Here is a 141,676-nt window from a genome sequence, read left to right on the forward strand (position 1 = left end):
CTATCGTTGCCGCTGCCGCCGCCCACCTCCCCGCGCCCGGCCGCACCCCCGCCGCTTCTCCCCCGTCGAGGTCAGGCTCCGGTGATCTCGAAAACCCTAACCCTGTGACTCTGTACCCTAACCGTCGCCGGAGCACGCGTCCGGAGGCTCCCAGAACCCTACGCGGAGGGAGCTCACCAAGGGAGAGAGATGAGGGAGGTGGTGACGGTGCAGGTCGGCGGCTTCGCGAACTTCGTCGGCGCTCACTTCTGGAACTTCCAGGTGATTCATCGATCGCGGCAAGATCCTAGCTTTCTACTCTTCGTCCGCACAATCTCGCACTCGCAGCGCTTGAGCTCGACGTCTCCTCTTCGCTTTACCTTCTTCTGCTGCTCCGCAGGATGAGCTGCTCGGCCTCGCCGACGACGCCGGCGCCGACCCGGTGTTCAGGGCAGCCGCGCTCGACACGGACGTGCTGTACCGCGCCGGCGAGACGCACCAGGTAGAGGCGCTCACTCGCTTGTGTTCAAGGATGTCATCTTTTTCTTTCTTCAGTAGTGATTGGTGCTTATCTCGTGTTCGTTTGGTGATACTGCTCAATTTCCTCAGGGCGTTGCCACCTACTGCCCCCGCTTGGTATCTGTTGGCGCTCGAGGTAAATCGTTCTTGTTCTTCGTTTCGTTTCGCGTCTTTGATACTAACGTTTATTTGTGATAAAGGGTAGCAGGCATGTTGTTTTGTTGCCGATGGTATAAATTACATTGTCATGAGATTTGCAGGGTCTCTTGGCTCGTTAAGTTCCTCCGGTACTCTGGGTCCGAGTAGTGCTGCTGCAGATCAGCTCAACGTGGTCTCATGGCAAGTGATGTTCTAATCTCTAACTTCTGTAGAATTTGTTTCTATATTTGATTTTCTCATTACCAAGTCCATCACACATCATCGATTTATTGTGTTAGTTATTTATTAGCTAAAGATAAGTAGGCGGTTGTTCGGCGTTGTTTGAATTGCTTGTGCAATCAAGCTACTAATGCGCTAGCTGCAGATTAAAAACTGAATGTGTATGTCTAGCTGGTTGTAGTTATGATAAATAGGCAAAACAGCTGGTTGTACAATTGTATGAAATTGTTGCGACCAGAAGGAACAATGAACCAGTCTTAGCCTCATACTGTTAGTATCCTGCAGATTGTAATGATGCATACACTAATCCTGCTGCTCGGAAAATTGCTGTGTGTCATCTGCTTACTATTTTTCTGGAGTAACGTCCAGTTTTTGGCTTATCATTCTTGTTATTGATAGCGTTCCTTTTACACTTCATGCTATGAGATACATGTTAATATTACCTATGAGTTAACTGTGTGATGTGAGAGCACAAGTCTATGACATAATGTGTCAGGATCATTGAGAACTTGTGATAATCCCAATTATTGTAGGTCTGGAAATGTGACAAGATCAGTCGAAAAACGTCATGAGCGGAACTTGTTTCTGCAAAGCTTATCTGAAGAAGGGCAGAACCCAAGCACTAGCAATGGTCAGAACAAGTCCCAGGAAAGTGTTGAAGATAAGGACCTGGTCGAAAGCCTAGAGAATGGAGTCAAGTTTTGGACTGATTATTCAAAAGTTCAGTATCATCCTCAGAGCTTGTATGAGTTGCATGGGTCATGGACAGACTTTGACAAGTTTGATAACTATGGGACTGCAAGGGAGGTGGTTTCAGAATGGTCTCAAATGGAAGAGATGAATGAGAGGCTCAGATTCTTTGTTGAAGAATGTGACCATATTCAGGTCCTATCTTTTCCCCAGCAAACTATCGATAAACACTCTATTTACTGTTAATAAGTTGCACCATGGGCTTCACTTATGCATTCAGCAAATTTTGTTGAACTACCTCCCATCATGCCTTTTTGTTGATTTCTTAATTCTTTATATTGATTATTTCATAATTTACTACAGGGCATCCAGTTTGTTGTGGATGATTCAGGAGGTTTTTCCAGTGTAGCTGCACAGTATTTGGAGAGCATCGCTGATGATTACACAAATACACCTGTATTGCTGTATTGTGTGAGGGATCCAGTCTCCCATGTATCTCGCAGGAATCAACACGAATCCATTATAAGATCTTTGCATGATGCTGTATCATTTTCAAAACTTTCATCCTTTTGCAATCTGATGGTACCAATAGGGCTGCCTTCTCTAAGTATGGTTCAATTATGTGCTTCTCTTACTCTTTTCCACTCTAGCATGTTTAATATGCAAATTCTTTAATTTTACTAAATATATAGGAAATTCATTTGCTTGATTTATGATCCTCTTTTATAATATTAGACTTCTTTCAGTAGAGATTAGACCTTAGTTTCACAACTGTCCCTTTTCCCTGATCATTGATCATAAGACAAATAAATTGCAGGCAGTATCCTTTAAATATCTACTTAATTAACTCACACCTACTGTTGGTGATGCAGTGTTCATTCTGTTGTAAAGAAGTTTTATTAGCAGGCCTATTAGGTTATTAACATCACTTCTTTTTATGGAATCCTAAATTATTTTCACATGCATAGTGAAAACTTGTTCAGTTCTGTTCTGCTAACTTTTTTTTACCTTGCTTCTTCAGGTTACTTTTCGCCTTTGCTTTCTATACAAGATGAGAAGTGCTTCCACTCTAGTGCCGTTTGTGCTGCAGCAATACATTCAGTAACTGTTCCATTTAGACTACAACATGTAGGCCCAGCTTCAGACTTGGTACATTCATCTGGCAACCTTGATATTGGTGAGCTTGTGCACATGATATCTGATCAGGGTAGGCAGAACATGGTTACCGCTCTGGATTTAGCGATGCCTGCACCTTCTTTGACAGGTACACTATAGATGCCTTGTCTGATCAAATTCGGACAAAAAAAATGATATTCCTTGATTACTGCATACTCCTGTTTTCCAGATAGAAATGATCTGCAGAACATACAAAGGAGCTTGCACTCTTTGACCCCTGAAATCGGTGATGAAGATGAAGATCCTTATGCTGTTGAATCATTGGTGGTCCATGGAACTCTGGATGCAGGTTTGCCTATCTTATTCCTTAGGATCAATTTTATTTGTATCTTATGTCATTCTAATATAGTTGTTTATCTCAAACTAACTTTGTTACCTAAACTTTCACAAGATTCAAGGCACAGCTAAATTTGCTTGCACATATGCATCTGGAACTAAAAAAAAAAACTAAATCTACATACATTGATACAGGTGGGCATAGGGTTTCCATATCACAAGTGGACTCTGTCTGTTCATCTTTTGAAGGCAGGATGACAAAACCAAAGTTCTCTCATCTCTCAGTATCACAATGCCCCCTCCCAATCCCACTCCCATTCCCATCCATCTTCGGGGGCAGTATAGGCCGGCATGGTGAGATCCTCAGCAACCACTCAGAAGGAACCCGGCCAAAGGGTTCACTCGACGTCGTCTCAGTACCGATGGCGGCACGCCTAAGATCGAGCAACGTCATATTGCCTTTCATAGAGAGGCGATCGGCGAGCCTTCAAAGGCTTGGTGCGGCCAGAGGCGCGCTGGGGGCTCAGATCCTCCGGGACTGGGGCTTTGAGAAGGAGGAGGTCGAAGACATGAGAGAGCATCTGGTGAAGATGCTGCGCCCGTTTTATCCTGAAATGGATCTAACGTCAGATTCCGATTAGATGGACCATTTTTGTGAGCATATCACGGAGATCGGCTCAGTTTGGGTCTGTGGAAACTGTGATGTAGCTGCCATGCGATGTTGTGTTGTGACGAATTCCTGTGATCTGTGTACAATGGATGAGCAATTCATGTAGTTCTGAAATATGTTCATGTATATGTTGAGAAAACTGGAGGCGAGATCGGGTTGTCACACTGGCACTGTGTCGGCACTCTGATGCACGTGCATCTGGGCACGGCGGATGTGCGCCACGTGCAGCTGTTGTAACATTCTGATGTTTCAGTTCAGACGCAAAACTCCATATCTGTGCCGTACCTTCAAATCGCAGTAATGGAAACTGAAGAACATAGTCACTCAGACGTCTGAGGTCTGAACTGTTCTTTTCGCACGTTTTAACTTCTCAAGCATCAGTCTGAACTGAAGTCTGAACTCCTTTTCTGCTGGTTTTACGTCTGAGCTTTTCCTATCGTGCCTTGAGCTGCCTAGTTTGTACTGACATTTTTCTGAGAATGCGCAAGAGATTTGTGTATCATCTGTATTCAGACAAAACCGAGTAGTATCTACAAATACTACCTAAGTTCTTTCAAGCGCTCAAGTTAGATTGATCTGAGCAAGAGGACAAACAGTTCTTGCATGTTCAGGATCGACAAGGTAGGGATACGGAATTTTCTATGGTAGCGTGGTGATTTTTTATGGAAAAGAGAGCTTTACTAATTTTTTTGGTTACTTCAAGCTAATATAAACCTATAAGAGTTTACCTCTAATCTCTATCACTAAGATGCACACAATCATAATCTAAGAAAAAGAACGTTGCATGAGACAAAATACCGAAAGGACTAAAAAGATGAAACACATAAACTATGCTGAGGTTATTATGTTTAGGCTTGGATGCGGAGTCTAGGCTGCCATCTAAACTCCAGCAGTGTATTTGTCATGTACAGACAACAAACAGAGCTAGTATGTACAAGTAAAAATAACATAAAAAAAGAAACATATTTCCTCTTGTTAAAAATAATATCATTCCTGCATAACTATATAGTCCAACATAAGATGGCCTCTGTCACCATTATATAGCCTTTCATATTTTTACTAAGCCACCGAAGCCGATTCTCGAGCATGTTTTGAGCACTTCGTGGTTTGGTACAGATTTGATGCCACCTAGACTATTAGCCATGCAGAGCGTGCAAATTGGCAATCAAAGAAAATGTGTTTAATTGTCTCAGATTTGTGACAAAAAACATTTATGATCTCCTAGCCATTATCTTTTTCTTAGGTTATTCTTTGCTAATAGAGTCCTTTGTGTAAATACCAAATAAATATTTTAATTTTTAAAGGTAATTTTATTTTCCATATTTTACTTTTATGGACATCCCCCTGCATTAGGGTCCAGAGCTAACTGTGAGCCTGTTAATTTGTTTTAAGCTCCATTTGAACTCATCTAGGTTCATAGACAAAGTGATGTTGGAGAAACGAGCTATCAACTCATCCCATATGACTAATTTTGGGCCAACCAGATCTCGCCTGAAACAGATATTTATGGGGAATAACTCCATCGCCTTAGCTACCAAATCTTGCTTGTTTTGTACTATGTTATATAATAAAGAAAATTGGAGTCTCAGCGTTGAGTTGTCTAACCAAATACCCTTCCAAAATCTAATTTTGGATCTATCCTTTATGTTAAAAGTATTATATTGGAAGATGATACTTTTCACTTTCATTAGTCCGTCCTAGAAATGCGAGTCACATGATTTTCCTTCAACTTACAAAAGAGGTATTGTCCCCCATGTATTTATTTTCAAGTAATTCTTGCCACGTTCCATCCTCGGTTAGTAACTTGTATAGCTATTTACATAGGAGGGAAGTATTTTGAGTATCAAGGTCTCTTATCCCTAATCCACCTAGGTTTTTGGATTTACCTGGACTTTTCATTTCACTAGGTGATATTTCTTTTTGTGACTATCGCTCTGCCAATAAAATGTTGATCGAAAATAATCAATCCTTTGTAGAACCTCACGTGGGAGTTGGAAGAAAGACATCATATATATGAGTAGACTACTAAGAACTAAGTTTAAAAGTACCAGTCTATCCCCCGTAGTTAAATATTTGACCTTCCAACTGCTTAATCTTTTTTCGATTCGTTCCTCTACTTCTTTACAGTCCGAATTTTTGAGTTTTCGATAGTGAATCATGATTCTTAGGTACCGTAGGGGTAACTCGCCCATTGCACATCCGAATATATCAGCATATTGATCAGCCTTAGCGTGAGCCACCCTAAAGCAAAACAATTTATTTCTTATAAAAGTTTATTTTTAACCTTGAAAATTGCTTAAAAGCACAAAACAAAAGCTTAATGTTTTTGACTTTTTCCTGGTCATCCTTCTTGAATAAGATCATGTCATCGGCATATCGAAGGATTGATAGTCTATTTTCTACCAAATGAGATACAACTCCTTCATCGTGTCCTATATTTTTAGCTCCTCAATCAGTACTGCTAAAATATATGTGACAATATTAAACAAAATCAGAGAGAGCATATCACCTTGACATGGACCTTTCTTATTTTGGAAGTAATGGTCAGTTTCTTCATTGAATTTTACTGCTAGGCTACCCCTTCAAATGAGGCTTTCTATCTATGTACACCATTTCGGCGAGAAGCCTTTCATCCCAAGGGACCCTAGCAAGAATGGCCATTTAATCTTGTCATAAGTTTTCTCAAAGTTAATTTTAAAGATTATACTGCTCATCTTTTTTCGATAGAGTTCGTGTAACGTCTTATGTAAAATGATCATCCCTTTAAGGATATTTCTTTCATGCATGAACACCGTTTGTGTAAGACGGACCATTCAGTCTGCAATATTGTTTATAGGGTTCGTAAGCATCTTAATAAAATTTTTAAAGTTGACGAGCTTCTTTAATTCTTAGTAGGAACGTAATCACTTCTAAGTTCAAGCTATATATCGGTTGATTCCGAGAGTGCATGAATTGCTGAGTGCATTGCATACCACACGCATTTGTTGTGCCGTGACATTCTGGCATTCTTCAGGCTAGCAAGATCCAGATCCGATAGCCGGCGGCCTCTTTTCTTCCGTTGTCCTGAAAAGCTATACCTCTGCATTTCATCCATCATCTCAATGCACGAACCTATCGTTATCATTCTCCCTTTCTGTGCTTTCCCTGCAACGTTTCTTTCACCTTTCTGATAGCCAGACCTTGGTCGTGAGCATGGCGTGTAAAGCTTGCCACCCACTACGTCAAGGAATCAAGTTAGCTAGAGTTAAATCTAGGAATAGATGAAGTTCTATGCACCAAAAAATTCACCCAAGAAATCTAGAATAGATGACCATTTAAATTGAGTTTTGTGTGTCAACAAATTTGCCCAAAGGAATCTCTTCATCCTTTTCTTTTTGGCGAACTCGCGCGAATGAATCTCGACTTTGAAGTTAGCCTCTATTAAACTAGACTTTTCCTTCAAAACCATACTGAGCTTTTACGAAAGCATGTTTCTTACATGTTTTTGATGTTTCGTTGACCTAAGCTCCACATGTCAGTCTCACAATAAGTACTTTAAAGTTGGATGTACACATTCATCTGTACGCTTACAGTTGTGAAGAAAAAGTGGACTATGCATCTGCAACCCAAAGTTTTGAAAAGCCACTAGGAACTTTGAAAAGGATTTGATTGTCTAGAGGGGATGAATAGGTAGAATCTGAAAATTCTATAAATTAAATGTAGTGGATTAGTAAAATATGGATTCTTCGTAGATTTTTCCGAAACCTCCGCAAATATATGGAGGTTCCGCAGAAATCCAAGAATTACCAAGCACTAAAGGATGTGTTCCAACCTATTACTCCAAGTACCTACAACTCAAACCTCACAAAGAGATAAATCGGGTCAAAACCCTAAAAATCAACAGGAACAAAAATATACAATAAATCACAAGAGATTGACAAATGAGACAGAGATTTGTTCACCGAAATTTGGCCACTCCAAAAAGAAGTGGCTAAGTCTCCATTGATGTGCTCACAAAGAGTCAGATTTCTTTCAACTCTTTCCTCACCCAAGCGACCACAAAGATCGAGTTATTGTTGCTTACTTAAATTTGCAAGGGTGATACAAACGTCCCAAAGCTTATCACAAGATTAGGAGCTCAACGGGCAACACCAAACCATCTAGGTGGGCAAACCACCAAAAGTAACAAACGCGAAATCACTGGCTTGACGAAGAAAACGAGTGCTCAAAGGATGAATTTGAAGCTTACTAGCACTACTCTTTTCTCTCACTCAATCCTACGCAACATTTCATCTAGAATCACAAAGGGGAGTGGAGAGAGGAGCTTTGAATGCTCTTGAGCTACTTGTCTCAAGTTAGTTTGAAATGAATGAGCTGAGTGTAGTTAGAGAGAGAGAGAGTGTAGGGTATAAATACTCCACACTCAAAAACTAGCCATTACACCTGTGAAAATGCAGACTCTCCATAAAAATATGGACACTCTGCAAAAGTGTGGACCTTCCGCACACCCTTAGTTAACCCAAACTCCGCTAAAGTGCGGACTATCAGCGAAAATGCAAAAACTCCGTATTTGTACATTTTTAAAAGATTATGGCTAACCTAGGTGCAAGTGTTGTGTTCAATATGTCTCTCATATGTTTATTAGATCTTTTGAGTACTGTTTCTATATAAACAAATAAATTTTGTACCCATTTAATAGTACGACATCATAAATTCAATTTCAAAAGATAAATGGATTTAAAACTATAAGATCCATGTGCCGCTTTCCTTTTTCATTTTTGGGGGAATCACCATGCATCAAATTCTCACTTGATCAAATTACACCTGTCCATATTTCATAAAACTCACTAGTTCTTTAATTGTTTTATCATTATCACCAAAACCCACTTAGGGATCTATATGCACTTTCAATCTTTCTCTTTTTGGTGATTGATAATAACTTAATTAAAGCTTACAAAAGATATATATAATTAAAGCTTTTTGAATCCTTATGATATAGAGAGCTCCCCTAAAAATGTGCATTTGAATGAACTTAAAAAATTTTGATCTTAAATGACAATTGCACAATTTTATGATAGTGTAGAGACTCTCCCTATATCATAGCATCTGTAAGGTGCAAAAACAGCAGGTGTGTAAGATCATAAATAAACGTGATGCGCATGACATGATAAGCACAACAATAACCTAAATTTATGTCCAAGTACGGACCCTTTGCAAAAATATGCGAACCCTTCTAGAAATGTGCAGACACTCCGCAAAAATGCAGATTCTTCGAACATTTTTGTAGATTCTCCGCACTTGATAGATTCTAAACTAAAAAACGTATTATAGCACAAGAACAAATGATCTCACACTAGCATAATAAAACTTAGTACCTACAAGAATTAGTAGTTTAAGTACATCACAATCATACAAGTTCATGTCCACCACCACACACAAAAGATAGAAAGAATTATTACAAAACGAGTACATGAAAGATACGCTTTCACCCCCCCCCCCTTGGCATCAAGCGCCAAAAAGGAAGAAAAGGAAAGACTATGAAGATCAGCATCTACTTGTCATCATCCTCATCCTCGTTCGCGTCTTCATCATCATCATCATCATCGTCATCTTCTTGATACTCGCCCTCTTGTTCGCTTTCTTCTTCTTCTATCTCGCCATAAGCAGAGCAAGTACAACGAGAGCGGCGAGCCGGAGGAGGAACCTCTTCTTCTTCTTCTTCTTCTCGATTCGCTGCCTCGCACTCGGCAAACAGATCTCCAAAATCAGGCACTTTTTGATGAGGGGAAGTGGGAAGCTCTAAATGCCCTTTGATTTTTTTTTACTTCTCTTCTTAGCTCATTTACTTCCACGACGAAGCATATTTTTGATGTACTTGCCACGACCACGAGAGACATCATCACGAGATTGCGAAGAGGAGGGTGCACGAGATAGAGGTGGGGCTGCACGGGATGAGCTTGCACCACGAGATAGCCTAGAGGATACCTTATTTTTCACATGGTAGGACTCATGAATGCAATCCTTTGGAAAAGAGATCTTTGTAATCTTCTCAATGACATACATGATATACGGAGTATATGGAAAGCTCTTTCTAGCATCATCCATGGTGTCACAAAGTTCGACCCAAATGAAATCACCGACACTGAAGGGTCTTCCACCGGGTGCCATTCTAAGAAGAATGTTTCTCGACATGCCATGGAGCTTAGTACCATCCCCCTTCTTTGGATTTATGGTCTGGCAAAATAGAAGATTTAGACAGTGATAATACAGCTTCAAACCCCATGGCAACATAGAAGATTTATGGAATTGAGCACTGATTTCCTTATTCCGATTATACTTGAACCCCATGACATCTTTTATTCCTTTCTTTGTGCAAGCATTGATGACTTCATCAAAGATAAGATCATTGGCGTCTTCCATGTATTTCCAATCAATATATTGCATAGGGACAATGAGCTTGATTTTGCTTTGGTAGATGACTGATAGATAGAAGTCAAAATGAAATTGGCACCAAAACAGTCCATCCAAAGACTCGTCTCTTGGCCACAAGTATGGATCATTTTTCCTTTCCTTCTTGACCACTAGTCTTTGATTTTTGTAGCTTTTTGGTAGTAGAGATTCATAAGGTTGATTGACTTGTGGAGAGTGCATGTTAGGAAATTCATTGTAAGCCACTTGATCTCTTCCAAAGTTGAGATCAATATGTGGAGGAGTATAAGGACACAACCTTGGATCAATTCGCTTTCCCAACTATTCTTCATATCTTTTTGCTTGGGTCTTGTGACCCCTAGCTCTTCTAGCAGCAGTCCCATCACGAGGTTCTTCAATGTGAATACCTTGACTTCCGCTTCTTCCACCTCGCTTGACCGCTTGCTTTCTTGCGGCTATTTTAACATGACCCCTTGTTGTGCGAGAGCTACTGCCTTCATCTAATTGTTCTCCTGCCCCAAACGTAACAACATCTTCATATGACTCATCGAAGGGAGGAGGTCCATAATGTTAGGCATCAGGATCATGGCGGCGCTTGGTGTGAGCTTGTGTTGATGGATTCCTCAGATTTAGATGCTCCATCACCACTGAAAGATAAAGAGGTCATATAAGCTATGGAAGAGGTTAAAACAAGATTCAAGAATTATATCATGGTTTAGACCTTTTTCTGCAGATTGCGGAGTCTCCGCAAAAATTTACGGACCCTCCGTAAATGTGTAGAGTCTCCGTAAATATATGGACTCTCCGTAGATAGCAGACCAAACCCTAAATCATGATTTCAAAAGATTTTGCCAAGAGATGCAAATGCCACTAGAAATATGGAATCAAAGACACATAAGGAGGATATCTGCCAAAGGAATACCGCTCTAGGAAATTCAACGAAGAGATCGAGCAAACACTTGATTTGTACCTTGAGAGAGAGAAGAAAGTTGAACTTGAGGTCGATTCGCTGAACTTTACGAAGAATCTGCACTAGGAGATCTGGTCTTGATGCAGATGTGGAGTCTTTGAAGATTAGGCCTTCAAATCAGTGGAGATTGAGATTTGAGTGAAAGAACATGGGAAGAGAGTGAGAGCACGAGAGGGAGGCGTCGATGGAGAAGACTATTGGAGAGAAAGAGAAGTTTTAATCTGACGGGTAGGTTAAAAGGAGTGAAAAATTATGAAACCATGGAGTCTCCGTAGAATTATGTGGAGTCTCCGTAAATATGCGGACTCTCCACAGAATTTTGTGAACTCTCTGCACTTCGTCCAACAGTAGGGAAAAGATAGATTTGAGATAGATTACGAGGAGGAAATGAGAGAAATGTGTTTCGATGTACATGAGAGATCATATCACTTGTGATTAGCCAGCAATCAACCAATCAAAATTATAACCACAAGTGACATGACGTGATCAAAGATCAAAGATCCAAATTTTTATTAAAAACACACAACTCTAAGCCTATATTTTAGAAAACTCCTATCTAAAAAGCTAGAAATCTACAACAATCAATTGTATGTAATAAGTCAAGCCACGTTGCTAGAATCTAGAATATTTAGTTCATTTCTCAACTCACAAAACCTTTGCTCATCTAGTGGTTTTGTGAGGATATCAGCCAGATGTTTTTCAATTCTCACATGGTGAATATCGATATCCCCTTTGGTTGAGTGGTCTCTCAAGAAATGGTGTCGGATGCCTATATATTTGGTTCTTGAGTGTTGCACGGGATTGTTGCCTATTTTTATGACACTCTCATTGTGACACAAAAGTGGAACTTTGGTCATGTTATAGCCATAGTCTCTCAAGGTTTGCTTTATCCAAAGCAGTTGAGCATAACAAGTACCCGCTGCAACATATTCAGCCTCGGCGATGGATAGGGCTAAAGAATTTTGTTTCTTTGAGGACCAAGAGACCAATGACCTACCTAAGAATTGGCAAGTCCCTGAGGTACTCTTCCTATCCACTTTGTAACCGATATAATCGAAATCCGAATAGCCGATAAGGTCAAAGGTTAAATCTTTAGGATACCATAAGGTAAGGGATATGAACCAAATATCTAAGAATTCTGTTAACGGCTATTAAATGACACTCTTTTGGAGAGGCTTGAAATCTTGCACATATGCACACACTAAACATTATATCAGGTCTAGATACACAAATGTAAAGTAAAGATCCGATCATGAAGCGATATACCTTTTGATCCACTGCCTTGCCTTCTTTATTGAGATCGAAATATACGAAAGTAAACACAACAGATTAGCAAAATGCGGACTTTCCGTAGATTTTTCCGGAACCTCCGCAAATATACGAAGGTTTCGCAGAAATCTGCGGTTACTCTGGATATTTATGGTAGAACTCAAATTGATGCCTATGCAACAACAACAAGGATTAAATCCACAAATTACCAAGCACCAGAGGATGTGTTCTAACATATTTCTCCAAGTACCTACAGCTCAACCCTCACAAAAAGATAGATCGAGTCAAAACCCTAAAAATCAACAGGAGCAAGAATATACAATAAATCACAACAGATTGATATATGAGACATAAGGATTTATTCACCGAAGTTCAGTCACTCCACAAAGAAGTGTCTATGTCTCCGTTGAGGTAATCACAAAGAGCTGGATTTCTTTCAACTATTTCCTTTCCCAAGTGACCACAAAGATCGAGTGAGGGTTACTTACTCAAATTTGCAGGAGCGATACAAATATCCCGGGGCTCACCACGAGATTGGGAGCTAACGGGCGATGTCTAGCCATCTAGATAGCAAACCACCGAGAGCAACAAATATGAAATTACCGTCTTGACAAAGAAAATGAGTGCTCAAAGGATGGATTTGAATCTTACTAGTACTACTCCTTGCTCTCACTCAATCCTATATAATATTTCACCTAGAATCACGAAGGGAAGTGGAGAGAGGAGCTTTAAATGCTCTTGAGCTGCTTGTCTCAAGTTAGGTCGAATTGAATGAATTGGGTGCAGTTGGAATGAGAGGGTGTGGGGTATAAATATTCCACACTCAAAACTAGCCATTACACTTGTAAAAATGCAGACTCTACGTAAAAATACGGACACTCCGTACAAATGCAGACCTTCCGCACACCCTTAGTTAACCCAAACTCCGCTAAAGTACGAACTATTCGCAAAAATGCAGACACTCCGTATTTACACATTTTTAAAAGATTAGGGCTAATCTAGGTGTAATTGTTGTGTTCAATGTGTCTCATAAATTTGTTAGATCTTTTGAGCATCGTTTCTACACAAACAAGTAAATTTCGTATCATCTTAATAGTACGACATCCTAAACTCAATTTCAAAAGATAAATGAATTTAGAGCTATAAGATTCATGTGCCGTTTTTCTTTTTCCTTTTTGAGGATCACCATACGTTAAATTATCACTTGATCGAATTACATCTATTTATACTTTATAAAACTCATTAGTTCTTTAATTATTTTGTCATTATCGTCAAAACTCATTGAGGGCTAGATACACTTTCAAACTTCAGTTAATAGTAGTAGTATAAAATATGGTTTTGAAAGAAAGTAGTACTCCCTCCGGTTATAAATACTTGTCATTTTTTATTTTTTATGATCTTCGATGTGAAACTTTGATCATTATTTTCTATTAAAATATAGCTATAATGTCTAATAAAAATATAATATTATAAAAGTTTTTTCAAAATAAATATATATGTGATTTTTATATTTCTAAACTAAATATTTTAAAAGCTATTAACTGTTAATATTTTAAAAGTTTGATTCGATCTTAATCAAAACGATAAATATTTATGATTAGAAGAAATATAAATTATGGTTGATCGATCTGCCTATAAAAGCACGGCACTTGGCGTCAATGATTGGTGGCGAGGTTCACATGGCCGGCATGTGCCAAAACGCGTGCGGTCGAGACGTGACGGGTGCAGAATTTTAGTAAGTACTAGTGAAGATTAGTTGGTTAAAAGAAACAGCTGACACGAATGCGCGAGACATGGATTAGTATTTTATAAGTAGTTCGTCAGGACGGATACACTTCATCAAAATCGAGGTATTTTACTATATTTGTGATTGTAATTTGGTAGTAGATGTTTTAGTAAAGTATGGCTTTAGTTTAGATAAGGATGATTATTGTATATAACTAGATTATTTTCTGAATTTTGTAACCAATCATATGACCAACAATTTAGTTAAGTCTGAGATTTAATGTAATCCGTTTGCCACTCAAGAAAAAGGACGAGGGAGAGAGTGGGACGGAGAAGACACGCAAAAAACGACCCGGATCTTACGATGGCCCGGGGCTTTTGTTATTTTTTGATCAAATCTGAATCTTGTATGCATGCGTGTTGCGTGTTCCACGGATTTTGTCACGTCCATATTTCTTTGACCGTGGATTATGACATTATGTATTGTAGTGTTCTTGCAAAGTATAAAGAATTGCTCACTACTTTTGCCTTTTGGCCTATTTTCAGATAGGTGAATGGTGTTGCGCAAAGTTGCCTTTTCCTTTGTTCATTCTCTTAGGAAAACATCTTATTATATTTGGTGTCAGCTGTGGCATTGTGTCAGGTATCCTCGTTCTTGAATCGTCGTTTAATGGTTCGTTTGGGAAAACTCTTTCTGATTTAAATTCTCTGAAGGAAGTGATTCTCTGAAGGAAGTGATTCTGTAGTTAAAAATAATTCTCTAAAATAAAATATATGGAGAAAGTGATTCTCTGTGGGAAGTGAATCAGTGGAAGCTGTTTTTTTTCAGTTCCTAACTTTTAGTTTATTTCAGAGAATCACTTCTACGGATTCTACTCAGGTAGCTAAAAACTGAAAGCTACTGTTTAACAGAGCTCCCTTGATTCCAGTCGAAAAGCTGCTCTGAGAGCTCTGCTAAACAGATCCTAACTATCACAAAAATTCGTAAAGCAACAATTCGTTTTTGTGATTCTGCTGCAGACAGAGAATTTCTTCCTGTGTTGGTGTGTTCCAATTTCCAAAAGGGGGTTCAGTCAGAAAGGACCGAGCACAAACGAACCGAAGGGAGAATGTCTCCCTTCCTCGGCCACGTTTTAGAGCGCACGAAATCTCGAAAGTTTTCAGACGATTGTGTCCTGAACTTTAGAAGTTTAGAGGAGAGGGTTACCGCCTGTGAGGGTTACGGGGACTTCCTCTGTTGTCGGGCTTAGGAGAGTTCTTGTGGGAGAGAGATTTGTCTGATGGAGGAGGTGAGTGAGGCGGTAGGGGAGCGGTCGGTCGTGGGAGGTGGATTTTTGGTGAGTTAATGTTGGGTGGGGAGGGTGAAAATGAGTTGTTAGTGAGGGAGAGGTGACGAGTAAAGATCCAGTGGCAGGACCGTCAGACAACAGGAAGTGGGGAGTGAGCTGGTGTCGGTTGAAGAAAGACTACGAGTAGAATGTGATCTGTCAGAGGTTGTTAGCGAGAGGTTAAAAAACAATCGGTTGTTTTTGTTTTGTTTTTGACCTCACAAAACGATCGTGATATAGAAAAAAACACGCTTTTGCTATTGGTTCCGTTTTATTCCATTCCGTCACTTGACATATCCCTCCCTATTTCCCCATGCCTTCCTTGCAACCCTCATGCTTTGCATCCGCCTCCGTCCTCACCTAGTCAATGACAAGTCAGTCAGCCCCCATGCGAGAGGACATTGCTGAATAAGCGCGTGAACCACTTCGACAGCCTCCTTCCCTTTTTCGAAAACTTTTTCCCTCCTTTATCTTTTCTTTTTGGAAAGTTTTTTCAAAAACTTTTTTATTAAAACATTTTACGCTCATACTTTTGAGAATTTTTTTTAAAAAGTATAGCACATAACTTTTTTAAAAAATTGTGAGGATTTTTTTAAAAAAATAATAAAAAAAGTTTATATCAAATCATTAATAGATTCTGTAGGCCGCTCGTGCAACCGCGGAACAGGATTTCGCCATGCGGGGGCTCCTGATTGATGCATCGGGTTGGGGTTCCAGCTGACATGTCCTGAGCTCAGCTGAGGGCCGGAGCAGTTGCGGCTGCGGTTGCGGAGGGAACGGATGGAGAGCTACCTGGAGGAGAACTTCGGGGGCGTCAAGGCCAAGAACTCCTCGGAGGAGGCGCTCCGGCGGTGGCGCCGGCTCTGCAGCGTCGTCAAGAACCCCAAGCGACGGTTCCGCTTTACCGCCAACCTCGACAAGCGCGGCGAGGCCCAGGCCATCAAGCACGCAAACCATGTCCGTACTCCCTCTTCTTCCTCCTACTCCCTCCTCATCCACTGCCGGGATCCGTGCCGAGCGCGGCGCTGCACCTGCGGGATCTGGTACCGGCCTGGCCTGGCTAGCAGTTTGCGCGCGCGCGCGCTGGTGGTTACTTGCGCCTAGGGTCTAGTACGGCTCGGATCGTCACATCTCCTTGGCGGATTCAGCTGCCTGAGCAAGTGAGCGCAAGAGGATCTGGGGTCGCTGTGAGCCTTTCACTCTGTAGCACGCACGGGATGCTCGAAGTCTCAACTGCAGTTTGGGTGATTTTGTGTGTTTTCTTAGACTTTGGAGCGTTTTGGGGGTAGGGTTTATGAGATCAGCGGTGGGTCTTCGCGTAAATTGCGTGTGTGCAGCGCCGAATGTTGTTGAGCTAGGCGGAGCACTGCTACTTGCCTATTTTGGCATTGCTACAACATGCCTTCTTTGGATTTGCGCTGTGTTTTCAGTGCTGACAATTTCGGTAGTCGCGGCTTTGGTTTAGCATGCCCAGTTTTAGGATGATGTTGGGAGTGGCCACTCTCAGATACTCTTTCAGAAGCATAACAACACCCATAAACCCATGGTGGAGTTGCAAGTTTGCTAAACCCAAAACAGTGCAGCAAGTTTGCTCTGCACTCCCAGGTGGGGCTTTAAGCGGTTAAGCTTTCAGTTCCTGAGGCCTGAGCTAGTCTTGCTGCCTGCCTTTATTCTGTTCGAACTATCTTCTGTTCTGTGCTTGCTCTAAGAGGTTACTGAAGCTCATTCCGTGGGTGTGACAGGAGAAGCTGCGTGTCGCTGTGCTGGTTTCAAAGGCAGCGCTGCAGTTTATACAAGGTAACTATGTAACGATCGATTGCTTCATATCGTGGTTTCTCAATATGTCATGCTTTCAGAATTCACTGTAGTTTTGAGGTGTTGTTAGTATCTCAAAGTATGTATGTGAAACCCATGATTTTCAGGTCTCTCGCTTCGAAGCGAGTATGTTGTCCCTGAGGAAGTCCAAGCTGCAGGATTTCAGATCTGCGCTGATGAGCTGGGTTCCATTGTTGAGGGTCATGATAGTAAAAAATTAATCACCCATGGTGGAGTTGATGGAATTGCAGAAAAACTGGCAGCTTCGAAAACAGATGGGCTGAGTACAGCTGGGGACAATATTAAGCGCAGGCAAGACATATATGGAATCAACAAGTTCACCGAAAGTGAGGTACGCAGTTTCTGGGTGTTTGTATGGGAAGCACTTCAAGATACAACTCTTATAATTCTTGCTGTCTGCGCGTTTGTATCGCTGGTTGTTGGAATTGCAATGGAAGGATGGCCAAAAGGTGCTCATGACGGTCTTGGAATTGTTGCAAGTATACTCTTGGTCGTGTTTGTGACTGCAACAAGTGACTACCGGCAGTCGCTGCAGTTCAAGGATCTGGACAAGGAGAAAAAGAAAATTCAAGTACAAGTTACAAGGAATGGTTTTAGGCAAAGACTATCTATATATGATCTTCTTCCTGGAGATGTTGTCCATTTAGCAATTGGAGATCAAGTCCCTGCAGATGGGCTCTTCATTTCTGGGTTTTCTCTGTTGATTAATGAATCCAGCCTTACTGGTGAGAGTGAACCTGTTGCTGTAAATGAAGATAACCCTTTTCTTTTGTCGGGGACCAAAGTACAAGATGGGTCCTGCAAGATGCTGATTACAACAGTTGGCATGCGCACCCAATGGGGAAAACTGATGGCCACTCTCAGCGAGGGTGGAGATGATGAAACTCCACTGCAGGTCAAACTTAACGGAGTTGCAACTATTATTGGGAAGGTTGGACTATTTTTTGCAGTTATAACTTTCATTGTCCTGTCCCAAGGGTTATTCAGCAAGAAATACCATGATGGGCTGCTTTTAAGCTGGTCAGGAGATGATGCACTAGAGTTGCTGGAGCATTTTGCTATTGCGGTTACCATTGTTGTTGTTGCTGTTCCTGAGGGATTGCCATTAGCAGTCACATTAAGCCTTGCATTTGCCATGAAGAAAATGATGAATGACAAGGCACTTGTTCGCCACTTAGCTGCATGTGAAACTATGGGCTCAGCTACTACCATCTGCAGCGACAAGACAGGAACGCTGACAACCAATCATATGACTGTTGTTAAGGCCTGCATCTGTGGAAACATCAAGGAAGTTAATGGTCCTCAGAACGCATCCAAGTTATGTTCTGAACTTCCAGAGATTGTTGTCAAAACTCTTCTGGAGTCTATCTTTAACAATACAGGTGGTGAGGTTGTGATTAACCAAGATGGTAAGTATCAGATCCTGGGTACCCCAACGGAAACAGCTTTATTGCAGTTTGCATTGTCACTAGGCGGAAATTTTAAGGCAAAACGTGATGAAACTAAGATTATGAAAGTGGAACCTTTTAATTCAACAAAAAAGAGGATGAGTGTCATTCTTGAGCTTCCTGGAGGAGGATGCCGCGCACACTGTAAAGGTGCTTCAGAAATAGTCTTGGCTGCCTGTGATAAGTTCATAGATGAGACAGGCAGTGTTGTTCCTCTGGATAAAACAACTGCTGACAAGCTCAATGGTATTATCGAAAGTTTTGCTGGTGAAGCTCTTAGGACATTGTGCCTTGCTTATAAGGAAATGGAAGAAGGTTTTCTTGACGCAGAGCAAATACCTCTACAAGGGTACACATGCATTGGGATCATAGGTATTAAAGATCCTGTTCGTCCAGGTGTGAGGGAGTCTGTTGCATCTTGCCAATCTGCTGGAATTATGGTGAGAATGGTCACAGGAGACAACATAAATACTGCAAAGGCGATTGCCCGTGAATGTGGTATACTAACTGAAGATGGTCTAGCTATTGAAGGACCTGAATTCAGAGAGAAAAGCCTTGACGAACTCCTCAAGCTGGTTCCAAAAATCCAGGTTTGCTGTCTATATGACATCTTATTGACTTCCAAATGTTTTTACCACTGATTGGCAAGTCTCACCTGTTGCTGATTCTGTGTATTGAAGGTAATGGCCCGATCGTCACCACTTGACAAGCACACACTTGTAAAGCATTTGCGCACAACATTCAATGAGGTTGTTGCTGTTACTGGTGACGGCACAAATGACGCTCCTGCATTGCATGAAGCAGATATTGGACTTGCAATGGGCATTGCGGGGACTGAGGTGCGAATGCTTAATCATTAAGGAGACCATATCAGTAATCATTCATTAGCTAGCATATATGCCATATTGGCATGGTTGGTCGCTGTGTATAGTACATGCAATTACGATTTATTCATCCTTACTGAACCTGAATGTTGCTAATTTGATATCATACTGTGCTAGTCTTATTCATGTCATCCAGTGAACCTAATATAAGCTTTTTCAGGTGGCAAAAGAGAGTGCTGATGTTATAATTCTGGATGACAACTTCTCTACAATTGTAACTGTTGCCAAGTGGGGGCGCTCTGTTTACATCAATATTCAAAAGTTTGTGCAGTTTCAGCTGACTGTCAATGTCGTGGCGCTACTAGTTAACTTCTCCTCAGCATGCTTTACAGGTATACATCGTAGCCTTGCTATTCGGTTAACTTCAGATGTCTCTCTGTCTAATAATCTGGACTTGTAATGCCAGGAAATGCACCCCTGACAGCTGTGCAACTTCTTTGGGTCAACATGATCATGGACACCCTTGGTGCACTTGCATTGGCCACTGAACCACCTAATGATGACTTGATGAAGAGAGAGCCAGTAGGAAGAACAGGGAAATTCATTACAAATGTAATGTGGAGGAACATTTTGGGACAGTCTTTCTACCAGTTTTTTGTCATGTGGTATCTCCAGACGCAAGGGAAAAACTTCTTTGGGCTTGCAGGTTCTGATAGTAATATTGTTCTGAACACAATAATTTTCAACTCTTTCGTCTTCTGCCAGGTATGACTACCGCAGCAAATGCTTTCTTTTCCAATAGTGATCTGTCTTCTATGTAGCAATGCCACCATTGGCATCAGCATCTTGACTTAGGCTAGAAGCGATTCGATATTTCTCATTCTGTAGTATTAGTAAATACATTGCGACCTTTTCTATGCATCACGCCAAGGGAATTCATTCTTTTGTCCTGCAATTTTGTCATTATTAAAAAATTTGTCCTGCAATTTTGTCATTATTAAAAAATCAGCTGTCAGAACTTTGAGTGGAATGCATTGACCTAACACAATTAGCTGAAAAAACAGAGGGGATTAAAAAGGGTACCGTGAATTTTGGGTGAAAATAAGATTTACATTCTTAAGGCACAATCTTAGACCGAACTGATTTTTGTATGCCTCTTCAGGTGTTCAATGAGATAAGCTCAAGGGAGATGGAGAGGATCAACGTGATCAAGGGCATCCTAAAGAACTACGTCTTCATGACCGTCCTCACCAGCACGGTCATCTTCCAGTTCATCATGGTCCAGTTCCTTGGCAAGTTCGCCAACACGACACCACTCACGAGGCTACAATGGCTCGCCAGCGTGCTCCTCGGCCTGGCTGGAATGCCCATCGCCGCAGTCGTCAAGCTGATCCCCGCCGGTTCCTCGTGATCATTGAAAATCCCGCATATGCGACACACAGATACTTTCAGACTGACCAGATCTGCACAATTCTGTGGAGCTGAACTCTCTATGCAAGAACTTTTGGAATGCATGAGAACAGGCTTGGGAACAGCTGCACTTAACAAGAAGCATTGTTTGGCACGGGGGCGCAGGCTCAGCGCGGTAGTGTAGCAGAAATTCAGACTGCTGGATATTGCTGTGAATTAATGAACAGGAACCTGGTCTTTTCTCACTTGCTTCATTTGACTGATCTGAACTGAGTACGAATGTGAAATACAAGGTCATCAATTTCTTCTTTTTTCCCGCAATGTCATGATTTTGTTTGCAAGGACCTAGAGCCCTAGTTCTTAGTAGCATGTCTATATATATTATGTCTTTTTTCCAAATACTACGTGGAGTACTTAAAAATAGACTATTTCTATTTTAGATTCTACTGGTAAAGCGATAGTCATAAAAAGAAGTATTGGTTGGCAAAATAAAAATCCTTTATAAACCCAAATATCTGGGGGACTAGGGATGCATGACCTCGACATCCAAGATATCTCGTTGCTATGTAAATGGTTATACATGTTACTTACTAAAGATGGAACCTGGTAAGATCTGATACATAGTAACAAATATATGCGATCAAAACTACTTTCACAAATTAAAGGTAAACCATGTGGCTCTCACTTTTGGACTGGACTAATAAAAGTGAAAACATCCTATTTCGTTATGGAATTTTTAACATAAAAGACGGTGCATAAATTAGATTATGGACGACAATTGGTTAGGCAATTTGTCTCTAAGAGTTCAATACCCGTCCTTATATAACATTACGCATCACGAACACGGTTCTGTAGCTAAGGTGTTGGAGTCATCCCCAATAAACATATCCTTCAAACGGAATCTAATTGGTTCGGAATTAGTGTCGTGGAATGAATTGATGGCACATCTCAATGATATTACATTTCTCGAGGGAAGAGATAAATTTAGATGGACCTTACATCAATCTGGAAAATTCTCGATTAAATCTCTATAGGGCGCTAATGTAAGAAGATGAGCCATCTTAGAAAAATCAATTGTGGAAATTAAAGATACCACTAACAATCAAAATATTCTTTTGGTATCTACACAAATATGTTTTATTAACAAAAGATAATCTAATCAAACGACAATAGATATGTGATCATAAGTGTTGTTTTTTGTCATAAACCGAAGACAATAAAGTATTTCTTCTTTGATTGTCGTTTAGCCCATTCTACATGGTTCATAGTCTTGGTAGCATTAAATCTCTACCAACAGTGAAGTGTATTTAGCATGTTTGGAAATTAGCTTCAGGGTATTAGTAAAAATTTGAAATCCAACATACTGGCGGCGACATTCATCTTTTGCTGATCAATATAGCTATGTAGAAATGACATTATCTTTAACAAGAAAAAATCTTTCTCTCTATTGCAAGTTATTTTTACTTATTCACACTGGCTCCGATCTTGATCCGTTTGTGAGTTAATTACTTTGGCTCGCACACACCTCAAGAAAGTAGCTTAGGAGCTCTCTACCTAGTTTAGATGGCATTCTAGACTCCGCATCCAAAATCAATCATAATATTTATCGCTGTTGAGAGCTGTTCATATTTCATCCGACTCTTCTCCTTTCGGTATTGGTTTTTTTTAGCCGTGTGCATCTTTATTATGCAGAAACAAATAGTGAACCTTTATCTATTTATATCATTTGTATGTAACGATAAGAATTAATAAAATATTATTTTTTCTAAAAAATTTATGAACTGGAATGATCTTACAGTGAGAATTCTATCAAATTCGTAATTATTATAGGACAGTATTGTGTTTGGTTTGGGTATGCTCGATCAATAGCCCTAGCCCACCTAATAGTTGCGGCTCATTGATCACAGCGTGGTCCTATTGGCTGTGGGCTACTGTTAGGAAAGATGCTCGTAGACAAAAGGAAGGCCGATTGTCGGAAAAAATAAGGATTCGTTTGGAGCACTGGAATTCCGTGTAGCTGTAGTGATTTACAACATTAAACTTCATGTGTCCAAACAGGAATTCCACATAGCTGCAGTGATTTACAACAACATTTCCTAGAATTTGGGGAAACCCTTGTAAATTCGTTGCATTCCGTATATTCTCACGCTTAGAACCCGAGTATTTTCGCGTGAATTGAGCAGGGATTTTCTTTTTCTATTACAAAAAGTTGTTGGAACAGTGGTGATGGTTATCTGGCGCGACGCAAGAACCGAGGCAAGGGAGGGCATGGCTCGCTCTGATCAAGTAGGACTGGCTGTCCCCGATCTCGAGATTGACCAAACCAGACCAGGCGTGACCAGCCGGCAAGCGCACGGGCTCTCCTCATCATACCCAAGCTCAAACAACCACCAAACGGCAAACACGTATGTGTTGTTCATTAGTCTATCTTCAAAAGATAATTTAAAATTTTGTATTTTATAATATTATTATAATATTCTCTTACACTATTATAATATTCTTTATTTTTTTCATCTTATCAGTTACGCTATTTACTACTTTACATTACTTTTTATCTCTCCTTAGACCAACTATCATACACTGTAAACAATGTTATCGCATGTTCCGAGAGCTGGCATTTGCCGTTCCTCTGCCATATATTTGCCGCGCCTCTGTCATACTCTTGTTTAACTCAGCCTCTGCTCTTGTGCGGCTTTGCTCTGTATTTTAATTCCCTTGTCTAGCTTTTTTTAAAATAAGTAATAAATGTTATCTAGCATTTGAAAATACATACGACCATTCATTATTACATATTATGATTTAAAACCTGGTAAGCCAGGTAAATAGAGTAAAATTCTTAAACACATAATTTTGTCTAACATAACTCAAACACAAATTCTATTACTGAGCGGCTACCCATGATTTATGAAGATCTCTATTATTATAGTCTTCAAACAATGACATGTCACCGCTTATATAGTTGTGATCTTTCTTCTTAGACCATCTCCAGCAGTTACCTTAAATTTTTATCTTAAAAAATATTATTACAGCATCCTCTATTACTATTATAACATCTCTTATTTTTTCATCTCCAGCAGTTACCTTATTTCCTACTTTCTACTGCTCTTTTTCTCCCTCCGGTCCCGCTGTCAGCCTCTGTGAACAATACTGCTACAGTGTTGCTACAGTAACAGTAATGATACAGTGTCGCGTACTGATACAGTAATGATACACTGTATCTACTCTGGACCCACTATAAACAGTAATGATACAGTGTCGCGTACTGATACAGTACCCGTCGAAATATGTCTACACTCCCTCGCAACACTGTAGCAGTACTGTGCAGCGCTGTAGCACCAAATGAGTATCTACCGGAGACCGATTTCCAGTGCTACAGTACTTTCCAGTGCTACTGTAGCACGGGATAACTCCTCTACTAGAGTGGCCTTATGTAGCAATAACTCTCCTGTCTAGCTGAGGCTGGCTTCAGGATGTATACTTCACCTTTTGCAGTCTGGCGATTGTTCTATGATGCTGGAATGCTCAGGCTAATCCTCTATGGTTAGTTCAACTGCCATCAATCGTGTTGCTTACCGTGTGAGCAAGGTGAGATTCATAACTTGTTCATTTGGTAAGGTGTGCTATGGCGGAGGCAGGGACTGATCTTCAGGGCCTCTATCCTCTGGTGCTCCATGGAAAAGAAGAAGAGATAAACACCATGGAAAAGAAGAAGAGATAGGAATAAGAAGAGAGAAGCTACGAGAGGAAGTACTGATGAGCCCCTTAACAGTTCATTCTGCATCCGTCACCAGGCGAAAGGAGGACTTCTACTTCCCTTTGGAGGACACATGGAGCTTAGGGCGATAATACATGTCAAGTATTGAGACGATCGATACACGCCACAATATCCTCGTGTCATCATGCATGCTACAATTCTACAAGAAACCATACGAAGGAGACAGTTCATCACATTCACAAGCAGTACCATCACACACACAAAAACCAAAACAAGCAATACAAAACAAAACAATGTTTCCTTGGCCAGATCAGGATTTGTGTGAGCTACTGCTCCCATGCTCTGTTCTGTGTGATTCATGGGAAGATATCCTTGTGTTGGCTTCTTTGTCTTTGTGCAGGCTTGTTTCTGGTCTTTAGACCACACCCCAAATGCCTGCTCTGCTCCTTGTGCAGTGCAGCCAGGGCCACACCCTGCCATTGATGCAAGCAGGCCATCTTTGCTCCAGGCTTTCAGTTGAGACTCACAGCTGTACACACTCCAACTGCCATGCTCTCACCCTATCCCTTTGCTACTTCTTTTTCTCTTCTACTTGTTTGATATTTAAACTAAACGTAGCGTATTTCTAGCTAGTAGTGCATATGCACACATTCAAGTTGCAAGTGTTTGAGAAACTTCAAGGCCCCATTTGAATGCGGAAATTCCACAGGATCACTGAAGAAATCATCTAATCTATTTAAATTCTTGTACCCCAAGCATGGTCGAAATCTCTATTTCCATTACATGGAACAACAAAGGTACTGGACCAAGTTTGTTCATACAAAATTCCTATATGCTCGAGTTTTTAGTAATGTTTATAATACTCAAATGTTGAGAAAAAATGGAGCTTTGCTAGGACCAGGGGCAGCCGGCCAGCCAGTGAGGTGGCCACTCACTTCTAGGCGGCAGTGGTACTCCTTTGAACCAAAAAATTTAACCAAGCTTTGTCTCCAAGCCTGTTTTTGACTGCATTGGTGACTGAGAAGCAGGTTTGTTAACCCTTTCTGGACCCTGATTTTCATTCACCCAACAACCATGCATATGCACCTCTAGGTTTGGGCAATCTAGATTCAGAAGGCAATATTGTGTGTATATATGTTATCTATTAAGGAAAACTAGTCTTAATTTCCGAGAATATATACTTGTGCCTCAATTCATAGTCGGTTATGCTATAACTGAAGTATATACTACTTTCTGACATATATATACTTCTTTATAAATGAAATTATATATATATGTGTGTGGCCATACTATTTAATGTGTTGCGTCTTAAAAAAGTATTTAACGCGCCAACCAATTCAACATTGTCAAATCAGCTCACAATCAGATAATCCCTTTTACAAAACCAGAAATCACACCTTATAAAATCGAAAAACTAAAAACAGTATAATCATTAATACAAAACAAAAAACTACACATTATAAAATAGAAAAACTGACAACTGCAAGATCTCTATTATAAAACAAGAAAACACTCATTCTAAAGTCGAAAAAACGAAGAACGAAAAATCCCTATTTAATGCTTTGGGTGTTAAATAGGAGCTATCAGATGTGCTGTCATTGGTTGACATATGTATTATAGATTATCTTTAGCAGGTTATCTTAACATGTACAGTTGTATTAATTCAAGAACATCCCCTAAACATGTTTGGTTTGATCTGCTTGGATTGACTTGTAAAGCATCTCCTAATGTTTCAACATAACTGATTTTTTAGACATTAATTAGATGTCTATGTAAGTAAAAGACTGATATGACAAGCTATTTAAAGAAAACAGAGATGAAACTTGTTTCTTATGGAAGAAACTAGATAGATAAGCAATCCAAAACGTAAGACACCACGTTAGGACGTTGTAGTTTCTTCCTTATGCTCTCTCCCCCACATTTGATCATCTGCACCCTACATGACACAAACACTACTCACCCCGTAAAGTGAGTTTGCCACATGACCAAAATAATAGTTTTGATCATACTGCATACAACCATTAATTATCTTAACAGATCTAAAGAAATAACATATAGACACCATATATTAGAAATTTATTTTTTAACACTAATTTCTTACTCTATCGCGTCTAAAATATCACTAAAAACAAACCATTGGAGTGGCCTAAATATATACACTCCATTCTTCTTGACCAGCTGGATCACCGAGGTCTCATAAATACTAAGTAGATCGGAGTGGATGAAAAATCAATTTATGCTATGGAAAGCGTTAACTCTAATTTTGGTGCCTTTCGTGTTCTTAATACAACGACACTTAGTTTCTCTTAAATATTCTCTCTTTTGTTCCTTCCGGCTAGGGGAGAAAACGGATAGGATTTTTTCTGTCCATTCAATCATCCGAACTGTCTTAGATGTTAATTGAATCTTAGAAATCGGATATCCGGATATCATATTAGATCTTGGATAGTTGTATTGGATATCAAATTCGGATGTACGGAGCTAGATATCAAATATCAGATATTCGAGAATAAAATCGGATATATCCGAAGACTATCCCAATAACTATCCGAGACTATCTTCCGGACCTTGTAACTTTTTCATATAGAAGTCGGATGAAGATGATATAAAAATTATAGCTCTCGACGAGATTTACAAGTTTATAGTTGATACTTTTTTTCATTTTGAAGCATCTCGGGTCATCTTCGGTGCTTAAAATATTTATTATACCAGTCCCTGGATCAATCGCTGGTAAATACGAGTCTTACAATAGGTGGAACTATAGCCATACAACGAAGGGAGTGGTGAAATAACTCCATCAAGCTAATAAAACATACACCACTACACAATAGTGCACGAACAACAAAAGTTCACGACATCAGAGTGCACAATAGGGACATCATGATGAACACACCACTCCACAGGCAACTTGAGTGTGAATGCAAACCAAGCCCACTCGTCAGCCTCACCGTCTGCGTTGGTGAAGTCGAAGTCATCCTCTGAAAGCATAAGGGTGAGTACAAACGTACTTAGCAAATTCCAATCCTTACCTTACGGTAAGGGGTACCAATACATGCAAATGATATCGACGAGTGTAAAGGCTATGAGTTTAACTTTACGGAAAAGCTAAGTTTACACATGCAAGATTCATTTTTCATAAGGCAAGTTTTGTGAAAACATTATATCAATATCATTAAATGAAGAGGAGTTTCGGCTGTGGTGGAAGGTCACCAGGGCCCAAATTTTAATGTTATTGGACACCCGATCCACGGCAACCCACAGCATACTGTCGGACCTATCTTCTGAAAATGGCACACCTTGCCCACTCCCACACCAAGGAACACACATAACCCATACTAGTTGTTGTGACCGAATCATAGTTCGTTCATGACCGTGGACATGGCTATTCGAACAGTTTTCTTCGACAGAGTGGTACACTTTAGCCACAAGCTGAGTTTGACAACATATCACCGTCGTGGTAGTGCGACTCAATAAAACAAATATCCACCAAACATCATCTCACTAGCCACCTACGAGAGCCAACCAGGAGTTCATGGCCTTTAACTAGGCCTCCAACCAGGTCAATAAGTTTGCACCTAGTTGCACCTCCTCTGTAGCCTCCCGTTGCATACTTGCCTCCGGACAATTAGTAGACTAGCCGGTGGGGTTTATACTAAGTCATATCACATACAAGGTCGAGTGGTTGTACTGCGAAGACTAGATAGCATGTCACATCAACTCAGTCCTTAATCGAGCCGAGACAAATATCTCCATACTAAGCCTGCCACACAGGTAGCACTTAAACTCCTAAGGCATTTCCTGTGAAAATCTTGATTTGTCCCAGCTCTTAACAAGTTCTCAGTTATTATCATTATCTGATAAGTTTTCCCATTCCAACAACTCACACAACACCAAAGCAACGATTTTCACACATTTCACAAAGCTAATTATGATTAAGCATGAAATAATAGTAAAAATTACAGTTTTAAGCATACTAGTAACAAGGTGATCGTCCTAGCATGATTAAAGTAGCCGAGACGAATGTTCTAGGGTTTCAAAGATTATATTCAATTAAAAACAATCAGGCTGGCTAATAGGAAATAACTAGATCAATAATTTAAATTATACCAATAAATAATACTTCATGCAATTATCTAGTGGAAAAAACGCTGCTACGGGTTGTGGTGATAAAATCTAGGTTAAATATGATCAACGAGGAAAATAGATTGAGATTTGCCTCAGTTGAAGTCCTCGAGGGGGTCCTGCTCAAGGTCCTGTGTTCCTAGCTCCTCCTCCTCCTCTTCTTCCACGAACCCTCCGGTCTCTAAAACGCGGCATACAAGCAAAACAAACATACAATTAAATACAAATAAATATAAAATAAATATGAAATTAGTATGAATAGATAGAGTTTGAATTTAGATGAATATTAGATGAAGTTTATCGAAATCAGAGTTGAAACGGAGGAGATACGGACTTCCAAAGTTGGTCGGCAATTTTATTTTGGAAAAAAGAATTAGAGGAGTAGAAAATCGGATTTTTCAAAAAAGAGAAATGCTACTGTGCTTGTGGGCTAGCTCTGTGGAAGTAGGCTTCAACCAGGCTCAACAGCTACTGGGCTGGCTTGTGGGCTGAAACAACCCAATTCGGTCTGAGGGAGGGTGACGGTGTCATGGCTAGGCCCGCTGGTCAGATTGACACACACACACACAGAGAGAGGGAGATGGCAGGGAACAGAGACGACGGCCGAACGCGGACGGGTGGCTAGTTCGCTGTGGGGACATCAATGCTAAGATGCCTGTGGCGGAGGCTTGCCGGATAACTCACCAACAATGGCTCTGGGCTTCGGGTTGGACTAGAAATGGCTCACGATGATTATCTTGATACAGTGAAGCTGCTAGAGGATATATCATCGATGGGTGTTGGCTGAAACAAAGTCTATATTACTCGCTGGAGTTGGGGAAGGCGGCTGCCGAAGTCGAAAACCACGAAGAGATGGCTTTGGGTCCCGCTTTTGGGCACTAGAAGCTTGTACACTGTGCAGGGAACACATGTCACCACTTGGTTTGGCCGGTGGGGCACTTATGGTGGCCAGCGACGGGAAGGGAGCTCCGGCAGCCATGGCGGCTCGGTGTGAGCTCGGGCTAGGAAGGGATAGGTCAGACCGAGGGGCTAGGGAGGTGGAGTGAGGCTCGGTGAAGCTCGCCGTGAGGTCCAATTGACCTGTGGTGGCCTCAGAGAGTAGATCAACGATGGTGGTCACCGAAGGGGAAAAACTCAGAGAGAGAGAGAGAGAGAGAGAGAGAGAGAGAGAGAGAGAGAGAGAAAGAGAGGAAGGGTGGGGCTTGCCTTGGTGGGCTCAGCGAGCGGCAGTGAAGAGAGGATGAGTGAGCGGTGTGGCTTTTATAGCTGGCGGAGGGGTGATGGTGGGGTCCAGCGATGATGCTTGCGTGCGATATGGTGCGTGCGTTTGTCAACAATGACACGGTGCCGGTGATGTAGCAGTTTGGACACGCGCGGCGTGCGGCGGGAAGGGTCAAGCTTAGCAACCAAGGTGGTGACGCATTTACTTTGCATGTGCTCGGCTGGCGGTGCTCTCTGGCGTGGTTGTCGTACGCAGTGTCAGTGGCAGAGGAGTGGTGGTGTGAACCAGTGACTCCAATGGAGGTACAAGGTGGCGATGGTGATTGGGAGGCGGTGGTTGGCAGTTAGGCAGTGGGGTCCACGGTTGCAGCGTTCTGGCATGAGAGCGTGTGTGATCGGGAGGGTGTGGGAGGAAGACGAAGGCTGGCTTGGGCTCGGTTGCACGAGCGGCTGTGGTAGAAGAAAAGGAAGTGGGCCGGGGTGAGGGAGTTGAGCCGAAGGGAAGAGGAACGGGGCCGACTGGGGAAAAAGGAAAAAGAAAAAGAAAGGGGGAGTGGGCTGGGCTGAGAGAAAGAGGTGAATTGGGCCCAATGAGAGAAGAAAATATTTTGACTCTTGGAATTTAGATTTGAAATAGGTTTTGAACTGATTTCTTTTGAACAAAAGTTTGAAATTCAAGTTTTCGAAAACTGAGATTTTACAAACCTACCCCACTTAAAAAGAATCTTGCCCTCGAGATTCGGGGTCTTCCTCGGACAAAAAAGGAAACTCTTCACTCAGGGCGTCTTCTCGTTACCATGTGGCTTCTGCTTCGGTGTGCCTAATCCATTGTACTCGACACAGACGTATTATCGATCCTCTCGTCTGTTGAGTGACTATATTCAAGATTTTTACTGGGACTTCCTAGTACCGGAGATCATCCTGTAGATCTAGTATTTCCATGGTGACATGCTCTTCTGGTATCCTCAGACACTTCTTCAGCTAGGAGACATGGAAGACATTGTATACATCGGCCAATTCCTGTGGTAGCTATATTCGGTAGGCCATCGTACCAACTTTTTTTAGAACTTGGTAAGGTCCAATATACCGGGGATCCAACTTTCCACGGACTCTAAACCTCCGTGTTCCTCATATTGGTGTGACCTTAAGGTACACAAACTCTCCAACCTTGAAGTCTAGATTTCTTCTTATTTCGTTTGCGTAGCTCTTCTGACAGGATTGTGCGGCCTTTAGCTTTTCTCTTATTTCTGCAACATAGTCTTTTACTTGTTTGATGAGGGCATGTCCAAGCAAGGTATGTTCTCCAACTTCGAACCACATCAAAAGAGGATATCTTCAAGCTGGCTTGGTAGCTGTTATTGTACGAGAACTCCGCATATTCCAAGATTTTCTCTCAATCCTTTCCATAAATTAGGGAACAAGCTCTCAACATATCTTCTAGGACCTGATTAACTCTTTTTGTTTGGCTGTCAGTCTGCGGGTGATATGCAGTGCTGAAGTCTAGCTTGGTTCTCATGGCTGTATGCAGACTCTTCCAAAACCTTGAGGTAAATTGAGTACCTCTATCAGAGACAATCCTTCTAGGGATTCCATGTAGCTTCACTATATTATCGATGTACAACTGAGCAACCTTATCTCCACCATAGTTGGTTCTTACGGGTATGAAGTGAGCAACCTTGATGAGGTGGTCCACTATTACCCATACTGAGGTATTTTCCTTCTTTGTCTTGGGGAGTCCGACTATGAAGTCTATGCCTATTTCATCCCATTTCCATATAGGAATTGGTAGGTGTTGAAGTAGCCCGATAGGTTTCTGATGCTCTGCCTTGACTCTTTGGTAGGTGTCGGCATGTCGCACTGGGTAGCAAACTTGGCTATATCTGCCTTTATCCCATTCTACCAGTTTTCCCCCTTTAGGTCCATGTACATCTATGTGGCACCTAGGTGGATGGAATATGCTGAGTTGTGAGCTTCATCCAGGATTACTTCCTCTACTCTGAAGTTCGGAGCCTTATCTTCTCCGATGTGCTTACAGATCTTCATAAATTCTTGATCCTTGTGTTGAGCTTGCTTTACTTGCTCATCCAGAGTATGTTGTACACTCAAGTTATGAAGGTAAGCTTGAGGTACTATCTGCAGGTTCAACTTTTGCATTTCTGTCTGCAGTGGGGCACTCTGGGCCTTTAGATGATGGCAGTAAGCTTTTCAGCTTAAGGATTCTGCTACAACATTGGTTTTGCCTGGATGATAGTGTATTTCCAGGTTATAATCCTTGATTAACTCCAACCATCTTCTTTGCCTCAAGTTTAAATTTGGTTGAGTGAAGATATATTTCAGACTCTTATGGTCCATATAAATTTCACACTTGTTCCCAATCAGGTAATGCCTCCAAATCTTGATGGTATGCACTACTGCTCTAGCTCTAGGTCATGGGTTTGGTAGTTCTGCTCATGAGGATTGAGCTGCCGAGAGGCATATGCTACTACCCTACCATCCTACATTAGAACACATTCCAGACCTCGCCTTGATGCATCACAGTACACCACAAAGTCTTGGTGGATGTTAGGTAAGACAAGAACTAGGGCGGTTGTCAATTTATCCTTTAACTCCTAAAAACTCTTTTCACATGACTATGTCCATTCAAACTTCTTTTCCTTCTTGAGAAGCTCGGTCATTGGTCTGATAATCTTGAAGAACCCTTCAATGAATCGACGATAATATCCCGCTAATCTAAGGAAGCTCCTAATCTCAAATACATTGGTCAGTTGCGGCCAGTGGGAAACAACTTCTACCTTCTCAGGGTCTATATCAACTCTTTCTGCTATTAGGATATGGCCAAGAAAAGCAACCTTCTCTAGCCATAATTTACATTTACTGAACTTGGCGTATAACTTATGTGCTCTAAGTTTCTCCAGAATTACTCTCAGATGTTGTTCGTGCTCTTAGGCACTCTTAGAATGGATTAGTATACCATCAATAAAGACTACGAAAAACCGATCCAATCCCTCCATGAACACCTTATTCATGAGATTCATAAAGTATGTAGGTGCATTGGTTAAGTTGAAGGACATTACAGTAAACTCATATTGTCTGTATCTGGTTACAAAAGTTGTTTTTGGGATGTCTGACTCTCTTATCTTCAGTTGGTAGTATCATGATCTTAAGTCAATCTTTGAGAAGTACTTGGCTTCTTTCAGCTGATCAAAGAGATCATCTATTCTTGGCAAAGGGTACTTGTTCTTGATGGTTACTTCATTCAGAGATCGATAGTCCACACACATTCTCATACTTTCATCTTTCTTTTTGACAAAGAGAACTGGTGATCCCCAAGGTGATGAACTATGTCTGATATATCCCTTCTACTTGAGTTCCCTCAACTGTTCCATCAGCTCGGCAAGCTCTCTAGCTGCCATGCGATAAGGCCTCTTGGTTATAGGGGCTGTTCCTGGGATGAGATCAATGATGAACTCAATATTCTGGTCTGCGTGGCATACCAGATAACTCTTCTAGAAAGGCATCCGGGTATTCATTGACCACTTGTACATTTTCTAGGGTCTTAGCCTCCAGGCTATACACTATAGGATCTTGCTTACACCACTAAGTCTGCTAGGAATACTACCCCACTTAGAACGATCCTTACCCGAGAGCATCCCAATTGACACTGAATGTTAGCTCCGCGTGATCTATTAATCAGGGGTTTTTTAAGTAACACTATGGGTATATTATGCTTTGTCATGAACTTGATGATATGAACGAGTGTGATGCTCCAGAATCAAACAGTACTATTGCTAGAGTTTGTTCAACTAAAAACTCACCAAGCACAACTCCAGGTGTATCCTGAGCTTCCTGCACGTGTATGTGTTGGCACGGGCACGCTTAAAGGACTGTTGTGACCTTGATGGCTAGTTGGGGGTGTGAGAGGCTCCACGACTGGTTCCAGACATCACGGGTCAGGGTCCATTCACAGTGTTGGACTGAACGAACGCTGCTTGCTTGGCCTTGTGGGGGCAGTTGGCGACAAAGTGTCCAGTCTCCCTAAAATTGAAGCAAGCTTTTCTTGTGTTGGATACTTGGCAATGTTGTTCTACTGAGTTCCGATGTTGCTCCGACTGCGGTAGGAAGGGTTGGACTGATGTGAAGCAGAAGTTGGAATCATGTACTACATGGTAGACTAAGCCTTCTAGCCGGAGTAAGCGGAACGATTGAACCTCTGGAACCTTTCCTGTTACTAAGCCTTATGAGCAGTGAACTTGCGCTTCTTATCCTTGTATAGTTCTGTTCTGTCTTCTTCCAGCAGAATGGTCATGTTCATGAGGGTGTTGAAGTTTGGATAGATATGAGGTGTCAGTTGTGCCTTGAAATTGCTTTCTAACCCTTTTTTGAACTTGTTCTACTTCTTCTTGTTAGTTGATACTTCTTTCGATGCATAACAAGATAGCCCAACGAACTTGTGAATGTACTCATTCACACTCATGTTGCCTTGTTTTAGCCTTCTGAACTCATCTGTCTTAAGCTCCATGGTTCCTTCTAGAACATGATACCGGCAGATTTCTTCCACAAACTCTTTTCATGTGATTGTTGCGGCATTGTCTGCGGCTTCATAGTAGTTCTCCCACCAAGATAAGGTTGTACCAGTGAGTTGATTGGATGCCAACAGAACTCTATCTCTTCCCACATAGTTGATAACATCTAGCTTCCTTTGTATGTTTCTCAACCAGTCATCTGCATCTATGGGGTTATCAGATCCTTCAAAGGTGGATGTCTTGATCTTGACGAACTTAGACATCTTGTTAGGGAGTCCTTGTGCTTAGCGTCGAGGTTAATTGATTCCTTTAGCTAGAGTGGCTAACGTGCCATAACCACCATAAAGTCATTGACAGGAGGATCTAGCAGTCCTTGACCATTCTCATTTCCTCCTTGGTTTTTCGCTTCGCTTTCACCTTGATTTTCCTCTGCTGCCTTGTGGTTCTCTTGACGTTGTTGGATTCTGATAGATTTCTTGGGTGCCATCTGCTTAGAAGAGGAGAGGAGAAGCATAAGCTGAGAGTAGAGACTAGGGTTTTTTTGAAACTCGTTTTAGAAAAGATCGCAAGGTTTCAAGCCTTGCTTGCACTCAAGGGAAAACATCACTCAACGGCAAACAAACACAAGAACGCTAGCACAACAAGCCCGATACAACTGAGGGAAGGGGTACAACACTAGTGGTTACTACATGTGTCTACACCACGATACATAAGGAGGGTACATAAGCCTCACTCGTACTAGGGTTGGACCAACATGCTTCATTCCACTTCTTTGGGACTCTAGGCCTCTACAGGATCGGCGAGGTCTTTGTTCTCCTTGGGGAGAGGATTCTCTAGCGGGGTGATAGGAGTGTACTCTTCATCTTCTTCCATGTCGGGGGATTTCTGTGTTAGAGGGAGAGGCTCTTCTTCATCGGTGGCTTCATGAGGGGTGAGTGGTGGTGGAGCAAGAACAACCTTCGAGAACTTCCTCTTGGTGCTCCCCATGGAGTAGAGGAGGATTCCTTTGAGCACTGGGAGTCCTACTCCAGGGAGGTGGAGGGTCCTCCTGTTTGCATAACCAGTGAGGTAGGCCTCACTGATCAACTTGTTGTGGCATTCTTCTGTTACCTTCACCGCTTCTTCGGCTGCAACTGCACGGCTTTCAGCTTCTGCAGCTTGGGCTCAGGCTTCGGTGAGCTGGACACATAGGGACCTCCCACGTGTTTCTACTTCTTCAGCTCGAAGGATGCATTTTTATAACTATACCGCCTGCTGGTCATACAATTCATCAAGGGCTAGCAGGTATCATGTCATGGCCACCACAGCCGGGTCGCTTTCTCGCACATCCCCAAGCCTTCCAAAGTCTTCATCTGTGCTATCCAGGTGGGGCAGTTTCTCTCCACCGGGGAAAAGAATCTTATTAATGTACGACCGATGGGCTTCTCGTAGATTTGGCAGAAGTGTCATAGGGCCTTGCAAGCAACGACTTGGTAGGTATTAGCAAACCTAAACCCTGTGGTGGTCACACTTCATGGCTTTTTGCTGGGGTAGTCTTCATTGGCTCCAATGTGGATGGTGACTTCGCAACGCTCTGTGCCGCATTCTTCATACTCCCCGCCGACTCTGGGTGCTCCATAATACCCAACCTGATCATAGCATCGTACAACACCTTCAAGAAGCCAAGGGTGTCCAAGCAGTACTCGGTTACCCAACCTTGTTCTTCCATCTGCGGACATAGAAGATCAACACTCATAAAATGGGTTTTTCAATAGAAGAGGGAAGAGTAGAAAATTTTGTAACATGGTTTTTAAGGAAATTATCCACGTCTAGGTCTATGGTCTCACCCTACAGCTAAGTATTGCTCTGATACCACCTGAAGTGCTCCAGATCATCCCCAATGCTTAAAAACTTTATTATACCAGTCCCTAGATCAGTCGCTAGTAAATAAGAGTCTTACAACAGATACAACCATAGTCATATAGCGAAGGGATTGGGCAAATAACTCCACCAAGCTAATAAAACATACAACACTACACAACAGTGCACGAACAACAAAGTACATGACATCAGGGTGCACAACAGGGATAACATGATGAGCAATCACTCCATAGGCAACTCAAGTGCGGACGCGACCAAATCTACTCGTCAGACTCACCGCCTGCGTCGGTAAAGTCCAGGTCGTCCTCTGAAAGCACAAGCAATGGTGAGTACAAATATACTCAGCAAGTCTCAACCTTACCCTATGGCAAGGGGTACCAATACATGCATACGATATCGACAAAGGTAAAGGCTATGAGTTTAACTTTGTGAAAAAGCTAAGTTTACACATGCAAGTTTCATTTTTGATAAGACAAGTTTTGTGAAAATATTATATCAACATCATTAAATGAAGGGGATTTTCGGCCGTGGTGGAAGGTCATCAGGGACCAAGTTTTAATATTGTTGGACACCCTATCCATGGCAACCTACGACATACTGTTGGACCTATTTTCTAAAAACGGGCACACCTTGCTCACTCTCACACCAAGTAACACACACAACCCATGCTAGTTGCTATGATCGAACCATAGTTCGTTAATGACCGTGGGCATGACTATTCGAATAATTTTTCATCGCTGAGTGGTATACTTTACCCACAAGCTAAGTTTGGCGACAACCACCATCGTGGTAGTTCGACTCAACAAAGCCATTATCCACCCAAGCATCATCTCACTAGCCGCCTACAAGAGCTAACCAGGGGTTCATGGCCTTTAACTAGGCCTCCAACCAGGTCAACAAGTCTGCACCTGCTTCGTGGCCTCCCTTTGCACACCTACCTCCGGACAACCAATAGACTAGCCGATGGAGTGTAGACTAAGCTCTACTAAATACAGGATCGAGTGACTGTACTGTAAAGACTAGGTAGTATGTCACATCAACTCGGTCCTTAATCGAGCTAAGAAAAACATCTCCACACTAAGCCTGCCGCACAGGCAACACTTATACTCCCAAGGCATTCCGCGTGGGAATCCTTATTTGCCCCAGCTCTTAACAGGTTCTCGATCGTTATCATTATCTGGTAAGTTTTCCCATTCCAACAACCCACATAACACCAGATCATCGATTTCCACACATTTCTCAAAGCTCATTATGATTAAGCATGAAATAACCGTAAAGATTACAGTCCTAAGCATGCTAGTAACAATGTGATCGTCTTAGCATGATTAAGGTAGTGGAGACGAATGTCCTAGGGTTTCCATGATTATATTTAGGTCAAAACAATCAGGCTGGCTAATAGGACATAACTAGATCAACAATTTAAATTATGCCAATAAATAATACCTCATGCAATTATCTAGTGGAAAAACAGTTGCTACGGCTTGTGGTGATAAAATCTAGGTTCAATATGATCAATGATAGAAATGGATTGAAACATGCCTCCGTTAAAGTCATCGAGAGGGTCCTGCTCAAGGTCCTACGTTCGTGGCTCGTCCTCCTCCTCTTCCATGAACTCTTCGGTCTCTAAAGCGTGGCATAAAAGCAAAACAAACATACAATTAAATAAAAATTAATATAAATAAAATGAAATAAATATGAAATTGGTATGAATAGATAGAGTTTGAATTTAGATGAATATCGGTGGAAAAATCATCGAAATCAGAGTTGAAATAGAGGAGATACAGACTTCCGAAGTTGGTCGGCAATTTTATTCTAGAAAAGAAAAGGGGGAGAATATTTCCTAGAATATTCTCTAGAAAATCGAATTTTTAGAAAAAGAGAAGTGCTACTGTGCTTGTGGGCTGGCTCTGCGGAAGCGGGCTTCAGCCGGGCTCAATGGCTACTGGGCTGGCTTGTGGGTCAAGACGGCCCAATCCGGCCTAAAGAAGGGTGACGACATGAGGCTTGATGATTTGATGATGTCATGGTCAGGCTCGCTTGTCGGATTAACACACACACACACACACACAGAGGGAGACGACAGGGAACGACGACAATGGCCAAATGGGGATGGGCGACTGGGTTGGTGTGGGGACGACAACGCTGAGATGCTCGCGGTGGAGTCTCGATGGAGAACTCGCCGCTGGCGGCACTGGGATTCAGGTTGGACCAGGAGATGGCTCACAGTGATTGGCTTGGTATGACAAAGTTCTAGAGGGCATATCATCGACGGGTGTTGGCTGGAACAGCGTCTATTGCTCGTCGGAGTTAGGGAAGGTGGTGATTGAAGTAAAAAACCGCGGAGAGATGGCTTTGGGTTCGGCTTTTGGGCACTGGAAGATTGTACACTGTGCAGGGAACACATGCCATCGCTTGGTTTGTCCAGTGGAGCACTAACAGCGGCCAACGACAGACAGGGAGCTCTGACGGCCATGGCGGCTCGATGAGAGCTCGAGCTGTGAAGGGATAGGTCAAACCAAAGGGCTAGGGAGGTGGAGTGAGGCTCGGTGAAGCTCGTCATGAGGTCCAATTGACCTACGGCGGCCTCAGAGAGTGGATCGATGGCGGTGGTCTCCAAAGGAGAAAAGCTCAGTGAGAGTGAGAGAGAGTGAGAGGAAGGGTGAGGCTTGCCTTGGCGGGCTCAGCGAGCGGCGGTGAAGAGCGAAGGAGTGAGCAGCGTGGCTTTTATAGCTGGCGGAGGGGTGACGGTTGGGTTCGGCGATGATGCTCGCGTGTGATACGACGGTGAGGCGGGCTTATAGCGGTGTAGCCTGGTGCTATAGCGGTTTGGACGCATGCGGTGTGCGGCGGGAAGGGTCAAGCTCAACAACCGAGGCGGTGACACATTTACTTTGCGTGTGCTCGGTCGGCAGTGCTCTCAGGCGTGGTTGTCGTGCGTGGTGTCAGTGGTAGAGGAGCAGTGGTGTGAACTGGTGACTCCGGCGGAGGTACGGGGCGACGACGGTGGTTGGCAGTTAGGCGACGGGGCCCACGGCTGCAGCGCTCTGGCATGACTAGGAGGATGCGAGAGGAAGACGAAGGCCGGCTTGGGCTTGGCTACACGAGTGGCTACGGGAGAAGAAAAGGAAGATGGCCGAGGTGAGGGAGTTGGCCGGAGGGAAGAGGAACGGGGCCAGCCAGGGAAAAGGAAAAAGAAAAAGAAAGGGGGAGTGGGCTAGGCTGAGAGAAAGAGGTGAATTAGGCCCAAGGAGAGAAGAAAATATTTTGACTTTTGGAATTTAGATTTGAAATAGGTTTTAAACTGATTTCTTTTGATTTTTTTTTTGAAATTTAAGTTTTTGAAAATTGTGATGTTACACATTTGAAGTTATTAATATGTTTAAATAATTAATAGAAGCTTCAACGAACATATTGGGCACTCGTAACTTCCTCGATTGCGCTCTAACATAACTCCTTCCATAGGAATATATTACCGATTTGCTTGTTAAACCTCTAATGTAGTTGAGTTTTGGATACGTTGAATGGTCGAACAATCATAATATGTACGATACATATGGTTGTTGCTTTTACTTAATATCCGAATAAATATTCGTTACCGATATTGTTTGCATCTAACTTGTCACATATTCAATTTGTATTCGTGACCGAGACTATCCGCATTTGTATCTGTATTCGATACCATCCGTATCTAGCTCCGATTCCGATGAAAAAAATGTGAGATGTGATATCCGCTCTTATCCGATCCAATTACACCTCTACTTCCGGGAAAATGTTCAAACTTGGTAAATGACACAATTCATTCTTATGCTTCATTTTTTCTTAGTCTTTCGTTCGATCGGCTTACAACATGGGCTCAAGATGTTCAAAAGCTGATTCCTCTCTTGGGACACTCTTGATCTACCATAAAGCACATGCTTTTGTCTAACCGAACTTAGTGAACTAGCTAAACATGCCTAATAAAACTTTTTATAGTTTGAGCTCCATCTTCCAAGTACCAGCTAGTCTACAATGACATAAAACACTGAACACTGTTTGAGAATAGCACAGCAGCATTTGTGACCATGCTTCAATGCAAAGAAACCCCTTTCCTTTATGTCAACATTGGAGAAACAAAACAAAGCCATGAGGCCACATGAATGAAAGAGAAAGAGTGAGGGTTGGCAATGCTATGGCAGCAGGCAGCAGGAAGCATGCATGCATGCAAGCAGATGCAGAGATGGTGGTGGCTGCAATGCCTCTCAGAAAACCACTCCAGTGCCCATAGGAGCAGGCATTTTCATTGCCAGAGTGCATGCAGGGGAAAAGCTCTTTTTACCAGCTGTAAGGCAGGGTGCAATGTAAGACCTGCATTAGCTAGTGGATGAGGTCAGAAGACCAACTTTAGGGTTTAGGGTTTTATGGGAAGAGATTGGGAAAAAAAAAGGCAATGGATGCAAAGATATCATCATTATTGAATCCAAGAAAAGTAGTAATATTTTGGGCATGTGTTGGTTCATGTTTCTCTGCAAGAGCATGTGGCACAATGGTAACCTTCTAGTTCTTCCATTGACTAATGTATGGGGGTTTGTGCTTGTTAGAGTATTCTTCATTGAATAATTACAAGAAATCCATGGTTATTTATCCTCTATATTTTGTGCCAACTTGGTGATCTATGTAATTCACAAGAATGACATTTTGCTTTCTTTGATTCACAACTTCTAATTACTAGATTTTACCATGTTTCTTTATAGACTATATCTTAATTTAATGTTTTTTTAACAATACGACCCCATCTGCACGGCTTTCATTGGAGGTCTCGGGGTTGGGTGCGGAACGGGAGAACGAACTCCCGTCGGGCTCGACTCCACAGTGGGGGTGGAGCATTGCCACCACGCTCCGTGCGTGACCGCATAAATCGAGAAAATCCCAGTGCATACCCTCGCGAGCGCAGGCTCGAACTTATGATGGCTTAGGCGATTGCGCCGTGCTCGCGCCATCCTTGCCAACCGAGCTATCACTCGGATGCTCTTAATTTAAATTATTACTGTAAAAATGCTGTGAAACAGTGGAGTTTGGCCAAAATCCATCAAGTATGTGCTAAGTTGGCTGCAATGTAACAGGAAAAGGTTGCATTGGATTCTCCTGATAAAAGGCAGAGCAAGAAGAAGCACTGGCATGGCCCAGAACTGAATGAGTGGCACTGAAAATTTGCAGCGGTCAGCAGAACTGATGAAGAGACCTGCACTCAGGCATGCACAACCTGCAATCTGATTCCATTCCTCATGAACAAGAGGGGTTACATAAGTACACAACCACTCCACAAGATTTTGTTACAAACCAATGTAACCCATGCAAGTGCAGTGCAGCTGAGTGAAACACCACTCACACACACACAACCACTTGCACAAGTGAAAAAGGGAAACAGCTCTCTCTCTCTATAAACAATGGCAAAACTCCCATCCTTTCAGTGTTGTTACCACTTGTTTTTGCAGCTTCTCTGCAGCAGCAGAATCTCACCATATGCAAATGCAAATGCAAATTGCAATGCAACATGGCATCCACAATGTCAAATCAAACAGTGCAACTTTGGAGTAAAGTTCACTGGAAATGTGCCCCATTTGGGCACTGACATTGGGCTTATTAACCTAAGCTCTCCTCTCCATAGGAGAGCTCAGCTATTTGCCTTGTTCATTCTTCCACCTCTCACAAACCAAACCAATCCAATCTAACAGCATTGCCGATGCCAACCCATGGCAGTGGCTCAAACAACCTAAAATTCTTTTTTTTTTTGCAAACATATATGTTAAAAAAGGAGGAAAAAGAATGGGAAAAAAAAGGGAAGATCTAACCAAGCCCCCCTAGACATCTGGCTAAAAATTGTGTCCCCGGTGGTGCTAGCTTCTCAACGGATGCCCGGCAGCTCCAGCCTGATCCGCTTATTCCTCGCCGTCGCAAAGGCGCCGGTGCCGGTAACATCATCAACAAGAACATAATCATATGTACTAGTGGCAACCTCATTGGAGCCTGAACATGGCAATGATCTCTTGTTACTCCTCCTGTTCATGTCCCCAACCATCATACTGTAGCAGCCATGTACATGCTCCTGATCAAAGAAACAACATATTTTTTTAAGAAAAGTTCATCCAAAGAGCATTCATATGATCAAAATGCTGTATAAGTATTAAAGGATGCAAGCAAGTGACTAACCTTCTCAATAAGACAAGATGGAGAAAGAAAGCTCATCTTGGAATCCAGTGCTTCTTTGGTCAGTAGAGGTCCATAGGATGCAGCCAAGATTGCAGCTGCAGCCACAGTGGATGGCCTGTGATCAAGCACACTACCAGCTGCACAGACACAAAACAAATCAGTCAGTCAGAGCAATGCAAGAAAGACCACTGGATATCAGAGAAGAAATAAAAATGTGATTTTGATGTGTAGACAGCTAGTAACTGAACCTTCAGCTGTGGCAAAGATGAAGCCGATAGCCTTGAAGGCGACACGAGCGCCGTCACGGCCATCGCCGCCGCCGCCGCCGTGCTGATGGAGCCGGGAAGAGAAGCAGGTGAGGTAGTCGAATGGCGTGACGGCGCCCATGCGCCACCCGAGCGTGGACAGCACGAGCAGCTCCATACGGCGGATGGACGCCGAGCAGAACTCGTAGCCGCCGCCGGCGTCGAACTCCGATAGCGCCGGCGCGCGGCACTCCTCCATCTTGGCGGCCACGGACACGCACGCCACGGACAGCAGCCGCGCTGCCCACGGCATCGCGGCCCTCTGCAGTCACCAATGCAGCACGCGCCGCGTCAGGCATTCGCGCGCCCCAAAAAAGCAGAGTTTCTTTAGACAAAAAAAAAAGACATTTTCTTTTACGGCGGCGCGATTAGATTACATCGACGCGTCGCCGGAGGCAGAAACTGTCGAAGTAGGCGATGGCGAGGTACGCCGTCCGGTGGCCGAATCCGAACCACCCGCGCGTCTGCAATGGCGATACAATCAGGTGCCATGCCAATCTAATGGCGTCAAGGAGCTAATGAGGAGAGAGGCAGACGCTCACTTCAAGAATCCACTTGACGGCGGCGAGGCGGGCTTGCCGGAACCATTCCTCGGAGGCGGGCGACGAGTAGTCTCCTTCATCATCGGCGTCGGCGGCGGAGTCGGAGGAGGAGCAGAAGCTGGTCTCCTTAAATACCAGCTGCTCCACGTACTCCTCATCATCGCCGGCATTGTAGAGCGAGAAGAACTCGCCATCGTCGACGACGCCGTCGCCGAGGTCGGCGCCGTCTTCCTCGCAAATCAGCGAGAACGCGCACGCCGAGCAGTCGTCCGCCGCCTCCACCGGCGTCATCCCGCCTCGCCTCTCGTCACCACGCTTAACCAGTTAGTTAGTCACAGTGCAACCGATCGATACGCGTCAAGCAAGAACCATGCGCGAGAGGCGCGAGCTCTGATGCTACGGCGGTCGCGGGCGGCGGCGGCCGTGGAAGAAGCCGGAGCTGGAGTGGAAGCGAGAGTGAGAAGGCAAGCAGGAAGCAGCCTCCTCCCCTCGATTTAAGTGGCTCTCGCTTCACTAAATTTTCTACTGCTCCTCTTTTATTTTTCCCCCCTTCCTAACTTGCATTTGCATTTCTAACTATTGACAGTTTTGGTAAATTATTTGCTTGTGATGGTTAACATTTTCACCTGAGGCTACTAGTACGGAAGTACCGTCTGGGCGTACCTGAAGTGCATCCGTGTATATATTTATGCATTTGTCATTCCGTAATTTATTGAGACATTTACTCTAAAGCTTGAGCCTAATCATATTTATCACCATGATTGCATTGCAGCACTCTACAAGTTCTCTTTTATTAGCTACTCTACAAATACAAGAATATGTACAATTCGGATGCTTACATTCTGTCAATACAGGACTGGTAAGTAGCATCCGCGTTTCATTTTGCATTGATGCTTGATGAGTGTTTATACAATCCGTGTGCGAGATACCACCAAATTATACCTTCGGAGTACGAAAGCACCTGCAAAAGAATGCATGAAGAAAACCACATGGAGTCGATAACATAGTAGGCCGCAATAACGCTAAAGATGGGCTTTACCTTTGATAAAAAAGAACCATACATACAAGATTATGCTTGAAGTATGCAATAGTGTGCATCCAACTATCCATATGGTTATCTCAAAAGCAAAAGGAAAAAAAGAATATCCATAAGCTCCACCTGACAAGGCATGATCACTACTAACATTTTGCACATGAAGAAATATTTAGTCCCAAGCAAATCCTAGAATCTAGTGATGTCGAAAGGCAGGCTGCAGGCTCAACAAATAAAAAGGGGATTTGTTTGAGAGGCCAATCTCAACTACCTCCGACCATCATCTCTCCCAAAAATTATTAATGCAGCCAAAAAAATAAAATAAAAATGCAACGCTCCTCCTGCAGATATGTACCAAGTGTGAGACAAACACCCGGTTTGGACACTAATCGGTGTGGGTCCAGGGCCACAAATCCATTCAGAATAGCAAAGCGATTTGAAAGTGAGCATGCAGAGACATAATACAGACAGAGCATGGTATCTGCTCAGGAATCGTGCAGCTAATCTATAGCATCTTGTAACACAAAACAACCTCATGACAAATTCAAAATCTCTTTCATGAATTTACAGTTTAAAGTTTAAACCTTGTCGAAAACCGCTCGTCCTTTTAACCCAAAATAGTGAAATACCACGGGATTAACCTTGCAATGTCCATATGCACGTATTTTCTTGCTCGCCAACTAGGGCAAGCTGTCTGTAAAGTCGCTGTCATACTACATCCACAAGTTATATATATATATATATATATATATATATATATATATATATATATATATATATATATATATATATATATATATATGTACACATGATATATGTACAAATATGAGCTCACATGACAGGTGACGAGGATGCAAATGGTGGACAGTGAACAAAACGCATGATTCAAGGGCCAGTGTTTTGGACTACCGTAACAGTGCCGGTTCTACACGCATCGTCCAAGATGCACATTTCAGTAACACCAGCCACAACCCAATTGCTGCCATTTCAATACAAAATATGCAAGAGAAACGGCCAAGATTTGGCCAGAGCTCACTGAGATTAAGGACCACCGGCATTAGGTGATTCAGGCAACAAGACGAGCGAAAATTCGCGCCTGAAAACGAAGGATGGAGCACAGAAGATTAGATATATCAGTCATCAGAAGTGTCAAGTTTTCAGATGAAAGGGGAGAAAACAAATGTCAATCTTGGAAGTTTGATATCAGACCTGAATTATTTGGCGATTCTTTTGATGAACTGAAGGAAACTCAGAAATATTCAAATCCGGTCGAATAAAGGGCCGTTAAACATCTATGAAGAATCAGGTTCAGAGAAGAGTTTTTATTAGGACTCAAGAGCTTCAGATTTTGAACAAGTTTAACTGAAGCTGAACCTGTGGCGCCACTGAAATGCAAATATATCAGCATGATTATTCAAATTGTGATAGTCTAGTAAAATCGTTCAACATGTATCAATTTGAGTTGCATAAACCGCGAACAGAAATTTATCCAGGAAACCAAAATTTCAGTTCATTCCTGCTGCCATGTTGATCTACTGTGACCGACGGTCCTGTATGTGGAACCAGCACACTGCATTAACGATTGTACAAGCCATCCTGCCCAATAATGCCTGCAATGGACAATTGTACATGTATGGTCCAAACCTGCCATTATATGTGAATTGGATTTCATCGACATGCATTTATGAATTGCAAGCCAGCAGAAATGTGTCGCAAATCAAACAACCCAGGACACATCGTGTCAAGTTTGCTACAGGCTCCTGCATAGCCCAGCCCTGAATTCAGGTTCCCTCCAGCCCCACAACCACGAGAGAGAGAGAGAGAGAGAGAGAGAGAGAGAGAGAGAGAGAGAGAGAGAGGCACTCCTATAGAGTGAAGCCATCTGTATATATCCTAGTATTGTATCATTCAAGAACCAAGCCACAAGTGTTGACTAAACCCTCATCAGTCTTTCAAATTATTAGGCAAACCTAATGCAATTTAAGATGATAATAGCAGCAAGTAGCAAGTAAACTAAAACCAGAGAGAGTTCTTCCATGTGTGCAGTGCACCCACTTTGACGAAGCAAGGGTTCAGAAACCTCACTGATGCTGCTATCTACTGCTCCACTTGCAGATCTTTCCCCACTCACCAATGTTTTCTTTAACCAATGCTACAAGCTTTTGAATGATCAAAGCACAACAAGATGATAAAATAAATGAAGCCCAGGTTTGGTCATGTCAATATCACAAGGGGCCCTTCTTCCCCATCCCCATATTTCAATGAAAGCAGGGGCTGTGCCAATCACTAGGGGACACCATGGGCCTTTGCTTGTTAGAATGAAGTAAGCAAAAGTGGACACTATGTGGAGGTCTTGTCCACTAAACACACTACTAAAATCACATAGTGACTAAACTCTACAAGTGTCAAATTAGCATAGCTTATAGCCTTTTTTAGTCACCAAACCACCAATGATATTATAGTATGAAATATGATGTGAAGGTAAGTAGAAGAAGCAATATCTGGTAGCCCTATTTGTTACCTTTTTGTTTCCAGGCCTATTTGGGGGTCAGTCCTGCTGCCCAAACAACAAACAATTGCTTATGAAGCACCGCCTCCGCTGTTGATGGTAGTACACACAGTACCATTGCATTGTAATGTCATGGACAACAATACCACAAGGATGGGTTGATTGGATAGCTCGGGACAGATTCCCTGCCACCCATGCTGCATCTACAAAGATTTTAAAGCACGAGATCAAAAGGAATTTGAGTGGCAATTGCAGATATTAGCAACTAATCCTTCAAAGAAGAAAAATATTAGCACTTCTTCAGCTGGTAGAAGTACAGACCAAAGCAGCACCCCCTGAAGAGTGAAAGCTATCTGCCCAAATTGCAATGATTTATGGACCATTTCGGCAAATTCTCGGTCGATATTCCCAATATCTATTCTCATACTTTGAACAATGAAGAACATTTGAAAATTTTATCAAGTTCTGCCAGAATTCATCAACATCAGCTATCAGCAGGTAGCCGGTCTGGTACCGGCTTCATAAACCGTGCTCAACTATCTAAAATGACAGCCATGTAGGCCCTTGGGGACTTTGTATGCACTTGTGTTGCCATCATTGATGAAAAGCTGGGTAAGCCCCTGCACGTTGGTTAAGATTACTGGCGAGGCTTTATGCCAACCCAATCAGATTAAAGTGGCTAACCAAAAGGTCCAATCTTTACAAACTTTAACCAAATAAATAAGATAGGTTCCCAATGTTTGACCATTCTAAGGGTTCAGCAACACTGAGAAGTGCACATGCATGCAAGCACGCATGTGATGCATTTATCTTTTATTTCATTCACAAGAAAGGCTCCGATACACTTGTACCTTGCTAGTTCGTACAAGAGACAAGGCACTACAATGCAGAGGAAAAGACAGCCAAAGATTAGTAGAAAATGACTTACTGTCTTAGAAATGAAATATCAGAGTTACATGATAATGTAGTAAAAGCACGTTGATAAAGGTTATGGTTGTACAAAGCAACATGCCAAGGACCACTAATCTGTAGTGGCCTTACCATTTTATTTCCTGCAACTGCTTATATACTGTTCATTTATGTGTGATGTACGATGTGTATAGTTGTAAACATGGCATTTTGCATTGGTAATGGGATGTGCATCCCTTCAATGCTACCAAGGACCAAGATGCGGCAATTTTTGTACATCCCAAAAGTACGCTTTAAGAGGAAGGCATATGACAATTGGGAGAATCAAGTAGCAAGGAGTAATAGATTATAACCACAGTAAATGCAAAATTTATACAGAAAATGATTGGTCTAAAATCATTGGATAAATTCATCTTGTTACAATCTTTGCTGGCAGAATAGTTGGTACAGGAACGAGACAAATCAATATTGTAACCACATGGAAATAGGAAACCTTCAGCTGTCCAACGTCTGCTCCAACTTGCTGGCAAGTGATGGTTTGCCTCATCACTATACAGGTTCCAGATAAATTTGAAGACTGAATACTGAGGAGTTACAGAATACCAGGAGCTGAGTCAAGAATTTTAATTATGGTAACTGTAAGGATTTCGCAGAAGTCTGAATAAAGCAGTGCCACACTGGACAGAAACATTGCTATCCGTAAGTTTGGCTTATGCATGCTGCGTGAGGCCCAACGAGGAAGGGATCTCTTCTGGCTTTCCGCCAGACCGCCACAACAAACAAACAGTAGTGAACATGTATCTCAGTATAAACTAGCACTCGGGCATTACCATATGCAGAAAAAATTGTGACTCCATGAACTTAAATCACGAAATCAAAGCTTTTTGCTTATAAGCTCGGGTTTCACTCATGCAATAATTTCAGTTTCCATCATCATCCTCTTCCAGTAGGTAATCCTCTATTTGATCTCTGAAATAAACAGTTCACTGAATCAGGGCACTCAAGGAACAAACATGACATGACAAAAGCAAATGAATGGAGTTTAGAACATACAGAAACAAGTTGTCACATATATTAAATAATTATCCTAAGAAGCTATAGTATCAAAAGGTTTAATGTTTGCCTTTAGTAAATCACCGATATCATGCACTAAAAATACCCAGACAATGCAGACCATAAAGAAAGATAGATCAACCTCACCTGAGTGAGCTATGGCTGGCAGATGCAGTGTCCACTTTCTCAGTCCAAAACTTCGGTAGTAGTGAAAAGAAATGCTCATACATATTTGTACCAGCTGGTAGAATCTGGAAATGGCAGCTTTGACAACAATGAGCAGTATAAAGATAAATTTTCTTCTAAGCCTTGTGCTTTCCAAATTCTGGAGTTCTGATTCACTAAACGGGATTCCAAATGTCAGGCAGAGAATCTCAGAGAAAGAAGACTCGTTGGTATCAACATTCTGGAACTTGGGACGAAGTCTTGGCGGCAGGAAATCATGATAGCCATTTGCTGAGAACTTGTTAAAAGAGAATGGCTTAAGCTTTTGTGCAGTTCTTAAAATGGTATGCTCCCGAGAAGGGTTCTCTTCCTGCAAATACAAATGATAAAACATTATAATTACAACTTGTGCCGCCCCACAAGAAATTCACAAAAGCAGTCACTAAACAAGAATACAGCTTCAGCTTCAGTTCAATTCCGAATAGGTGGATTTAAAGTCGGTAATCAAGTGACATGCAAAGCACAAGAGGTCCTACCCTTTGCCGTGAAACAAACGATGCAACTAAGCTGTTGATGCCACTGCAAGGCCTATCAAGAAGTTGCTGCGTCTTTAAACTGAGCATACAACCCGTTAGAATAAAAGACGTTGTGAGGGCAACTCATAAAAGACGAACTTTTATCTTACCTATCAAGTTCACAGAGCAAGCTAAGCTCTTGGGCCAGGCAATCATGGAGTGGAAGAACCACAGGTACTTCCCAGCGTGTATCAACGTATTGGACATCAGCTGGTAAAGAGTAGCCTTGGCCCTGGGAATAATTAGTAATTTTGTTATGCACTCAATGCTCCCTCATGTTCTTTCAAGAACTATCAAGCATCACAGATCAGCTATATACCTTCACAGTTGCAGATAGCACATGACATGCTATTCCAGAAGCACATGATCCCAGCATGATCTTGGTATAGCCATTTTCCAGTGCAATCTGAGCAAAATATCAACATGGAACGGTAAATACGAATTCAGAAAGCATGGACAAGCACTGAAGAGAAGCACCTTCTGCAACGAAAGCATGCGCAAGACCGAAGAAAATCGTCCCTCCCTGTCTCATCATTGATCATGCCGACCACCTCCCTCAACCTGCCCTCCCCATTCTCCGATCCAGAAGAGAACACATCCTCAAGAGGGGCAATGTGCACTGCCTTATTGCCTGGCGACAAACTCGACACGGTCGCCCTGATATCTTCAATCGCTGTCTCAAATTCCCATTTCAGCTTCGGCGAAAAAATGCTTCTCTCGTCAACAAATGCCACCCCAACACCAAAGGCTGGCAGCGCCTGCGAGTTGCTGGTCTCCTAGCTCTGGATCGCCTTGGACTGCATCCCATGTATGAATTGCAGAGCCACCCGGAGTATGCAGCAACACTTCAATTCAATGGATTATAATAAAATTATACAAATACAGTAACTTTGAAAACTAAATGTGGAGCTGACTTTTTTTTTTGCCACTCATTACTTTGTAATACCTCCAATGTCATTACGTTAGTCGTGTGTATTGATATTTTGCCATCATGGACAATTTTTCCCAAACAACTCGGTGGCAAAAACTACAAATAATAACGAGGTAAAAAAATTGGGAGACGTGTGACCTGGAGACGGGGCCGCCGGAGTAGGCGAGGAGGACGGAATCGGTGGGCCGGACCATGGCGTTGCTCGTGACGGCGAGCTTGAACTTCCCGAACAGATGTGCCCGGAAGCACCCCCCCCCCCCGCACATGCCGAGTTGCCGACGCCCCCGGCCACGGCGACGGCCGCGCCACCGTCGTCGCACTTGCCGCACGTGGTTGCGGCGGCGGTGGAGCAGACGGAAAGCCGGCCCATCCTCTCCGCCGGTGCATCCTCCTCGGCGCTCGCGGAGGAGGAGGAGCAGTGGGGCCCGCAGCCTGCGCCGCCGCAGGCGGAGGCGGAGGCGGCGCCCATGGCGCGCGCGAGGGAGGGTTTGGGATGGACTGCCCACCGACCCACGTGCGTGCGAAATGTTTATTGGGCCGCGTTTTGGGCCTACCTTGGATTACCACGGCCCACCCTATAGGATTCAACAAAGCCTAAAACGAATGGATATTTCATATAGGCCAGGCCCATTGCAAGCATCCAAGATTCGAGTCCAGCTAAGGCCGGCCCGGCCCATGCATGGGCCTGGGTCTCAATGGCAGCGAGCGGGTGCTCTCTGGGCCCAACAGTACAACCGTGTGTTCCGAGGAGCGGCAGAGGAGGAAGACCGAGAGCGCCACCGAGCTACGGCTGGAGCTCGCCGGAATTGCACCTGGCTGCGTAGCAGAAGGCGGCGGCGGCGTGTTTAGCAATGGGTGTTTTCTCGTGACATGCAAAGTTATTAATAACTGGGTTAAAAATTCAGAATAAAAAGAAGGCTCGTGCTATCCCTTAGGAGACTGAAAACGGGTGTTTTTCAGAACATTCTTGAGCCGTCAGATTTCAATCGGACAGACGCGGTTCTTTCTTTCTCCTCTTGTCTATGTACTGTTCTTCTCCTCATCGACTGCACCACTCGCTCCCCTGTCCTGCCCTCCTCTATTCATCTCCAACGGTTCTCTCGCCACCGAATCCGTTGCCGCCGCCGCGCTAACGTGGCGTTCTTGTCTCCCCTACCTTGGCACTAGCCCTCCTCCACCACCTTTGGCTGGTGGCATCCCCACCACCTCACCGCTTCGCCCTCACACCTACCTCCTCCGCCCGACCGGCCTCCCTCCATAGCACCTCTTCTAAGTCTAGCGAGGAAGGAACCCCAAAATCAACCCTCTCCCCCAAACCCCCACGGGAAGCCGTTGCCTGAGCGCAACAACTAAATTTAGGATGCGTGTAAAAAGAAGGGTATATTTCTTCTTGTCAAGGTCGCCATACAAACTTGTTATTGCAATTGATCATAATATGGTTTGTGCGGGTTTTTCTTTCTTTGTTTAGTTTCATGTATGCAAGCACTGCTCTTCTGGGAGGTGATGTTTGGACAAATCGTCATCGGACAAGAAAGTATTGTATTTGCTCCAAAGAGAACAAATAAAAATTTGTGCAGTTTCAAGATCTCGCGTTACACGCTAAATCACATAAAAGAAAATGGATCTGAGTTTACTGATCTTGTCAAAAGGTGTCTCTTCTGAGAGAACAAAAGCCGTCGCTTGATGTGAGTAGTGCAGTAGGCATGCAGCTGGCGTGGCTTTTGCCAGTATGCTACTTTTGTACCTATCAGTATGATCCTTCAGCAACTGCTGATGAACTCAGTTCATCAGCAGTTCCAGTGTGGTTACAAGAACACAGGTGGCGTCGGATCATCTGTCCATGATCAGATCAATTCCAATGTTCATCCCGTTATATGCAATGGGCGCATACATCCACATATCATCAGAGCTCAGGAGCTGCAGAATCAGGCCAAGAGACTATTAATGTAACATAATCGTGGAATGATATGAACTTAGATGAACTCTGTAGATCCACACCTTGATCTGAAGCTGCAGGAACTTCACATAGTGGACCGCTTCTTCGAGCATGGTGCTGATATCTACCTGCAATATCAACAAAGTGATGTCGTTTTAGACATTGCAATCTAGTAGTATTGGATGCAATGTAATTGTTGGCAAAAAAAATGGCATTTTTATTCAGACGCATACTTTGGTCCCGTTGGGCACGAGGTTCTGCAGTATCTTCAGCCTCTCATTGATCCTTTCCCTCCTTTTCTGCGTAAGCAAAGAACAGCACTATTTTCAGATTCAGTTGTGATGAGGCTCGATCCTTCATGAACAAAATAAGATGATCGTTCATAATACCCTTGCATAGATGCTCTGGGGTTCAGTTGTCGCGCCACGGCCAGCCCGAGCCTTGCCTTTTGGGGGAGCATCAGCAGCTGCAGACTCCAGAGATGCATTTGAATCACTGTCAGAAGTGCAGCAGCTCGTTGGGCTTCCACCTGTGATCGCGATACTCGCATCATCGTCGTCATCATCACCACTCCTCTTGCCCCTCTTCGCTCGCTTAGTTTCACCCTTCCGTGCGCATTTCCGACCCTGCATTTACCGCATTTCAATCAACATTTACATTAGAAATCTGAGCATCTAGATATGAACATTACTGGTCAAAAGGCTGATCATGAATACTTACTCTTGTTTGGCCACCAAGTTCTTCTACCAAGTCCTTTCTCTTGTTAATAGCACTTACTGAGTCGAGCATACTCATGCTTGGCTCATCAACATCGCAGCGGCTCATGTCACAGTTCCCGTACAAATTAAGGGAACGGTTTGAAAACACATTCAGAAACTCAGCTGCATCTTGCTCCTGGACCAAGCTCAGGTCATCTGGGGAAAAGCAGGTGCCGATCCCAAGGGCCTCATTTGAGTTACTCAAATAGTAGCCCTCATATGCAGGTGGAGCAACAAGGCTACTGCCAATGCTGCCACTGTATGCACTGGAAGCTTGATCAGACCAAGGCAGCTCTTGGTGACCTTCCTCACCATGGGAGGGGAAGGCACCAAGCAGCTGCGCCATTATCTCCGACTCCTCGCCCTGCAACGAGAAGTCGAACTCGGTCCAGCCCACCTCAGCAATCAGCCCTCCAGCCTCCATTGTGATGTGAAGTTAGGACTTGGAGGTCAGAGGGGTTTGTGTAGTTTGTGTCTGAGATGCTTGCTGGATGAAGACTAATGCACAACAGTGCAGGTGCTTTTATACTGTTCAGAAACCAGGATTCAGAAAGGTTGCAGGAGACATCATCTGCAAAACTTAAAAAAATGGGACTATGATTAAAGAAATGGCAGCCCACGCCTTCAACTCTGTCAGCTGGGCCTTCCTGCTGGAGGTGTTGCGGGAGTGGGGGTTTGGTTCTAGGTGGTGTAGTTGGGTCGAGGTCATCTTGGGTTCTTTCATAACCCGGATTCTCCTCAATTCCATCTCTGGTCCTTCGCTGGTCCATATCAAAGGACTACGACAAGGCGACTCCCTCTCCCCATTCTTGTTCGTGATTGTCATGGACATACTTGCTCGTGTCCTGACGCTGGCTGGCAAGGTGGCTGTCCTGGATTCTACGGGCCACGCTTCTATTGTTCATCACTGCTCCTTTTACGCAGATGATGCGGTTGTGTTCTTATCACCCACTCAACAAGACATCCAAGCGCATCTTGCTATCCTTAATTTCTTTGGCGTGATCTTGGGCCTCAGAACCAACCCGAAAAAATCTGTTGCCGCCCCCATTTGCTGCAATGGTGATCATATCAACACTGTTGTTGGGGAGCTCCCTTGCGGACTGTCAACATTCCCAATTCAGTACCTTGGGGTCCCTCTAACGATTGGCCGTCTTTGCAAATGCCATCTGCAACCGCTGGTGGACAGGATTGCCGCTAAATTGCCCCCCTTGACAGGCTAAGCTGATCTCCAAATCGGGGTGTGCCACTTTGGTGCGATCTGTGATCTCGGCAACCCCTATACACACTCTCATTTCTATAGCGGTGCCCCCTTGGATCATCAAGGAAATCGATAAGAGAAGAAAAGCCTTCTTGTGGGCAGGTGACAAAACAACATTTGGTGGTCGGTGCTCCCTCTCCTAGCGAAGGGTCTGTCGGCCTCTCATATACGGCGGCCTCGGCATTCAAGATCTCCAGATTGCTGGTCTCGCCCTTCGACTAAGGTGGCTCTGGTGGCAACGGTGTGAGCCTTCCAAACCGTGGGCTAACCTTCCCTTGCATCATGAGAAAGAGGTGGTCGCCCTGTTCCAAGCATCAACCATATGGGAGGTTGGTAATGGAAACTCCATTCTCTTTTGGTCAGACAGATGGATGAATGCTGGTTCAATCCAAGTTGCATCGCCTGATCTTTTCCTCTGTGTTGCTCCTTCTACCTCGAAGAAAAGGATTGTGAGAGATGCCTTGCAGGACCGAAAATGGGTCAGAGAGATTATGGACCCTTTGTCTATCTCGGCGATCATACAATAACTACAAATTTGGAGTCATTTGGAATCCGTCACCCTGAGAAACATCGAGGAACGACCGACTTGGAAATGGTCGAGCTCTGGATATTTCTCTTCCAAATCGGCTTATCAGGTCATGTTCATGGGTTCCATCGAATTTGATGGTGCTTCTGTGTTGTGGAAGGCATGGGCTCCTCCTACGATTAAGTTCTTTGGTTAGTTAGGCCTTCATGGCCGACTTTGGACAACAGTTAAGCGCCGGCAGCATAGACTCCAAACCGATGATTCATGTGTGTTCTGTTCACAGCTTCCGAAAACTACTGATCATCTTTTACTTCACTGCATTTTGTCCAGGGAGATATGGTGGCGTATCTTAGGGATTCTTGTACCAGTTTCTGCGATCACGTTCTGTAGTTGGTGGCTTGATTTGTGAAGCCGCGTTGATACCGAGCTTCAAAGAGGTTTTGACTCGATGATCCTACTCACTTGTTGGAGGATTTGGTTATCTAAAAACTACATCGTTTTCAACAAGTACCGCATTTCATTGGACTCCTTGGTGGCCCTCATTAGGGACGACAACACGTGCTGGTGCGAGGCCGGGGCAATAAAGTTAGTGATAACAATAGAGAGGTTGCACCACATCGGCTCGATCATCTGATCTTTGGCAAGCTTGAGTGTTCGTAGTCATCTCCGAGCATGCAATTTCCCTTTCTAGCACCATCGATCTCTGCTTGCATGTCCGCTCAGGTCGTCATGTAATCCGTAACTTTATTTCCTACTTAATACAATGATACGTAGCTCTTCTGCCTATTAGAGAAAAAAACGAATATCAACAACTAAGATATGTCCTGGAGATGTGAAGGTAATATGACTAGAAAACTTCAACTGCTAGCTGGTAGACAAGACAGTGACTTGTCCAAGATTACAGATTTACAGTTCCGTGGCCTGTCTGCGAAGGAGGTTCAATGATTGGAGACACTTTACCAATCATTGATTCATCAAGGAATGGGAAACAAAGTCTCTGATCTTTAAACAGAGGGATAACAGGTTTACATTAGCAAAAAGAATAGAAAAAGATGCAGAGCGTGATTCTGGTTAGAGAGATGGAATAAAAAATGTAGATGGAAAGAGAGGCCTGCACGAACATGGTGGAGGGAATTTGAACATTTTTTTAGGGGAATACAGTGGGGGAGGCCCCCACTGGGAATCTGAACATTCTTAAGAACTCAAAGGAGATATTGCAATTTCTCTGATGATATCGAGGAATGATACCTTCTTCAATGTAGAATGTACTGATGTTCCTCTACAGATCTCCCGAAGCAAGGACTCAAAAGCCTACATTTGACACACTGCAACTGCGTTAATCCATTGAACTTTTCTGAACATAACTTATGAAAGCAGTAAGTTTGTATCCACAGCCGAATACATTGCAATGCTATATGCAATTCAGACCACAGAAATATACAGAACATAAACTTAACAAATGCACGGATCCTCATCAGATGGTTTTACCTTTCTGAAGGTCAACCAGGGCAACAGCTGCATCAAGATTACCAAAGGCCTTCAGAAAACTCAATTGGATTTTAAATTCAGGTTATGGCACATTTTGCGAATTGATGAGCATGTGCATCATCAAAATGGAAGCCACAATGTAGGTCTCCATATAAGGTGTCAGGTTTCCGCAATGGCCGACAAATCTGAATCTGCTGGAGATCTGCTGCTGATATCCTCATCAGCAGGAAGTGATCTACATCCATCTAGCAATTAAGAGTTGCACATGACTCAGATCCACCACAATGTACAAATCAGTTGTACTTCCGTCATGTCCTGAAAAGGGACTTCTTGCCTCTCTTTGTCAAACAGGAACAGCTAAGATGCTGGCAAAGAAAATGATTTAAAGGGAACAAGATGGGGTTTGTTTATGGCCCATGATTCTTACCCTTTAGCTGCACGACAGAAGCAATGAAGCCTCCCATGGTATGCGGCCGAACTGCACGAGTACGCATTATAGAATACCTAAACAACCAACCATATATCATTAATAGCATAGAAATGAAGAACATAATAAAACACTTCGGTTTATTTTCTGACTTCGCAAAGTTCAACTTCAGAGCATGGGAAAGCCAAATTGCTTCTGAGACCACTCCTTTTGGACATCCTAAAAGATATTCTCTTCTTTTTATTTCTTAGCTTATAAATTAAGTGCACAAACTGGCACCAATAAATTATGCCATAGGGTAGCCTTGCTCTATTGTGCTTCTTCTTTTTTTTTTGAGGGAATACAGTGGGGGAAGCCGCCACTCTTGTCATTGTGCTTTTTCTTAAGAACAGCTACATTTTAAGATGAGTTTTTTTTAATAAAATTAACTTTATTGACTCTTATCGTTACATCGTGATATAAACACATAAGATGTCACTTCTAGTTTCTACATAACTCGGATGCGCATGACCTAAAAAAATAGAAGGAAAACACCAAACATAAATAATGAAGAACAAATGATCCAGCTACCAGGCTATGACGGTGCGCCAATACAAAGTCTAGACTGTCATCTAAACCCGGGTAAAAATATTTCTAACTGTCTACTCCATAATAGTACATGCTGATGCTCCTGCCGCTACAACATAGCCCAAGTATAGAGCAATCATATATATGTATAAATAACCTGTAAAGGAGAGTTAATTTTTCTTATATTAAAGACAATGTTATTTCTACATAGCCATAACGACCAACAAAAAGTTGCTGCCGCTACCATTATTTTAGCTTTCTATTGTTTACAAATACCACCTAGCCAGTTACCAAACATTTAAGATGAGTGTATTTGCTGTCACAGGTAACTATGTCTTGAACTAGGATACTTAAAGATTTTGTTTCATTTTTCTCAAAGTAACATCATCGTTACAACATTATTATAAATTCCAAATGGGGAATATAATAGACAAGTAGGTTTGACAAACAGGTAAGTACAGACAAATAACAAAAGCATGAAATTGAATATTCAGATAACATGTGAGTAGTTATTCATTTCTATCCCTGCTCCCCGGTGAAAATTGCAGTAAACATAAGGAATGAATTATAGTAACTTACCATGACAATATTAAGTGACCAAAATCCACATGATTCTAATTCACTTAATATATTAATTACACAAATAAAAAGAAAGAAAGGACTAACATTTCTATCACTTTCTTGACAATACATTTTTTAAGGAATACACTAGGAGAAACCCCTATTGTTTTTTTAAAAAAAAAAAGGTAAATCGAAGCAAGAGAGAACTGCACTGTACTTATGGACTTAAGGAACATTGTTTATAACTTTCGATTTTTATTGATTGACTAACACAAATGTGAATATGAAGCTAAGTTCTTTGATGAAGTATCTTCTAAAGTTATCAGAAATAATAATTACGTCATTGGAATGAAAAAAATTCGTGTGTGGTACTGTAGATAACTGGTAAAGGTGTTCTTATGGTTAACTAAAGAGTAAACTAGTCAAACACAGATTTTCCTGAGAGGTTGTGACTGAACTATGTAGCTTCCGAAAAAAACCATGCACTAATAACTTGGGCAACAACAGTGTACCTCAGATGCAAATTGCAGGGCAAGAACAAGGTCACATTAGTTGATGAAAACCATGTCTAAAGGTGGGCACCCAGCCAACTGAAGTCAAAGACTCATTCACATGCAGTTAACATTCTACCCTATAAAAGAAGATATTCCCAAGAGATCCCTCTATTTTAATTCGTGGGAAAAGTCATATGATGCTCAGCCAGATATGAAGTGAGAACTGCATGATCTCATTAAGATTAAAATCATTTTTTTAGAAAAATATCTATTTTATTCTCTCAAACTATACAGTTGGTCCAAAAACTCACTGAACTATTAAACTGTTTATTTAACCCCTAGAATCCAAATCCGGTTCATTTTACACCTTTGATAAAATAAAAGTAATAATAGTATAAGAAAATTGATGCATAAGTTATAGTTTTGATATGTGAATTGCTAACTTTTACCACTTCTATCTGTAGATAGTTTTTTGGGATATTCTATTCCTTTAAGTCTCTTTTTACAGGCTCCTCTCATATTAGGTTTGGTTGACCCATATCTCTCTTCACATTATCGGCTTGCCTCAGTATTATGCTATGCACGGGTGACTCTGGAGACCCTCGTTAGATATGGTCAATACATCTCAACTGATGTTGGATAAGCTTTTCTTCAATTAGCGTTACTCCTGCTATATCATGTGTATCATTATTTCGGATCCGATCATTTCTTGTATGGTCATAAATTCATCCTAACATACGCATGTCTGTTATAGTTAACTGTTAGATATGTCGACTTTTAGTTGACCAAATTTGGTGCCATACAACATCACATATCAAATCACCGTCCTATAAAATTTACATTTTAGTTTTTATGGCATCTTTTTGTCAAAGTCATTTTTTTAACTAGAAAGTACTAGTGAAAAATGAAACACACATGGAGAGATATTACACAGGGATGTATATGCGTACAGAACCATCCAAGAAAAAACATCAATACTTGATCACAATCACAAAAATTAGCAACTCCCTCGCAGCCTCACCAATCACAAAGACACAAAAAATCTTTTCTAAAAAAAAAAGAATAAGCGTCCATCAGGTAATGCAAGGGCAATGAAGTCAAAGTAAACAGATGAAATTTCCAAAATAAAATGGAACAGATGAGAAGTCAGAGATCAAATACAAATATTCCCTTGCAATCTCACCAATCACAACGACACAGAAAAATTCTTTTCTAAAAAAATAAGAATAAGCATCCATCGGTTAATGCAAGGGCAACGAAGTCAAAGTAAACAGATGAAATTTCCGAAATAAAATGGAACAAATGAGAAGTCAGAGATCAAATACAAATAGTTCATTGTCAAATAAAAAAAAAAACAGATGACAATAAAAAAGGTAGATGATTGCAAAACCATTTCCTGAATCCATAGCAATCTTCAAGTCAAATATGACTCTTAGCATCTTCAATCAGGATGTTCAGAAGAAAATATCAACAATTGATCTACAAATTAAAAGCTGTTAGACGGATAGCTATTGAAAAGAGTAATCCGGTTAAGGCAGCACTCTCTACGGTTCAGTTAAGCCAATACTGCTCCTTGGAATAAAACATACAGACCAATAAACATTTGGCAGGCAACAAAGCTATTAACAGTCGCCTCCAAAATCACCTTCTCACAGTTAGATAGAGCAGTCTAATCACAGCCTGATTCACCGGCTGGACTGCTCATGATAGGAACGTGCAAAAATCTTCGCTGCCCAGAGAGCATATGAATTCCCTAAATCATAACGCGTGAAGTAAATATACTTCATTCACAACCCTCCTCACCTGCGCAACTAATTTGTCTTCACATGATCAATTGTCCCAAAGATTTCAAGGTTCAAATCACAAACTGGTACAATCAACAGCATGATATCGCCAAAAGCGACTAACTTGATTGAGACAAAGGAGATGGCACAAAGCATAAGCCAAAATATGATCAAGGGTCACGTAAGATAGCATCCGTGGGTGTTTCCAAAGTTTGATATACCAAGACCACCAGGCTCCTTAAGTTGCCATCAGCATAATCTCCCCAAATCAATGCAGAACCCCATCTCCAAACATCAACCATGACTGTTATGGCAAAAGTCATGCATAGTTGTACCAACAAAGCAGGAAAGTAATATTAATAGCAATGGCAACAGACTCAATATGGATTATCCTTAATTGACATGAATAATTGGCACTGTTTCGGCAGACATAAACCACGGATTACAGGACCAGCAATCATGTCTACATTGACAAATAATTCACACGCTTACAAATTTAAAGATGAAACTTTATTCCGCAGCTCCAGCTAGGAACTAGCCAATGTTGTAACGTGGATAACATTGTTGCTTCAATGCCCACTATAGTTCCAGGGAGGAAACATTAACAGGGCCAACTCTGAGAAGTGCGCTTAGTCCGCTTTCACAAGGACAAAAACCGGCCTGTCCCCTAGCTTGTCCCGGCCCTGGAATGCAAAACATAGTTTAAACAATAAATAAAGACACTTTCTCATGAAAAGGAATGTTATGTCTTTTTTCTAAATAAATTTCAATATTGCTCTTAGATGTACCATGCTTATTTAAACTATAAAATTCTTGACCTCTAAGATGGTAATTTTACCATTTTGCACTGAATGACACAATTCATAGAAAGCTATCTGAATAGGGAAACTATTAGCAGACAAATAGAAACTCCTACTAACTTGAGCATGACAGCGAACAATGCTTTAGCACAACTAAATAGTGAAGTTGATGACTCAGAAGTAAAATGTACCTTCAATTCTGGCAATTCAATAACACAAGCACACTCAACCACCGTTGCTCCAACACGCTCTAAAAGCAAAAGGGTATAATTATGGTAAGTAGAGCATCATACAACGAACCACAGGAAATCAATCACCAAGATACATAGATATTGATCCAAATCCAAAAATACAGTGACGGAACTCCTAGACAAAGCAGTATGCAGGGTTGCCCGCCTCTCCTACCGCCAGACGCCAAGATTCCTCCATCTACAAGCGGTGCGGCGGCGGCGGTTAGGGTTTGGGTGCTAGCTTCTGGGGAGGGAGGCGTCGGCGGTGATGGGAGTTCGACCCTCTTCTTTGAGGCTACAATGACCACGCTCTCTCACCACACTCCGCTCTCGCCCCCACCCCGCTCTCTCTCGTCGCTCCCCTCAACCTCTTGCTTAGAACGACGTTGAAGCCTCTCCTCCGGCACCTCCTTTCCAACATCCATGGCAAGTGCCACTGGGAAGCTTCTTGAGCTGGAGCAAGATGTTGCTCTAGCGGATCTTGTGAAGGACTGGGATTTTAGTATAGGCAAACGTTTTCAAGTGAAGGTGCTCTTAGTAAGTTTAAAAGCTCTGTTCATCACCCTTCTTCTCCTGCTGGATCCTTCTTCCTCCTTGCGGTGTTTCGTTGTTACACTTTTAGACTTACTGAATCCTCAGTAAGCCTTGCCCTTCATGCCTGCTTGGGTAGTTCTCCAGCTGGTTTTCACGTCGCTTATCTTCAAGACCGTCATTTTCGCTTTTCTGTGGCTTCAAAGGATGTGGGTTTGATGGTTTATTCTCTCAAACACATCATCTCTAAGCAGTTTGACATTTATTTTCATCTCTGGAGAGATGGTGGTGATAAGTGGGAAATTGAAAAGAAAAAGTGGGAACAGGATGAGGAAAGTTCTTGGAAGCTGGTTTCCCATCGAAAGCCAAGAAAATCCCAGCTCAAGAAGGTATCTTCCAGAAGGAAAATTGTTCAGGATTCTCCAGTCAAAAAATCGAATCCTCCGGAACTTGCTTCAGTGGTGAAAATTGGGAGTCTTTTCTGCCCTATTTCTGCTTCTCAATTGGATTTTCAGACTGGCTCTCTCAGAAGTTTCTTTTGTTTTGGAAATTCTGTTCTTGGCGGTCATAGTAGTCAAAGCAAATTCCAACTCCCACTTAAGCATATCTTTGTGAGGCTAAAGGGAGATCTTGGGAGTGGTGCATGCCCAGCAGAATTCTTTCCCAAGGGCGGCGATGGCTCTTCCACCTATGCAGCAGACTTCTTTCCCAAGAGTGGCGATGGCTCCTCCACCTACACAGCACGTCCAGGCTGGTTCTTTTCCTAACCCATCTCCTTATTCGGGTTTAATGTCCTGAGTTAAATGTCTCAGAGAAGGTCACTTTATCAAATATTGTTCCTTTGAGATCGTTGCTTGTTTGCTTTAATTACGGCCATAAGGCCAATCACTGCTTTAAGAGGCTTTCTAGTAGAAGGCATTGTTGGGTCCCAGGCCCACGTATGATCAAGGGTACTCTGTTAGCAGAGCAGGTTCCGCTAATAGGAGAGCGAGAAACGCTTCTCCTTCCCCTCGTGCTGGTCCCTCATCAGTCTCTCTATCGGGGGACCATGTTGATGTTATGCCTGCTGATGAGGACCCACCTCCAGCCAACAATGGAATCCTCACCCTTTTGAGGGCCCTGTTCTCCTAGGGGAACCAGAAACAGTGGCACTCTTGGCTGATCAGCATATGGAACAGATTTGTCAGCTAAATCAAGCACAGGGCATGTAGCAGGACCAGATCTCCAATGCCAGTTCTGTCAACCAGCCAGCCTTCACTGAAGTGCCATGTTTTTTCATTCAAGGCAAGGGAACTTCAAGAGAAACTAAAATCAGAAGCACACAACAGCTGGTACTTGATCAGAGCTGTCAGCAACCATTGCATATCCAAGGGAATCAAGAGCCTGTATCCTCTAAAGCACTGCAGAATAAAAACCTGTATGAGCAGAATGATTATGTGCAATTCCTTGCTGACAACCTGAAGAGATTTGTTGAGAGCTATGCTCAGCAGCCTCAAGGTCTAGGGAAAAGCATGATCACTCTTCCAATTCCTCCTCTCATTCAGATACATCTAGACAGAGTCAAGATCATTGGAGTTGAAATGAGCAGAATAGGTGAACAGGCTCAGATATCTCAGAAGGGGACAACCCCAATGAAGACCATAGAAGCAAGTGGGCCTGAACAGAAAGCCAGATGCATAACCACACATATCACTAAACCAGCATTTACCAGGATCTATTACAGAAAGAGGCTGCTGAATAAGAAGGTTTCAGGGCAAACATCAGAAGTCAACACAGAATGAGGTCACATATTTCTTGAATTCCCTGAAGTTTTTGTTACCCAAGACAAAGCTAAGTATACCAAGAGAGAACCTAGGAAGAGAAAGTGTCCTCCCCTCACTGAAGATGGGCTCAGAAGAAGCACAAGAATCCAGAATTGAACTACAGGGCAAATGGTTCAGTTTTCTAGAGCCTGAACCAGGAGCAGATCTTGCAGGAAGAGAATCGCTGATCCTAAACAGCTTGCTAGTAAAATTCTCATTACAAACTTTAATCAAGCTGTTGAGTGTCCAGGTCTTTCCACTCTAGATGAATTTGATAAATCTGGCTGTCTATCCTGAAATTCTGGTGGTGGAAATCCAGAAGATTGCAGAGGGATGATGTCAGCTATCTCCTTCGGAGGTCACTGCTGACCTGCTCCTGGCCAGGAAGGAAGAGGAGGGAAGGGCTGATGGAGACAGCACGGTGGAGCTCATTGATCCAACAGATGGATAGACTCTTTTATTTTGCTATCATCAACAGGGTTTGCCCTGTTTTAAATACGTGTAATATGGATGATGCTATGCACTTCTATCCTAAGTCTAGCTACTATGGTTCTTGGTGCACCATTGGTGCACCATGTTTGGTTACAGAACCTCTTTTGCTATGGTTAACTATTGTCGCTTGTTTGCCTCCTCCCCTGGATGTTTTTATTCTGATAACCTTGGGTTATACAGACATCTTCAGAACAAAACACGGTATATATGGATAATTCAAACAAGCGCAGTTGGAACATACTAAACTGGAACATACGAGGGCTCAATTCTGAGGATAAATGTAATGCAATCAGAGCAAAGATTGATGAAAGTGCCTGTGCAATTTTCTGCATTCAGGAAACAAAAAGGGAACATTTTGATCACCCCTTTATCAAAAAGCTGGCTCCTAAGAAATTCAATAAGTTTGCTTACTTGCCATCAGTTGGCAGTTCAAGCGGAATTCTGATGGGCTGGAATAGCTCCTTTTTCACGGGAGAAACAGTGCACATTAACAGATTTGCAGTGACGGTAAAATTTACTTCAGTTCACAATGATAACTCTTGGAAGCTATCCACTATTTATGGTCCCTGTAAGGGCCCAGAAAGAGATGAATTTGTAAGTTGGCTTAACAATCTTCAAATTGAGGAGGAGGAAAACTGGATGCTCATTGGAGATTTTAATTTCTATAGATCTTTAACTGATAGGAACAGGAAGGGTGACAATATGAATGATGTCTTTATCTTCAATGGCATTATTAGTAATCTGAGTCTCTTGCAAATTCCTCTCAAAGGAAGAAAATACACCTAGAGTAACATGAAAGAAGACCCCCTTCTAGAGCAGATTGATTGGTGTTTCACATATGCAAACTGGATCAGCGACTATCCAGGCACCTAGCTGCTCCAAATGGCAAAGCCACTGTCTGATCATATCCCCTGTAAGGTGCAAATTGGTACCTCAATTCCAAAGGCTCAAGTTTTCAGGTTTGAAAATTTCCAGATATATCATCCAGGTTTCTTTGATTTAGTTCAAGAAGTATGGGATGAGGAGGTCATTAATGGCAACTGTGCAGCTATAATTACTGCTAAGTTCAAACTGCTCAGAAAGGCTCTGAAAAAATGGAGTAAAGGTATATCTCAGTTTAACACCTTAATAAAAGACTGCAATGATACTTTAGCTATACTGGATAAGCTAAAGGAGCAGAGACATCTCTATCTGCAGAAAAGCAATTTTAGGAAAATTCTGAAAGATCACATTCTAAAGCTGCTCAGATATAAGCGTGGATATTGGAGAAAGAGATACACGGTGAGGTGGACCAGGTTCAGGGATGAAAGCACAAGATTTTTTCATGCTACAGCAACTGAGAGGTATAGACTAAACTCCATCACAAGCTTGGAAACTGAAGATGGTAGAACTGTCACTGACCATCATGAAAAAGCTGCCATCCTCCTTGAGACGTATAAAGCCAGAATGGGAACTACAACGCAGCCCAAAATATTAGTCCTTTCTTTTCTTCTTTTGCCCAGCTTGGGCTCTTGTTTTTTTTTCTCTAATAAAATTTCACAGTAGGGGCTTCCCCTACTGTTTTCCTTTCAAAAAAAAAGATACATAGAATGTCAAGAAGTGCATTTCCATGAAAATCTGAATAAATATAATCATTTCAAAAAAAATCTAAGCAAACAAAACTCCTTCGAAATTCAAACCTCCACAAATCCATGTACATGCATTAAGCTTTATCCCAAAATTGGAAAGAAAAAAAGTGTTGTGCAATATTGTTCTAAAAGTTAGAATTACAACAAATTTGGATAGGTAGGAGCGTGAACTTTCTTTCTGAAATAAGGGAACTTTTATTTGTAACAGAAGGAAAATAAAGTTTTTTTTAATCATTATGCTTTTTGACAATAAAAATGATTTAGGCAATTATTTTAGGACATTGTATACACAATAATAAAGTACAACATACAGCAGAAGAGCTGAGCTCACCAAGAAGCTTGACAGCTGCAAGCAGGGTTCCACCAGTGGCAATAAGATCATCAACGATGAGCGCCCTATCATTGGGCTCCACGGCTCCTACATGCATTTCTATTTTGTCGGTGCCATATTCTAAAGCATACTCTTCAGAGATCACCTCACCTAGTATAAAGATGGGAGAGCGTTAGGCATTAGCTATTTCATTCGGATTTGGGTATGAAACATAACTGTTGAATAATAGCAACGCTGCACATCAAACGATAGAAAAACATACCAGGTAACTTTTTCGGTTTTCTCAGTGGTACAAACTTTGCACCTATTGCCAATGCAATTGGAGGACCAAAAATAAATCCTCTAGCTTCAACGCCTGATTGTTTTTTGGCAATAAATATGACAAGTGAGAACACATAAGAATGTCAATTGCATTACTTACAATTCGGACCTTTTCATCGTTTGCTTGTATAATGAAAAAAAGGAGCTACTCAATACACATTACCAGCAACTACAGTGATCCCCTTGTCCTTGTACCTCTCAACAAAGAGGTCAATCGTGTCACTAAATGCCTTTGGATCAAGGAGCAACGTCGTGATATCATGAAACATAATCCCTACAAAGAGACAAACCGGTACATATTAAGCACAGGTAATATAATCCTTACACAAAAAAATAAATATCTAGAGCACTTTGCGAAATCAATTCACGAAAGCATGGCGTCTCATTCTAAAGGTGCATTCTCCAGCACCACATAACCAATGTCCCTGCTCTGCAAAATCAGGACTTGAGTAGCCAATTTTCGCACATAGAGAAGCAGAAGGCGGTTTCCAGATGTCCATAGATAAATAACAAATCTTCCATAGCTGTTACATCGAGTGGCAAATAACATTTGTTAAAATCTGCCCGTACCAGCTATTTCTTCGCCATGACAACAACTCTGAAGAGTTTCGCTTATTATATTATTTACCGTAGTTGGTCGATGCAATACACTGTAACACCCATTTACACCCTTTAGTCAGCGTTGACTCAGAACACGTCTGCTGCCTTGGTAAAACCCTAAATCTACGAACGGTCGCGAGTCAACGTCGGCCGCCGCCGCCGCCACCACCAATCATCATCATCCCGATCGATCGAAGCGACCCACCCATCCACCCACGCAAAAGATCGTCTAGGTCCCTAGAGCCTAGAGAGGGATAGCGACGGGGGACCCACCTGGCTTGGGGAAGTCGGGGATGACGCGGATGCTCGACGCGATCCGCTCCACGCGCCCGTCGCTGGACGCCATCACCGCCGACCCGCGCGCGCGCCCGGGCTCGTGGAGAGGGGGAGGCGGCGGAGGAGGAGGCGGCCACACGGGGGGGGCATGCTCCGCCCAGCTCCGCGCTTTTATGCGCGCCGCGCCGCGAGCCGTCGGTTGTAACCGCGCGGGGAGCCGTGCCCGTCCCGGACACGCGGGCCAGACATGGCGTCTGGGCCCACCGGTCAGTGTATCACGCGAGGCTCCTCGGCCGGCGATTGGGTAGGCGTGTTCGGACTTCCCGTCGTGCATTGTGGGCCCGGGGAGTGGGGGCGCGGTTCATGCCGCCACCAACTGGGATGAGCATACGACATGTGGGCCACGCGGGGGGACCGCGCGGGATTCGTTGGCCGGATGACATGTGGGCCCGGGAAGCGGACCCCACCCGCACACCCGACGCCAGCTGAGGCGGCTTGTCTCACGCGGCGTCACAGCAGCGTGCAAAGACGACAGCCTCACTTACGTGCCTCGCCCGGCGGATGCAAGACCTATGCACTCTGGTTGACTTAACAATATTATAAAATTATCAACTCTTGCATTTGTTTCAGTCAAACAAACCGAAGCCAAGCCCAGTATATGTAACAGACAATCAAACAAATTTTTTTTTATAAATATAACTTCATAAAAAAAATATTCTAATCGATCTGAACCATTCATTCCATAAAATTCGCCAATGTTTTTACCTGCTCTGGCAGTTAAACCTCACTCCAACTTCAGTTAAAAAGATACTGACTGGAGGTAACTGAGCATTTGAGTAAGCTGGAGACTTGAATCCGAAGAGAAGCATTTGACGTTGATGCCTTCGGCACAGGCCGTACGGGCATGGCATCTACAACTTGATAGCAAATGGAAGATCAGGCATTCACAACTCTTGGATTGGACAGCTGCAAATCTGCACAATCTTGCGCAGGTTGCATGTGTAGCAAGTGTATTCTATATTTCCACAATTTCCTTTGCATTTAAAAAAAAAGATGAAGAGAGGAGGCAGATAAAATATGATTGCACTGAATTTCATTGAATATGAATATTGTGCAAATGGGTCAGCGGATACAACATCAGCAATGGAGATTGCTGGATTAATTGAATCTAATCCTGCCTACTAGCAATTTGACTGTACTAGGAGATGCATGAGACCTACAGGTAGCTGTTAGCTGGAGACTAACTAGTAGTAACAGAGAACAAATTATGTACACTTGTATCGGCTGCATCGCGCCGCGGTATCACGGGAAAGACGAAATGCTTGGAGATCTACACAGGCTTGGTGATGCCGAGCCGTCCTTCGCCCCTGAACACAAAGATGACGAGTCGCTCCGGAGCTCGGATAAACGGGTTTTTTCATGCAATAGTTTGCACTGCAGAAGTTGTAATTTTTCAGCATCAGTCACATGAAAACATGGTTAACAGCCCGCATTTGCCTCTTTCATGAAATTCTAAAGCCATAGAGGTTGCTTCAAAGTGAACATACAATCAAACATACACCGCTATTTTTATATCAAGTGGATCAAAACAAAAGGCAGGTAATTCAAAAAGAAAAAAAAGGTGCTGTGTTCTTTTTTGGGTACCAAAGTAACAGTAATATTCCTCTCAGGAAATATGAAGAATCAGTCAGCTCAATTCAAAAGTGATTTACCATGTCATTACCTTTAACTTTAGATCCTCAACTTCACTTTCCAAAGAACCAATGCGGTACTGGAGTTGATTTAAGCATTCCAGTGCTTTCAAAAGACTCGCGTCAGATTCAGGTTTTCTAACTCCAGCTACCTGTAAAACAGCATGATCAATGTTTGTCATGTAATCTGACAAACTCGCATCAACCACATGATAACATTACTTTTTAGTAAAAATATTCATACCTTCAGAATGCTGGTACATAAACTCGATAGATTTTCTGCGAGTTTGCTTCTATCTTGTTCGCTTTCCTGTTCACAGTAAAACAGATAGAATATCAGTGTCTCCCGTCTTCACACCTGGCATAACTCTTGACAAATCAAAAGAAAGTAGACGCACATCTAATTTCTTCCTCAAAAGCTCTTCTTGTTCTATCTGCTCGTATGGATCTTTTCCATCTGAAACCCTGTATCGGGCAAGCTCTTCCTTTGTACGGGCAAGGATGGCCCCAAGCTGTTGCAGCTTTGCACTTAACTCATCATTCTGCCTTTTCAACAGGATATTTTCCTCCTGTTGGATTGTGGGAAAATGCATGAGATGATCAGATAGGAAAACACCAATGCTCACAAAAGCCAGAATAAGTATCAAAAGTAATCAATACCTTTGTTTTGACATGATGATTAATTCGCAGCTGAAGATTCTGTTGTCTGGTAAGCTTCTTCACTTCATCTTCAAGATTAAGGATGATGGTTTTGTAGTTTGAATTCTCAGCCTATATTATATCAAACAGTAAATATATAACCACTAAAATTTACCATAATAAGGGGCAAACAAACATGTCCTTTCTTTTCCAATGGAAAAGTGAATTGTTTTACCTTTAGCAACTCTACTTCAGCAACCATAAAGTGTTCTCGTTGTCGTAACTTCTCTATAGTAATGCGGGCAGCTCCAAGTTCTGATTGTTTCTGGTTCATTTCGTCAAGCCAACTGTAGCACAAAATCATTGACATGTGAGTCACTATTGAGATTCCAAGAGGTCATAGATTGTGAGTCACTATAACCTACTATCGAGATATCAAGAGGTCATAGATTGTGAGTCACTATAACTTGAGATTCCAAGAGGTCATAGATTGTGAGTCATTAATCATTATAACCTACTATTGAGATTCCAAGAGGTCACTATAATCAACTGTAGCACAAAATCATTCACCTACCTCTGTCTCTCTTCAATGAATTCATCAAGCTGCTTCTTCAACTTCATCAGCTCATTGGACTGCTGAGCATTTATTTTCAGGTAAATGACTAGAAGGAAGATGAATTGCAGAAAAACTATTGCGTGGAACTTACCTCTTTAGATTGATGAGCTTGAGAAATAACGGGCTCTTTTGTCTCCATCTGTTGCTGGTTGTCAACTAGTGCCTGCAACATATCAGTGGTTTAGATGCACAATTGGAAATATTGTATGAATGTGAAGCGAGCGAATTTTTATTCATACCGCACAAGTTGTCATGTTCATTTTAACACTTAGCATATCACGAATCACATCGTGCGTCATGCTCTCTGTGGCAGCTAATCTTGCATTCAACATGAATATCTTCAAACAAAGGAGCAAAGATAGGTTGGTAAAATAATAAAAGGTAGAAACAAAACGAAGTGGTAAGTTTAGAGTAACCTCACCTCCCTTTGCCGACTAGCTGCTATGCCCTCAAGTTCCACAATACGTTGTTTTGCAGCGCTAAGCTCTTCATCTTTCTCAGAATTCACTTGTTGTACAAAGCCAATGCCAATACATTTAAATGGAGAACCTGAACCCCGAGGTTTTGAACTAATCTTCTCTTGCCTCAAAGAGCAAGCATTTGCTGAGTAATTTTCTGTCTGAACCTGTTGTGCCATGGCCTCCAGCTCCATCAACTAGGCAGATAACATTTCATTAGTCTTCTTGAGAGCTGTTAATTAGTACAGTTCTTCAAAATAAAACAGACACACAAAATGCTTACCTTCTGCATGTATTCTCGTGCTGCTGCATCAGCGTGAATGTTTATCTCTGAGATATGTGCCTTGCACTGAGCAATCTATAAAGAGAAAACAAATGATAACGAAGCCAACAATTAGGGCTACACTTATACAGTAGTAAAAAGAATGACTAAATGACAGAAAGTGAGAATGATAAAAAAAAAATTACTTTGAACTGATAAATTATTAGGAAAATATGTCATTACCTCTGATTCCTTTTCAGAAACCTCCTTTTCAAGTATTCTTATATTCTCCTGAGCACTCAGTAGCTCATTATGTATATCTCTTGGCTGCCTGCAAGAGAGTCAAGGTGATGATGTTAAACTATTGCTCTTACAGCTGTAAATATAGGTAAGTAGGTAACTGGTAACAGAACTCATAACCATGCAAACCTGGATGAGTCAGCTAAATCAACCGCTCCATCTTCCTGGAAGCTCCATGATTTTGCAGAGGGTGGCACAGCTAGCATTTGTTCCCTGACTTTCTGCAGCTCCACTTCTAGTTCTTCTCGTTGCATTTTTTGTCGTTCTGCTTCTTCCATGATGATTCCCACCTTAAGAGAAATAGCAAAAATTAATGTTGAGAAAGAAAAGCAAGTGATTAATCAACACTGAAATAGAAGTAGTGCAACTCACCTTGTTTTCCAAAGCACATACAGTACTCTCAAGCTCCTCAATTGATCTCTCCAATAACTTGACTTCTTCATCCTTCTCTTCAGCATATGCCTTCCTTTCCTCCGCTATCTGCAAAAAAGAACAATGGAATTGCAAGGGTTATACAGGAAAAAGAATACAAGTGGTTTTAAGGAAGAGACGATAAGTCAATAATCAATAATCAAGTAGGTTCCGAGCACCTGTCGAGATTCTGTAGCAATTGCTTCACTTTCTTCTGCAAGTGCCTGAGCCATTTCCAGCTTCTCTTTCAAGATAACTACCTGAGTTTCACAGCATTGCTTTTCATCCGAAAGTTTGGAGAAGTCATTCTGCAAACTCTGAAAATAGATGTTCCTTTCATTAATTAAACTTCTCAGCTCAATCAACTCTTCTTCAAGTCTCCCAGTGACTTCACTTTTATCAGCTAATTCCTCCTCCATAGTGTAACTGATCCCTTCAATATGCTTGAGTTGTGATTTCAATTCAGCATTCTCCATAGAAATTAAATTTAGTTCATCAAACTTTGTTGCTAGCTCTTCCTCTAGGGTAACAACCTTTTCATTATTCTTCAAGATTTGAGCTTCTAATAATTGCCTATCAGAAACAACATCATCAAATTCAAGCGATTTAGATGCAAGCGCTTGTTCTAAAGATTGTTTTTCTTTTGCCAACTCAATAAGTTCCTCTGCTTGATCTTTTGCTATGGATGCTGACTCCTGTAACAGGCTAAGATCAAATGACAAGCCCTTTGCTAATTCATCTTTCCTAATTAATTCAGACTGGAGAAGAGAATTCCGGGTGCTTAACTCCTCAGCTGATTTTTTAATAATGTCAAACTCATTGGATAACTTGCTCACAATGTTTCTTTGCTCATTAATGTAGCTCTGTACATAATCAGTAACCAGTTGGAAGCGGCCTTCAATGGTGACAAATAACTTATCAGCCTCAATATTAGCCACCAATTCGACAATCCGCTTTTCCTTGCTCAAAATATCAAGAATTTTCTGCTTCAACGTTTCATTCTCAGAACTCAAATCATTTTCTCTTGCAATTCTGATACTAATGGCTTCGGTTTTCAGTTCCAACTCCCTATGTATGGTTGCATGGGAGCATTCCAACACCATCAAAGCTTTGTTCTTCACATCTAAATCTGTTTGAAAGGATATGATGCTAGATTCCAAGGAGGCAATTAAATTTTTAAGTTCTGTATTTTCCTTGTTCATGGCATGCACATTTTCCATAGCTTCATCACTATTTTGCTTCAGGTTCTCCAAATCGATTCTAATCTCACTGTTCTCCTGACTTAAAGTGAAGATTGCAATATTTTCCAAATCCTGGTCAACTTTCCACAAAGTTGCTTCTGCCTTCAATCCTTCAAGGACGTCAGTAAACATAACTCTTTGTTTTTGCAGCTGTAGTTTGTGTTGCTTCAGTTCCAAAGCCAAAACAGTAGACTCGATATCCTTTGCAATCGTATCAGTCATCACCAAATCACTTCGATAATCTACGAGCCAATTGCACAAGTCAAATTCATTGCACCCTTTAATCTCATTTAACGGTATGGATTTATTCATTTGAAGCAGATTCAATTCCACAAGCATTTTTTCCTTTAATATTCCATTGAGATGCAAAGCTTCATCCAATTGGTGGCGCAGCTCTTCCTTTTCTTTGGATTCAGCTGCCAAGGCGCTCCTGTTTGTAGCATCAATCTCTTCAATCAAAACGGAGAGTTCACTATACATGGAATTTGACCGTGCCATCATTGCTTCTTCTTGTGCTTGCAAATGCAGAATCTTCTTCTCAAAAGAATCTAATCTTGAATTTAATTCGGTTGTTTCTTGTTCCTTCTTGGCAACACGAGTAAAACTGTGGTTGACGTCAAGTAATAACTTTCCTTTGAGAACACTGCACATCTCCAGTTCATTCTTGGCTTTGTCATTATGTTCTCGCAGTTTAGATATCAAAGAATTAGATGCACAGAGCCCACGTTGAAGGAAACCATTTTCTGCATTCAGCCCTGTGATTCTCTCCAAAAGAATCCCCATGTGACAGAGGTGCAAAACAGAAATGGCGCAATCTTTTCCAATGATCTCCAACCAATTATCCTCTAACCAAGTTCTAGCCAATTCTGCAAACTGCTGAAGCTTTGTCTTCATCCATTCAACATCAGAAGAAACAAATTCAAGCTTCTCCGATAACAAATTCTGCAGAAGTCTAATGTCATCTTCCAGCTCAAGAGCTAGCTCATTTGCCTCAAGTAGGCTTGACTGGAATTTCTTTACCGTAAGCTCGTAACTTTGTTCCTTCACATCCAGCAGCATCTCCAAACTATTAATCTCACTTAGCATGCCATTCTTTTCAGCAATAAAAGAAGCTTCCTTTTCTTTGTACCTTTCTACTTGGAGTTTTAAGTTTTTATTCGCATCCACCAGTGCTTTCACCGTAGCGTCTGCATCACTTATAGTTGCCTGTGCTTCTTCAAACTTGGCTATAATAGTAGAAGCCTCAAATGATTTCTGGACTGCAAGATCCTTTGCCTCTGAAACCTCATGTTCAAGTGCCTGAAAGAGTAGCAAATGTATGATTAGTAAACTTTAAACTATAAATATGCATTCTTGCATCAAGAATGTGTAGATAAGATCGTGAATTTATTAAGCGACCAAGATAAACTACAACAATAAAGCCTTTGTTCCGAGCAAGTTGGGGTAGGCTAGAGATGAAACCCGCAAGATCCAACTAAAAAGATGATGATAAAACAATAATAAATAAACATACTAGTGATAGTAAAAAAGTAAAAGTAATAACGGTACAAGGAGACCAAGATAAACTAATTCAAGAAAATCAGCATGTTTTTACAACTGTTTTAGCAACAACAAATGAACAAATTCATCTCACCCATCATGTCTGATAAGGCCAACACATAGTAGTGCTTTATGTCAACAAGACGCACATTCACATAATCCACTTATTCATCATTGGATATTGGAATTCAGCTAAAGTCACCAAAGATGTTGAACTACTCCATAGATACACTTCAGTACTTTTGACAATTTCATTATGTATATCTGAACAAAAATTTATTGATATATAAATAAAGCAAGGGTCATTGATAACTAAAGTACAGTACCAATGTTACTATAAATTCTATAACCACACCATAAACCATTCTCCTATTAGTTGTCACTTCTTGCACACTAAAAACATATCCCTACATGTGGAAGATATTGAGGACGCGCAAGCAGCGCGGCAGTAACGCCTCCAGTTGTGGGGCGACCGGCCTGGCCTCAAAGCCCGGTTCTCACAAAAAAATCCCCCCTCGCATGTGCTCCTGGTTGCGCGTGCTCCCCAAAGTGGTTGAGCGTGTAGGTAGCGACTATGTAGCACCGATACGGATACGTGTATCGGTATCGGGTCGATGCGGATACGCCATTTTTCCAAAAACTATGATACGCGGATACGTTTTACTATTTTTTTTTAAAAGTAATATAGTAGCATGAACAAATTATCTTGTTCTTGTGATGTTTCTTCTCTTTTTTCCAACAACCAATCCAATGATCCAAGTAGCCAACAGTCAATGAGTTCATTCCCCTTCCAGTTCCAGCCAGCCTCCTTATTGAATCAGATAGCATGACAATTAGCACATAGCTACTGAACATATGCAGTTCACATATATTGAAATTGACATAGCAGTTCACAATAATAAGCTATAGAGATAGAGTTCAAAGTTCATCAGTTTGCAGTTCAGGTTCTACTTAAAGCTCTATTACATAACAATAAGTCAATAACATAACAGTCTTAAGCGTATGTAGCCACTGTCGTGCATACAACCAGTCACCTCACCTACACCGGTCGCCGCCACCGGAGTCGGGACGAAAGGGAGGCGGCGCAGCTCTCTTGCGGCATGCGCCCGTGTGCGTGAAGAGTGAAGACGGCTAAGGCAGGGAACGCCAGTTCGTTCGCCTGATGTACGCCTGTTTGCGTGGAGTATCTCTCTTGGGCTGGGCCGATACGTATCGGCCCAAGTATCCCAAATCATGTTATTTATTTTTATTCTGATACTTCTCTGATACGTATCCGTCGTGTATCGGAGGCGTATCGCGTATCAGAGGCATATCCGATACGGATACGTCACCTAATTGAAGTATCCGTGTATCCGTGGGTAGCGATGCCGTGTTCGAGGGTTTCTCGACCTTAAAAAGAAATGCCTCATGGATGTCTCTCCCCGCGGGTCAAGTTTTTTCACATGTGGAAGATAAGTAGAAAGCACTACAGAAATTTTTCTAGCAAAATCCTTTCTTTCTGGAAGAGAGACAAGTCTACCTTTTTATGACAAAGAAGCAAGCCTATTGTGATAATGCAAAATTACAAACCCAAGTAAAAAAATTAAAGGAAGATAATTTTCTGTACAGTAAAATCACCAGAACCTTCTTAAAAAAAATTATGGACATAACGGCCCTACAAACGTTACCTCTTTCTCTTTACTCCATGAAATAAGTGATGCTGTAGCTTCATCATCCTTTTCTTGCATCTTCATCTCCAATTCTTTCAGCTTAGCAATGTAGTAACTTTCTTTATCACTGATATCTGAATTCAATTTAAGGACTTCAGCACTTAGATCTACAATTGTCCTTTGACTCTGGGAATGACATTCCTTCACATTTTCTTTTTCTTGTAAAAGATTAGCCATTTTAGACTGAAGCATCTGCAGTCCCTGAACTGCAGACTCCGTTTCATTACTAAGTTGGTAAAGGACCTCAGCATTTCGCTGCTCCACAGTTTGAAAGACTCCCGGCATTTTAAGATCAACCTACAACATGAAGTTAGTAAGGTCATGGCTTGAATGTTTAAATATCGCCACTCTGAATTAACATAAATATATTAATGTGAGGAACTTACTGACATAAAAGAGTGGTTTGTACGGTTCACCTTGGTACCAAATAACAAGAGCATTAGCTTACCCGATCCTCCAAGTTCAAGTCTGAATTTTGACAAACGACCTCTTCAGGGCCCACAGAGAGGCTGGACTGCAATGTATTGATTCCAACTCCACATTGATATATAATACCCTTTGCCTTCAAGACATCTGACATCAACCTTAACAAAACAGTGTTCTCTTCATTTTTCAGCCTCTCAAAAGCCTGCTCCTTGTCCTGAGTCTGACTCAATAATTGAGCTAAGTATTTCTTTGACTGGTCTAATTGTGACTCAAGGTGACGAATCTCTACTTCCATCCCCCTATGTAAAGAAACATAGATTTGTTCAAGAACCTCCTTCTGCACAAATGTTTCGATGGATTCATCCAACAAAAGCTCTATTCTGTGAATTTCCTCAATCTGCTGATTGTTCACGTGTCCTTGTTCAGATACTTGTAGTCTCAAAAGATAAATTTCTTTTTCTTGATCATTTTTTTCCTGTTGATGCACTTCATTTACAGCCTGCATTGCTCCTCTTAAGGATCTCAACTTCAAGTCCAAGTCACATCTTATATCATCTGCTTCTTTCAACCTGTTTTGAAGCTCCTCAAGTAGCTCATCTCTTTCAGATATACCACGACACATCTTCTGGACTTGATCCTCAACCCATTTTCTTTGAGAAATGGATTTGGAGATAAAGGAAACCTGATCAGAAGCTTCATCTAGCGCTGCATTTCCATCCACAAGATAACTTCCAATGTCAGCAGCTAATCTGTCCCAGTCATTAGTCAACTGTTCAATTTCCTTTTCTTTTTCCTCGATTAAACAAGAAAAGATTTCATTCTCTTTCAACACCTCAAGTAGCCTATCGTTCAACTGCTTTTTTTCTAGCTGAAGCTCGTCTAGGCTCTGTTTGGCCAACAAATCATTTTTGTTGCTTGCATCTAGCTGCTGTTGGAGTGATATCAGCTCTTCTTGTAAGCACATAATCACTTCAGTTGTTTCAACCTCCACCTGTCTACGTATTTCATCCATTTCTTTCTCAGCAGAACAGTGAGATGCCTGATCTCTTTGGTACCTTGCATTTGAGCTGCGCGCCTTCTCAAGTGAAGCTTGCATTCTTTTCAGCTTTCTCTGCAAAGGTGAATCTTCATTATCCAAACACTTCAGAAGTTGCATTTTGGGCTCTTCATTGGCATAGTATTCCTGTCTACGGTAGACATCAAGTTCATTGTTTAACCTTGAGATTTCCATATCCCTCTTCTTCAGAAGCTCTATGCTTTGCTGATTATTCTTCTTCAGCTCATCACCTAAACCAGCTGATTTTGCCTCAACTTCTACTCGGGCTGTTCTCTCTTCCGCAAGAATTGTTTTAAGTATGTCCAACTCTAGCTTCAGGTTTAATATATCTTCATTTTCTATCTTCATGAAACCCTCATCAGAACAATCTTCCATCTTTGCATGTGCGTGAGAATCATATTGGTTGAGTGATGAAAAAGTCTGTCCATAAAATCAAAAGGCACAATGTTCAGATTATTCTCGTTTTCACCATCACCACAGTGGATGGCCTGAATGATGTAAAAACACGCATAAGAAGATATTGCGTACCTCAAATACATTAGTGTGTTCCTCCTTTGAGATTTTGATAGCACTTAATTCTTTTTGTAGATCAGCTATTTCCCTGTTAAGTGATTTACTTGCTTAAATGACAGAAATTTCAACAAAGAAGAATTCACGCTAATGCTATTTATGCAAATATGACGTTACCTTGTTAGTTTTCTATTTGATTCTACGCAAACTTGCAGCTCGCTCCTACATGTTTCTAACTCTTCGCTGGTCCTTTTGAACTGAGTATGAAATGAGAAAGATAGGGAACATCAGTTCGTACATGTACATCACATGGCATAACGATTGCTGTTATTATAGTCAATATGACCCCAAAAAAAACAGATACATGTTTCTCTGGAGGGCAAGAAGAAACCTCCATAGGTAAAATTTCAGCATCACAGGCTAAAGTAGAGCGCTGCCATTGGATGTTCTGAACATAACAAAAAAAAAAGAAAGAAAGAACTTTGAATAAAATTTGTAGGAAACATAAACGAGTGCAGAAAAAGTAAAACAGGAACTCAACCTCGAATTTGGTGGAAAAGTTATTTTGGTTCTCAGTTTCTATCCTCCCTTCAAGTAATTGTGAAACCTGTCAGCACAAAGAATGCTGATTAAAAGAAACAGTAGAGTATACTTATTAGGATTACATAATTACGGTCAATATATACCTGATTTCGAAGCTCAGAAATTTCATTCAACAAAATTCCCCTCTCCCCAGCATTGTCGAAGTGTTGAGACCTATAAATACACCAAAAACAATTTACTACAGTGCAACATTTATATGTGCATGCTGATCTAGACTACATATACCTCTTCAGTTGGTTTGAGAGACGAATATTTTCTAGCGCAAAACGAGTTACTTCCGGATTTTTGTCAACTCTTGCACGAAGCAACTCAATTTCTTGTGACAAAGTTCTGTTTTCTTCCAGTAGATATGATTCAGCTGACAATTTGCCCTGAACGAGAGCATCGTTCCTGTGAATCTTCTCGTCTCGAAATTTTAGCATCATCCTAGCACACCTTGTATCCTCCTCTCTCTCGCGAACCTATGTACACATCCCAGAAACCATTAGATGTGCAATTACAAAATTTTATGAGTAGGTTTCACAGAAAATTACCAATCGGTTCAGCTGCTCAATTTCAATTTCAAGTTGCTTTACAGTATTTTCTGCTACTGACTCCCTGCGTAATGCCCCAGCTAGTGCTTCTTCCAGTGATATCAGCTGCAACAAATTTATGTATGAGTGAATCAGTTTGTAGTTTAATCTATGACTTGAAATATGGAAAGAATCGTTGCTGCAATCCAAAAAACTGAACAAAGCCTAAACTAGAGGTGTTTATCTTCATGTTCATATTGAATAATATAGAAACCTCAATAGAGTTTAAAATAAAATTAAGATAGGTTAACTCTAATGGGCATATAACATCTGAAACTAAAAATTATGGGGTATAACTGACAAAAATCTCAATGAAGACAGCTTACTTGCTTATTTGAAATTCTTAAATCTTGCAGAGAGCTTCTGTTCTGGGCATCATTACCGTCATCAACATCACCTCCGGATCTTTCAAAAATATCAGCAGTGAATGATAAAGATCTAGTGACATGTTGACGTTTGAGGACAGCAAGCTCCTCCTGATACAAGGACTTTGTATTAGTTTAGGATGATGTTATATGCAATGAAAAGTAGGTCTAAAGTTCTCCAGACATCACCTTTAGGAGACGTATCTGATGTTGCAAAGCTAGCACATCTCCTGAAGCGTCTTCATTCACCACCGCCTTGAAAATTTTGAATGGGCAAGAATTGCAAATGGTTAGTGGCCTAAGATGTTTTGGAAAGAAGATAATAAACAAACTAAAAAGGCATATACTTACATTATTTTGAATGAGCCTTGCACGCTGAGCAAACTTGAGGGTACTAAGTGTTTCATTAGCAGAACTGTATGAACACACAGAAATGAGCTATTAGGACATCTAACAAGATCCCATGCATTAGTCAAGTCAGATCGGATATAAGCTCAAAGATTCATTACCATGTTGAAGGGCTGACATTTGCAATGATCATTGTTTTTGAGTTTCCTCCAAGTGAATCCTGCATGTCAGAAATGAAACAAAATAAACTCTAGGCATCAAGGGATCAGATATAGTTAATACCAGAGTAATACGATGTGTTAAAGTTGTTACTTGGAGAAGAAATGTTAATCTTGAGTCCCTATAAGGAACATGCCTTTGTTTCCCATGCGCAAGATCAACTAAACTCATTATCACAAGACTGCAATGCACAAATCACGAAAATAATCATGGCTAAGCAATAGAACAGAGAAATTTCTTGTTATAGAAAAGAATTCCCGTCTAAAATTTTAAGTGGCAGACACGAACCCCAGTGTTGATAATGATTTGTTAATATTAACAGCTTCCTTCAGCCGCTCACCTTCAGCACCAGATGTCCTCTGCCTGTTTCAAATGGATTCTCAAGAATTAGGATTTTGCTTAGCACAATATACCATGAGAAATTGACGATATTGTCTATCTACCTTTCTGACCCAGCAAGATCAACAAGATTCAGTCTTGCAAATCGTAAGTTCGATGTCGAATCTTTTTCCCACCTACTCTCAATGATACACGTGAAAACACTGTGAGAGCGGCTACTCTCACGATTCATATTTGTAGCAGCCACTTTCCTATTCACAGAACCCTGAAGTAGGTGTTGGGAAAGTGTGATTGGTAATAAACGATGAGTTTACCAGAGAACATTCACAAGAAGAAAGATCCTAAAGCAAACGTACGTACCTGCATCAAGAGTTTTATTATGTCACTGACACAGCCAACTTCAAATTCAGTCAAATTTTCAACGTACACTCCCTTCCTTGTATCTTCTCGGAGCTGCACAATAGTTTTTTCATGCTTAGTACATATAATGGTATCGTACTGCAAGATCATATTAACTTGAAGCAACAGCATGAAAGCTTACGGGGAGGTTTGAGGAACAAGGATCAAGAAGATCTGTAATTTGTTCATTATAAATCTCCAGGAAAGAACACTTGCAACAGTATTTGAGATTCTCATCCCTCCTGCTCTCTTCTTCCTGCAATTTTGGATTACACGCAATACTTGATCATCTAGTTAGTGAGAGAACAAATTTATGAGAGAACAAATGTGGAGATTATAGTATCATGCAATACTTGATCATCTAATTAGTGAGAGAACAAATTTATTCCTTACCGCTCTAATTCTCGCAAACAAGAACTCGAAAATGCGTGGTGTCATCCCTCGGTCTAGACTAGGCCTCACTTCCAGATCATTTATTTCGCCAAGCATTGTGTACGTCTTTCCACTTCCAGTCTACAAACAATTAAAAGGTTTCAGGGCAGGAAAGCATAAAAAAAAGTTTAGAAACCAGTAAATGACAGATGAAATTGTCAAAGACCTGTCCATAAGCAAAGACGCAGCTATTGTATCCAGCCATACAGTTCTCAACCATTGGTAAACCAGCAACTCGGAAAAGAACTTCCTGCAAACACAAACTTAGCATTTAATGACAGTTCAACTACTATAAATTAGATCGCAAGCCAAATGGCATACAAGCTGACCTGATCCACTGTTTCACAAGCAACATGGTCAAATATAAAACGGGTTTCAGGCTGCCCAATCCATGTGATGTTCTGCGCACTTTCTTGTTTCAAGCATCGATTATAACTGTGCATGTTCTTCTCAGTATTATTTAGAGGGCGCACACGGATAACAACCTGGAAAATGCAAACAGGAAGAAAAAGAAAGAAAAACTCAACCAAGTCATCTGTGGGATATTCACACAATCAATAACTGAACAGCATTTTTACGACTCTACCAAATCAGAGTTAAATCAACACAAATGCTTGATTTTTAGACCAAAGGCAGGGCCCTGCTTTTTGTAGAAAGCAAACAGAAACCAAAAGAAAGAAAAACTCAACCACGTCATATGTGGGATATTCACACAATCAATAACTGAACAACATTTTTACTACTCTACCAAATCAGAGTTAAATCAACACAAGTGCTTGATTTTTAGACAAAATGCATGGCCCTGCTTTTTATAGAAAGCAAAAGAGGTCTGCTAGGGTTACCAACTTACAAGGATTTGGCATCGTAGCAACACGACAAGTTTTAAAAAGAGAGTACATACATCCTCGACATCTCTATAAGGACTTAGTATTAAATATCCAAATAGGTCGTGTCTACTGGGCCGGCCCGAGGCACGGCCCAGACAAGGCACAGCACGAGGCCACGGGCCGTGTCTGAGCCGAGCGCGCAGCACAGCGTGCCGGCACGATCCAGCCCTGTACGCATGGGCCCGGCTATTTTCTATTTTCTATATTTTTTAATTTTGTCGCTATTTTTTATCTATTTTCTATATTTTTATCATACCTTTTATCTATTTTCTATATATTTTTTAATTTTGTAGCTATTTTTTATTTTATCGGGTCGGCTGGGCCGACGAGCCGCCCGTGTGCCGTTGGCCCGCCCATGCCTGTAGTGCCCGTCGTGCCGTCGGGCCACAATCATACCCGAACCTGCCCGGCACGGCACGGTGACCGACGGGCCGTGTCGTGAACCAAGGGGAAGGCACGTGGGCCGGCATGGCACAACCCGTTACAGTAGCTGAGCTGTGCCGAGCCCGTGCCGGGTCGGTCCGAGTGGCCCATTTGGCCATCTCTGCTTGGCATCATAGCAACATGACAAGTTTTAAAAAAGAGAGTGCACACACCCTCGACATCTCTACCTGAAACACCTCTACTTGAAAGTAAGAAACTTTTATACGAACTCTAGACTTTTTGCTAAGCATTTGAGACAAAAGAGACAAAGACAAAATATCATAAGCAGAGTTAACCAATTCCTTTTTCTTGATTTTAAAAAAGAGACTCTAGACAAGTGCTTGATTTTGCCCATCGGATGCATCAACGATTTATGTATTAGATTATACACTGAAAATCAGTCTCTGCCTACCCATAATTCTGTAATCTGGAGAGTAATGAACAAACTATATGAACCTCCCCCAACAAATTTTGAAAAAATCTATGAGTTTCACAAGACAGCAGCACAATTAGCAGTAAATCTTAGAATCTTATTCACCTGTACATTGTTTTCCATCCAGAAAGAGGGGTCCTCTCTGAGTTCAAAATGCGGCACCTCTGCGGAATTCACCACCGTCCCCGGCCCAAGTGACAGCGGCGTTCCCCTCCCTGCCGCCGAGAACCCCAACACAAAACCTGACCCCCTGGGCCCACCGCTCATGGGCGGCCTCGACCCGCTCATCCCGACGCCGTACGCCGGCTTGGTCACGCTCTTCGTCGGCGTGCTCTGCGTGGACCCACTCTCCGAGGCCGCCGGCACGGCCGCCGCAGCCTTGCCGCGATGCGCACGGGGAGTCGTCATCGCACTGTACGGGGTCGCGCACCCTCCCGCCCGCGGTGGCAGCTCCTCGCCGCGGGGTGGGACCCACCCGAAACGGCTCCGAGCGGCGGACTTCTCGGGCGTCCGGAACGGGAGCTTGGAGGGCGTCGGCGCCGGCGACTCGGGCTTCCGCTTCAGACCGGAAGCGGGCGGCTGGATGGCGAGCAGCGGAGGCCGGGAGGCCGCGTTGGGATCCGTGGCTGCGACGGCGACAGCGACGGCTGCCGCGGCACCCGAGGCGTCGCCCGGCGCGTTCTCGTCGTTCCCGGCTTCCGAGGCGGAAGCCCTCGCCGCAGTGCGGCGGACCGCGCCGAGATCCCTCACCATTCTGCGCCGACACCAAACCTTCAGAACTTGGCAACAAAAAGGAAAAATCCCCGAAAAATCGAAGCTGCTCCCGAATGCTCGGTTGCTGGAAGAGTAGGCGCGGCACCTGAGCGGGGGGGAGAAGGTCGAGGCGGAGGTGGTGGCGGCGGTGAGCAGGAGGATGACGAAGCGCCGAATGGTGCGAAGCTACCGCCTCCCCTTCTCGAAGCTTCTTCTGTAGGAGAGAGATCCGTATCACACGACAAGGAAATTTCAAACTCAGATCGGGCCGCACTCGAATCACCTGGCGGAGTGGAGGAACAGGAGTAAGGACGGAACCGAAACAGCGCCGCCGCCGACCCGGCGCACCGCGAGCTGCCCCTGGCTGGTCAGTACCCCTTCTAGAAGATTCTAGAACTCTCTCCCTCCTCTCTCTCTCTCTCTCTCTCTGCGAAGAGAGTGGCTGGGTGGGAGGGGTGGGGGAGTGATAAGCAGCGGCCCGTTGGAGGAGAGAGAGAGAGAGAGAGTTGTGGGGCTGGCCGGAAGGTTCAACGGGATTTGAATCGAGGTGGAGGCGTTCGAAACGGACGGCTCGGATATGAACCTGGAAAAAGGTGGACGGACGGCTGGGATGGGATGAGGGGCGCCCCGCGAGGACGGTTCGAATTGGGGGGGGGGGGTGGGGGCAGAGTTCCTTAAATAAATCGATAGGGTTTTACTGTACCTTGTTTGTTTAATTATTATTATTATTATGTAGTTTGATTGCGATCGGGACCACTCCATGTAGCACTGGGAATCTAGGTGTACAGATCCATCTCATCCCCGCCGTCAGCCCGTGTCCAACGACTTATCTTGGTTTTAGGACATCTTCAGCAATTTTTCATTCATTTCATTTTTTTTTCTAACTCCTGTTCTCATTCTCATTCACATTCATTTTATTTTTTTCTCATCTCTAATAATTTTTTGAACAAAATTATGAAGAAAAAGCAGAGAGAATCCTACGATGAAGATAATGAACTTGAAAATTCTTTCGTAAAGAAAAACTGTTGGAACACTGAAGAGAATGAAAATCCTTTCGCGAAGTAAATATGACTCACGAAAGAAATCCGTTAGAGATTATCTTACATCTTCGTTGGGTAATCAACGGCACTGCTATCCCCGTCAACTGCATCTGATGACATAACCACACATATGTTGCACATACATATAAAATCAATAATATTATGACAGGGTTTAAAAATTTCATGAAAAATAATATAACAATGTCTACAATAATGTGCTTTTTGATATTTTTTATTCGATGTTCTTTTTTGTTAGAAGCTTAGATACTAAGCTAAAATTTTATCATTGTTCTTTTATATTCGCTTCTAATTTTTTCTAGCTTAAATAATGTGCTTGTAACCAAAGAGAGCATTCATCAAGCAATGTAATCAAAATAATATAACACATAAAATATCCGTATCAATAATAATGGGGCTCGAGTAGATGAAGAAGGGGACACAACCGACGACAGGGGAGGGAATACCAAGCTGTCGGTGGACTTGTAATGATTCTTTGCATATTTTAGTCATACTTAGATCATGTTATTTTTAATATTATATTCTTGTTTAAAATGATAATATATTTGAGACTGCCATCACATTATAATGTAGATTTTTGCAACCTGCTTGTCCAAATCACGACAAAAACGGTCCATCTTTCGCAGGGACATAAGGAACAATAAAATCACAATTATGTTGCAAAACTAAAGATCATTGATCAACGATAATAGTATGAATCATGTAAAAAATCTACTAAATTATTCATGGGCAATGCAAGAACTATTTTGGTTGGTTTTCAGCTGGCACGAGGACTTCTATTTCATTATGGGGGCGATATATGGTTAGTTAATATTGGTTGTGCTTGGAACTCCAACTTTTTAATCTCGCGAGGTCGATACGTGGTAGCAAATTTGAGACGATCATACGCCACAGGGTCCTACTGTATACCGTACCAAATTTCTGAAAAAAAGAATTTCGTATTTAATATGAGGCTCAAATTACAAATAGAATAAAAAACATGATATATTATAACTAAAAGGAATAAGTCCATTCTACTCCCTCGAACTATGTCGTTGGTCCGGTTAACCCTTAAATTATTAAACCGTCTATTTTACTCCACCAAACTATAATACCAGATCATTTTACCCCCTAAATTGGTTCCAAAAGTGGTTTTATTGAGTGGCTGCCACGTCATCTCTCTCTCTCTCTCTGTCTCTCTCTCTCTCTCTCTCTCTCCTTTCTTCTTCCCACTTGAAGCAGAGAGAGGGGGGGCAGCGTGTCCATCTGCAACCATGCGACGAACCGTTAAGACCATCACATTCCGCAAGAGAGCTTGGGGGTACTACCGTTATATAGAATATGGATGTCCCTTATTCTAAGGGCCCACATCGTCCAATATCAGTTGGCAGAAGATTTTTTCGGGACTAGGGTCTCACCACACGACTAGTCGGTACCTTCGCGACCAGGATCTTTACCACATAAGGGAATCCATCGACCAGCCTTCGCTAGTCGCGGGACAGATGCTCACCAAACCAGTCTATTCTCATTAAATGCTTTCCACTTAAATGTTTTTCTTCCCTATGCACTCCCCCTAGTGGACAGGTCATGACCAGTGCAATGGTGCCATGCCCTGATGTTACGGGACAGGCTCACAGGTGTGTCAGACTGCTTCACATTGCTTTTGCGACACCGATGATAGTACAGGGCAAATCGACTGACCAAGGTGATGTAGGCGTGAAGATGTCCAGAAGATGGGACAGGCTCGGCAACTTCATCAGAACAAAAAGGGGCACATGCGTCGTCCATTTTAAATAGTCTAAGTGTGGAAGGTTTAGCTAAGGTATGGGTCAGCGGAGAAGGGTCCACTTGTAAGTTTTCCTTCTCTCTAGTATATAAAGAGAGGAGGATCCGGTTTGTAAGGGGACGGAGAGGTACCTGCTCACAAACACTGATAACAAAATACATAGGATGTAGGCTTGTTATCCTTCGGGAGGCCTGAATTTGGATAATCCATGTGTTCTGGAGTTCATCAAAAACGCATGCACACCGCAAACGTTGTTCATGCACCTATCGACCGGTATACCCCAGAATCATTATCAGGGATTAACCCTCGACAAGGCTACATTTGAAAAAGGCTAGTCTGAAAATGCTACTTTTGAAAAGCCTAAGTCTGAAAAAGATTGGTCTGAAAAGGCTACTAATGAGAAAGCTAATTCTAAAAAGGATAAGTCTGAAAATACATTACATATTTTATTATTATGGTTGGATATGTGCGGGTAACACAAATTTGACGGTAATATTACACCATAGTAAAATGATGTATGCTGCCATAACGCATCTATAACAGACTTATGTATCTAGAAACTGAAGCCACAACGATCAATGGAGGCTAGGGCAGTAGGGGCGAGGAAGAAGGGGGGCAGGACGGCTGGCAGAGAGATGAGAGGGTTCATTTGATCCAACTAAGTATGAGGAACCTCTCTACAACTTATCTTTGCAGGATGGGAATGATTTTCATCCTCCAAGTCACATTAGGATTTATGAGCACTCGAATGAGCCTTGATCTAAGTGCTCTCATGGCTACGTGTAGCGAAAATGGTCTCATTAAGCCATGATTGTGATTTTAGTGATTAATGATAACATAGTCAATGGAACTAATATATTTATCAAAAATATATGTTAGTAGGTCTCATGGATGCAATACATGAAGAAGCCATCGCAGCCAAGACAAAGTTAGACTGAATTGTAGAAGTCTCAGGATGATTTGTCTCACCGAATGGTCCGGTGCTCTGGGTGTTGAACTCACTCGGCTATATTTGTCAAATGGGAGAGAGGCTTGGAGACCTCACCGGAAGGTTCGGTGTTTGAGTAGAGTGCTCACTGGAGCAATTCTTCCAGAGAAGGTCTTGTACTGAAGAATATGCCTCACCAGATAGTCCGGTGATCAGAATGATGAATGCACCAGAGCATTATTACTAGAGAAGGATGCAACCGCTGAAAATCGAAAGTTCAATCCATCGGATGGTCCGGTGTGAATGGAATGAACATCGGACAATGAACCGGATAATGAACAGTGCAAATGAGCAGAACAAAGTTCAAGACATCAGATGGTCTGGTGATAAAGGCTGTGTAACACTGGACCATTATTTCTAGAGAGGGTTGCATTGGCTCGGTTGGCTAAAGGCAACTCACCGGATAGTCCAGTGATGGAGTGATGTGCACCGGATAAATACACCAGAGCAATTTACACAGAAAGAAGGAAATGCTCGGATGGCTCAAAATAACTCACCGAATAGTCTGGTGATGAAAATGAAGTATACATCAAAGTGTCTGATGCTCACAGAGGTTTAGGTGGGGTTCCAACGGCTAGTTTGTGAGAGTGTACTCACCGGATGATCCGGTGTTAGTATTATTGTTCTCACCGGATTATCTGGTGTTAAAAGTTTCACAGAGCCATTGGGTTAACGGCTAGTGTGCTGGTTTGAAGCTATAAATACCCCTCTACTCGGCCATTTGAAGGTGTTGGAGTCTAGAAAAGTTTATGTACACCTGAAAAGACATACAAGCCACTAAAGTACTCAAAGTGATTATTCAAGGTGATTAAGCACACCATTAAAGAATGATTAGTGTCTATAGGTCTAGAGAGAATATTGCTAAGTGATTGCTGCCTAGAGAGTGGATCAAGAAGTGATCCAACCGTGTAACAAGTGGTACGTCGGCACCTTAGAGTCTTGGTGACTCACCGGCAAGCTTGTTGACCCTCCGACTTGATGTAGACCGGCGGCAAGTCGATTGTGCGGGGACGCAGAGACCCTTGTCTTGGTGGCTCAAGCTCTAAAGTGATTACAACAGCAAGGAACTAGAAGATAGGCTAGTGGTGAGACCTTGCCTTGGTGGCTTGGTGGCTCATCTGAGTGTAGACCTTGTCTTTGTGATTTGGTGGCTCAAGAGCCGTGACCGAGTGCTAACCAGAAGTATATCCTTTGTGAAGCTCCAACGTGGACTAGGGGTGGTATTCATGACATCGATACCATGAGAAAAAATCCCTTGTGTCGAGTTTGCTTTCTTACCTTATTTACGTTTCCATATTTATGCTTTTACAATTTACCTTTTTAGATAGGTTGCGAGTGTTTTGATCGGTAGAATAGATACATTAGATAAACCTAGAGTACATTTAGATAGAAATTGATATAAGTTTATCTTGTGTTATTTTTAGAGCCAAAATAGTTCTAAGTGTTCTAATTCATCCCCCCTCCCTCTTAGGACGTCACCAATCCCTTCACTAGGATTGTGTCGTTCAATTGTACCATTGGAGCATTCATGGGGGGCGTCGATTCTTCCGATGTCCTCTTGGTAGGGTGATAACTATATCACCATGACCATCCGTATCATTTTTTGAAAATATTATACATTGTGACCTTCACATTTCTACAGGCCTCCTTCGACAACCCTGACAACTATCAGTACATGAGATGAGTCGATCCTCCTATTCTGCAACATATCCAACATTACACCCACCGCCTGCGTGACCAAATCTTTGACTAGCAAAGGGAGGTGGAGAATATGTCAAGTCCTCCTATAGTACACCTGGAGGATCCTTTTGTATGCATCGATCCATGGTGCACTTGCTCGTGCCACAATAGGGATGCTCCTCCTCCTCCTCCTTCGTCAGCTCAATACGATGCTGGAGATTATTGGGACTCGGGAGCCTTCTCACATTTCACTCTAAATCAGTATGATTAGAACCACTATCATGACGACGTTGTAATTTGTGTATCATCCCATCGATCTTCACCATTCTACATTCCCTTAAGCATGATAGGCGAAACTCCGGTACACCACTAGGGGAATTGTATATGCCATTGTACATTACGTCGATGTGTTTATTATGATTGTTATGGAATGATCATGGTACGACTCTATGGTCCGAATAGAATCACAAAACAAAAATACGATAAATAAAAGATATTATGACACTAACAATAACATAGTAACATGAAGAAAGTAGCATTATACTAACATTAACATAATATCATAACACCAACAATAACATAACACCAATTAACTAATAGTAACATAGTAGCCTATAGGTTATGTTCCCTCTTAGGGATGACCCCCCTAGTCACATACGCCCTTGGGACCTTATGCCTCTGCGCTCTCACCTGGTGAGCTGAGTACGTGAGCGGTTCAGGTGGAACGATCACCCATGTAGTCTGTCCAGCAAGCGGTGGAGTGGCGTAGTCGTCCTAGGAGGGTTGTGTCTTAGTAAGTGGCGCGCCAGGTAGCTGGGACGCACCAAGATCGTAACTCTGTCCAAAGATGCAGGAGTACTCAGGGACCTCAATACCATCCCTAAGGAGCATCTCTATGTAGCTACCCTACGACTCTACGTCCTCGAGATCATCGATCTCTGCACATGGAACAACGAAGAAACTTGTTAACACCAATAAACACGGAGTAACAAGTAAGTGTGCAACATAATAACATGAGATAATAAATTGTTCAAAACATACACAAATATAATAATGAATCATAACTTAACACGTTACAACCTCAAACATAGTAAAAATCTCACTACTACAGTAGTAACTATAATATTGTACACACGATATCCATCACAGCATGAATTACAATATTAATCGAACTCAATGAGTCGACGATCGACGAGCATGGGGACTGTCGGTGAATCAGGAACCAGGGGTCCCCGAATCCCGAGGCCAGGCCAGCAATCCGCCACATGGAACCTTCCCGCGGGGTTCATCTCCACGGGGTACGAAAAGACTAAGTCCCGGGAGAGGGCGCTCGGGGCTACGAACAGTGGTCCCCGAGTACCCGGGTTCCCCGATGATCTGCGAAGACCAAGTGACCGGGAAGAGAGTGCTTGGGGAGGTGAACAGTGACCCCCGGGCACCCAAGTCCCCCAACGACCAGGAAAGCCGAGTACCGGGAAGGGTGTGCTCGAGGCTGCGAACAGTGGCCCCCGAGCACCCGAGTACCCCGAGGACCCTAGGAAGGTAGTTCCGGGAGAGAGTACTCGGGGCTACGGACAGCGGCCCCCGAGCACTCGGTTCCCCGAGAATCCGAACAGTCAATTCCGGGAGAGAGTGCTCGGGGCCGTGAACAGTGGCCCCCGAGCACCCGGTTCCTCGAGGACCAAGAGAGGGTGTTTCCGGGAAAGAGTGCTCGGGAAGGTGAACAGTGACTCCCGAGCACTCGGTTCCCCGACGGCCCAAGGAGTCCTTCATCGGTGACCCCCACAGGGGTCCAGCGGTGAGGTGTCAGCCTGTGAAAGGCCCGATGCCGCATTTAAGGGCGCGCGTGGCCTGTCACCTCCAACTACTCCCGCCACGCTCGGTGTCAGTCCCTGCCACATTCTGGCAGAAGGGCGTGGGGACATTTAATGCACGGGTCCCCATCCCGCGTCATCCGGCGCGCCTCGGGATAGCGTCACGAGGCCGGAGGCGCCCCGCCTGCCGCCCTGCTGTGGCAGGTGTACAAGACTGAACGGGCCCGCCGGGCCGCTCTGCGGCTGTCCGGTGGGCCCTCTCCACGGCGCCCGTTGCCAGCGCCATTATGACGACCGAAGACCAGGCAGGGGGCGTGTTTTCAACCCCCCGTCACTTCGTGTAGAGGCCATGATGACTACCTTTTCCATTTATGGCGCCTTGGAACTCGCGCCCTCCCTTTCGAGGCACGCTACCTCCTGCGAGTATTTAAAGGAGCCGGTGGGCACGGACAAAGATGATCCTGAAAAGAACAGAGGAACGCTCGAACTCTTAGACACTTGCTCAGAGACAGAAGAACATCTTCGTACAAGCATAGAAGCTGAGACCACCAAGAACAAGGAGCCCGAGGCTCTAGGATAGACAGATATTCTTGTAACCAGCAACATTCCTGAGAGACATTCTCAGGGCATTTATAGCATTCACACAGGAGTAGGGTATTACGCTCAGTGCGGTCCGAACTTATCTAAAAACCTCTCCAGTGCATTTACTACGCTCCGCATTAGATCATTCCACACCACCTGTCATTGCATTCATATCCATTTATTTCTCCAGCAAACATATTCAAAATCACCCCCCCCCCGGTCAAATCTCAAAAAGGGGTCCCTAAGGATCCCTGCGATAGGAGTTAACTCTCCGACAGGGACGTCTCCCATCTGCAGCTGAGCTAGAAGGACCTGTTTCCTCGGGGTTAACAATTGGAACATCAACGATGCATTTCTTGTAAGTGTGACATGTTACGTTGACCTTGCTGCACCATTTCACACGACGAGCGGCTTCTGCTTCGTTCATGTCATTATCGATCCTCGTACTTTTGCGAAGTCCCTTCTTTTGCTTCATTTTCATGGGATCAAAGATGAACACACAGTCGGGCTTAGGTTCCTTCATGAAGGAACCATAAATCTCGATATCATAAACCTTATGGTTCCAGGTGTTGAATAGAGCTTCGTTCTTGAAGTAGTCGAAGACGAACGTCTGAGTCCTCATCCTCGTCATAGCACACGCGACAATTACATGTGCACATGGTTTGTGCAGTAACATCGGCTTATAGTAGCTACAAATGCACCTATCATAAAAAAGGGTGCACTATTGGATAACTCTCTCACGTTTGCCCCCCTCCTTCCTTTGTCCTTGCATAGAACTTCGTATATGCGCTGCGCAGTTCCCATGTCCTTCACCTGGCGCATCTTTGTCTTCTCTGTCTTATCTTCCGTGTACTTAGTTATCTTTGTCCCATAAATCAGACGAGCATCATTTCATGCAGGGTGCGTTATTGCATAACACTCCTTGAAATACTTACAGGTCCCTTGAAGTATGAACTCTACAATCCCCACTAGCGACAACCCCCTCACAACTTTCATCACTTAGTTGTAAACCTCTACTAAATTTGTAGTCATAATGTCATACCTAGCCCCGTTTATGAGATAGAGCAGAGCCAACTTCTCCTTCGGCTCATTCTCAATCCACTCGCTAAATGACCTGGTAGATAACCCGATCCTTCGTATTATGCCAGCTTTATTGTCTGTTGGCGGGGATTCAAGAGGTATTGGTTCGTCCTCCGGTCCCCTCACGGGCCTCCATGCACGCTCCTATATTTGCTTCTTCGTCAGCTCATCCAGTGTCTTCCAAATAGCATCAAAGTCCGCTGTTAGTTTTAACGGCATAACATCTTAAATATGTTCATGAGGTTCTTGCTGTTGAATTTGCGGAAGAAGTTTGCACTCAAATGCCTCATGAACCACCTACTCTACAGAACTGACCACACAGGTCTCATCGTTCCATCGTCCATTCTATTTTGCAGATCCTGAATAGCCTTGAGTATCCCTACATGTCGGTCATGTATAAGGCACACATTTAGCCGAGCACCCACAATTATCATCCTGACACGGTACATAAACCAATACCAACTGCTGGTGTTCTCACTTTCCACAAATGCAAAGGACATTGGTAGCACTTGGTTGTTCCTATGAACCTCAATGGTAGTCAGGATTTGTCTCTTGTACATGCTGATAAGGAAAGTGTCGTTAATGTAGAGGATATGCCAACAATGCTCGAAAGCTTTGATACATGGTCCTAATATGAAGAAGCATCGCTTCAAGACATACTTACCACGTTTGAGTAGCAGTGGGTGCTTATCAATATCGTAATATGTCACCGGGTTCCTTCGAGCAATGGTCTGTAGCAAGTGTGGAAGGTTATCATATGACGCTTTGTAGGTCCCAAATCTCATCTCAATTGCCATCTTTTTTGCTCTCTATGCCTTGTTGTAACTGATAGTACACTTGTACTCCTCAATTACCCTGATTATATATCCTGGTTGGTAGCTTAGGTTATTCACAATTTAGACGTACATCACATTGGTGACAATAGTTGAGGTGATGTTCATGTGGCTGGGCTCAAGTTCGTCCATCGTGCAAGTATGGTCCATCACAATCGACAGCTCTCAATACTCAATCCACTTCCCATTGAAGTCGTGCACCCGACACGGGCATCCCTCCTTCATGCACTTGACATCATATTCCTTCTTGCTTGACTTGACAACATTAAACTGTGTCGAAATGATATCACTCATTGAGTCACAATATCCTTCATGGCCTGACTGGTAGGATACCTAGCACCATCGGTCATCTCATTCTACGTATACTCCTAGGGCACATGATTCCCCTCATTCACCATAATGTTGTTAAAGTTATGATTGTTTCAGTCTACAGGAATAGGAGCATCGTCCTCATCATCTGACATGCTATACTCAGGAGATCCGTTAGTCTCAAGATAATCCCGCTCCATCTATTTAATTAGAGAAGAGATTTGTTCCCCCTCGTCTGCCTCACTGATTGATTCAGTCAGATAATCCGATAAATGTGCAACATCCGGATAGATATTCTCATTACCCTTATCCTCCCCTCTCCTCATCTACTCCCTCTCCCTCGGCTGGGTTGGAAAGAAATGACCGCTGACATCGATAGGGCCATCGCGGTCGATCTTTATACCCAAAAAGTCTCACCCGAACAGTGGGCAACACCTTTTAGATGGGTCCGCCGGGCATCGCTACAAAGAAGTTATCGCCCATTGAACGAGTGAGACTTCACATCACCATATTTTTTATTTTCTAACCGGCGAGGCCCACAAGGTGTCGCCCATTCATAGGGTGAGACCCTGCTCTTATCTGATGAATGGACGACGATAGCCTATTGTTATAATTTTTTAAAACGGTAGTATAATTTTGTAAATATTAAAAAAATTATATATATATAATTCGTTACGAAGGGCGTACCAAAGCGGGCCAGCTCCTGGACTGGACCGCCTCAACCTCGGCAGCTCGGCTTCTTATCAATCTTCATGTCTATTTTCTCAACAGCAACAAAAATCTTCATGTCCGCAAAAGTGAAATTGAATGAACTAATGACATCTGATCCAATATAAGTGAATAAAGAAAGTAACGCTCATAAGCAGACAAGTCGAAAGTTAATAAGTGGATCTTATCTGATCTTGCAATGTTAACTCATTCCTGAAAGAAATAACCAACATGAACTTGCCATATCTAGTCAGGTTCTGGTAATTTGAAAGAAAATCACATCGCTATGCAAATACGAAATCGTAAGTACAACATAATCCACGTTCTATTGCAAAAAATACTGAAGCTTTGAATTTTCAGAACAAGGACCTAAGCCATATCAAAGTTCAAAAATCACACTTGAGTAGTTTACAAAAGGGGCCTTCTGGAAGCACAAATTTCAGAGGCACATATTTTCGTGAGTAATGATCACATATTAGTCAGATCATGTACATGAACATTCTTTTTGTATGGGAGCAGAACTGAAAATGTGAAAAGAGCAGAGCTTGTTCCTCCCTGCCTCCCTGGGACTGGCCTTTGAACACATTAACCGAACTCTAAATCCATAATGAAAGAAGATCAAAAGCTGTAAAATCATACACATGATATTTAGAAGACACAAGGACCAAGGCTACAACATCCTCAACCAGGACTGCACATAAGACAGAAAATCAGCACAGGTGCTTCTTTCTCAGGTCTCAATAAGAGAACCAGACATAGGATAAGCTCTTTTCAAGGTCTTTATACAAGAATATACAGGGTGTACAAGTCCAAGATACACACACAAAAAATAACTGAGAATATGAGTACAAGCTAGCCATCGTGTACAACTCATAAACTCACACCTATGCCCATCACTTCTTTTGATACCAACGAAAGCCACTGAAAGGACTTAACCTCACAAGAACGGGCTGACCTGAAACACCAGGTTTGTTGGCGTGCGTCGCGCTGGCCTGCTCAGAAGAAGGAAGAGAAGAAGCTGCTGGAGCCAAAGGCGGTGTTGGAGATATAGTAGCCTGAAGGGACGGTGCCAGAGTGGAGATTGAAGCTGGGATCTGAGATGAAGAGCTATCGATACGCTGCACTGGGAGAGTGACTCCGTCCTCAACTCTGGCAATCCTGCCCTCCATGCTGGCTAATGCGTCTCTTATGGGCCTGAATCCGTCCTTAACAACCTGAAAAAGATCTGTGCGTGTGATAGGCTGAACTTGCCCCTGGACTGCCTCCTCTTGGGGCTGATGTCTGGCTGCCTCAAACTGATGGTGGTTGTCAACTGCATCAACATGGAACTCATGCCCAACTGCTGCAACCTCTCGTTGAAAGGCTGAAAGTGGTGGCTCAAGAGGTACAGCTGCTACAGGTGGAGCTGCTGTTGGTGTTGCTGGAGGACTAACATTGTTGGACAGTTTCAGCTTGTAGTGTGGCCTGGGCTTGTAAGAATGGTGCCTCGACTCTCTAGGTCCGTCAAATTCAAAAACTCTCATGATCATCCCCATGATGTATGGTGCATACAACAGCGGGACCTTAGTGTGACCGCAATCCGAAATAAGCAAATCTATCTCACCAAAGATCAAAGAGATGATGTCGAACGAATGCTGTTGCACAATATGATATAGGACATTCCAGTTATGTGTGGTATTCCCTGATCTAGGATAGATGGTCGTCCTAAGAATCTTGTTGGCTATGCTAGCCAAAGGAGATAAGCCATTGATATGACCAAGTGTGTACTCTGCAGCTGTGTACAAGATCCTCTTGTCATCATCATCAAGAAAAAGCTCCGTGTATCTCAGTGTGAACACCATCAGGAATGTCGAACATCTCCTCCCATGCTCTCTTGTTGGTAGTGATCCTCCTGCCATCTGTCATCCAAGTCATGGAGGTCTTGTCAGCGCTGATGTGAACTGTAGAGTAAAACTGCCTAATCAACTCACTGTCCCAATCACAACAATAACTCATGATCTGCTCAAGTCCCAGATGGGCACACCGCTTTCTGAAACCAGCAAACTGCTTTATGCTATCAATATGCTCCCAGTCAATCCACTTCATATCAACCAATTTGGCCCTACTATATATGGAGGTGTACAAGTCCTGCTGCTCAATGGACCAGAACCTCCTGTCTGTCGCTGTCCTCTGCCCCTCGTAGTGGTTCCTACTTCTGAGCCTCTTCAGCTCACCAGAAGGGGCCCTCATGTAGTTCACGAAATCATTAGGCCGCATTGGAGCAACTGGAGGCAACTCATTCTCTTTCAGAACCTCAACCAATGGCTTTACAGCTGGAGGTCGCACTTTCTCCTCTGATCCAGACTCAGACATGGACTGATCACTATCTGCACCATTACCATATAACTCAGGCTGCTCACTGGCACTGGACATCTCCAGCTGCTCAATTGCACTAGGGTGCTCAAACTGTGAGCTCTCGGGCCGGTAATCTTCATCTGCTAAATGAGGTTGTGCCATCTCCACATCTAACTGTTCCGCCTCCTGCATGCACTCATCTAAAGAAGGCTCCTCTGGGTGCTCCATTAGAGGAGCTGGCTCAACAGCTAGAGTAGCTAGTTCGACTGCCAACACAACTGGATTTGTATTTGGCTTTCTTTGGCTTGTAATGTGCAGCAAAGCATGTGAATCAGGTAGAGAAATATCTGCATCTTCTTTGGATATATCATCAGATGAGCAAGCATCAGCACAAGTTTCTGCATCGCTTACATAGCTTTGTTGCATTAATTCAAAGGGTGGCAGCATCCCCATATTACGTCCATGCCTAATAGTGCTGCTCGTAGGGCCTTCTTGGACAGCTCCTAAAATCTGAATGCATTTATAGAGATGCTCAAAAGATATTATTGTAAATTTGAAGAACTGCCATAATTGATTCAATATGAAAGGAAACATATAATATGAACGTAAGTATGGCATAACACATGTAATCTAGCCTGCACCCAAGAAAAGGATGAAGAGCAAAAACACTCACAACAAAGAATATCTAGATAAATATTTTGGGTGAGACCTTTATAAACAACATTTAAAAATGATATGAGATCAATGAACTAACAACTTCATGGCTATCCAAAACGAATAGTGTGCCTTTAGATAAGAAAAAATAAGCATGTTAGAAAGCATCACTATCACTCATAAGAATGGTTAAATGAAAGAAAGTCAGAACAATTAAAAATACTTGCATCTTAACTGATAAGTGATTAGCAAAATATGTCATTACCTCTGATTCCTTTTCAGAAACCTCGCTTCGAAGTATTCTTCTACTCTCCTGAGCACCAAGTAGCTCATTATTTACATCACTCGGGTGCCTGCAAGAGACTCAAGGTGAGTGTTACGTTGTTGCCCTTACAGCTGTAAACATAGATGTCTGGTAACAAAATTCATAACCATGCAAACCTGGTTGAGTCGGCTAAATCAACCATTCCATCTTCCAGGGAGCTCCCTGCTTTCCCGGAGGATGGCATAGCTAGCAATTGTTGCCTGACATTCTGTAGCTCCACTTCTAGTTTTTCTCGCTGCCTCCTTTGTTGTTCTGCTTCTTCCTTGAAGATGTCCACCTTAGGAGAAATGGCAAAAATCATTGTTGAGAAAGAGCAATAAATGACTAATTAACACTAATAGAATAGAAGAAGTGGCAAACTCACTTTGTTTTCCAATGAACATACAGTAATCTCGAGATCCTCAATTGACCTCTCCAATAGCTTGACTTCTTCATTCTTCTCTTCAGCATATGTCTTCCTTTCCTGTGCTATCTGCAAAATAATATTAATAATAAAATGGAAGGGTTATAAGCAGTATTAGGAAACACAATAAGTCAATAACCAAGTAGGTACACTTTTGTCATTGGATAAAAATTGGAAGTTTGGGACTCCAGTAAAGTCACCAAAGAATGCTGACCTATGGCATAGGTACCGTTGAGTTCTTTGACAATTTTGTTACTAAAGCAAGGGTACACGATGACTAAGTTTTGAACCAATGCGGCAAGACCAGATGACGCAAAGAGGGCATAATTTAACTTCAAATTCTACAAAGCTTCATAAGTAAATAACACTATATAATTTTCTAGCAAAATCCTTCCTTGCTGGAGAGAGAGAGAGAGAGAGAGAGAGAGAGAGAGAAGTCGACTTTTTTCCAAGGAAGAAGAAAGCCCACTGTGAATATGCTAAATTACAATCAAACTGAAAATGAAGATAATATGTTGTTCAGAAAAAAAATCAACAAAGCTTTTGAAAAGAAAAATAACTTCAATGGAGCAGACCTAATGGCCTTTCAAATGGTTACCTCTTTTTCTTTATTCCATGAAATAAGTAATGTTGCAGCCTCATCATCCATTTCTTGCCTCTTTATCTCTAGTTTTTTCAGTCTAGCTTCGTAGTATCTATTTGACTGGTCTAGTTGTGACTCCAGCTGACGAATCTCTTCTTCCATCCCCCTTTGTAAAGAAACATAGTTTTGTTCAAGAACCTCCTTCTGAACAAGTGTTTCAATGGATTCATCCAACAAAAGCTCTATTCTGTGAATTTCATCAAGGCTTTGTTTGGCCAACAGTTCATTTTTTTCACTGGCATCTAGCTGCTGCTGCTGGAGTGATGACAGCTCTTTTTGTAAGGATAAAATCACCTCAGCCGTTTCAATCTCTACCTGCCTACGGACTTTATCCATTTCTTGCTCAGCAGAACTGTGAGATTCCTGATCCCGTTGGTACCTTGTATTTAAGTTCTGTGCTTTCTCAAGTGAAGCTTGCATTCTTTTCAGCTTTGTACTCAAAGGTGAATCTTCACTATTGAAACAAATCAAAGTTTGCATTTTGGGCTCTTCATGGGGCACGTATTCCTTTCCATAGTGGATGTCAAGCTCACTGTTTAACCTCGGGATTTCCATATCCCTCTTCTTCAGAAGCACTGGGCTTTGGAAATTATTCTTCTTCAGATTATCTAATTCATTTATCAAAATAATATGCGATTCAAGAGCTTCTATAACAGACCTAGCATTATTCAGTTCCTTTTCCATGGCTTCCTTCTGCCTGCAAGCTTGAAGGATATGTAAATTTGCTGCTTTCAGCTCATCAGCTAAAGCAGTTGTTCTTTGCTCAACTTCTGCATGAGATGTTTTCTCGTCCACAAGAATTGTTTTAAGTATGTCCAACTCCAGCTGCAGTTTTAATAATATATCTTCTGAGTTCCTCATGAAACCCTCCTCAGAACAGTCTTCTATCTTTGCAGGTGCATGAGAGTCATATTTTTGCGATGTTGACGAGACATGCTGTCCATAAAATCAAATAGCAAAATGTTAAGATTTTTCCCAATTTCACCATAACCACAACGGATGACCTATGTATAACACAAGAGCATATATAAATTCAGAAGGTATTGAGCTTACAAGAGGTTATTGGGTTCATGTGCTGACTCAGGACAAGACAATTCAATGTGGCATCTCAAATCTAACTTAGAAGACACTGGAGGTGCAATCTGCAGGGATAGTGATGGAAGAGAAGGAAAACAAGTTGATGAATATGAAGGATGAGGGGTAAGATGCCTGAATGCTTGTTTGATTCTAGTGTTGCAATAGCCCTAAAGCCTATGAGTTTTACTGCCGTCTATATCTCTGAGATGTTGTGTAGTCCTTCAAAGCGTGTTAAGATCTATATGAGTTGAAAACGGTATTGAACAGCCTCAATTTAATTTTAGAAAAATGGGACAGGAGTAATAGCCGTAGATGTAATTCACCGGCACATTGTGGTTCTCCTCCCAGAAGGAGATGGCCTCTCGGATCTTGAAACGTTGCACCTCCGCAGAACTTGCCCCCGTCGTCGTCAACCCCAACCTCAGTGCCGGTTTCCTCACGCTCTTCGCCGGCGCAAGGGAAGCGGTCATCGCGCCCACCCGCGCCGGCGTCTTGCCCGCCCTAACCCCCAAACCCTTCTTGGGCGCCGGCACTGGCCACTGGGGCTCCCGCTTCACACCCGACGCCGGCAGCTGGATGGTGCGGAGGGGAGGCCGGAAAGCCGCACCGGGCTCCGTGGGGGCGGGGGTGGAAGGCGCGGTGTCCGGCGGCGCGTTCTCGTCGCTCCCGACTCCTGAGGCGGAAGCCCTCGCCGGAGTGCGGCGTCGAGCGCCGAGCTCCGTCGCCATTCTGCGCAATACGAAAAGCCTCAAAACTCCGAACCAAGAAGAAAACGAAAAACAATAACTCTATCAAGCGAGCGGTAGCTCGCCGTATTCTGGCGATGGCGACGGGCGGGGAGAGATTAGGGTTTACGGTTCGGGGCGGCGGGCGGCGAAGCGGCGGTGGACGGTGGTAGGAACGGCGAGGTGGGCGGCACCGGAGGGCGTGGGGGGAGGCTTGATTTGCGGTGGCGAGGACGAGGAGGTCCCAAAGAAAAACCAAATAAATCGAATCGAACTTTTCCCCAAGACTCGATGAGGCACGTGGGAGAGAAGCAGGTGGATGTGGAGGTCACAGCGGCGGCGAGCAGGAGGATGGCCGGGACCGAGGCACGCTAGCGACGGCGGCCCGGCGGACAGCGAGCTGCTGCTCCTGGGCGGAAGCCAATTTGAAACTTGGAGCTTGTGGCTGTCCTCAATGACACCGAGGCCCCGCCGAAGCCATTAGGCCAGCTCCAACACCTCCTCTGCACCGACCGTTGCCGCCTCTACTAACAAAGTCGGCGTCTAGTGTTATAATATTGGGAAGAAAATTATATAAGACTATTTACAGAAAGGTTTTTTTTTTAGATCTTGATTTATACTGTTTGTTCTGATCTAACGGTCTGATTAAATACATATGAGAGAAATAAAGGATATATGTCACACGAAGATAAGGATCTTTCTGTGAGACCCGATCTCATATAATTTCCTTCTATAATATTATGGTCAGCTGTATCGTAGCATTGGAGTGCTCAAATTTAATGGATTCTCATATCTCTTTTTAATAATATTTATAAAGTATGATTTATGGGTTTAAAGGGATAAGAAGAATAATAAAAAATATGAAATAGGATCGTTATTAAAGATAAAAAAATAAAGGATATTATAATAATATTAGCGAATACTATATAAATATTTTAAAGAATGAAATTTTAAAGTATTCATCGAAGGTAGCCTTAGCAGGGAGGGGTATTCGGGTTTTCATTCAAAAAGTAGGAAATCGCAACTACACCTTGCAAAATCTGGCATGGTCCAATTTACTCTACAAGTCTCGTAATTCAAGGGTTAATTCATCTCCAACAGATACTTAAAAATCAATCCACTATAATACTATTATAGTATCGGCTAATACTATTACAGTATCCGCTAATACTATTACAGCATCCCCTAACATTATTACAATATTTTTTTTTCATCTCCAACAGCTACCCTATTTCCTACCTTTCATTACTCTCCTTTTCCCTCAGATCCACATACATACTCAGGAAATAGTGATACGGACTCAGCATAGGCAAATTTGCTTCCAATCAGCTACTACAGTGTCGCAGCAGTAATACTGTAGCACTGGATACGAGCTTTGTTGGAGAACGATACGGCTGCTCACGATTGGCAAATCACGCTAAATAATAATACCGTATAAGGGTAACGATCCTGTTGGAAATGACCTTAAATGAAAAATTAACGGGAAAATTGGACTCGTATGAAGACCCTGCAATAAAAAAAGGTAAGAAATCGCAACTACACCCTGCAATAAGAAAGTTAATCGCGAGGGGGAGAACGACAAAGTAGCTCCCATGCGGCAAAAACCATGGAAGTACACTGATGTCCAGGCCCGTCGTGGTGTGTTCGGTTGTCCACCAGCTCAGCGAATATGTACGATCCTGAAGGAAAAAAAAACTTATTTTACTGTTTATATCTATTATTACAATCTGCCTCGATAACTGTAAATAAATAATATTATTTTGACAAGAAAGTAAGACCATCTTCAACCATATTCTCTTCATTTCGTTCCCTTCCCGATTCCCTTCCCCGTTCTCATTCCCTTTATTTCCTCTCATCTCCAACAGCTTCCCCTCGAGGGGAATCGCGAAGAGAAAGGAGAGAGAATCCCGTCCTGAAGGGAATGACCCTGGGAATCCCGTCGTGACGGGAACCGTGAAGGGAAACCGTTGGAGCGCTGAAGGGAACGAAAATCCCGTCGTGAAGGGATTTTGATCCCTGAAGGGAAACCGTTGGAGATGGTCTAAAGTTCCATTCATGTTTTACTCGGCAGCCTGATCCTACGGATATAGCTCATCATTCTTTTATGCAAAAAAAATTATTGATTAATATCGTAAAATTATCTATATATAAGTAATCAATTACAATCTCAATTTTTACATCCGTGTATATAGCATCAGATTTAGTTAATTAAATAAAAACTCAGCTCAGTTTGTACAAACAGATACAACCAAACAAACTTTTTTTTTCCAACAAATATGACTATGCTTAATTTGCTTCCCTTCAACGTGTTTATATAAACAGTTCTATAAAATCTCGTTTATAAAACTAAAAACACTCAATGAGTGATTGGTTACCAGCACTGCTTAAACCAGGTCTAGCTCGTGCATATACTCATGAAAAAAAAAGTGATTAGCTACTTGCATGAACCTGAGTAGCATGTCTCAACCCAAGCATAGCACCATAAATATAATTACATCGCATCTACGTGTGTGGACGAGCTCACGAATCAAAAAGATTCAATTACTAATCATAAAATCTCGTACAGGCAACCAACCATAATCTCAGTATATACAATTCCTCGTACAACCTTAAATGCGGCCAACCAAACAAAAACTCTGCACAATATCTCTCCTACTTAAAAAAGCAGTAAGGCGTGATCCGTTCACCAGAATATCCGTCTGCCGATTCCTCTGCTCGTCCGCATGCCCGCTCGCCGCACGATCGCCCGCTCGCCCGATCGGACGTTGTGCTCTTCGTCCGCGCTCGCACGATCGCACGCGCTCCATCCGCCTGCGCCCCATCCTCCATCCTCGCTCCCGAAATTACCACCCGCCCCATCCTCATCGTGTGCATGAACAACACCAGTCCGCCGGATCCCCTCCACGTGCAGCCTCCTCCGGCAAGGATGCCTCCTCCGCCGCGGCGGACCGGGAGCAACCGTCGGCCCCCGCCACCACCAAGATGGCCACCACCAGGGATCCACGCGGGGAAGATGGATCTGGGCAGTAGCGGCCTAGATCTACGCAAATCACGGATTCTCCTCCCACCGTGGCACAAATTGTCCAGAATCCTCGCCTAGATCTGCTAATCGCGCTCCTTCTCCCCCTTCGGATCCCTCTCCAATCCAATCCGAGCCGACCACGAACACATTCCATGGTGGTGAGCTAGCAAGCCTTTGATGGTGGCCGATGGGCGTGGAAGTGGGGCCAGCACAGCCTTCTCGGCCACCACCGCGCCGGATCAGGCGATCGCCGCACGGGCTTGCCTTCTCCTCCTCCCGCGTCGCTCTGCTCCCTGGTAGCGGACCTGACCAGGCCTTCATCGTCGTCGGGGACGTCCACGGCCAGCTCCACGACGTCATCTTCCTGCTCCGAGACGCCGGGTTCCCCTCCGAGGAGCGGCTCTTCTCCGTCGCCGCCAGCCTGCCCTCCTGCCGCTGCGCGAAAATCTTGCCCGCCCTCCATTGCGCTGTTGCCAATTTGTTTCTCAGAATCGACCGTGGACTTATCCTCCACCACCTCCCGCCGCGCAGCCTCGTCGCATCGCAGTGCGTATGCAAGGCGTGGCCGCCATCGTCGACGGCCGCCGGCTGCTGCTCAAATCCTCTCAATCCTGGAAGATATTTGATTGCTTTGATGTTGATCCTATTGGATCCGCTTTGATAGTTGGTGGGACTTCGTCGATCTCCCCATCTTCCGTTGTGACGCGATCGCTCCCCGGTGATCTACTCTTCTCCTCCCATTCGATTCCACTCTTACACCACCCAAACCACCTCGATGGCGTCTATTGTGTTTGTTCTCCCGCAACTCATGGCTACAACAGTTCCAAGGTAGACTCTCTCTTCCCGACGTCTCAATCGATTTATATATTTGCTGTGTTTTCTAATTTATATATTTGCCCTGTGTCAATCCCATTGCAGATTAATCCCCGTAGAGTACTCCTACATTGCTCCAAAATATCATTGAATCAATCTTACAATCCCCGCATAGTACTCCTTACGAGGTGACCTAATCGAATCCTCTTTTCTTTTTTGAAAGGAAGAATCCTTTTTTCTTCGTTTTGTTCACTGTGTACCAGATTCAATATTGTGTTGTGTTGGCTTTCCAATAACATTATTTGATTTCTTGCATATGAGTTAACCACCATGTGTATATCATACACGTAAATTTGAATGTTGAATCCTGGACATATAAATTCAGTTTCTGGACATCAATTTAGTAAAGGATGGATTACCAGTGCAAGCCATGTTGATTAGTTTTTCCACAAGGTTATCACTTTAGTTTCTGAAAGTGTATCACTCTTTATATTTTATTTCAATTCATGAATAAAAGTACTGTACTCTGGTCTAGAGATTTATTTTAGCACCTAACAATGCAAGCTTGATGCGTTGAATATGTAGTGTTTATATTGCCTTTGACATGATTGGTGAAATGTCTCAAATGGCCATTAACATGAAGAGACTTTATATGGTACAATTTTCTGCATCTTTTTGTCTACTCCACAAATTAATTGTTTCTATTCCTCCCGAAGATTCATATTTCCATATTGTGACTTAACCACATTAACTGTTATTGATGACTTGAATATACTTTTCATTTTACATGTTTTATTTGCTTTGTATTTTAAGCACTTTCCTCTGCTTATACGGTGCCTACCATTAACACTTTCCATGATTGCTTATTATTGTCTCCACGTCCAGTGATTAACTTATACTTGCATGTTCTGTGTTCTAGTTTACTGGGTTCTGAAAGCAGCAATCGGGTTTTTTTGACTTGGTAACTATGATTCTGGTGAAGGGAGCTTGGTTTTAATAACATATGTGTTCTCTTGGCTTGTGGAGTTGCAGGGAGGGCGAGGTGCTTTGGTTATTGGATGACCTTCGAAGGAATTGGGAGCAGGGAGGTGTGGGAAAGGGGTGAACCGAGTGGTCGACATCGGCTACGACGAACCAGCGGAGCAGCAACGGAGCACCGGCCGCGGCAGCACCCCATGGAAAGGGGAAAGGCAAGGTCGCCGAGCTTGAGTAGGAGGTTTGGCCCAATCTTTGCCGTTTTGTCCAGTCGTTGCAGCTTCTGAATCTGATTTGGGGCTATGGTGGTTAGCTGGCAAGCCTTCGATGGTTAAGTCACAACGGTGGTTTATTATTGTCTCCATGTCCAGTGATTAACTTATACTTGCATGTTCTGTGTTTTAGTTTACTGGGTTCTGAAAGCAGCAACAGGGTTTTTTTGACTTGGTACTATGATTCTAGTGAAGGGAGCTTGGTTTGATAACATGTGTGTTCTCTTGGCTTGTGGAGTTGCAGGGAGGGCGAGGTGCTTCGGTTCTTGGATGACCTTCGAAGGAATTGGGAGCAAGGAGGCGTGGGAAAGGGGTGAACCGAGTGGTCGACATCGGCTACAGCGAACCAGTGGAGCAGCAACGGAGCACTGGCCACGGCAGCACCCCATGGAAAGGGGAAAGGCAAGGTCGCCGAGCTTGAGTAGGAGGTTTGGCCCAATCTTTGCAGTTTTGTCCAGTCATTCCAGCTTCTGCTTCTGAATCTAATTTGGGACTATGTTCGACTAAATCATTTGGAACTAGGACTCTGAAGTAGGTTCAGCTATTTTATTATTTGTACATCATACTATTTCTATAACATGTAGCCATGTATTCAGTCTGTGAAAAAGATACAAAACACTTTAATCTGGTATGTGGTAAATCTATTTGTTGTGTTATTGGCCATTTGAGGTAACCATGGTGCCCGCTGTAATAGATATAGCTTTTGGATTGACCGAAATTAACCAAAGCAAAATTTACGCAAGCAAAATTTTAATCCTTGGCTCTGTATAACCCTGTTTTTTATTTCACAATGATTGGGAATTGGGAACGAAAAGGATAAAACATATAACCGGAGATTGTAGATAAACCGAAGATTACTTTGCATTTTATGAAAGCATTTGCTCAGTTGCACCCAAACTGTGACTACTTAGCATAGCATTGCATAACCTGAATGTCAAATGCATAGACTCTTCTGAATTCTTCTAACAAACCCCTTTATTATTGATTACTCGTCGATGGACTATAATCAGCTTCTTATCAATGTTTGATGCACCTACTGAATTAAGACCTTGACCCTGTTCTGTTAAAGTATTATCTGTTTTTGATGATGTCAAGGTGGTGATTATATGATGAATTACTCACAGCTGAACTAATAGATAATTGTTTTTAGTTGTCATGCCTGCAGTAGAAAATATGTGTGTGTTTTATGCAAGGGTAGGTTTGTGCACTCTCTGTGATATGGACAGGAAACCTAACATTTAGGTTTCATACTATTCTGTCATTGACTGATAGAATAGTGAAAATCTATACTTGGTCAAATTTGTTGCTGACAGTAAACTGTGCGAGGCTTATTAGTGTTACTAAATTGCAATGCACTTGATCATATCAAATATCATTGCTTAGCCATGCACTTAAATGATATTATCCTGCCTGGTTCTGGAGTAGTCTATGATCAAAAGAATAATTTTTTCATCATTTAGAGTTTGTTTCTTAATTGAGACTGTTGTCACACGACATCTTGCTGATGTCCCTCCTTTGCAATTGGCAGGCTTTTGATGAAGCCATCTCGAAGCTGGACACCCTGAGCGAGGAGTCCTACATGACACCACTTTGATCATGCAACTCCTTCATGAACACTTGATCCTCTGGACTTCCGATATCTCAGTAATCTTCCATTTCTCAAACATAAAGTTCTGCTCACACTCTTTACTTTATCCTGAAATCATCCCGATTCCTTAAAAGGGTTTTCTGCTCACACTCTTTAGCACCTTGACCCTGTTTTCAGTCCGACAATACCTCAATATTCTTTTGCCAGGGTCGTGTCATGTTTGCCATGATATCTCACTTTTGTTGCAACGCACGGGCAGAAAACTAGTATCTAAACAAATACCATCAATTGAATATTTTTTTAATAAATACAATTTCACTCAATCTGCTCTCAGCTTACATATAAGATCTGTACAAAACATCTAATCACACCACAGCTGATATGAACAATACAAGCACGATGTGATGTAACCCTCGGATGTCCGGAAGCCCAACGGCTACTTGCTTTTGAATCTTGCTTTTTTTTTAAGACAGTTTTTGAATCTTGCTTGGGCTTGGGCCACAGGTGTCATCTCTTGAACTCCTCCGCCCAGCCCTCCTAAAAATGTCTGTTGTACCTAATTGCTATTTATGTGTCACTATTTAGTTTATTTTTGAGTGAATTCCTCCCGTGTCACTGTAATTTTTGCAGTTTCCTTTTATGCCATTGATGTCTAAAATTTTTGGTGGCATATGAGAAATTTATCCTTCATTTTTTCTTAGCTTAATTAAGTAGAGATTAATCTTTAGTTCAATCAAGTGAGTTTTAGGTTGACCTAATAATAACTAAAAAACTACAAACTTGTTTTCCCACTGTCCTGTTTCAGACTGCGTCTAAGACGGCCCCGATTTAGTCCAAAATGGGCTTCATTTGAGGCCATCACAAACCCCGTACGGCACACACGAGGATGCTACGGCCTGGCCCAATAAATGCACGGACTTAGATTATTGAAGCGACTTGCAAAACTTTTTTTCAGGCAAACCACTTGGCACAATTACAGACTCAACACACAGATCTATCGGACACACGACCAAAAAAAGTTCAAGTAATTGTAAGTATACCCTCTCAAAGAAAATATCTTAGAATATATACATTGTAGCAAGACATACTTTAACAGAAATGAGGTGGATTTCACTAAAATGTAAGGTAAATTGTCCAATATGTTTCAGCTAGAGATATATTTGGACATTTACCTTACTGATTATTTAAATCCACCTCATTTCTATTAAATTATGCATTGCTAAAAGGCATGGGAACTAAATGTATCGAGGTAATGGTTTTCACAACATTAGTGTTAGAGATCGAGATCAATGCAAGATGAGTAAAGATGAGGTAATCATGGGTTCGAATACCTTTGAGATATCCAGTGCAAATTTTTTTGAAGGGCCAGGAGGGGTTGGCTATTTTAAGAGGGGGAGTGCACGCCACCGAGAGTTGAGCTCAGTTCGTCAGATATCCAATGCAATTGCGCCTATCTTTTTTCTCTTTTTTTTAATATACTTTATTGTGGTTTATCCACATGCATTTTTTTCTATTTCCTGTTCATTTGTCATGAGCCACGGCGCACAATCTTCAGAAAAGTCTTTGATCTATGTTTTCGAACCCGATCCCCTTTGCTTAATCTTCTGCTTCACGCATTATGAAAAAGGAGCCCAAACAAGACGACCCCGGCTGCCAACCATGCAAACAACATAAGTATATAAAGAACTAAATGTGCGTCCTACTTGTACCTAAAAAAATATAAAAAACGTAAAAATGATAAATAATTAAAATAACTAAATATATAGTTTCTCAATATTTCGGCTACAAAAGGGAACACCCAGCCCTTTCCTGAGACCAATATGACCCATGGACCGATCACGGATGGCACGAACCACCACGCATGCACATACGGATCGATGCGCGCACGAGCAACGTACACCGGAGTGACAGAGTCGCAGGGACAGGAGAGATATCGCGCCATGCATGCATGCATGCATGCATGCGCGGCAAGGACACACGACGCAGGCGCCAAACGCCTCATCCGATCGATCGTCACGTATTCATGTACGTGCCTCAGTCACAGCAGGTGCGGCGAGACGTGGAGCCCGCCGGCCTCCACCGGCGCCGCCGCGGCGAGCTCCTGCCAGAGCGCGGCGGCCGGCGGGAACACGCCGGCAGCTTTCCACGTGTCCGCGCGGTCGCCCTCAAAGATCGTCGCGGGCCACAGCAACGGCCCCGCGCCGAAGCTCAGCTGGGCCAAGTCGGCTGCGGCGGTGGCGCTGGCCGGCTGCCCGAGGCCGAGGTCGAAGCCAAGTCGGCCTTCGAGCAAAGGCGCCGCGCCGAGCGCGAGCAGCGGCGCCGAGCCCAGCAGCAACGAGCTGAGGAGGCCGCCGCTTCGTGCCGTCACCGGCGCAGCCACAGTGGAGGCGAAGGGGATCGAAGTGGTGGTTGTTGCTGCTGCTGCCGTCGCTGTGGCGACGGCGGCCGCGATGGCGCGGGTGGGGCGCGCGGGCCGCGGGCGCTTGCGCGTGGAGCCGCCGATGGGGACGTTGCGGAGGGAGCCCCCGAGCGTCCAGTAGCGGCGGCACGCGCGGCAGAAGTGCCGCGGCTGCGCCGTGTTGTAGTTGTTGTAGTAGCAGAACTTGGTGTCCCGCGACGCGCACCGCGGGCACTGTTCCCGCCCCGTTGGCGCCACCCCCGCCGCCGGCGACGGCTTCTGGACCATCATCGCGTGATGCGCCGCCGCCTGCTGCAGGACAGCGCCGCCGACCTCGTCGTGCTGTGCGGGCATTGGCACGGGCGAGTGGTGCAGCGGCGCCTCCATGGGCGAGGTTGTTGCTTGCTAGCTAGCTAGCTTCTCGGATTGCTGGATGCTAATGCTGCTTGCTCTTACTTGGGTTGGAATTGGACTGGGCGATTGGCTGCCGGTGATGGAGGCTCAGTTGAGAGGTTGCTCTTATATACAGCGCCCGCCCGCGGCCGGTGAGCTGCTGTCCAGTGGGTGATGCCGGTGCAGTGGCGCGTACAGCGCGCACAGTGTTTGTCGAGAGAGGGACTGCTCGACCCGGCGGCCTGTGGATGGTACGGAGGTGACGGACTGCATGCTTGCAGAGCGCAGGGAGGGAGACAGGGCCCAGGGGTAGGCAGTGGCTACAAAGGTTACGTAGCTTTCTGTTGCAGATCGAGCAGACGAATTCTTGCGTCCCTTCATCAATGGACCACGAAGGCATGAATAATGTGATGTTTGTATTGAACCGTAAGGATAAGCCTAACGCAGTTGATCATCGCCGGAATTTTTTTTGCCAGGATTCACGCGGGAATGGAAATGTTTCATTCGAGCTCCATCTTCATGCCCTGCGTTCTTGAATCGTTCCTCCTGCACGAAACTATCGAAAATGGTCATAGGAGCGGTAATCATCTCCAGGTAATTTGTATAGAACTACTAATTGCACACACATCTCACATATAGAATCAATTTATGATATAGTAATTCAAAAAAGTAAAAAAAAAATATAACAAAAGAGAGCTTTTAATTTCATATATGAAATTCACAGTATGATCATATAATTTTAGAGTAAAACGACAAGTAACTAGATAAGAGAGTGGAGAAGATCGTATCGTTCAGAGTTGATCGGTTATAGCAACACTGTGAGAAGGATTAAGATTGTGACTAATTTGTGAGATGATAAAAATAATTCTCGTTTAGTATTTTGGTGTAAAGATAACGTGATGGAGGCGATCTCTCCTGGATAGCGGTGGAGGTGATGTGCGGATGATGGTGCATCCTCTCTAGAAAGCTGATGATGATGTAGGTAAAATGCGAGAGACGGCATATCCTTAGGAGAAATCCGACGGTGAATATACGCAAGATAAATATTAGATATTTAGGTATAGAAGATAAATAAGAGATTAAATAGAGTTAAACTTTATATGATGACCGTTTATATATATATATATATTCGTATCGATCGAATCTGTTCTTGTCGGCCGAGTGCATGCATGTATGCTGCTGCGCTGTGAAACGAAAGTGGACACATGCATGCATGGTCGGTCATGCATGCTGCAATGGAGAGGACGTAATTTCCACAGGGCAAAAGCTAGCACCGGCCGAATGGATTTGCCCAGCAAGGGAAGGGGTGGGGGGGGGGGGCAAGGGGAGAGAAGACTCACTGTTGTGCGGTCACCCCACCGCTGTGGCCGTCGTCGTTGCTGCTGGTGCCAGTACTATTCTGCTATCTATAGCTCCTAACTGAGGAGCGAGGCCTGCCTGAGCCGCTGGAATCTCGAATGCGACGTGTCGTGGCCGAACCCGAGGATTCCTTTGAATTCGATGGCTGCCGGAAAAAATCAAAAAATAGACAAACACCGTATTTATTAAAATATATAATATATTAATATATTTACAAATTTAGTATATGTATTCAACATCTTAAATTTCGAAAACCCAATTTTAACACATGAGGCATAAAAAAATGTGGACCCGACAGTATTTGACATCTGACGTGTCGAATATGACACTGTGCACCATATTCGACAACTCATATGTTAAAATGGTCTGTATTCGACAAATAAAATATCGAATACTGTGAACAGTATCATATTCAGTACCTCAGGTACGCCAAATTCAGCTGCCACTAGTGTTGTGGTGTCGCAAAGAAAGAAGCTAGCAAGTTATGTGTAAGTGTGCGTTTAAGTTTTTTATTTAACTCATGATTTTATTTAGAAGTATAAAAATAATTCAAAATTCTAAATATTTTCACGAGTAAATTAGAGCTTACTAGTAACCTGTTTTAATTGGTTTGATCCATAAAGGCTGAGCGAATATTTAATTAAAATTCTCCAAATGAGCTTACTTTTATAAATACTAGAAATTTTTAATGTCTCAAATAAATTCCTAAAAATCTATAAAAAAAATCACTAATATTCTTCTCATGTGATGTACTAATTTATAAAAATATTTTCAATCCTAGGTTATTTGGTGAAAAAGTGAGTTCCTTTGTAATGCTCTATTTATATTACATTTTTATTATTTCATATGATATTCTCTTGTTAATTCAATTTGAATAAAAAAATTAACATGCACAAAACATTGGTTCACATATTAATATTAAGTCTTCGTAATGCTCTTATATACATTTTTATCATTTCACGTGATATATATTTTTTAATTTAATTTGAAGAAAAAATTCAAACATGCACAAAACCTTAGTTCTCAAATTAATTCAAACATGCTCCATTTAATATGTTGCTGGCACCAAGCTGAAAACTATGGGCAACTTCTCATATTAATATTAAGCCTTTTCTTGCTGTTCTTTGTGCTTAATTTTTTTTTCTTTTTCTCTCTTCCTGCTTTTAGAGATGACATCTCCATCTGCATGCTCCTTATCTAGTTATTTAAATTTTAGATATATCATTTATCATATTTAATTAATAAATATTTAAACTTGTCATATCACTACCTGTTTTGAAAAGACGAATGTAAATATATATTCGTAATTCTTAGATTTTATGCTTCTTAAGTGTCTCACTTTATCATCTTAGTAGTAGTCGTCAACCTGTCATACATCACATAAGAAAAATATTATTTATTTTTTGGGTTCTGTATGTATTAATATGAATGTATAATCTTTTATTCAAATTTAATTAAAAAGAGAATATCACATGAAATAATAAAAATACATATAAATGAAGCATTACAAAAGAATTCCTTTTTTCACCAAATAACCTAGGGTTGGAAACATTTTTATAAATTAGTACATCACATGAGAAGAATATTAGTGAATTTTTTTTAGATTTTTGGGAATTTATTTGAGGTATTAAAAATTGCTAGAGTTTATAAATGTAGTCTTATTTAGAGAATTTTAATTAAATATTGGCTCGGCTTTTTTATCAAGCTAATTAAAACGGGTTGTTGCTGAGCTCTAGTTTACTCATGAAAATATTTAGAATTTTGGACTATTTTTGTACTCCCAAATAAAATTATGAGTTAAATAAAAACTTAAATGCACACGTACACATACAACTTGCTAGCTTCTTTCTTCGCGATAGCACAACACTGGGTGGCAGCAGTATTCAGCATCTGAGGTATCGAATACGACAATATTCACTATATTCGACACCTCAGGTGCCAAATACTGCCAGATCCACGCTTTTTTTTTTTTTGCCTTAGGTGTTGAAATTTGGTTTTCAAAATTTGAGTACCGAATACACATACTAAATTTATAAATATATTAATATATTATCTATTTTAATAAATAAAATACTATATGTTATTTATTTTTAGATTTTTGCTTTTTGCCATGGCTGCGCCCTGTAGTCTAAGAACACACAAGCCACAAGGCATAAGTACTGATAGATCGCGTGTCGAATATCGGTTGATCTGGGCCATCATAGGTACGTACTATCTTTGTTTGTTTACTCTTGTTTTGGACATCGATACACGTTTTGCACATCGATATTGCTTCTAATACACATACTTTAACATTATTTTTATAATTATTTCTTAGTAAAATTTGGTAAACATATAATCATATGAAAGTATTGTTCATGGCTAATCCACTCAATCATTTTTGCATGTGTTAAATTTTAATAATTATATATATATTAATAGTAAAAAATTGTGAAGTCTAGCTACACCTCTTCTAAAACAACATCTATTTGGGAGGGGTAGTACTGACAGATCTAGTGCCGAGTACCGCATGCAAGGGAAGATCAATTATATATACGCGGGATGCATGCATATAGTCAATGTGATAGATGCGGTACACAAATTAAGCGCGGAGATGCGATATGATTTTTGTCCTTATATACGGAGGAAGATCCCTTGCGTATATGGAGCTAGCTGCTACGGGACGCGGGACAGAGCAGGGACATGCAGGGGCGCCGTGCAGTTCCAAGCGCAAGCCGCCAGGGGCGCGCCGTGGACGGACGCACGCACGCCGGCCGGCTGGTCGGGGCCGTGTCAGGCGCCCGGTGGCCTGAAGCGTAGTGTCTGATCGATCGATCCATCGATCGGCAGCGAGCGCGGCATGCATGCACTCATCGGCGGTGGCGCCAGCCGGCGTGGCGGATGCGCGCGCGGCTGGTCGATCGGGCGCCCACGCCGCCGGGGTCCAGCGGCCGATGCATGCCGCTGCTTGGTCGCCGTCCGCTCAGGGCGGGCCGCCGGTGCATGCAGCAAGAGAGCAACACGTCGGGGTATACGGCCAAAGGAATGGCTCAGCCGGCTCAGGTACTGCTACTAGCTGCCATCGTGGTGCTACTCCGCCTCAATCGGAGAGCCCGCTTGTTTCGACTGATTATCGGATAGTCATATAGTTTGCACTCGTGGAATATATATGCACACACGGAGGGGCGGGGCGGGGCAAGGCGTAGCCTGTTTGTGTCGATCCAGAGATTGAAGATGGCTATACGTCGTTAGATACTCATCCATTGTTTAATTTTTTTTTTAAAACAGACCGTTGAAATATATATATATATATATATATATATATATATATATGTGTGTGTGTGTGTGTCGGGAGTTCGAATCCCTCCTCGTCCACAGCCTTCCAAAACCAACATATGTAGTCACCATCATACGTACTCAAGATATTGTTTGGAGAGGTAGATATATGGGCTCGTGAGAGATATCGGGGATATAGTAAGGAGCGAGAATAGAGAGCGTTTTCTCATCCATATTCTCATATAAATTCGTGATAATCAAATTTTCTTACACCCATCACCTAATAGGGAAATTCGCGGCGGATTACCCGGGAACTGAGCACCATTGTCATCTCTAGAGCCGTTAGATACTCATCCATTGTTTGAAAAGAATTGAAACAATGGCTGTTGAAATATAGCCGTTGCTCTATCCAAGATTAGAGTCCAAAAACGGTGATAGAAATTCTAAAGTTGAAATGGAATCAGTTGAACCAAATAAGGTCTCAATATTGTAAGTAAATGACCTCGTGAATCCTTCAAATTGTATTCATGAGAGCATGAATGCAGCGGCGATTCTGTTCCTGGACATGGACAACTCGACATGAAGTCGATCCCTAGCTGGCTAGGCCACAGCCGCACCTGGCTCGCTGCATCCACTACTGGGACGCTGGACGGATGCACCTCACTCATGCACGCACGGGTTCGAGCTAGCTACAATCGACATGCATGCTGAATATATATATATATATATGATGTAGTATAATATTTTTTATATCTAAGGATCTAACACCCAACCCAGCCCACTCACCTCCTCACCGGGTACTGTAGCATATGGGCTAAATCACTCCCCGCCGATTACTGTACCAGCTAGCCCAGCCCAACCCAGCCGAGCCAGCCGTGAGCCCGAGCCTGCCCAGCTGCGCCACGCCATGTGGCCGCGCACCACATGGTTGCCCAGCTCACTCACCCCGCGCACGCGCGCCAATCATGTGTCTCTAATTCTGTGTCGCCGCTCAGTAGTTATCCTGTAGCTATGATCCAGTAATTTTTCAGTAGTTATCTAAGTAGCTGTCATCTAATAATTCTTGAGTAATTTTATTATGGATTAGATGATTTCAAGTACAAATTTACTATGACTCGAATTCTTTAGTAGTTGTCAGCAGTGCGAGATATTTACTATGACTTGGATTCTTCAGTAATTTTGCTATAAGTTGGATGCTTGCTTTCAAGCATAAGTGTGAATTATTATTATGACTCAGATGCTTCAATAGTTGTCAGTAGTGTGATAATTTACTATGACTTGGATTCTTCAATAATTTTGGTATGAGTTGAAAATTTACTATAGGTTAGAAATTAAATTACTACATGTTAGAAATTTATTATGGTTTGGATGTTTTACTATAATTCGGATGCTTCGGTAGTTGTCAGTAGTTTTATTCAGTATTTATATCCGTAGCTATCTAGTAGTTTCAAGTCATAAAAAAATATTCAGTAGTGTCAGTAGTCATCAATAGTTCAGTATTAAGTAGTTTCAATTTATAGTAAAATTGTTCAGCAGTGTGTCCATAATGTTAGTTGTTATCAGTAGTTTTTCAATAGTGTTGGTAGTTTTTGTCAGTAGTATCAATAGTTATTTAACAGTTCTAAGTTATAGTAAAATTATTTAATAGTTTTGTCAATAGTATCAGTAGTTGTGGCAGTAGTATAAGTAGTTTGTTCAGTAGTGTCAGAAGTTTTTAGTCAGTAGTTTTGTTCAGTAGTGTCAGAAGTTTTTAGTTAGTAGTTTTGTTCAGTAGTTGTCAGTAATTCCAAATCATTCAGTAGCTTCAGTAGCTTTTAGTAGTTGATACGGGCAACGGTGGTGCGCAGGTGCGGAGGTGGGGGTGTCACGTGGCGAGCGGTGCAAGAGGGCGCAGGGGCACGCGATAGGGGAGGGCGTGTGTGGAGGGGGCCACGTGACGCCGGGGCGCACGTGGCACGGGGCCCATGTGGTGCGGGTGCTCAGGGCAGGGTGGGGGCTGCCTGCTGTGGCAGGCGCGATGGGCTGGGCTGGTTGGGAGTAAAATAGCACTATATATACACATTGTATAACTATTCTGCAAGTACACATAGCGTATCTATAGAATACGCATAGATCATGTGCGCGCTTGACCGAGCAGCCAACCAGGCTCTAACGCGCACGCCAACCCCACTTTCTCTCACCCACCTACCTCGCGGGCCCACTGAATGACCAAGGGCGTTCCCACATCGTGAGCAGTGATTGCGACTAGTTGCAACTATGTACATAGAGAGGTTATAAACATAGAGTGATTGCAACTGCTTGTTACAACTATAGACATAGAACAGTTACAACTATATGCATAGTGAGATTGCAACTTAACTATCCAAGCTAACTAATTGTAACTAATTGCGATCATGTCGTAATTGATAATATTGTAATATTTCTCAGCATGTTGCAACTAGAGTATCTATCATGTTATAACTAGTCCACACTCGATCATGCATGTCGTAACTAGATTGTCTAACATGTTGTAGCTAGAGTATTTACTATATTATAACTAGAGTGTCTACCATATTATAATTAGTACTCACTCGACAATACATTATCGTAACTACAATGTCTACTATATTATAATTATATTATCGTAATTAGAGTGCCTATTATATTGTAACTACGTTGTTCAACATGTTATAACCTGGTTGTTTTTAATCACAACTATAACTCAAGTTGTAACTGCAGTATAGCACAAAGCGCAACTGGGTGACTTACATGAATGTAACTCTGTTACGATCATAAAACTTCATCAAAATATAGCCTTCATAAGTCTCATTTGGTTAAGCACATTTTTCAATAATATATTTCAAATGGATCGAAAATCAGATATGTGGTTCTAGAGATATTGAATTTTAACGATTGGGATCAATAAAAGATTCGTTGTATACAAGCTTGTCTGGTGGCTGATGTGGTACAAGCTGGTTTGACTCCTTTATTTTATGCATGTAGGAGGTAAAAAAGAAGCGCATATGTTTGCACCCAACTTATACGCAGTGTGAATCTATTCTGCACATGTATAAGTTTTTATGTAACCGTGTAAGCGTGATGCCTGAAAATAGCATTCATTTTAAGCAACATGTATAGGCATTTGATCTCCATCTAACGCACCATAAGTTCTCTTCAACCTCCGCCATCAGATCCTGACGTCGGCTCACTCCCTCGCCTCTTGCCCGCCTACGTCTGTCTCCAGCAGTGTCTTCGTTGCCGGATCCACACCCACCACCCTCACCATGCTAACCTCTCCCCTAAACTCACTGGCGACAAAGGAAGCCCTCTCTAACCTCCACCGGCGGCAACCCCTCCCCTAAACTCACTGGTGCTGGTACGTTCACACAGTTATATGAAAACTTATGCTTGAACTCTCGAAAACATATGTATATAAGATCCGGTTTGGCAGAGCTCCATCTTCAAGTTTCACATCAGATTTTGAGATTGTAAGCTATAATAAAATAATTTAAATTACTATTTTTAATTTAAAATAAAAATAAAATAGCTCATTCAAATACTATTAATATATTCACAACTCTAATTCTATAGATTTATGAAGCTAGTGTACCCAGCTCAAAAATAATCTTGGAGCTAGCTCTTCCAAACAAGCTCTAAATAGCTACCTTGCCTATCACTTGATTCGCTTGCTTGTGCCTGCCTCAGGCTCACTCAATCGATAGCTCCTCGCTGTGACGCCGCGTTCGTCACTTATGTCGGGGCACAGGCACACATGCAGTAACGTACTACATATGTTGTAGCGGCAGCAAGTGGCCAGCGTGTCAATCCTCGGATCAACCATCGCATGCAGCAGGGACCGGGTACGTACGTCTGTACAGAGGCTGGCAGTGCATGCAGGGGTACGTATAAACAATATCCCTGTACGATACTGGGTCAGTCAGGCACTCAGGCAGCTGTGCTAAGGCTCCTCGGCCATCAAGGGCTCTGGATTTGGAGACCGCCCCGGCATGTACGTCCCAAAAAACCCTGCATGTTTGAATTTGGATGGAGATGATGATTCATGCAGGGGATTTTTGGGACCTGGTTCAAATTTAACTCTGCTTGGAATCGAATTTCAATCCAAAGCCGATCTCGATCTGCAGGGGCGAAGCTAGGTTAGGAGGTGTGGGTGTATATGCACCCCCCTCCTATTCAAAAATATTACTACAATTAGCTTCGGTAAACAGTAAATTACTGTAGCTCCGATGAACAGTAAAGAGCTATGCACCCCTCTCTCTCCAACGCTAGCTTCGCCGCTGTCGATCTGTACAGGCATGCATATGCTCCAAGCACGACACTCGAAAATGCCGGTTCGAGTTGAGACAGCCCAATGGCCCATGGCAATCGATGTTACGAATCAGTATCCAGACACTTCACACTTGTACCGTCAGGATTCAGTGCAGGTACAATGCTGCTCAGCATGACAACGTGGAACGATGTTGATCGAGTCTCAAACTCGGGTGAAGTGAAATGCTACGTACTAGATTTGCATGGCCTGCTTAGGTGAAGGGAGCACGAGCAGCGATTTTGTGTACCTTTGGAGTAAATGGTGCTGATATGAGACGACATGTAATCCGATTTTCCAAAAAAAAAAAGACGTCATATAATCCTGCAAGATTTGTAAAACAAGACACAAGGGAAATCATTATGACACTAGACACATACTGTACCAATAACTATAGTGTGGAATCTTCAGAAGCGAAGAGAAGTGCAGTGTTCCTTGTGGAGAAAATTGATCATTTGACATCTAAAATATGTAGTAACTACCCGCTGAGGATGACATATGAGCTATCATGAGTCTATACAAGTGGGTCGAGGTCAAGTATCAATTTAACTGACACTTCGATATTTTAGATGTCAAATGATCAGATCTCTCATTCCTCATGTGTGTTCCTTCAAAAATGAAAGTGTGCGCATGGCGAGAGAGAGACCAGGGCAGCGCTGGATATAGAAGCTTTCAAGTGCAGAGAGTTCACCTAGCGACTCTGGAAGTTTAGATGTTCAAGTGAGCTGAGGCGCTGCATGCACTAGGGAATCAACGAAAAGGGTTTGGAGACAGCAGAGTTCCCCGAGTTGGCCAGGCAGCTGGTGGAGGGCACTGCATTCTGCATATCTAATACCAACTCTTCTTCCATATCCAAGTGACCAGCGTGTGAGTTTTTCTTCAGTTTATCCTTTGGTTGCTAACTCGCCATCATGCATTATTCGTGCAGAGAACAATCTGGCCACGCGGAAATTGATGTGCGTGAATCGGTGGGTGGCAATATTGACGGCATCTGACATAGGGCAATATCCCTTTGGCCTTTGCGCTCCTGAAGTGCTTCTTTGCAAGTGAACTCGATCTCCTGTTCTTCTTGTTTCTAACATCACCAAGAAACAACATGCATGAGAGGAAACACAGGCTATGACACATACATGAAAGTGAGCTATTTAAAGATAGGTATATGGTTCGAAGAAAAAGATAGGGAGATTAATACACCAAAGCCTCTAGCAGAGAAGAGTAAAGAAACTATGTCGTTCTTGTACTGAATGAGCGTTCAGTCTCAAGCACATGGAGTCCTCCCTGAGAAGATGCAGAACGAAAGTAAATTTCTTTACCGAGGGAATAGCTGATGCCAGAGAAGAAATCAACGAGTGTAACAAAAGCAAAGACGAAATAAAGAGGATGTTCTGGTGTAAAAGATAGTAGATACCTCGAGATAGGGATGATAACGGTTCGAAAACGATCAGAAAATGTCTAAACCACTTTTAGTTTCATATTTTCGCTCGGAAATGAAGTCGATAACAATAATACTGGAAACGAATATGACAACGATAATATGAGAAAACCGGAAACAATGTTATCAAGATAGAAACATGTCAATATCGATTGAGAATCGATAATACAAACCCAAAAGAACAATCTGACGTCAAGACTCATGGAATCCCAGATTAAAAATGAAGAATTGGGTTAATCGGCAAAAAAGACTGACAAAGAGTCATCCGTATTCAGTATCCACACTACTTTGTGATCAATGAAGGAAACAACACAGTTGGAATGCAGGTGCCGGTAGGATTTAGCATAAGAAAGCAGAGTCATGCATTGTATTGCACACAATACTAAGTAGTACTTGGTAATTACAAAGGAGGGTAGAAAACAAAGCAAATAGGGGTACATGACATCCTCATTTCAGTGTTCTTCACTGGAAGAACCGGAGAACACACATCTCGCCAAAGCCAAACTAGACTAGATCGCCGCCCGCTTTTAACCCCCATCAGGGCTCTCTATACATACTACGTACTTTCAGTGATCACCAAAGGCGCATGCCTACAGAGAAAACACTGCACATCTTACACACGGTGATTCACAAGAACACATACATATATAGAACACAATATAGCCTCAAACTATCAAACACGCATGCACGCTAGATTCCTCTGTTCAATCTATCAAACACAGCAACAGATCAGGTTCAGCCATGTTGATCGGATGCAGGCACAAGTTCTCACACTACCTAGAACAGGTTATTATAGAAGTATTTTAAATTCTATCACCGACAGTTATAAATTCCATCTCTACAAAAAATATCTGTGATATCGATCTTGTTACAGACAGTTTTAAACTGTATGTAATACACTTACACAGAGACAGATTCTCTAGAAAATCATCTGTGCGTAATAAGGATTACATACAATTTTTATTTGAACCATATGTGAATAGTAAGAGTGGCATATGGTATTTATTGAAATCTATTTGTGAGGAGTAAGAGTCGCATATGGTGTTTATTTAAACTTGTCTGTGTTAACTGTTAGACGGAGCTTTCTAAAAAATTGTCTGTATCGTCCTTTCCCCTATAAGTAAATTTGCTTTCTGGTTGCGCAGTCAGAAAGCAAATTTGCTTATAGCGGGAAAGGGTCACACAGATACACACTCCATAATTCATAAATTAAACACATTGACATATTATTCAGAACATTGATCATATATTATTCAGAACATCGACCACAAATGTTAAGAACATCACACATTGTTCAGAATATATAAACGTAGCTATACATCATTGTTCGATTGACGTCGTCTTCTAAAAAAATGAAATGATTGACATCATGACGATGCCATCTTCTAAAAAGACGAAAAGTGATCGACAAACTTAGGGCGATAGACGTCATCTTTCAAAAAGACGAGATGATAGACATCATCTCAGCCTTTTGCGTTTTAGTACAACGTCAACTCAAGTATCATCTTCAATGAGCAGCTCGCAGTCATCTGAATCTGGCTGCACCTTGACTAGCTTACGCAAGAGTCAGAACCAGATTGCGCTGCTACCAAACTGCCAGCCATGGTTCAGCAAGAAATGGGTGTTCAAGCCTGTCTTACAGTTGACAAAAATATCTCCATTGTGATTAATAGCAATAGAGAAATTTTCATTCAGAAGAACATAATGGAGAACGCGGTTGACAGCACACACATGGTCGACGAAGGGAGCCTTCACAGTAGTGAAAAGACGAAGCCTATCGGGCCAAAGTCGACGCCAAGCATCCGCACTATCGAAGCCGTCCGTACTATCGAAGTCGTCCGCACTATCAAAACCGTCATAGAGACAACCCCATCCTACCACCTCATGATTATCGTGAACTGCGCAATTGCAGATCTACGATGTAAACAAGGCTCTGCCACCAATTACACAGATCAGTGTAATGAAAATCATACACATAACCATATGATACTCACCTCGGTACATTCAAAGGGATTTGGCCTTGGCCGATATCTCGCTTCTCCAATGTTGATGGCGAGTGAGGATGACACTCTCTGAGTGCAGTGGAACACATGATATGGAGAGTGAGGAAGAAGAATACTCATCATCACTTTATATTGAGGTGAGATGAGCGGGTTGTGTGTGTGAGAAACCAAAAGAGTATGGAGAGATGAGTGTGTGGGAAGACAAGAGCCAGGCGAGACGAGTGGTCAAATTTAAAAATATTCGCGGGTCTTTAAATACCAACAGGTGTTTATAAAATCTATTTGTGTCTACCGTATAGACACAGATGAATCACAAAAAATTGTCTGTGACTACATCATATATAGATTTTTCTAAAAGCTGATTGTGTTTGTATGATAGAAATAGACGAATTTATAAAAACCGTCTGTGATTTCATTCAGACCTAGATGACTTTCTTGTTATAGACACGTTTGTCTTAACAACCGTCTGAGAATATTTCATTTGTGATGGATCCTAAGAAACCATTTATGATATACCGTCTGTTTTCAATAATTCTGTGGTAGTGTCATTGCTTTCTGAATGAGCCGTGCACAATAAAATTTTAATCTTAAAGTCCTGGACCACACAATCACACTTGTCGGTGTATTTAGAACCAGGGGTCCCTAAGTCCCGAGGCCAGACCGGCCGTCCACCACATATCACCACCCTGCAAGATAGGTAGAAACAGAGTGCTCGGGAGAGAGTGCTCGGGGCTGCACGTGGCAGCCCCCGAGGACTCGGTGCCCCGAAGGTCCCGCTGAAGTGCTCGGGAGAGAGTGCTCGGGGCTGCACGTGGCAGCCCCCGAGGACTCGGTGCCCCGAAGGTCCCGCTGAAGTGCTCGGGAGAGAGTGCTCGGGGCTGCACGTGGCAGCCCCCGAGGACTCGGTGCCCCGAAGGTCCCGCTGAAGTGCTCGGGAGAGAGTGCTCGGGGCTGCACGTGGCAGCCCCCGAGGACTCGGTGCCCCGAAGGTCCCGCTGAAGTGCTCGGGAGAGAGTGCTCGGGGCTGCACGTGGCAGCCCCCGAGGACTCGGTGCCCCGAAGGTCCCGCTGAAGTGCTCGGGAGAGAGTGCTCGGGGCTGCACGTGGCAGCCCCCGAGGACTCGGTGCCCCGAAGGTCCCGCTGAAGTGCTCGGGAGAGAGTGCTCGGGGCTGCACGTGGCAGCCCCCGAGGACTCGGTGCCCCGAAGGCCCCGCTGAAGTGCTCGGGAGAGAGTGCTCGGGGCTGCACGTGGCAGCCCCCGAGGACTCGGTCCCCCGAAGGTTCGCGCAAGCTCGTTCAAAGACTCGAAGGGCCCCGTCGTCAGGGTGTCATCCAGTCAAGGGCCCGATGCCGCATTTAATAGGCGCGCGTGGCCTGACATTCTGACATCCTGACATTCTCGGCTGCCCACGCCCCAGTGTCAGACCCTGCCATGCAATGGCAGGGGGGCGTGGGTCCATTAAATGCACGGGTCCCGTCCCGTTTTCGCCTGCGCGCCTCGGGATAACGTCGCCAGAATCGAAGCGCTCGGCCTGCCACCCTGCCCTGGCAGGAGAACAAGACAGGGTGGGCGCACCGGGCACCTCTGAGGCTGTCCGGTGGGCCCTTTTCAGAGCACCCCGAAGCTTCCGCAGCGGCTGGTGGTCGAATGCACGCCGCCTTCCTCCACCGCCCCTGTCACTTCGCCAAAATGAAATGATTACGCCTTTCTCCGTGGCACCTGGGCATTCGCGTCCCCTCTTTCCCATTCAGGATATGTCGAGGTCGGCGCATCTATAAAAGGAAAGGATGGAGGACACCGAAAAAAAAAGAAAAAAGGAGAAGAAGAGAGTCAGTCGAAGAACAAGAAAACAACAGCCCCCGATCGCAAGACGATCAAGAGACCAGCTAGCTAGAACATAAGAGCCTCCAGCTCTTTGTAAACAGCTCTCCTTGGAGAACCAGATATATCCTTGAAGGATCCCCTTCAAGGATAGATATAACACTCATACAGGAGTAGGGTGTTACGCCCCCGCGCGGCCCGAACCTGTTCAAAAACCCGGTGTACCCGCAAGCCAGCGCATTTACTTCCGTTCCCGCTTTTTTCCCGTACAAGCTTTTCTAGGATCATCCCCCCGGCCGAATCTCTAAAGAGGGGTCTCTCGGGATCCCTGCGACAGGAGTTCACTCTCCGACAGCTGGCGCGCCAGGTAGGGGGGAATATCCCTAGATTGTTTGTTTCCCTTTTTTCTCCACAGGAAAAGATGGCCGGTGGGCACCGTCTCCAGCGTTCCGGCTCCACTTCCAGTAACGGAACGCCGCCCCACGACCAAGAGGTTTTTCCCGCCCAAGGGGATCAGGGCGCTGGGCCCATCAGCGCCGCCGCTGCCGGCGTGCTCTCCGACCCCCAGCAGATGGTCGGGGCCCCGGCCGCTAGGTCCGCCTCTGGATCCCGTCGAGCGCCGCCCCGGCGCAGGCTAGCTTTTAGTGAGGCCAGCCCAGGGAGCGCCTTGCTTGCAGCGCAAGCCCTCCTCAGGCACCCTCCCATTCGGGCCACGCCAAACACTCCGGAAGGCCGGTGGATGCAAGATATCGCCGCTTTGGTCGGCACCGCTCGTCGCCAGGTGCAGGTCGAGAGCCCTCGCGCCACTTTTCAGCGCGGTGCCGCCAGAGTCGGCTCCTCAGCGGGCAACACCCGCACGGGCCGAGGGGCCTCCAGGCGGAGCGCCATCCCCCAGGACGTATCCGAGGCCCGGGACCTCCGTTTGCGTCTCGACGAGCGAAGGGGCCACGAGGATGCCCGGGTCACTCTCGAGCGCCAGCGGGAGACACGGCAGAGGGTTGGGGCAGAGGACCTAGCTTCCTCTCTCCCGGTCCACGACCACCGGGGATCCCCGGCTCGCCGTTCCTCTCCACCAAGAACCCCCGCTCGTGCTGCGGGGTACGGCACCGGTTGCCGTGCCTTTACCACCGAGCTCCGTCGGGTGAGGTGGCCTTCCAAGTTCCGCCCCGAGCTGCCGGAGAAGTACGACGGGTCCATCGACCCCGTCGAGTTCCTCCAGATCTACACGACGGCCGTCCAGGCGGCCGGAGGCAGCGAAAAGGTGATGGTAAATTATTTTCATGTTGCCTTGAGGGGTTCCGCCCGCTCCTGGCTTATGAACTTACCCCCGGGATCTATCAGCTCCTGGGACGACTTGTGCCACCAATTTGTGGCCAACTTTCAGGGTACGTTCGCACGTCCCGGGCTGGAGTGCGACCTCCACGCCGTCCAACAGCAGGAAGGGGAGATGCTGCGTCGATTCATACAGCGTTTCAGCCAGGTTCGCAACACTATTCCGCGAGTGGCCCCCCATGCTGTTATTGTTGCTTTTCGGCAGGGCGTACGTGATGAGCGGATGCTCGAGAAGCTAGGTACGCACGAGATCGAGACCCCTGCGGAACTTTTCGCACTGGCCGATAAGTGCGCCAAAGCTGCGGAAGCCAGGGCATGGCATGCTCCTCGCCCCGCTTCCGATCGACCAAGTTCTTCCCGCTCTGATAAGCGGGAAAAGAAAAAGAGGAGGAAGCGCGAGGCTGCTCCCGTTGAGCTAGCCCAAATCCCCGCTCACGGGGAGCCACAAGAGCCCGATCGCCGGCAAGAGCGTCGGCCGGATGCCGATCGGCGCCCCGTCAGGGCCCCTGCTCGGGCTCCTTCTCGGGCCTCTGCGCCCGCGAGGGCCCCAGCGCCGGCTAGGGCGTCAGCTCCAGCAAGAGCCCCGGCCCCTGGCCGGGCTCCTATTCCAGCGAGGGTCCCCGCTCCCGCGGGGCCCGAGCCAGGTAAATGGTGTCCCATACACCTGACCAGATGGCACGACCTCACAGAGTGTCGTACGGTCAAGGGACTCGTGGAGCAGCGCCAGAGGGAGCGCGACGAGTCTCGCGGGGGAGGCAATACCGAGGTCATTCCCAACAATGCCGAGCTCGGCTTCCAGGAGCCCGAGCATGCGGTTGCCTTCATCGACGGAGGCGCCTACACACCCTGCTCGCGCCGTGGCATCAAGGTCATGCGGCGCGAAGTATGCTCGGCAACCCCAAGCGAGGAGGCCGCAAGACCCCTGAGGTGGTCGGATGCTCCGATCACGTTCAGCATGGCCGACCACCCCGTCAGTACTGCAGCTGTGGGGCGGCTACCTCTGGTCGTATCTCCCACTGTCTGCAATGTCAAAGTCGGCAGAGTGCTGATCGACGGTGGTGCCGGCCTCAACCTCCTTTCCAAAGAGGCTTTTGAGAAGCTGCAAGTACCCTCCCGACGCCTAAAGCCGTCGCTCCCCTTCTGTGGAGTAACGCCCGGACACTCCCTGCCCCTCGGGCAGGTTGAGTTGCCTGTCACGTTCGGGAGCCGGGACAACTTTCGTACGGAGTGCGTCCTCTTCGATGTCGCGGAGCTCCCTCTCCCCTACAACGCCATCCTCGGGCGTCCGGCGCTCGCCAAGTTCATGATGGCCGTGCATTATGCATACCTTACGGTTAAGATGCCCGGCCCCGCAGGCTCTATCTCCGTGATCGCTGACTCCGGTGGCGCTGTCTCCTGCGCCGAACAAACCTACATGGCCCTAGTCTCAGCGCAAGCCGAGGCTGATGGCTCTTCAGGGGGCCCGGGACCCTCTTCATCCAGACCCCGACTCGCCGCCGACACGACTGTTCCAACGAAGGAGGTCAAGGTGGGCGAAGACGCTACCCAGGTTGTCCGTATCGGCAGCGACCTGGGCAGCAAATAGGAAAGCGCGCTCGTCGCCTTCCTCCGGGCTAACGTAGACGTGTTTGCCTGGCAACCGTCTGATATGCCCGGGATCCCTAGGGAGGTGATCGAGCATCACTTGGCCGTGCGTCCGGACGCCCGCCCAGTGAAGCAGAAGGTCCGGCGGCAGGCGCCAGAACGCCAGGAGTTTATCCGCGAGCAAGTCCGCAAGCTCCTCGACGCCGGATTTATCCGAGAAGTTCTCCACCCCGACTGGCTAGCAAATCCAGTCATCGTCCCGAAGGCCAACGGCAAGCTTCGCATGTGCGTGGACTACACCGACCTTAACAAGGCTTGTCCTAAAGATCCTTTCCCCTTACCTCGCATCGATCAAATCATAGATTCAACTGCGGGATGTGATCTTTTATGCTTCCTAGATGCAAATTCTGGGTATCACCAGATTCGCATGGCCGTAGGGGACGAGGAAAAAACTGCTTTTACTACCCCGGTGGGGACTTATTGCTACATGTCAATGCCTTTCGGCCTGCGCAACGCTGGATCATCCTTCCAGCGCGCCATTCGTATCACACTTAACTCGCAGGTTGGCCGCAACGTCGAGGCTTACATCGACGATCTCGTGGTCAAAACCCGAGACCGCGCCACCCTGCTCGAGGACCTTGCCGAGACTTTCAACAGTCTCCGCTCTACCCGCCTCAAGCTCAACCCGGAGAAATGTGTCTTCGGGGTCCCGGCGGGCAAGCTCCTTGGTTTCTTGGTCTCTGGCCGAGGAATCGAGGTCAATCCGGAGAAGATCCGGGCCATCGAGCAAATGCGACCCCCGGTTCGACTCAAGGAGGTCCAGCGCCTCGCCGGCTGCATGGCCGCCCTCGGGCGCTTCATCTCTAAGCTCGGGGAGCGGGGGCTCCCCCTCTTCAAGCTTCTGAAGAAATCCGGTCGTTTCGACTGGACGCCGGAGGCCGAGCAGGCCTTCCGCGACTTAAAGAAATACCTTACCTCGCCACCTGTTTTGGTGGCTCCTTCTCAAGGTGAGCCCCTGCTGCTTTACGTTTCGGCCACTCCTCAGGTTGTGAGCGTAGTATTGGTGGTGGAGCGAGATGAGTGTTCAGGGCCGAGTGCTGGGTCCCGGCTCCCAGAGGCCCCCGATCACTCACCTGTCCTCGTGGCTCCCCCGGAGCGAGGGGTCGAGCCCGAGCACACTGCTCTTCCTAGCCAAGGAATCGAGCTCGAATGCCCGGCCAACCCCGACCATACCGCCGACCCTGGGAGCTGTAGCAGCCCCCCGGGTGGGGCCACCGTCCGGACCCGCCGGGCACAGCGTCCGGTGTACTTCGTCAGCGAGGTCCTCCGGGAAGCTAAGACAAGGTATCCTCAGGCTCAGAAGCTGCTCTATGCCGTGCTCGTCGCCTCCCGGAAGCTGCGCCACTACTTCCAGGCGCACAAAATCTTAGTGGTTACCACTTATCCACTGGGACCCATTCTCCGGAACCGGGAGGGCACCGGGCGCGTTGTCAAGTGGGCAGTAGAGCTGGCGGAGTTCGATCTACACTTCGTTAGTCGCCAGGCAATTAAAAGCCAGGCGCTCTCCGACTTCTTGGCAGAGTGGACGCCCGTCCCCTGCGTCGACCCAGAAGAGTTTTCTGCCTATCCCGGGCGCGACGCGCCCGGGTACTGGGTCATGCACTTCGACGGCTCCCTCTCGCTGAAAGGCGCAGGGGCCGGAGTGGTTCTCACCTCCCCAACGGGTGAAGAGCTCCGGTACGTCGTACAGTTGCATTTCCGCGCATCCAACAACATGGCGGAGTATGAAGGTCTCATCGCCGGCCTCCGGGCTGCGGTGGGGCTCGGGATTCGTCGCCTCCTGGTCAAGGGGGACTCCCAGCTGGTCGTCAACCAGGTCTCCAAGGAGTACCAGTGCACGGATCCTCAAATGGCGGCGTACGTGGCCGCAGTCAGGAAGCTCGAGAAACGCTTCGATGGCCTCGAATTACGGCATATCCCTCGCCGCGACAACGCTCCGGCCGACGAGCTCTCTCGCCTGGCCTCATCACGTGCGCACGTCCCTGCCGGAGTCTTTGAAGAAAGACTCGCACGGCCTTCCGTCCTGCCTGCCGAACAGGATGAAGGGGAAACCTCGAACTCAATTCAGGGGACCCCGGCGGTGCCCTCAGTGGGAAACCCCGTCAGGGCGCCGCCATCCGGCGAGTGCGCTGTGCTCACCGAATGTTCTCAAGATGCCTCGTGGATGTCTGACATCCGAGGGTACTTGAAAGAAAGGTTCCTACCCGAGGATGAGGCGACTGCCGAAAGGGTTGCTCGGCAGTCCAAACGCTATGCCATGGTAGACGGGGATCTCTACCGACGTAGCGCAGGAGGTGTCCTCCTAAAAATGCATCTCTCGGGCAGAAGGCGGCGATCTTCTCGCTGAGATCCACGAGGGCGAGTGCGGTGGCCATTCATCGTTCCGCACGCTGGTCGGGAAAGCCTTCCGGTAAGGTTTCTACTGGCCCACAGCTCTCCAGGATGCTTCCGAGCTGGTTCGGCGCTGCAGGGCATGCCAGTTCCATGCAAAGCAGATTCACCAGCCAGCTCAGGCTCTCCATACCATTCCCCTGTCATGGCCTTTTGCGGTCTGGGGTTTGGACATTTTGGGTCCATTCCCCCGAGCAGTCGGGGGCTATGCATACCTATATGTCGCTATCGACAAATTCACCAAGTGGCCGGAGGCAGTCCCAGTCATCAAGATAACCAAAAGCACGGCGCTCCAGTTTGTCCGCGGTATCACTAGCCGTTTTGGTGTCCCCAATCGGATCATCACCGACAACGGCACCCAGTTCACTAGTGCCTTGTTCGGGGATTATTGCGAGGATCTTGGCATCAAACTTTGCTTCGCTTCCGTCGCTCATCCTCGGAGTAACGGGCAGGTCGAGCGTGCCAACGCAGAGATACTAAAGGGCCTCAAGACCCGGACCTATGACGTGCTCGCTAAGCACGGGAAGGGATGGGTGGATGAGCTGCCAGCCGTGCTATGGGCCAACCGGACTACGCCAAGCCGCGCTACCGGGGAAACTCCTTTCTTCCTCGTCTACGGCGCCGAGGCGGTCCTCCCCTCCGAGCTTACTCTAGGCTCCCCTCGAGTGCACGCATACTCTGAGGGCGAGCAGGAGCATCAAAGGCGCGACGACGTAGACTACCTGGAAGAGCGCCGGCGGCGTTCTGCTGTCCGGGCGGCTCGGTACCAGCAGAGTCTGCGTCGTTATCATCTGCGTCACGTCCGGGCCCGGTCTCTCGAGGTGGGGGACCTAGTTCTCCGGCGCATCCAGTCGCGCGAAGGAATGAATAAGTTGTCCCCTGTGTGGGAAGGTCCTTTCACCGTAATTGCAGTCCCCCGGGCAGGTTCTTTCAGGTTGGCGACGGAGGAAGGGCAGCCACTCCCGAATCCGTGGAACATCGAGCATCTTCGACGCTTCTACCCGTAGACGGTCAAGCTCGCGGTTCAGGTTGATAAGGCCGGGGGCTTCTCCCCGCCCGAGCAGTCTGGAGGCTTCGCCCCGTGTGGTAAATTGCTGTCACGCAACCTTGTAAATATCGTACATTCAGTATTTTAATAAGCAATCACTATGTCAAATTATATCTCTGGATTCCCTATGTTTAATCTGTCTGGTGAGGTGCTCGGTTGTGCGAGAAAAAGTTCGCTCTCTCATTTTTTCCCGTTGACAAAAGAATCCCAATCGGTATACATGCGAGCAGTCGCCGCTGACTTACGTCCGACATGGTAGGCTGTGGTGTTCGGTGTCGTGACGGGCTCCCGGGCACTAACCGAGTTTCGGGGCGCTCTGAGTAATCCCATCACTCGAGCTGCTCGAGTAGGCCGGAGCTCAGGCCCTCGGAGCGGGCTGTCGGTGCTCGGTCTGGCCTGTCATACCCGGGCGCCACCGAACCATAGGACCTCTAGGTTATGCCTCTGTCCGCCTTTGTCTGCCGGTTCGGGTATTCGAGAGGTCTCGGGTCGAAAAAACGAGAGCAGTCTATGGCAAGTACCGCACTAACAGAGCGCACCAGACAAAGAAATTCTATATTCTCTCTCTTAAGTCACAGGTCGGCAATCACAAGCAGTTCGGCCGCGAGGGCTTCAATGCCCCGGTCTCTGGTCGGCCCCAAGGGTCTTCGGGTGGTCCTACCGCCTAGGCTTGGGTGGTCGAGATCACCCGACCCTAGGAGCCTCGTATGACTCTGGGCGCTCGGGCGCTCCGTTGAAAGGATCAAGTCCCCGGGCCCCCGAGCTCGGAATCAACCCCTTCTGGGTCGGCTGGCCGGAAGGCCGACGGCTGTCCGGTGAGTGGTTATGTTCAGACAAGTCTGCTTTCAGTAAATTTATGTTCCCGAGTCATTCTCGGGGGCTCTTGCGCTTTAATCTGCTCGGTGAGGTGGTCTCTTGGCACGCAAAAACCCTGCCGCGTGTCGGCTTTTTTCCAGAACGACAGAGCGGCTCGTAGAAAGGAGTACCGTGCGTGCGGTAACGTCTGACCGAAGCCCTTCGTGGTGGTCGTGGTGTTCGGTCCGCTCTTAAGGACCCCGAGCACTACCGGGTCCTCAGGTGCCCTGGGTAATCCTATCACTCGAGCTGCTCGAGTAGTCCGGAGCTCAGGCCTTGGGGGCAGGCTGTCAGTGCTCGGTCCGGCCCTTTTTGAGCCCGGGCACCACCGGACCGCGAGGACTCTTGGTCACATTCTCGCTCACACGCGTCTCCCTTCTACCGGCTGAGTGGTCGCAAAGTGAAAAGGTGTCCGCTGGGCACGGCGTGTTCCGGGCAGGGCCGTTCCATCTCCCGAGCAAGGGAGTCTGTGTCTTTGTTTCTTAAACTAGGCAGTACGGACTCGCGAGAGCTTGAAGGCTGGCTGCGCCAACGCCAGCAACCAGAACAACTTCATTTCTCGGGGATGGGAAGGTCGGGAGCGGCCCGACTGAGTACTCCTCGGGACTTCCAGGCGGAGCGCCAGAGGAAACATCAAGCATACAGAGAAATTGGAGTTGCGAGCCCAAGGAAAAGCTGCCATTATATTCACAAGACATAGACAAAGCATTTTTCTAAGGGTTCACTCCTAATATTCACTCCTGCATCTACAACAAAAGAAAAAAGGGCGCCGAAGGCCTAGTCAGCGGCAGAGGCGTCGGCTGAGTCCTCTGAGTCGTCCCCGGGGGCTGGCGGTGGCGGCACCTCTCGCCTGAAGCCGGCCGCCACCGCAGAGGCGGTACTCCTAACCGCTGCTCGGGCGACCTCCTCCTCAGCCTCGACCACTCCCTCCCGCGCCGGCTCCAATGGGAAGTCCGGGTCCCTGCTTCGGTAGCAGGCCAGGACATGCTCGGCCACGGCTTGGGCCAAGCCACGTCCCTCCCGGGCGGCAAGTTCCTGAACTGCCCAGGGCAGGGTCTCGAGGCGCTCGCAGACCTGCTGCAGCTCCAACACTTGTCGTGCGGGGCCGTCGCCCTTCGTGTCGCCGACAAGCCGCCCAAGACCACCTTTCTCCATGGCCCGTCGCATCCGCCGGAGTATATCCTCCAGCATCTGCACGAGGTTGACCCGCGAAACAAAGGCTGCCTCGAGCTTCTCCCTGGCGGCCCGCAGCTGTGCCTCGAGTCCCTGGTCCTCGGCCGGACCGGAAGAACCGCCAGCTGCGGCGGGGACGGCATCCAGCTTCGCCTTAGCCACCACCTCGGACAGGGCTTGTTCACGGGCGGTCAGTTCCGCCTCGTGTTTCGCATTTTCTTCCGCCCTGGTAGCCGCGGTGGCCGCCGCGGCAGCGGCTTCGCCTTCCCGGCGACTCAGTTCGCCCTCTCGGCGATTCAGTTCGCCTTCCCGGCGACTCAGCTCATTCTCCCGTCGGGCCAGCACCTCCTCCTGCTGGACCACCGAATCCTCCCGGGCTCCGAGATCAGACGCTAATAGCTCGTTATCCACTTCCCGGATGGAGACGTCCTCTTCCCAGCGCTTGACTTCTCCTCTGATCTTCTGGAGGTCGTCTTCCCAGCGCTGGAGGTCGGCGCGCGTCGTCTCGACCGCGCCCTCTCGGCGGGCCAGCTCGGCCTGCCGCTCCTCTGCAAGCCGTTCCCGGGCCGTGACTGCCGCCTCCCTCACCTGCGCCTGCCCCATCCTGGCAAGGGCCTCGGCAGCCTGCTGCCTCGACGCCTCAGCCAGGCGGGCGGCGTCTTCTCGTTCCCGCGCGGCCTCTGCCCGCGCGGTCCTCAGGCCTTCTCGTTCCCGCGCGGCTTCCGCACGGATGTCCTCCAGGAGCTTCTGCTCCCGCGCGGCTGCCGCACGGGCCTCCTCTCGGGCGCCCGCCAGCTGCGCCTTCTCCAGTACCAGGCGGGCGTGCTCGGCCTCGAGCTCCCCCTCCTTGGCCTCCACCGCCGCGCCCAACTGCCCGACTGCGGCTCGGACGCCTTCAATGGCGGCCAAGAGGGGATCGGCAGGCCGGCCAGGCACTGCGAGCGCCGGTGGGTCCCAGGCTTCTCCGCCGGATGCCTCCAGGGGGGCCGAGCTCTCCACAGGGCCCTGTGCCGCCATCCGCCCCGGGCTCTGCCTGCCCGGGGTAGGCTCCTCCGGAGCCAAGGCCTCGGGCGGCAGCTGCGTTCCCGCATCAGCCGCCTTGCCCACCGGCCCCGGCGAGGCATCCGCCTCCACCGTTCTCCGCCCCGGGCTCTCCGCGCCCGGGGTAGGCTCCGCCGGCGCCCTTCCGGTAGTCGCCGCCACCGCCTCTCTCCCTATGGCCGCCACGTCGATTGGCGCCTCCACGTCGATTGGCGCCTCCGCCGTTCCTACACTGACCTCCGCTGGCGCAGCGGGCAGGTTCGGCTCTGGCCTTGGCGCCAGCTCCCTCTCCGTCGCCGCAACGCCTGCGGCCGGCCTACGGGAGACAAGTAAAAGTTGTCAAAACTTAGTTCGGGCCGAAAGGACCCATGGAAAAGCAAGAAAAATGACTCACCGATACCGCCATTTGGCCGCTGGGAGCCTAATGTCCGGGTCCGGTGCCGTCGGTCCGGACCCCTCCCGCCGCCTCTTCCGCTGAGGGCTCGGCTGGGCCACTGCGCGGGCCTCGGGTGCCGCCGCACGAGTCTCGGTCTCCGCCGCGCAGGTCGCAGGCGTCGGCGCGGGCCCCATCCGCACCAGGCGCGGCTCCAGCACCGGAAACGCCGCCGCTGCCGTCGGCGACGGTGGAGACTCCGGCAGCAGGATCAAGGCCCGGGGTCGTTTTCCCCGGTCTCCCGACGTCAACTCTTCAGCAGCTTCAGGGGCGCCCTCTTCTCTGGCGCGGCGGCTACTGCTTGTGGCGGCCCCGTCGCCAGCCTGCGCCGAGCTGCCAACAACCTCCTCACCCAGGAGTTCTTCCAGCCCGGGGAGTTCAGAGGCCTCGGGACTCCGGCTTCTTGGCCGGTCCACGGGCCCTTGGGCGTCAAACTCCGGCAGCCGCCTCATGATAGCCACCCGGTCGGGATGGGCGCAGAGCGCCATCTCCGGCCACGGGAGCTCCGCCCGGCTCATGTCCTCCGACCCGGTGATCACTCGGGTCATCCCTCGCAGCTCCGCCTGCCCCAGATCCCAACTCGCGCCGATCTGGGTCCTAGTGATGTCCTCCGGCCCGGTATAGAACCAGCTTGGTCGGGCCCGCTCCCGCAAGGGCGCCAGTCGTCGACGCAGGAAGTCCACGACCACCATAACAGAGGTCAGCCCGGACTCGCGCAGCTCCAAGATGCGCTCCAGCACCGGCTTTAGCCTCGCATCTTCTGGCGGCGGCGCCTCCCACGTCGATCGCCGAGGTTCCGCCGCCTTCTCTGGCAACTCAAGCCGCTCGTGGGGGTCGATGTCGACGAAGAACCAGTCCCGTCGCCATTCCTCCCACTTGCTGCGCACCACCTGGGGAATATAATGGTCCCCCAGGCCTTCCCGGAGCCGAAGGTTGCAGCACCCCGCGACGTCCGCCGTGGAGTGCCCCCTCTTCTTCCCCACCGGCCGAAGGACGAAGAAGTGGCGAAGCAGCGTCGCCGACGGCATCACCCCCATGAACATTTCGCAGAGATGTGTGAAGACCGCCAACGCCACGACGGAATTGGGGCTTAGGTGCGCCATTTGGATGCCGTACGTCTCCAGCACTTGCAGGAAGAAGGCGGAGAACGGCGGCACTAGCCCCGCCGCCACGAAGGAGGTGAAGAGGACGGTTCGTCCAGGAACGGTCGTCGTCGGCGTCAGAGTCGCCGGCCTCACCACCACAGCACCCTCCTGACCTTCCGGCACCAGCAGCTTCTTGATTTTATCCGCCGCCTCCTCATTCCTCAGGCGTGATTCCGGCAAGATGCTGTCCGGAGTCCTATCCCGGCGTCCTCCTCCAACCCTCGTCATCTCAGCGGAGTGGAAGGCGTTTTTTGGTGGTGAAGAGAGAGAGAAGGAAGAACGCTCCGGTTGCCTGGGAATTTCCTAGGGGCTTCGAAGCGCAAAGGAAGCAGGAGCACGGGTGCGAGAGAGCGTGAAAAAGGGGAACGGACCGATCCATTCCCCCTTTTATATCTCAAAATTCAAAAACTGCCGCCCCGGACGGTTCGCTCGGCGAAGCGTCGCCTCGGTCGACGCAACTGTCAGGCGAATCTCCCGCCGATCGCGCGATGTCAGCGGTTGCCAGGCGTATTTTCCTCGATCTGCGCGGCGACCGCGCGGGCCGCCCGTATGATTATCGTGCCCCTCGGAAGTTGTATGGACACGCGACCACTCATTTTCCCGTTGGGGCATACTTGAGGTCTAAAATCCGCAGGGGCCACCTCTCGAAAGCTTGCCACATGGCATCCGGCCAGCCTTGGCCTCGGTCGCGACGAAGGGCCCATTCGCAGTCTCCGTCCCATCGACTGCCAGCGGGCCCGGGGGCTACTGTCGGTGTATTTAGAACCAGGGGTCCCTAAGTCCCGAGGCCAGACCGGCCGTCCACCACATATCACCACCCTGCAAGATAGGTAGAAACAGAGTGCTCGGGAGAGAGTGCTCGGGGCTGCACGTGGCAGCCCCCGAGGACTCGGTGCCCCGAAGGTCCCGCTGAAGTGCTCGGGAGAGAGTGCTCGGGGCTGCACGTGGCAGCCCCCGAGGACTCGGTGCCCCGAAGGTCCCGCTGAAGTGCTCGGGAGAGAGTGCTCGGGGCTGCACGTGGCAGCCCCCGAGGACTCGGTGCCCCGAAGGTCCCGCTGAAGTGCTCGGGAGAGAGTGCTCGGGGCTGCACGTGGCAGCCCCCGAGGACTCGGTGCCCCGAAGGTCCCGCTGAAGTGCTCGGGAGAGAGTGCTCGGGGCTGCACGTGGCAGCCCCCGAGGACTCGGTGCCCCGAAGGTCCCGCTGAAGTGCTCGGGAGAGAGTGCTCGGGGCTGCACGTGGCAGCCCCCGAGGACTCGGTGCCCCGAAGGCCCCGCTGAAGTGCTCGGGAGAGAGTGCTCGGGGCTGCACGTGGCAGCCCCCGAGGACTCGGTCCCCCGAAGGTTCGCGCAAGCTCGTTCAAAGACTCGAAGGGCCCCGTCGTCAGGGTGTCATCCAGTCAAGGGCCCGATGCCGCATTTAATAGGCGCGCGTGGCCTGACATTCTGACATCCTGACATTCTCGGCTGCCCACGCCCCAGTGTCAGACCCTGCCATGCAATGGCAGGGGGGCGTGGGTCCATTAAATGCACGGGTCCCGTCCCGTTTTCGCCTGCGCGCCTCGGGATAACGTCGCCAGAATCGAAGCGCTCGGCCTGCCACCCTGCCCTGGCAGGAGAACAAGACAGGGTGGGCGCACCGGGCACCTCTGAGGCTGTCCGGTGGGCCCTTTTCAGAGCACCCCGAAGCTTCCGCAGCGGCTGGTGGTCGAATGCACGCCGCCTTCCTCCACCGCCCCTGTCACTTCGCCAAAATGAAATGATTACGCCTTTCTCCGTGGCACCTGGGCATTCGCGTCCCCTCTTTCCCATTCAGGATATGTCGAGGTCGGCGCATCTATAAAAGGAAAGGATGGAGGACACCGAAAAAAAAAGAAAAAAGGAGAAGAAGAGAGTCAGTCGAAGAACAAGAAAACAACAGCCCCCGATCGCAAGACGATCAAGAGACCAGCTAGCTAGAACATAAGAGCCTCCAGCTCTTTGTAAACAGCTCTCCTTGGAGAACCAGATATATCCTTGAAGGATCCCCTTCAAGGATAGATATAACACTCATACAGGAGTAGGGTGTTACGCCCCCGCGCGGCCCGAACCTGTTCAAAAACCCGGTGTACCCGCAAGCCAGCGCATTTACTTCCGTTCCCGCTTTTTTCCCGTACAAGCTTTTCTAGGATCATCCCCCCGGCCGAATCTCTAAAGAGGGGTCTCTCGGGATCCCTGCGACAGGAGTTCACTCTCCGACAACACTATACTCTACTCTAGCACAAGTTGATAATTCAAATCCAATTGATCCAAGCAAAGATGACCATATACTCAGACTTGACAACTGATCATTATGGTTTTGCTATACATCCAACTGACTAAAGGAGCACACACCACTTAATAACATACAACAGAAGTCCATAACCTAATAGCAATATAGCATACAACAGAACTTTAGCATAATAGCATAAACCAAAAGTCTATAACTTAATAGCAATATTGCATCTAAGCATACACCAGAACTTCAGCATAATAGCATACACCAGAAGTCCAGAACTTTAGCATAATAGCACACAAATGATTAAGTCCAAGCAAGGATAAGTTCAAACATCTAATTTAAGTAATAAAAGCATATAATATAAAAATTTCCTCTATCTTCAACGATGACCCTGCCTACAGCCGAACCTTGGGCTCATCATCATCACTTAGCAAGTCTTCCCCCTACATTACAAGATGTCATCACTCATCAGTACATGAAAAATAAGGTAATCCCATGATCTCCAATACCACATGTAATAAATAAAATCGATACCTCAATTATTAGATTATTTTGAATGACCTCAAGAACCTCAAAATCATAGACCATTGAAGAAACATTCCTAAAATATGAAAATCAAAAGGAATACACATTAGTTAAAAGGTAATAACTTTTTAAACATTTAAAACTAACAAACAATTTTAGCTTTCACTTTTTCTTGCTGCAGCTATCTAATTTTAGTGCGGATTAACGTTTGCACTATCGTTTGCACTATCTCAGGATCAAGACGACTTTGAAATGGATCAATGACATGGCCACTAGCACCAAAAGATGATTCCGAAGTAACTGTTGACACTTGCATGAAAAACACATCATGTGCAAGGTTGTAGAGAATAGGATATTCATCCTTCTGGCCTTTCCATCATGATAAAATATCAAATATATGTGAGTTCTGACTCTTTTGAGATGCGGCCGACGGGTTATGAATGTCACAAGGTGGGGGTGGCTCCATGAAAAGGCATGGTTGAGGTGGTGCTTCTCCAGTTGGTGGCATCGTCGCCGTTTCGTGGTGTCAAGAGACGGCGACAGCTTTGTGGGATCGTCATGTCGACAAACCACAGCGGCGCCAGCATCGCATCATCGGAGATCGTCGTGCGGCCACTAGAGATCGCACAGGTCAAGATTGCCGACCGGACCAGGGTGACAACGAGTCAGGAAGGGGAGGGATAGAGGAGGAAGGGCGACGAGGGGAGGTGATGGATCTAGGAGGACAAAGTAGGGATGTGGCTATCGGTTGCCTCATGGAGGGAGGCACTCCGGCGGCGACGATGACTATTCTAGGGTTTAGACTTTGACGTTGGCGGTTGGCCGACTGGGAGCCTCGGGTGATTAAGCCAATTAACACAGGAGTCGGTAGACAAGATGGCTGGATGGGTCACGTGACTGATGGGAGGCATGTTTGTTGTTGCAATGTTGCCTCTGTTGGACTGTTGGGCCGTGGGCCTTCGAAGGAAATTCAAGAATTACCACGGAAATTCCTAGTCTAAAACAGAAAAATTAAAAAACGATCGGAAATGGCTTAAATTTTTTTCGCTATCGTTTCTGCATAGTTTTATCGTTTCTGTTTCTATTTTTTTGATATATCTTTTCCGGCTTTCGTGGTCGGGAAAGTTCTAAAATGATCTCCAGAATCCTGAGTTTTACCGTTTTTATTTTCATCCCTACCTCAAGATTTGATCAACTGCTTTGTCCTATGCAATACCCAAAAGTTTCCGGTTTCCTACATGCAAATCAGGGAAAATAATTCTAGAGACTTGTCTTATGTTTTTGCGGCCTTGATCTAATTCATAGCGTGACACATGGTAATTTATTTTCTTCCTTAGTTTCCTTACACATGATTTTCTCTGGCTTCACCATAAATTTTATGATATTTTTTGTCCTGTGTCATACTATGAATTAGAGTCAGACCGCAAATACATGAGACGAGATCTCATATGATTATTTTCCGCAAATCAAGGCATGCAGGGTTTGGAGCACCGGCCAGCTCCCTTCACGTTGAAATGATGCATTTTCGATGGAAGAATCACAGCATGATGCGGCCCAATATTCACACACTCCCCTTGCCTCCGAGTACGCTTGGCCCAGGCCCCGAAGGCCCATACCATTTGAGTTGGGCTTGCCCATGACAACCGATGCTGCTCACTATACCTTGCACACCCTCTTGGAATTTGAACGTTGTAGGACCGAGATATGCGACTAGAGGGGATGAATAGGCGTCTTACAAATTTCTTACGAAATGGATGACCTACTCCATATCCACCTAACGCTCCTTAAAAAAATGCACAAATAGAAGCATAAACTTTAGAGAGACAAAACGAGAAATAAAGTTCTAAAGCAACATGACTCTACGGATAGAATTTGAACCGTAGGCTCTATTCAAGACTATTCTATATGTCTTTGAGCACAAAAGATTGAAACTTGAACGAAAAACAAAGCAAAAAGACAATCATCGAAAGAAGCAACTCTCCAAGTTGATAGTTTGGAGACAAGGGGATTCAAGACTCCTTCAAATACATGAGTATATGAATGTTTATGCCTCTAGCAATAAGAAGAACAACTTTACAAGGTTGAAAAATTATAGCTCAAAGGCATAAACGAAAATCAACAAGAAAATCACAATCGAAAAAGGAAACTTGCAAACTTACGAGGGAACTAATAGAGAGAGGCTAGAACGAGGGAATTCAAGCATATGCAAAAACATAAACTTCATTACTCAAAAAGACCAGTCCTATTTTAAGCGGATTATAATGATTTTTCTATCAAAAACTCTCACATATTAAATAAGCTAAGCACTCATCTTTCTCTACTCTAAAACCCTAGCACTAGGTTCTCAAATGGGTAGCACAAGAGGCTCAAGTGACTGGTTCAAACTCTGTCATAGTCACACCCTTCTATTTATAGGTCTAGAAAACTTGACTACTAAGTTTTTTAGCTTGTTATCAAAATATTTCTCTCTTGTAATACACTCCTACTTACCATTGAGGGTATTTTGGTCCATTTCTTGCTCCGTCCATTGAACGACCGTAACGTCTTCACGACTTAGTTTCGCCTCGACGCAAGCTTCGTGATGGTGACACATACTCCTCCAATCCTCTTACGATTTTGAGAACCAACCGTATAACCCCCTGCGCGTTTCTCAAAGCGTGACTCATCACTTGCTTACAATCAAGCGCTCTGATGTCGGTACGTGTACTCCGTCTTAAGATCCTGACCGCTGACAAGTCTCTCCCGCTCCTGATCCCTCGGGTCGTCTTATCACTTGCACCGGTATCCATTTCGCTTGACTTTATCAACACGCCATCTTCATCCTCCGCTTCATACTCTGCTTCACCTCCACATATACAGTTAGGATCATCCTTGACTTTGTCTGGCCTCTTTGATTATCTAGCACCAAGCATCTACTTAGCTCCAATCACCCGCCGTCGACCGCCAAGTTACATCCGTCATCTGCACACCATGAGACAAGAAAATATATTTCTTCAACTCTAACTCCAGTTAGTCTATAATTAAAATACTCAAATCAAGCTCAAACAATCCAAAACTCGACAAAACAAATCGATAAACTTGTCAATCACTCATCATATATAAATCAAGATACATTCCAATTTAGTTTCTCAAACGCGCTTAAAAAAATAAAAAACTAGTTTTTGGACCTGGACACATTTTGTAGCACATTTGTTTGGTAATAATTTCTCCTAACTACAGCAGAG

The 141,676-nt window shown here is 44.6% G+C and overlaps 8 protein-coding genes, 2 long non-coding RNA genes and 1 pseudogene across 20 annotated transcripts in view; 3 read left to right on the forward strand and 8 right to left on the reverse strand.

The window, feature by feature from the left end:
- Positions 1 to 3,972, forward strand: part of LOC133905885 (uncharacterized) — a 4,873-nt gene extending 901 nt beyond the window's left edge. Inside the window, exons 1-9 of the mRNA XM_062347675.1 lie at positions 1 to 261; positions 380 to 481; positions 589 to 634; positions 759 to 837; positions 1,410 to 1,761; positions 1,930 to 2,173; positions 2,588 to 2,830; positions 2,912 to 3,031; positions 3,214 to 3,972. The exon at positions 1 to 261 is cut by the window's left edge and continues 901 nt beyond it. Of these exons, the coding sequence (XP_062203659.1) occupies positions 190 to 261; positions 380 to 481; positions 589 to 634; positions 759 to 837; positions 1,410 to 1,761; positions 1,930 to 2,173; positions 2,588 to 2,830; positions 2,912 to 3,031; positions 3,214 to 3,659 (1,704 nt within the window). The 5' untranslated portion in view covers positions 1 to 189 and the 3' untranslated portion in view covers positions 3,660 to 3,972. The remainder of the gene's footprint in view (positions 262 to 379; positions 482 to 588; positions 635 to 758; positions 838 to 1,409; positions 1,762 to 1,929; positions 2,174 to 2,587; positions 2,831 to 2,911; positions 3,032 to 3,213) is intronic.
- Positions 3,973 to 16,029: 12,057 nt separating this feature from the next.
- LOC133905821 (calcium-transporting ATPase 10, plasma membrane-type) lies at positions 16,030 to 21,219 on the forward strand. The gene is made up of 7 exons (XM_062347593.1): positions 16,030 to 16,345; positions 17,131 to 17,185; positions 17,311 to 19,262; positions 19,353 to 19,511; positions 19,717 to 19,888; positions 19,963 to 20,261; positions 20,659 to 21,219. The coding sequence occupies exons 1-7, from the start codon at positions 16,169 to 16,171 to the stop codon at positions 20,905 to 20,907; spliced, it is 3,063 nt and encodes a 1,020-aa protein (XP_062203577.1). The 5' UTR covers positions 16,030 to 16,168; the 3' UTR covers positions 20,908 to 21,219.
- Positions 21,220 to 41,571: 20,352 nt separating this feature from the next.
- Positions 41,572 to 43,866, reverse strand: LOC133905786 (cyclin-D5-2-like). The gene is made up of 5 exons (XM_062347547.1): positions 43,381 to 43,866; positions 43,216 to 43,302; positions 42,782 to 43,100; positions 42,534 to 42,670; positions 41,572 to 42,429 (listed from the first exon to the last, which is right to left on the reverse strand). Exons 1-5 carry the CDS (start codon positions 43,669 to 43,671, stop codon positions 42,229 to 42,231), a joined length of 1,035 nt encoding a protein of 344 aa, XP_062203531.1. The 5' UTR covers positions 43,672 to 43,866; the 3' UTR covers positions 41,572 to 42,228.
- Positions 43,867 to 48,146: 4,280 nt separating this feature from the next.
- On the reverse strand, positions 48,147 to 51,052 carry LOC133906582 (cytoplasmic tRNA 2-thiolation protein 2-like; annotated as a pseudogene).
- Positions 51,053 to 52,152: 1,100 nt separating this feature from the next.
- LOC133906705 (transcription factor RSL3-like) lies at positions 52,153 to 53,734 on the reverse strand. The gene is made up of 5 exons (XM_062348679.1): positions 53,212 to 53,734; positions 52,881 to 53,117; positions 52,725 to 52,790; positions 52,554 to 52,619; positions 52,153 to 52,472 (listed from the first exon to the last, which is right to left on the reverse strand). The coding sequence occupies exons 1-5, from the start codon at positions 53,671 to 53,673 to the stop codon at positions 52,386 to 52,388; spliced, it is 918 nt and encodes a 305-aa protein (XP_062204663.1). The 5' UTR covers positions 53,674 to 53,734; the 3' UTR covers positions 52,153 to 52,385.
- A 6,994-nt stretch (positions 53,735 to 60,728) lies between these two features.
- Positions 60,729 to 67,570, reverse strand: LOC133905882 (adenine phosphoribosyltransferase 1). 5 transcript variants are annotated; one of them, XR_009907713.1, is made up of 7 exons: positions 67,363 to 67,570; positions 66,653 to 66,763; positions 66,431 to 66,523; positions 66,169 to 66,318; positions 65,611 to 65,662; positions 61,346 to 61,404; positions 60,980 to 61,037 (listed from the first exon to the last, which is right to left on the reverse strand). XR_009907713.1 is itself a non-coding variant. In XM_062347668.1 (6 exons), exons 1-6 carry the CDS (start codon positions 67,433 to 67,435, stop codon positions 60,984 to 60,986), a joined length of 540 nt encoding a protein of 179 aa, XP_062203652.1. In that variant the 5' UTR covers positions 67,436 to 67,558; the 3' UTR covers positions 60,729 to 60,983. The 5 variants fall into 5 exon arrangements, 4 of the variants coding, with proteins under 4 accessions (XP_062203652.1, XP_062203653.1, XP_062203654.1 ...); XM_062347668.1 differs by lacking the exon at positions 65,611 to 65,662 and having other exon boundaries at positions 60,729 to 61,037; positions 67,363 to 67,558; XM_062347670.1 differs by lacking the exons at positions 60,980 to 61,037; positions 61,346 to 61,404 and adding an exon at positions 62,625 to 65,120.
- Positions 66,961 to 67,355, reverse strand: LOC133905883 (uncharacterized). The gene is made up of 2 exons (XR_009907714.1): positions 67,118 to 67,355; positions 66,961 to 67,013 (listed from the first exon to the last, which is right to left on the reverse strand). It is a non-coding gene; the product is annotated as an uncharacterized LOC133905883 (long non-coding RNA).
- Positions 67,571 to 68,451: 881 nt separating the features above from the next.
- Positions 68,452 to 84,579, reverse strand: LOC133906225 (kinesin-like protein KIN-12F). 5 transcript variants are annotated; one of them, XM_062348054.1, is made up of 39 exons: positions 84,281 to 84,579; positions 84,104 to 84,208; positions 83,350 to 83,998; positions 81,831 to 81,986; positions 81,668 to 81,751; positions 81,463 to 81,582; positions 81,212 to 81,325; positions 81,031 to 81,123; positions 80,775 to 80,935; positions 80,620 to 80,694; positions 80,425 to 80,512; positions 80,274 to 80,332; positions 80,116 to 80,179; positions 79,954 to 80,019; positions 79,726 to 79,875; positions 79,361 to 79,465; positions 79,053 to 79,288; positions 78,911 to 78,980; positions 78,766 to 78,831; positions 78,589 to 78,672; positions 78,402 to 78,481; positions 78,243 to 78,315; positions 76,680 to 78,134; positions 76,190 to 76,528; positions 71,922 to 74,282; positions 71,704 to 71,811; positions 71,461 to 71,621; positions 71,275 to 71,362; positions 71,053 to 71,127; positions 70,733 to 70,966; positions 70,551 to 70,649; positions 70,403 to 70,474; positions 70,270 to 70,331; positions 69,931 to 70,042; positions 69,717 to 69,827; positions 69,455 to 69,625; positions 69,301 to 69,366; positions 69,089 to 69,208; positions 68,452 to 68,799 (listed from the first exon to the last, which is right to left on the reverse strand). In XM_062348054.1, the coding sequence occupies exons 3-39, from the start codon at positions 83,995 to 83,997 to the stop codon at positions 68,668 to 68,670; spliced, it is 8,358 nt and encodes a 2,785-aa protein (XP_062204038.1). In that variant the 5' UTR covers position 83,998; positions 84,104 to 84,208; positions 84,281 to 84,579; the 3' UTR covers positions 68,452 to 68,667. The 5 variants fall into 5 exon arrangements, with proteins under 5 accessions (XP_062204038.1, XP_062204041.1, XP_062204039.1 ...); XM_062348057.1 differs by having other exon boundaries at positions 78,616 to 78,672; positions 84,104 to 84,211; XM_062348055.1 differs by having other exon boundaries at positions 70,270 to 70,328; positions 84,104 to 84,211.
- A 12,032-nt stretch (positions 84,580 to 96,611) lies between these two features.
- LOC133906409 (kinesin-like protein KIN-12F) lies at positions 96,612 to 101,455 on the reverse strand. Its single transcript, XM_062348298.1, has 7 exons — positions 101,106 to 101,455; positions 100,574 to 100,979; positions 99,129 to 100,109; positions 98,492 to 98,599; positions 98,244 to 98,404; positions 98,068 to 98,155; positions 96,612 to 97,658 (listed from the first exon to the last, which is right to left on the reverse strand). Exons 2-7 carry the CDS (start codon positions 100,976 to 100,978, stop codon positions 96,618 to 96,620), a joined length of 2,784 nt encoding a protein of 927 aa, XP_062204282.1. The 5' UTR covers position 100,979; positions 101,106 to 101,455; the 3' UTR covers positions 96,612 to 96,617.
- Positions 101,456 to 103,781: 2,326 nt separating this feature from the next.
- LOC133906339 (uncharacterized) lies at positions 103,782 to 107,847 on the forward strand. Of its 3 annotated transcripts, none has more exons than XR_009907757.1 (5): positions 103,782 to 104,825; positions 104,916 to 104,998; positions 105,396 to 105,465; positions 105,843 to 106,485; positions 107,586 to 107,847. It is a non-coding gene; the product is annotated as an uncharacterized LOC133906339 (long non-coding RNA). The 3 variants fall into 3 exon arrangements; XR_009907759.1 differs by lacking the exon at positions 105,396 to 105,465 and having other exon boundaries at positions 105,843 to 106,026; positions 106,302 to 106,485; XR_009907758.1 differs by lacking the exon at positions 105,396 to 105,465.
- Positions 107,848 to 109,683: 1,836 nt separating this feature from the next.
- On the reverse strand, positions 109,684 to 110,564 carry LOC133906805 (dof zinc finger protein MNB1A-like). The gene has a single exon (XM_062348821.1). It carries the CDS (start codon positions 110,428 to 110,430, stop codon positions 109,684 to 109,686), a length of 747 nt encoding a protein of 248 aa, XP_062204805.1. The 5' UTR covers positions 110,431 to 110,564.
- Positions 110,565 to 141,676: the final 31,112 nt, after the last annotated feature.

Source organism: Phragmites australis, chromosome 23, assembly GCF_958298935.1.
Source record: "Phragmites australis chromosome 23, lpPhrAust1.1, whole genome shotgun sequence".
NCBI lineage: Eukaryota > Viridiplantae > Streptophyta > Magnoliopsida > Poales > Poaceae > Phragmites > Phragmites australis.

Excerpts from the sequence above, each read along its gene's own strand:
- LOC133905821 (XM_062347593.1), top strand. The coding sequence starts at position 16,169 with ATGGAGAGCTACCTGGAGGAGAACTTCGGGGGCGTCAAGGCCAAGAAC. Across the intron at positions 16,346-17,130 it reads CCATCAAGCACGCAAACCAT|GAGAAGCTGCGTGTCGCTGT; the intron begins GTCCGTACTCCC and ends TGGGTGTGACAG. Across the intron at positions 19,889-19,962 it reads CTCCTCAGCATGCTTTACAG|GAAATGCACCCCTGACAGCT; the intron begins GTATACATCGTA and ends TTGTAATGCCAG.
- LOC133906225 (XM_062348054.1), bottom strand. The coding sequence starts at position 83,997 with ATGGTGAGGGATCTCGGCGCGGTCCGCCGCACTGCGGCGAGGGCTTCC. Across the intron at positions 81,752-81,830 it reads CTTGTGAAACAGTGGATCAG|GAAGTTCTTTTCCGAGTTGC; the intron begins GTCAGCTTGTAT and ends TTGTGTTTGCAG. Across the intron at positions 80,936-81,030 it reads TAATAAAACTCTTGATGCAG|GGTTCTGTGAATAGGAAAGT; the intron begins GTACGTACGTTT and ends CACCTACTTCAG.
- LOC133906705 (XM_062348679.1), bottom strand. The coding sequence starts at position 53,673 with ATGGAGGCTGGAGGGCTGATTGCTGAGGTGGGCTGGACCGAGTTCGAC. Across the intron at positions 52,791-52,880 it reads CCCAGAGCATCTATGCAAGG|AAAAGGAGGGAAAGGATCAA; the intron begins GTATTATGAACG and ends TTGCTTACGCAG. Across the intron at positions 52,620-52,724 it reads TCGTGCCCAACGGGACCAAA|GTAGATATCAGCACCATGCT; the intron begins GTATGCGTCTGA and ends TTGATATTGCAG.
- LOC133906409 (XM_062348298.1), bottom strand. The coding sequence starts at position 100,978 with ATGGCGACGGAGCTCGGCGCTCGACGCCGCACTCCGGCGAGGGCTTCC. Across the intron at positions 98,600-99,128 it reads CATGGAATAAAGAAAAAGAG|ATAGCACAGGAAAGGAAGAC; the intron begins GTAACCATTTGA and ends ATTATTTTGCAG. Across the intron at positions 97,659-98,067 it reads TTTCTGAAAAGGAATCAGAG|ATTTTAGGAGCTGTCCAAGA; the intron begins GTAATGACATAT and ends AAATGCATTCAG.
- LOC133905882 (XM_062347668.1), bottom strand. The coding sequence starts at position 67,435 with ATGGCGTCCAGCGACGGGCGCGTGGAGCGGATCGCGTCGAGCATCCGC. Across the intron at positions 61,405-66,168 it reads TGCAGCTGTCAAGCTTCTTG|AGCGTGTTGGAGCAACGGTG; the intron begins GTGAGCTCAGCT and ends TTTTGCTTTTAG. Across the intron at positions 61,038-61,345 it reads TTGAATTGCCAGAATTGAAG|GGCCGGGACAAGCTAGGGGA; the intron begins GTACATTTTACT and ends TTTGCATTCCAG.
- LOC133906805 (XM_062348821.1), bottom strand. The coding sequence starts at position 110,430 with ATGGAGGCGCCGCTGCACCACTCGCCCGTGCCAATGCCCGCACAGCAC.
- LOC133905786 (XM_062347547.1), bottom strand. The coding sequence starts at position 43,671 with ATGACGCCGGTGGAGGCGGCGGACGACTGCTCGGCGTGCGCGTTCTCG. Across the intron at positions 42,671-42,781 it reads CATCTTTGCCACAGCTGAAG|CTGGTAGTGTGCTTGATCAC; the intron begins GTTCAGTTACTA and ends GTGTCTGTGCAG. Across the intron at positions 42,430-42,533 it reads CATCTTGTCTTATTGAGAAG|GAGCATGTACATGGCTGCTA; the intron begins GTTAGTCACTTG and ends TTCTTTGATCAG.